General features: G+C 39.8%; 1 protein-coding gene and 1 long non-coding RNA gene across 4 annotated transcripts; both read left to right on the top strand.

Annotated features, from left to right (window-relative positions):
* Nucleotides 1-8,210: 8,210 nt before the first annotated feature.
* LOC137175681 (uncharacterized) lies at nt 8,211-10,744 on the top strand. The gene is made up of 5 exons (XR_010925671.1): nt 8,211-8,267; nt 8,642-8,709; nt 8,836-8,972; nt 9,396-9,476; nt 9,732-10,744. It is a non-coding gene; the product is annotated as an uncharacterized lncRNA (long non-coding RNA).
* A 26,689-nt stretch (nt 10,745-37,433) lies between these two features.
* Nucleotides 37,434-89,227, top strand: lmo3 (LIM domain only 3). 3 transcript variants are annotated; one of them, XM_067582064.1, is made up of 4 exons: nt 37,434-38,052; nt 44,130-44,343; nt 76,243-76,368; nt 86,812-89,227. In XM_067582064.1, the coding sequence occupies exons 2-4, from the start codon at nt 44,138-44,140 to the stop codon at nt 86,915-86,917; spliced, it is 438 nt and encodes a 145-aa protein (XP_067438165.1). In that variant the 5' UTR covers nt 37,434-38,052; nt 44,130-44,137; the 3' UTR covers nt 86,918-89,227. The 3 variants fall into 3 exon arrangements, with proteins under 3 accessions (XP_067438165.1, XP_067438166.1, XP_067438167.1); XM_067582065.1 differs by lacking the exon at nt 37,434-38,052 and adding an exon at nt 39,530-39,894; XM_067582066.1 differs by lacking the exon at nt 37,434-38,052 and adding an exon at nt 40,294-40,549.
* The last annotated feature ends 54,952 nt before the right edge of the window (nt 89,228-144,179 follow it).

Here is a 144,179-nt window from a genome sequence, read left to right as displayed (position 1 = left end):
GAATACAAATGCACATATATGATTTTGCTGCTTCCACAAATACAAATACAGATGCAAATACAAATGCTGGGCCCTCTGCACATCCCTAATAAGCATTTTATTATCCATATATATATATGTGTTGATCAGATTTGATTAAAGGGTTGGGTGGGCCAAAGAAGATTTTCAGATTTCAAATTGGGCTGCAGCATTCTTAAGTTTGGGAATGGCTGTTTTAGTGCATCAATCTGAAGGCAAAACTAATGGAATTCTGTGGAGCAGACTGTCTGGCATATTCTGATCACTAGAAAATTGCAGTATTGACCAAATGTCAGCTATAGAGCAAAGCAATGATTGAATAAAAAAGGATACATAATCGAAGCTGAGGAGTCTGCCAGGGCTGACTGCAGCCAAACTCCTAACAACACCCTGGGTAATTCTGAAAATCATTAGCACACATGTACACACACGCATGCACACACTAACATATCACTGTTTATATTATTACTTTTGTTTTTGAACTATATATACATATAAATCTTAGCCAAATAAAGTAAGGAAATGTGACACTGGACATAGTCTTTTTTTTTTTTTTAACAATCCAAACTATTAATCTGATAATAACAGATTACCTTTGGTTTCAATCAGTTAAATACTAGTACAACAAACAAACAAACAAACAAAAACAAACAAAAAAAAGAAATACTCCAAGAATCCACAAACAAATGTCTGGTGTGTAAATACTAAACCAATCATTTTTTGATTGGGATGCAACAAGTATTTTGGCTTTCGAGATTTGTTTACAAATCTAAATACAAGTATTTAGAAAACAAGTATTCATTATTCTTTAGTTTCCTAAGCAGTTCCTGACTTACTGCCTCATGTCCCAGCCTAGCGGGTAGCTCCCAGTCTTAAAAGTGAAGTCAGTGCGGAAGTGCCTTAAACCTGCTAATGGCCAGCAGGGGGCAACTCCACTGGCTCCAAAAAGAAATCTATGAGAAAATAACTACTTCTCGTTTAATTTATTACCTTTGTAAACATTTTCATAATGAGTTTATTCTCAATCGCTAGTTTCAAGTCTTCTTCAGTACAGCGTGATGTTCATTTTGTATGTATATTATGGTCCATTTAGAGTGATATAAACGATAAAGCAATTTATGCTTTAAGGCATGCCTACCTTGTGATTGACAAGTCGCTACCACAGCAACAACATGATTATGTAACATAACCATGGTGTAAACCCAGATTCACAGAGTATAGGCATAGCTGTCAGTATTGCACAGTGTGTTTTCAGTTCATGAAAGTGAATTGTAACATTTTGGTAGCCTAAAAAAGTCTTGTTCAGTGTTTGGTTGTACTAATAGACCCTCTAAGGAGTCAGCTGTTCACTTTTTCTAGTAAGTACATTTTGTTTTAATGGTTTTAAGCCTGTTTTTCACCAGAGAAAAGTAGCATTAGCATTATCACAGTTAACCGTAGACTATAAATGCACTGTGCTAACCAAGCTAGGAGCAAGCACCAAGGTCAGCTCCCCCCTCTTGTCCAAATATGGTCACTTCTGGCTCCAAAATTGACAACACACCTATGTCAGATGCACGCCCGTCTACAAACCAATCAATGTCAAGTACTGGGAGACACAGCCCACGCAGGTGATGACGACAAGACCTAGGTATGTCATGTAAAGTTCTTTAGTGTGCTTGCATAATTGCAATGTGAAACCAAAACTAACCAGATCAAATGTATAGAATGTAATAAAAACAACCTTGGTTCAGACTTTCAGGTGTGAAAAGGCCCTTAGAATATCAAAAATGAAGCCCAAGAGCACTCATTCAATACAAGTGTTGAATGAGGGACTGAGTTACAGAAGCTAGTGAAACCTTTAGAGGCCAGACAGGAAGTCTCTGTTGCTTTTTATCAATTTGACTATCAAGTTGTACTTACGTTGCTTTATCATTACTTGATAAGCAATGGGTATAAATAAAAATAAAAAAGTGTTATTAAATTGATTGGTTACATTTGCATTATTTTATTTTACATTTAGCATTAATATAATAAATAATATATAATAATAATAATATAGGTCTTGACAATCAAGCATATTATTCAGGTGACAAACATACAGGCTTTGGATAGTATTCTCATTTGAAATGTGGATAGCATGGCCCCATCTGTTTCACACAGGCCCTCAGAGCAACCCTCAGTATCACACACTATTTGATGGGAACAATACTTGCCTAATGGACCTACAAGAGCTCATTTGTTTGAAGCAGTTATTCCAAGGCAACTACTTTTGTGAAGTTTCCCTTCAGACAACAAAGATTATTTGCTCCTTGCCTTACAGAATAACTAAAGGGCATCTGAAGACATCCCATTTCTTTGCAGTTGTGCTGCTACCAATAAAGAAAGAAAAGGTAAAACTCTGGGAAAAGCTATCTGCCGAGACTGTGTGTATGCAAAGGTGGAGGGGATCAATCAATCAGCTCGTAATGTGGGAAAACAATCTCAAAAATGAAAGAAAAGCAAGCCTGAGCCAGCAGTGGGCTTCCTTTTGGTGGCCCAAGCCTTCACATCAAAATGGAGATTGAAATGCGCCCAAAACTGTGACAACATGGTTATATGTCCTCCTTCCTCAACAGGGGCATAATTACAGATGACCTAGCTCCATATAATACATCCTGACATGGGGCTCATCGTTCAGATTTGCCACATCCAGCAGTTTTCCCATACAAAGGAGTCCAATTATCCTGCCTACTTTCTCACAGCCCTTTTCAACCATACAGTCACATTTAGTTTGGAGACTCTGCCAACATCTCGACGTATACGTCAGCAGCCGCGGCACAGTCAAGGCAACAATGATAGCTAAATGCCTATTAGATGTGTCACCCACAGTATCACTAAAATAAATTCTCATTCAAAGACAGACAGCTACAGTGTGTTGACAACTGACATCTGACATGTAAGGACATTAAATATCAAATTCTCCTTTTTATCAGTCAACTATTTTGGATTTCCAAACCTGCTGGATTCTCTCACTCATCCTCCCCCACACTGATCAGTGGAGTGCATTTGAAAACAGCCCTTAGCCAAGCTGAAAGGAGCCTAAGACGGGGGAAAATATCAAAATGGCTACAGAAGATGACAGGCCCAATGTGTTACGAAGCCTGGATCTCTCAGCCTTATCCTTTGTGATTCCCTTCCTTTTTTCCAGCATATCAATCCCCCCAATGGATAAGAGTGAAAAGAGACAGCTCTTCCTGTTTCTCCTGTCTCTATTAGCTCCCTGGTGGATCTGCCTGATGTGAAGTGACTCCAGCTATAATCTCTTGCTAAGTTTGTATGTTGTACAACTTGGCATGATTTAACTCAACTTCTCACACTCTTTTCTTAGACTTTTGTCCCCAGTCAAGCTGTGGTGCAGTGGCACACATGCATCAGACAATGAAGAAGCGCTGCAATATTGCAGCCTCACACACACACACACGCATGCACACACACACACACACACAAACACACAGACTCAGTAATGCTATCAACAGTATAAGAGTGGCTGCACATTCACGCTGCTTATCCAGGCTGAATCCAGTTGGGAAATCATTCCCTAACAGTTTCCTTTCATAAGCCTGTACATGAGGCCATAAAATGATGGTACCATGCTCTTGGTACCATGACACTTCCACTCGCCTTATTATGTATTTGTCTATATGTCTGTGTAACTGTGTGATTGTATTTGTTTGCATGTGTGGGTTCTGCTTTGATGGAAGTTACATAGTTTGAATAATTTCTCATTTAAAGTAGAACTGGTCTGTCTTACAGTAATTGTAAATGCAAAGCCTATAAGCATAAAACATACCCACAAATGACAATGGCTGGTTTACTGACTGTAAACATATGGCATGGTCACTGGGTTCACAATTTTTCAAGTCTTAAAACGGCGCTGCCCAAATTATTGCACACGTTTTTCTTGCTGTAGTCATCCCATTAGAAGATCCCTTCATAATGCACTTACAATGTAAGTGATGGGGGACAAAATGCACAGTCCTCCCTCTGTGCAAAAATGTATTTTAAAGTTTATCTGAAGCTAATATGAAGCTTCAGCTGTCCAAATGAGTCAAATCAAGTAGATATCTTTCAACATTACAGTCTTTTTAGTGCCAAAGTCCCTCTTTTTGTTACTATACTTCCACTGCAGCTCAACAGGGAAACACTGTCCCAGGAATTTGATGCTAAAAAGACTGTAAATGTGTCAGATATCCACTTGATATGACTAACCCAGACTGATGAAGCTTCATATAAGCTTCAGATCAACTTCTGCATTAAATGCATAAATGCATTTTTGCACAAAATGACTGTGTGGATATACTGTGGATTTTGGCCCCCATCACTTACAATTGAAAGCACATTTGAAGGATCTTTTAATAGCCAGTATGAACAGGAGGAATGATTACAGCGAGGAAAACCTCTTTCACTGTTCATCTGACTGACTTTCACTGGAAACCTGACTGTTTTTTTAAGACACACTTGAAAAATTGTGAACCCATCATTTAATATTCTAGTTTAAAAAGATTCAAATGATACTTTTTTTTTTATCAGTTTTTAAACACTGAAGATACCTAAGCCTTTAGATTAAAACCATCACTGTGCTAAATAGTTGATTCACAAGTTTGATAACAGTGGAATTAGTAGCTGGAGCTAATGGATTAAAAAGATAGGGATATTGAGCTGTATAGGTAGAACCTCTATAGGCTACTGATGTCATAAACTGTTATCGCATTGAAACATGTTATGTAAATGTGCTTAGTAAAATGTTTTAGATCAGATTTGAGTTCACCATAGCCCTGTTAAAATCCAGCAGTAATCCTGTTTAGATTATTTATGCTGTAGCACAGTAAAATTTCACAGGATCTGACATCATGTTAAAAATGAAGACTCTCTCCCCTCTCGAAATTGGCTAATTTAGGCTATTTAGTTTCTTAACAGGCATTTCTTGTTATTTATCTGCTGAGATATATGCCGACACTGATAAAGCTCTGATAAGCGGAAATTGAAATTCAAAATATTAGCTATGCCAATGTATCTCTTGGGCTCTATTTTGAAGAAATATTCTCCATGTGGTGTTTTAACAGTGAACCTTATGCATTTTAAACACATTCATTCATGAAATTAGTAACATTCCTATAATATCAAAAATCATCTCCTCTCTGATACTCAACACTGAAATTTGACGATCAAATTTTATTTAACTATTTAACAGGATGACTTGAAATGTTTAATGCCAGAACAAGATACATGTGATTCCAATTGGAGATGGATGTCAGAGTGTGACTGATCATATTTGGTTGTGATAGCAAGCAATTTCAACTAATAAAAATTGTGAGAAATTGTTTTTAATTTCCACCAAATTTTCAAAATAGAATATTTCAACTGCCTGTAAATATGTTTGTGTCACATGGTTTCAGTTGTTGTAAACATAATATGATTATTGCTGGACCAGAAATCAGTGTTACAGCATTTTAGTATGGCCTACTATTAGGCTTTCTGCATCAGGGTCTAATCAGTCAAACTCCATCAGTGGCTGGTCATTGAATTCAAAGGCCTGTTTTCAGTCTTTTAGCACCCTTTCAATCCTTGAATTGCTCACCATCACTGTAGATCAGAAATGTTAGAAATGTGTAGATCAGCTTGTTTTATCATGTCACTGATATCAAACAACAGGTTCTGAGAAGAAGAGTGACAGAGCCTGCAGCCACTGTGAAATGAAATGATTAGCCATCTTAATTAGCTGTCGTGTTTGGCCCTGGCCCTCTCTGCATAATGGAAAGTTGTGCTTGGAGGATCAATAAGGAGAAAAACAGCAGCCACCCACAAACCTCTTAAACAACCATTCCTCTACTTGGAAGCTGAAAAAATGCAAAGGTGGGCAGGCCATTTAGGGTAGAGGACACTGTGTGCCCTCTCTATTGGCATCTGCTCAGCTCATTATTCATCCAGGGAATAGGTGTTACACTTTTTGCTTTTCACATCAACAATTGTCAAACTCAGCACCTCTGACCTCTTCTGTGTATCAATATTAAAGGAAAACATACTACAATGTTTAACTGGATAACGTAGGAATAACCACTGTGGTCCTTCAGTTTCTCCAAACACTGAAATCCATTCCAGTCCAGATCCTTTAATAGCTCTTTTCCACTGTGGGAACTCGTGAGACTTTTGGCTTGCTTGTGCACTCTTGTGCATTAACAATGTACAAGAGTAGTTGTACAGTGGACACTTCTAAAAATGGCATTGTAGTCATATTGTTGTATGCTTCCTTACACACAGAGTAAATGATAGTGTGAGGAAATATACGTCATGGGTAATTGGATATATAAATTGTACATTGTACATTTTTGTGACAAGTTTAAGTTTTCTAGTCAGTTAATATTTATGGGATGACACCTTTATTTTGAAGGATTTGGCCCTCAAGTCTACTTGCAGCAGGCAGGCTGGGATGGACTCAGTACAAATACTGTACTTAAGTACAATTTTGAGTATATACTTTACTTGAGTATTTACATTTGATGGTACTTTATACTTCCACTCCACTACATTAGTTAGTTACTTTTCAGATGAAAATCTGATACATTGGATAATGTTCAAATGATCCAATTATTCACCAAAAATCAAAGATTAGAGAAAAAGTCCAAAAAGTAAAAAAAAAATAGATTTGCGTATCAGAACTTTGCTTTTTCTTCTTTCCTCTCCCATTAATCATCTCATGACCCCTCAGATTTATCTGGTGATCCTTTGAAGCAGCCTGACCCCTAGGTTAGACTGTACTCTAGACCTGCTATATGTGAAAAGTGCCCTGAGATAGCTTTTGTTATGATTCTGCACTATATAAATAAAATGACGTGAACTGAATTGAATTAGGTTGGGAACCACTGGATGAAACTAGCTAACTGTAAATAAAGTAGTTCAAACTAGCTGCACCTCCAGCAGCTGCAACCACAACATGCTGCTTACACACAGATGCTTCAGTATTAATAATCTAACGATGTCATATATAAGAATATTTTGCTGCTAATACTTATTTAGTACACTTAAAAAAAGGAGACTGTTATCTGTTGGATTTATCTAAATATCTTTAATGCATTTAACATAATTGTTTCATGTTCCGAGGCAAAATGTAACAGTATTGTGTTGAAACTACATTTTATGCAGAGAGAGTACATGAACTTGTTTAGCTCGTGTTAGGATAAAGTGAATCAATTATGTGTCAATATAATTTTCTCGCGATATCCCGCGCAATGCATTTGAGGTAAGAGAGACTGGCTTTGTCATGTCCACGGTCACGCCATTACTCAGCTCAGCTTGGTAAATATGGATTGCTGGAATAAATTTGAATATTAGCCAATGCGTAACCATATGTTGGTGACTTCCAACACACAAACAACATAAGTTAATGAACTGCCATGAGGTTATTTGCTCTTGCACTGTTTAATTGCCGTGTCTACTACGTTTCCTCGGTGAAGACTTCCAAGCAGACGCCATTAACTTACTGGTAACATTACCTAACTTAATGCAGCGCTGTTCATCTCTGTGCGCATTTCTTTGCATTGGTAAGTTGACCGACCGTAATAGTGAGATAATACAGAAAGAGTTTGTGTTAAATTATTTGTGTTAACATCACAAATATTTAGTTGAAATGACATCAGTTAACTTGATAGGGTGTGGCCGCTGGCAACGTGCGTTGATTTGTACTAACTTCATCTGCTAAGTTAGCATTTGTTAGCAAAAATAGTTAATGTAGCATTAGCTTTGATCAACGAGGAGTGCGGGTGCTTTGCTGCGGTTTGACAGTCGGAGGATTATTTTATTGGGCTTGTGCCGTTAAAGGTAGGCTATCGAGTTATTTTTCTAGTGTTGAACATTTAGGACATAGATTGCTAGAGTGTTTTTAGCGTTAGGCTGCGGTCACACTAGCAATGGGCAGAAAGAAACTTTGAGTGCCCGCGTGAATTAAAAGGTAACGTTAACCATTACAGAAGGCTCTGGCTACTAAGCTACCAGGTCCCAGTAAAGAAGATAGTCTCATAAACCATTTGATATTTAACAATTTTGTGAATATTCGAAAATTGTGACGCAACCCTAGTTTATACAGTGTTTTTATTATATGTCACTTTTGTTTTGTGAGTCACAGTTTTGAATTGTAGAAATGTTTGATTTTAATGTTGTCACTCTTGTTGCTGCTGCTGATTGCTGTTAGACATTCATAACGTTAGCGCTGCTGCTGTGGCTCAAGTTCTATGGTGAGTATGTATCTTTTCTCAAATTAACAGGATTAGAAGTGTCTACACCCAAAGTTATATTTGAAAGAAAATAACACTATACAAATGTAGTGATTTGTATTTAGTGCAGCTGATAATGAGCCACTCTACTGTAGAACTATATAGCAGCCTTACACTCCACTATTATATGAATGTATAAGAGAGCATAAGTGTCATTTACATTTTCAGATGCAGAAATATATATTGGCTATTTGCTGCTCTTCTATGAAAAGATTGGAATCAGCCATCAAAAAACATAATTACTTCACACTGTACACATTCAGTATTTTTTGTGTTTAGAGAAATACAGTTTTACATTATAGAAGTGTTTTTTTATGCTGCTCTTTTGGCTCCAGATTGACAAGCAAACTTAGTCTGTCCATATCAACTGGAGTCAGCACTTTCACTATGTGCTGTTTTTGGGGTGAGAAAATAATTTTTTTAATTTGCTCTGTTATTGGCGCGCATATATAATTTTTATTTAACCCTGTCCCACTCTGTTATCGCCATTGTCTGTCATACCTTTAGAAATGATTTCATGTTGTTTCAGATAAATGCATGACAATGCCTCTACAGTCAAGGTTTCTATCACAGCTTGACCTACACTTTGCAAGTCTGCTGAGGGTGTTTGCGAAGTGATCAGGGCAGCAGAGCAAAAAGCTTAAAGACATGGCTGCTAAGATGAAGGTAAGACCTTTTTAACTATTTAACTATAAATTGCATATGCATTGCATTAGGTCAGTAAAAGATTTGTAAGTATCCATTACAGTGGTCAATTTTCCCATAATTCAACAGCTCCATACCACTGAAAGGACCAAGAAGATTTATAATGCAACCATACTGTCCCACTATGAGAAATTGGTGTGATTGTTTTTTTTTTTTGTTTGTTTTGTTCTAAATCACATCCACTAGGGCAGGATGAAGTCACTATTAAAGATGCATTGTTATCTATAATGTAAATGTGAATGAGTTCATTTCAGTTGGACTAAGGACCTGAAATGTCCAAAACAAGGATGCACCTGAACCTAAAATACAACTTTGCCCACATTCTTCCCTGCTATTGACAATTTGAGTTAAAATGTTGCTATGTTCTTTGTTCTAATCCTTGAGGATGACATTGATGCTGGCATCATAAAAGGACTCTGCATCTACCTCAACGAGGATCCTGATGATCTGGTGCAGAAGTACATGGTGAGTGTGTGCAAAAGTAAGCGGTGCCTTTGCCATGTTTTAAAAAAATAAGTTTGTTAAAACATGTAAAAAAAAATAATAATAATAAGGGGCCTAAATTATAATAACTTCTTTTTTTTGCATTTCTTAGTCCTGAGGTAATGGTTGAAATAATCTGTGTGGCATAAAATTGCCATCTTAATGAGGTTGAGAGAAAAAAAAAAAAAACTAAATAAATGAACCTATCCTTTAAGACATTCTTTTCCTTTCACCAAGACATGACTGAGGCCAACACACTAAGTCGCCAGAGAGACTCCCAGCAGTGACTATTCTGATGTTGGAGTAATCATTGAGGGTGTGGTGGTGCTTCGCGATCTGCAGAATGTGGCCCTTGCATCTGCCATGCTGTTCGGACTTTTTTATACCTTAAATATGACGTATCCATCAAAGCTCTGCTACACCTTCGAAGTTCTTCAAAAGGTAATAATGGACTTGGATGAAGCTGAACTATCAAGAAGGGCCCAAAGCCTGAAAACTAAAATGCACCAGTGAGAAGAGCTCACTGCTTTTTTTTTGGTCCACTGCTCCTGGAAAAGTCCTGTATAAGAAACCTATAGCTCCTTTTGACCGAGTGGTGTGGCTTGTTCTCTTACTTCCAATATTGATGTCTTACAGTTGTCACTGTCAAGTTATTTGCACATTTTATTGTTAATATTCAATTAGCTGTTTTACAGTTGTAATTGCTGTGCGGTTCTGTGCATATTTGATATTACTATTTTATATAGTCATATGATATATTTTTGAATAGTCTTTATCGTTGCATGGCGCTTTTAAGGTGCACTTGTTCAGTGTATTTCTTGTTCAGGGATGTGTGTGAACTGTATGCAGACTCCTATAAATCAGGGAAAAGGAGGAGGGGAGGTAGGGGGCCCCTTGTAACACCATTTTTGCTGCTTTCACACTGTTTATGTAATCACACTGCTTTCATACTGTTTGAACTCTGATAGATACACAAGGCAGTTTGGTAATGTAGAAATTGGTGTCACTAGGTTGATCTGCAGTGAAGTGCCTTCTCTTGCTTAAAATATGACATTTTATATGTGACATTTGAACCTGCCACATTTAAAGCTGGGACACCTGCTGTTCTTCTAGGAATAAAGGTTTTGAAACAAAACTGTTTCATCATTGGAGGAAAAAGTGGGTAATGTTAAGAATGATCAAGAAAAAGTTCATTGACAAGTATTATACACCAAGAAAATAATTGTTTGCTGAAATTTTAATTGTAATTTATTGTTTCTTTAGTGTTTTATATTTACATTAAATTATATTAAAATTTGTAAATTTAATTTAATCTTAAATATTTAATATAATAATAACAATAATAATAAAATAAATATTAAGTGATCAAACAGTGTTGGAATAAAAAAGATTTGAATGTGTTGGAATAAAGTGATCAAATTGTGTATAAGTAAAATGACCACAGTGTTTAATTTACTTTATTCCATCAAATTTCAATAACTTTGTATCAACACAAAGTACTTGTGTTGATTGAACATAAACAGTTTGTGTTGATATAACAATTCTGTAAGTTCCTGCCAAAGCAAACAATCTGTGTGCAACCAATGTCCACTATTGAATTGAGTCTTTTTTTTCAGTGTAGGATTTTTCATGCAGGACTTTTACAATATTTTTACATTGCTGTATTCGTACTTTTACTTAAGTAAAGGATCTGAGTACTTCCACCACTGCTGGCAGGGCACAAGAAAAAAAAATCTATTTTGCAACATAATGTTTTGCAAAATAACAAAAGTTTTGGCAAGACAACTCAAAAGTAGGTCTTTATTGTTACCAATCTAAAATATTTTCCTGCACGTTCTGTCTATGGCTCTGTACAAAACACCATGGAAAATGAACAATGCATTATTTTTCATACATTATATTAGACTGCCACACTATGATAACTAGCACTCTCAAGAACTTTGTCATTTAATGGCTGCTTCAAATTAAAGTGTTGTCATGTTATTACGTTGATACCAATTTTCCCCATTCCTATATTTATTATTTTCTACACTACCTACTGCATCTAGCTCTTGCACTTGCAGCGCTAGTTCAAGTGTTGTGCCTATACCAAACACACAACTCAGTTTTGGCGGACGAAACCACTGAGTGAGCTGTCCCTGGCTTGCTCTGGCTTGTTCTGCATGGTGATGTTCTGCTTGACTGTGGCTCAGCTGTGCTTCCCTTCAGGGGGGCTCATTTGTAAGACTCCCTCCCTGTGCTGCTTCCCTGCACTACTCTAAAGCAAGGACTACTTGCTTACATATGGCCCTCAATTAGTTTGGTTACTGTGGGACTTGGAGAGACTGCGTTGGCAAATGTACTACAGCAAGTGACACGTTATTGTTTATAGCCAGAGGAAATTGTGACTGTTGTTATTGTCCTCTCATTAGAGCTGTGAATGTAGAGAAAATCACTGTATGATGATGATCTATTGTGCTGCAGAGCTCAATCTGCTGGAGCTAATGCTGAACTCAGTGTCGTAAAACAACTGCAGTTGGTTAAAAACACAAATTAAATATTATCTGATATTCCATACAAAAACATATCTGTCACCTCTATCACATATCATTACCATTTGACAAATGAGTCTGCTTTTCTTTTTTCCCCATTTCCTGTCACTATCTACTGCTAAGTCAGCCCAGTATCCCTACCAACTGCAACCATATTGAATCACCAAGTGCCAGGAAGTAGTATGTTCTTTATATAGTGAGCCAGAGCCAGAGGTCGGGGTGGTAAATGAGTGCAGTGATGGACCCAGGCAGTCTGAGGGGCAGGGGCAAAAAAATATAAAGGGCACCTGATACATTCAGTGGGCCCAGCAGAGAACAATGATGCATGTTTGACAAAAAGGTTACATTCCCAATTAAGATTAGCATTTAATAGGGTGATTCAGAATATAAGGAAACAGCACCTCTGTATTAAAAAAATTCACTTTTTAACATGTATTTTACAAACATCTCTATAATAAAATATGGGGAATGGGTAACGTTTTAACGTTGTTTATTTCTCAAACACATCTGTACTAAAAACATGGAACTTTTAACATTTTGAGAATTAGCTGTTTTGGGTAGTCTTGTCAGGGAAGTGAGACGCACAATTAGTGAAATAAAAGGAGAATCCTTTTGGCCATGCCTTTGTAAATGTTAATGACCTCATTATGGTCTGTTGGGATGTCCCTCTTAATGGACAACAGCAGAAGATCTGAGAGCCTTCCTTCTTCACATCTGTTTCTAAGCTGGGTGTTGATCAGCTGCAGTTCTGAGAATGATCACTTGATTAATGCAGTTGTCACTGGCAATGTAGCATATATTTTTATTTTAGTCCAAAATAAGCCTTATTTTTATTTTAGTTTTGTCAGATTTGGGAAGACTGTGTCCACATTATTTTCTTTAAGGCACATAAGCATAGCTTGGACATTGCTTGTAGGGAGGGCATAGGAAGAGTGAAACACCTTCAGTTCAGTGACAATACTGTCTTCCTCCATGTCATAGAGTTTGTAAACATCCTTGACAGATTTGGCAGCTCTGTCATTTGTCATGCCTTTCCAGTTACTTGGGGTGGTAAGGCACTGACATACAGCACTAGAAGTGCCCTTGCCTTTGTCATGTATGTTATTACCCCTACCAAGAAAGTTATGATTTCACTCCTCTTTGTTTCTCTGTTAGCAGGGTTACTCAAAAGGTTCTCTTCCAGATTTCATAACAGTTTCATGACAGGATCTATTTCTAAAACTTTTTAACATGCCAAGGCACAGGTTTAAGTTCTACTGGGCATCCCTCTAATTGCTAATAGCTAATGCAAACATACCTCTATCTCTCTCATCTCCCCCCTTGCTGCCTCTAGCTGCATTTTGCAGATCCCTTTGTATTGTCTTCAATTTTCTGTCTCTTCTTGGCATTCTGTAATCATAGGGTAACCCAATACTAATCTCCCTCTCTACAAGTGCAAGTTAATCCATGCTCAAGGGTTGTAAACACATTTTGAATGAAGAATACTCTAATGATTTCCTTAATTTGATTTTACTACACCACAAGGTTGATTTGTAGTTTGTACCAAATATTTAATATTTAGTAGGCTATGTGTCTAGTTAGCAAGCTACTATCTATTTAGCATATTGTTTAGCTTTGGACAGGTCTACATATAAAACCAATTTAGAAAATACAGTCTACATACATTAGTAATGCATCCTTAATAAAAGTTTAATCCAAACACTTAATTGCAAAATAGCCTTGCTATGTGACCTGTCTCATAAATTGTCGTAGTATCAAGTAGGGATGTGCGGCGAACCCAGTAATTGTATTTGTATCTATATTTGTTGAGGCAGCAACATTTTTTGTATTTGAATTCGAATAAAAGTGGAAAGAGGCTTAAAAATCCTATTTTTGTTTAGTGTGTTACAGTAAGTGTTACAATAAGTGTTCATGAATAAACTACTCTACGAAGGAGGTCACCACATCGGGTCTCGAACTCCAGTCTCTCAGATCATAGACAACTGTGCTGACTACTGAGCTAAAACATTACTCATTGCCTAATTGCAGACAGACCTCTACCTATTTAAACACAGAACCAGCACACAGTGTAATGTGTAGGGAGGAACTTCAAAAGCTATTCTTGCTTTGCACTTTTCATTTATTGCTTATTTTTTACAACCTAACTTTGTGGAAAGGAGAGGGGGAACAAGAGGTTATGCAGAGTCCCTTGACAGCACTTTGCTTGTGTCAGTAGCTCAGCTTTTTTCTCTGGGGAACACCCCCAACTCCGGGAGTGATGTCCAAATTAGGAAATGTGCGTCATGTAGCAGGTGGATGTGACTCCCCTCATTAAGACCTGCTGATAGATGTAACAGCAGAGCAGAGGAGGGAGACTGAGATAGACCAGCGTGCAGACTGAGATCTGCGCGCTGGTATTTGACTTTTTTTTTTCTTCCTGAAAAGGAATAATTTTTAACATATTTGTATGAAACAAATATTTGTAAAAAAAAAAAACCCACTATTTGTGCTTTGCCAAACAATATATTTGGCAAAGCACCCCTAGTATCAAAGTTACAAAAACAATCTAAAGGGACACCCCCTTCAGATGAGCAAACTAGTGAGTAGTACTGTGCCAAAATCAGCTAAATGGAATAATGTCAGTTACAACAACTACAGAATGTTTTAATGGTGCTCTATTTTTCCTAATGATCATTACATAAAGGATACATTAATTTATACCATAATGGCCAGTTTACTCCATCATAAGGGCATTTTATAGGGCAAAGTATCTCATGTTCTTCACTGGAGGGGCACTTCACCATGTTTTTCTCCCATACGGTGGACCCTATAGGGCACCTTTTTCAGTGAAAGGGCACCCAATTCTGCACTACAGTATGTTAGACTTAGGGGAACCCTAAATTGCACTTTTTCCTTTTTTTTTTTTGTTCACAAGAAGGGCGCCCATACAGAACCTTCAGCTCACCCCATTACAATGGCATCATAGGGCACTGCATTACATCCTCTTCATTTTAAGAGCACATCATGTTTTCTTGCTTTTGAGAGTACTTTAAGGGGCACTATTACATTTTCTTCCGCTGAAAGGGCATGCATGAAAACAAACTTCCAGATTGCCCTCTATAGGGCATTTCATCCTGATTTACCCACAACTAAACAACAACTAAAACAGTCATTATAGAACTTTGGTATATTTTCTCCTTTGTGCAGGCACCTTAAGGCCTTTACACATACACAGCAATGCAAATAAACAACACGAAATTGCGAAATAATTGCCTGCGAACAGTTCGCATCAAAACTGTTCACGCTGGCAGCGATACGAATTTGCGACAGAAACACAGAAAAATGAATTTGTGAGGGAATTTGCGACAGCTCATTCTGCTGTCAGTCAGCCTGGTGAGGGCAGTTTGTACAGCGGCTGCTTCAGTAGACAGAGACGCTGAACGCAGGTCAGAGACGTTGTGGATTGAGCGGATATAACCCTCTCCTCCTCTTTTGTCGAGTGAGGAGAACGACAAGATCATCATCACTGGAGGATGTTGATATCATCCTCCAGTGATGATGATGATCTCCGACCTGCGTTCAGTGTCTCATGTCCACAGAAGCAGCCGCCTGTCAGCTGTAGTACCTGGGAAGGCTGAGGACAAACTGCCTTCACCAGGCTGACTGACAGCAGGGAGTTACTGAACCAAAACAGTTTGCATGTCCGCTCCATGGGAAGAAATCTACAGTGTTTGTATTTATAAATACATGGTGATGATGCATATGATACATGATACATCAATGTATTGATTCATGTTCACAGTGAGTGAACCTACCTGTCTGCCTTCAGTGCTCACAGACAGACTAGGAGCTGATCAATCAATATAGATACGGTAAATAAGTTCAAGACACACACAGCGGGATATTCAACACCCCACATGGGCCTTCGCAAGAAACAGCTGTCTGTGCAGGTTACACTTTGTGATTGGTTGATGCTTTTATTCGCTGTGTGAAAAGTCAGAAAAATCGACCTGGGTCCGAAAAAAAATCACATCGCTTTTTCGCCTTGTAATATTCACATTCTGTGTGAAAGTACTCATGACACATACAGCAGTTCGAAAAAATATATTAACCTGCGAATTAATCGCACGAAAAAATCGTGTCCAGTGTGTAAAGGCCTTTAGAAGGCATTTTATAATACTGTAAAGGCACCTTCGAGGGCACTTAATCATACTGTGGGGGCACCTTAAAGGGCACTTTCATTGTATTTTTTGTCCTGGGGGGCACCAGTCATTTTCATTTACAAGACCAGAGTTCATGTCCTGTCACAGATCTGCAATTAGCATTCACCTTTTCACAGTTTTTTACAATCACTAAGTCAGTGTGGACTTAACTGTGGATGACTTTTCACTGCTTTGACACAAAATGCTTTTGCATTTAATCGCTGCATATTTCAAGATTCATTAACTGTTTTCTCACTCAAACTCAACCACCATCAAAACTCTGTGTCAACTCTTGTCAAAACTGTTACAATTACATTCAAAAACCTAACATAACACAAGATTAATGTAAATTAGACTGCAATTTGCTGCATTCTACTACATCTACCTCTAAAAAGAAATAGAAAAGATAATGCAAAAACTCCTAAAGGGGACATACAACACTGAGCACCTCATACATTCATTGATGACCTCTATAAAAGACTTGCTCAGGTGAGGAAAGAGGGCAGGTGAGGTGAATCCAGAACATTTTGTAATTGTATGGGACAATGTGGCATTTCCCAGTTCTCCATTCCTCAAACTCACAGAGGAATTCTTCTGTTCATAGAGGTGAAAAGTTCATGACCACCATCCACATCATTAGATGTCCCTCTTGGATGCAAAGAATGATGGATATCTTGTCATATTTGCAAAAAGATTATGCAGGTGTGATGTCGACAAGAACTTGTACAGAAGACAGGGTTGACAAGCACTATTATATTTCTGTATCTGTAGCTATCCTTCGCATACATTATATAGTATAGTATACTGTACACACATGCATGTATAGTAAATATGTATAGTTTTGTGTTGCATTACTGGAATTACTCTAGTTTCATTTTGTGCACTATTAAAGCCTATAAGCACATACAGTAAGATAGCAATGTCCATGCAATAGAGAAGTGTCATTCTTTTTGTTGTAATTGAAGCTTGGTTTATGCAAAGTAAATGAATAGGCATTGTGGTGGTCATTGAGTAATGAGTGACAAAATTTTCTTGTTGGGAGTCAAACATTGTGTTGGGATGGGCAGTAGTGCGTTTGGTTATTAGCAATTATTCATAATTATCATAGACAATTATGAATTATGAAATCAAGAGATCATTAATATCAATCAATAATTCGGGCACCAACTGTTGGATCTGTGAGGAGCACATTTGGTTATTAACAATAATTAACAATTATCAGTAATAATTAATTGAATATAAAATTAATAGAATTAATATGTATTAACAAATATGGGGCACCACCAGGAAACCGGGACCAATAACCAAACAAGGTAGTCTCATAAAAGGAGTTCAGCTAGAATGTTAATATCTGAGAGATATCAACATTCAAGGGTGAACAAAGAAGGGTTGAATTCGAGCTCTGACTCCTTCAATCAACCACTTTTCACAATATTTTAAACACAATAATGACAAAAAAACTTCTCTTTAAAGATATAACAGTATTTATTAAACTTAGCAAGGTTAACAAAGTTAACAGATACACTGATCAATAAACTACTATTCTAAAATCTAATTCTACCAAGCAAAACACAAACAGGTATGTACAGGGTTGAGCACATGCAGGGGAATGCATGAGTGTGTGTGTGTGCGTGCGTGTGTGTGTGTGTGTGTGTGTGTGTCTGTGTGTGTGTCAAGATGGCGATGGGGCCTGACATGATGACGTTGTCGGTCTGCGACGTGGACATGACTATGGGAGGAAGTCACGTCACTCAAGACCCGCATGGCGGAAGTGCGGCAGTGTCTTGGTTAGACAACAGCAAGATGGCTCCACCTGGTGGTTGGCATCTTGCGCTTACCCAATTCCGTGAAAAACACACGTGTCTGATGGCGGATAAGGAAAGATAGAGCAGCTGCTGTATCTAAAGTTATCTGAGCATCAGATGTGTAAAAAGATGTCGGTGCGTGTATGTGTGCTCATGCGTGTGTGTGTGTTAGTCGCAAGAGAGGGAGAAGGAGGGAAAGCGATCGTGAGGGGAGAAGAAGCAGCTCCTTTGTCCACAGACAGCATCTGTACGGACGGCAGTCTGTAACGCACATTGTCTGGTTTCTGATCGACAAAGCAACATACTCACTCACGGTGGCACAAACACAGCGGTAGTCCCAAGCGGGACAAACACAAAACAGTCTAGCGTGGTGAACACAACTAAACAGGCAGCAAACTTAAAATACTCCTAAGAGTAAGGCAGAGAAAATGGACTTGGCGGTCTGTCAATCCACACAACGAACAATAGCAATAAGGCTAAAAAGCTAAATGCTAAATGCTAAACAACAGCACTGATGCTGAAAAGAACACAACTAACACTGCCTCTGCCCAGACTTATGCCTCTTACTTGGTCGCTTCAGAAAGCGAGCAGGGTGTGTGTGAAGTCCGTCTTTCTGTCTGGTTCTGTCCGGCTCTGTCCTCGGCTCGGATGCAGACAGTGGCCGTGCCGCTGTCCGTGGGCTTACCAGGGGCTGATTCTCACGGCACGGCGGAGAAACAGCAGAGTCGACTCGGTGAAGAAGAGCGGGGCAGAGAAGTTCCACGTCTTCCTGAAGAAACTCAGTTTCTTCCTTCTCGAGGGAATTTGAGGGCGCAGCAGTGGTCTCTCTCGGATCCAGGGATGGTGTTCGGGTGAACACGGTCGAAGTCTCATCTCGTCCGGCGAGGGGAGTCTTCGGTGAGGGGAAAAACACGTGCGTGGGGTATCCCCTTTAGTCAAGCTCACTCACAGAGGGACAGAAGTTACCCCTAGCTCATAGGAAAGGCGTGTTTTTCAGGGCATGTTCAGTTTTTAAAGGGGCAGTGATGTCATGGCTGCACCAATGAGAGACTGTATGTTGACTGTTGCCTGCTGAGGTGTGAAAATTGCAAAGCATCACTGGAAATGGAGTTTGCAATGGACTCCCATTGTCTGTAAGCAGCATTTTGGCGCTATTCCTTTGTCTCTGGGGAAACAAAGGAAAAAGCACCTCGTTGTCAGGCCTCAGTGGGTACATGTAGGCCTTCTCTGTGTGACCTCATGGTTTGAGGCCCAACAATTGTCAGTGTTCCAGAGATGATCCTGAAATATGGATGAAGTATTTTGATTGCATTAGTGCATTTTGAATGTAACATTAACTTTTGTGCTGAGCTGCATTTGGTGAAGAGAACTGTGTGAATAGTTTTGAAAAAGTGAACTCAGTATAAAGAAATGTTCATTAGCAATTGTAAAAAACTAATAACTGTAAACATGATCTTCCCTATCCTTGACCATTCTGTAGTTTCCATGTGCTGATGATGTAGAGGATTTTAAAAATATTGGTACAGAACATAATCCAGGGTTTTGCAGAATCATTCAATACTGACATTCTTGTCTGGTGATAGGGTGGGCTGAATACCAATAAAGACAAAATGCAATAAAACTGAAGCCTAAAATGTCTCTTCATGTGACAAAGGTCCATGGTTGGATTCAACCCAGGAGACTGTAGTTGTGTAATAGACTGGTGGATTCTCAGAAGCCACATATGCAGTTACAGTATCCATAAGGGCTTATCATTCTTAATATACTGATGTGTACATGTTGTATAACATAAAAGGTTTGGGTTATGTGCATGGGTATGTGTGTGGAAAATGAGGGGGACACATCCCTCCTATACCCAGTGGAAAGTATGCCCTTGACTTCCTTTCAGTGACAAGCACCACCAATTATGTTGCCATCCTAACATCTTTTCCTTGTTGGTTTCCTATTAATTTATAATTTGAATTATGTGAGTCTGATGACTCTTATACTACAAATCACCAATGTCCCCATTTGACCATTTAATCATTTTTATTTCCCATGACCAACCTTTCCATGTAGCCAAGAAGGACATAAGTTGTTAAAGCAAATGCCCAAAAACCACAAAGTGCACGTATAAAGCAGGTTGGGGTGAATAGATGGAACTTTAACATGGGAGACCACTGTTCCCATTTTCTACCAACAACCAGGCTCGAGTAACCCCACTGCTCAAAGAACCAACAATTAATCCATCGGAAGTAGAAAATTACACACTAGTTTCTCTTCTCTAATTTTTATACAAAACACTTAAACATGCTGTGTTTTAATAAATCTCTCACATTCTCTCACAGAACAACCTACTTGATCTCCATCTGTATGCATCTGTATGCATTCATGTACCATTAATGCATGTTGCTAACTTGGCTTCTTCCTGGAGTTTTTTTCTGCTTTCTCATCCGCAGGAAACCCCAGGATCTGGGCTGTGAGGTGAAGTGAAGTGAAGTGATTCTTACCAGTCTGGCTTCAAGAGTGGTCATTCTACTGAGACTGCTCTGTTGGCATTTCTGCACTCCCTTAGGTCAGTGAGAGTGGCAGATGGGTCATCAGTACTCATCCTGCTTGACCTATCTGCATCAGATCCTCCTGCCACTCTTTCCAGCCTCAGCATCATAGAGAGTGTCCAAGTCCTACCTCTCTGGGAGGTTCTACAGGGTGTATTGGAGAGGAGTCAAAGTCAGGTCAGCTAACCACTGGTGTTCCTCAAGGATCTGTGCTTGGCTGTCTTCTCTTCACGTTGTAAACCAGCTAGCTGTGTTCCATCATCAAGTCACATGGCTTCTTATCACATGGGTTGCTCACCACTGCTACCCTGATGACATCCAGCTGTTCTTGTCCTTCCCCCCAGAGGATACCACAGTCCCAGCACACATCTCGGCCTGTCTAGCCCACATCTCTGCTTGGATGACAGATCGACAGTCTGAGCTTCTTGTTTTCCCTGTGAGTTCAGCTGTTCATCACAACCTCATTGTCATGCCTGCTACTACCATCCAAGTCTGCAAGAATCTTTGTGTTATACTTGATGATTGGCTGTCTATCACTGAACACATTGCGACAGTCTCCCAGTCATGTAGATTTACTATTTACAACATCAGGAGGATTCGGCTGTACTTGTCTGAGCATGCAGTACAGCTCCAGTCTAAGCACTGGTCATCCTATGACTGGACTACTGCAACTCGCTCCTGGTTGGATTACCAGCATGTGCTGTTAAACCTGTACAGAGGATTCAGAATGCAGCAAGTCTGGTGTTCAACCAATGCTTGCCTTCAAGGCGACTAATAGAATGGCACCCTCCTACACTGAGTCATTTATCAGGCCGTATGTCCCCTTCCCTCCACTCCGGTTTACAAATGAACATCTGGTAATACCATCACTGCCTGATATGAAATCATAATCCAGACTCTACTCATTTGTGGTTCTGCAAAGGTGGAATGAGCTACTCAGCTCCACTCCCTTGGTGCACTCAAGAAATGCCTGAACTCTTTTCCATCAATATGTCAACTCTTGAGCCCCTTTAACCTTTTAGCACTTTGCTGATTGTTGCACTACTTTCTTGTTATCGTATTGCTTGTGCACTTTTCTATTTTTTCTTTTACTCAGTTTCTTGCTTTAACAAATCTTCTTGAGAATTCGTGCTACGTCTGTTTTGAGTCACTGTCACTGTCCTTATGATTGTCTTGCTTCGTTTGTCTGCCAAATGACAAAATGTAAAATGTAATTAACGTTTGGTTATCTTAACCATGACCAAGGCCATTTCCTTTGTAACTAAGTGTTGATAACAAAGTAGTACTGACCCATACCTTTATCTTTCCTATTGAAGTTGTTTTTGTGCCCAAACCATAGTGGTTGGGGTTTGGTGTCATCCTGTCAATAGAGGCATCAGATCAGAAAACAATTATATGTGCTGTTCTGTGGGGCAAAAATTAGCAGCATATTTTGGTTAATTTGAGGGACTTGTCTACATTGTTTGGTGCAAATCCATTTTTAATTTTCAAGACACACTGCCAACAGACAGACAGACAGACAGACAAAGTGAGATGCAAACATATGTCCCTTCCAACACTGGCAGAGGTAATAATGGGTTCAGTGTGACTATTGTCTTGCTCCTGACAGAGGTAATCACCTCTGCTTTATAAGATGGAGTACAACACAAACAATCCCTATGTACAGCAGATTGCTTAATGTCAGAGGTACAATGAATTTTTCAGAGATAACTGTTCATATTGACAGCTTTAATCCAGAGTGAGATTAAAATGTGAAAAGATAGTGTCATGGAACACTTTGGCATTTTTCTCTCCAATTTGTTCACAAGTAAATCAGCTGTGTTTATTTTTCTTTTTCTTTCAGCCTGTGATGACCTTTTTTGTCTTTCTTGTTACAGTGTCTTGAAGGATAGAATGGAAAATGATTATGGAGAAGATGTCTGGAAAGCAATATCCCATCATCAGTGAGGGAAAAATGTGCTCATAGGTATTAAATTGACTATTCATTCATGTATATGTAAAAATGGCAACCGCAAATCCAATATAAACGTCCCATTCTAAGCAGCACAGTTTGACTGTCAACTGATGCTCGGCACTGCAATCAGGAATTGTCGGCAAGAGATTAAAAGATATTTTCCTCTTCAGGCGGAGTAAATTGGTTTTGGATTAAGGCTGATTGATTGCTGCTGAGGTATACAGCAGTCTGTTTGAAATGCTCAGTTCTGAACACACAAGTAATTTCAGCCTGAGCTACTCAAGGAAATCGCACCGGATGGAATCGATAGATATTATGTAGCAGTTACCAGCATTGCGTTGTTCAAGGTTATCATTAAAGGCTTGGAGAAATATCATTAAAAGGCTCATCTTATGGTTCTGAATGAGTTTGCACGTTAGTATGAGATACAGATGGAGACACTCTTCTTGTGTTAAGATGTTGTCAGTGTGTGTATGTGTATTTGAGTACGGGCATGTGTAGTGGCATCAAACATGTGCATGTGTTACAAATCATTTCCATATGTATATTAGTGTTTATGGATGAATGTGCCTTGGCTCCAGGAATAAAAAGGACTTGAAATGAGGCAGGCCAAACTACTGAGAGTACATTAAATACATTGCAAGTAATGCAAGTGTCTTTTTTTTTTCTTTTTTTTTTTTTTTAGCTTTTTTAAGACTTAAATTTTTGTCCTAAGATCAAAAGTTCATGTGAGTTTTTATTTTTGGTAAACTTGATTCATTTTAGTCTTGTATTAATCAAAGAAAACTATAAACATTTTCTTCTAGTCTTAATTGACTAAAACACTTTTCATTTTAGTCAAACATAAGCAAACTGCTTCCAGGGTAGAAATCACAGAATCCACAAAAGTTTGCAACAAACTGAGAGCTTCTAAAATTAGGAGTGCTGCTTTTCCCAATATGCAGAGAGGGTGCCTGATGTTAAAGGATCTAAGTAATACATTCAGATATGAAACATATTCTGTTCAGTATATTTATATACTATACTATATATATTTTTATTTGAAACCAACATAAGAAAAATAATTAGTATAATTACCAATCAGTTAATCAACACCACTGAAAAATGAATGGAACAATACAAGGATGACAAGATCAAAAGACAACACAGAAATAGATTTTTTTTAGAAACAGTTATTAAAAAAAATCCAAACATATATCAACAGTGTTTACATTTTTCTTTTTCTGTTTTTTTCAAGAGCCTGAACAACATGTTTGGTGAAATGTTCCAATCCTGTTTTGGAGCCACTGATGTCAACATGTTAAAGGATTCTGGTAAGATTACAAGCGCTAATGAACTTTAAAAGCTTATTTTCCAGTATTATATGTACAGTGCTTGTTAAATTGGTTTTGTCCATATCTCATATTTGGCATTGACCAAAGTTAAGATTTGAGAGATTTGAACAAAACAGGTTTTGAGAACTTGCAGGAACAGAACAATGTTTGAAGTTTGTAGTTTGTAGTTGTAGGAGGAATTGTGGCCCAGGCTTTCCTTTGTTCTCTATCTGCTCAGTTTCTGCATTTTTGTCATCATGTCATCTTGGCAGAGCAAACCCTGGATTTGACGTGGAAGTAAGGGGTCAACCTATTAGATCCTGTAGAATTAAGCTACTACCCAGTGTGCTCCACCAGCTTTTTCATTTTTTTAAAAGAAAACTGTGAACAGCCATAAATGGGCATGGCAGAGCAGATTCCGTGAGTCCCTGCATGGTCCAAACTGTTGACTTTTGAAAATTAATTTTATTTTGTGTTATCTCATTAATTTTGTCACTAATGAACTTCCTCATATTCCTGCCCAAACAAGCAACCAGAGGAATAACAAATGTGCGTCTGTCTGAGATGCACTATGCAGATGAGCTGGGCCACACAGCTGATAGAGAGAAGGTTAGGAGACAGCAGGTAGTTTACAGCCCAACCAGTGAGCCAGTCTTACTCATTTGTGATCTTATATTTTTAATTAACAGAATGTAACATTTAACAATGATTGACATTTGGACATGTCCAGCAAACAGGCTAAATCTATGTACTGTATATCCATGTATCTTTGTCTAAAATCAAAACAAAACTGGGGTTAAAACATGTGACTCATTTAGATTAGATATCCTATGGTCTGAAAACTATCACTGTATTTTATACTACATATATTAGCCAATATTTGTGCAAGTAACTGCCTGCAGCCAAAGCTGACCAATACGGCCGCATTATCGCTGTAGCATCACAACTACATTATATAACAGGCCATGGACAATCTAAATGAGCCGCTTGGATTTTAATGCACTTTTGTTTGTTAAAGACTATGTTTTCTCTATGTTAAAATGTACCAGAGGAGGCTCTTCCATAGAGGCAGAGGAGGTTGCTCCTCCTCTATTTTTGAGAGGCAAGAGGGAGATGATCAAAATATAAAAAAGAGTAATTGGTTGAAATAAACCATTACCAAATCTCAGTATCATTTATAAAATATTTTTTCTGTCTTGTTTGAAAAAAAATCCATTACTGAAATTCTTATTAAAATGCTTCATAAGCGACACCTGGGGGGCAGGCAAGAGGGGAAAGGGCAGTGTGTGTGAAGTGGTGGTGGGGGGCAGAGCATGGATGTATAATAAGAGCTTGATAGAAGGGTTGGGCCCATTTTTTGGCAAAGTACAAATAGTGTTTTTTTTTTTATGAACATTTATTTTGTACAAATATTTAAAAAATTACTTGTTTTCAGGAAGAAAAAAAACATGTCAAATACCAGCTGCAGGTTGGTTACATTGCTATCTCAGTCTCTCTCCTCTGCTCTGCTGTTATGTCTGTCAGCAGGTCTTCAGAGAGGAGTCACATCAACTTGCTGCATGACGCACATTTCCTTATCTGGACATCACTCCCGGAGTTCGGGGTGTTCCACAGAGATAAAGCCGTGCTACTGACACAAGCGAAGTGCTTTCAAGGGACTCTCCATAACCTGTTGTTCCTCTTCTCCTTTACACAAAGTTAGGTTGTAATAAATAGGCAATAAATGAAAAGTGCACAGCAAGAATTGCTACTGAAGTTCTTCTCTAAATGTTATATGCTGTGCTGTCTCTTTGTTCTGGGTGTATAAATAAGTAGAGGTCTGTCTGCACATTTCTAATACACTTGGTTTTATCTCAGTAGTCAGTGCAGTTGTCTATGATCTGGGAGACTGGAGTTCGAGACCCGGTGTGGGGACCTCCTTCGTAACATGGTTGATATTATTCATAAACACTTCAAAACTTTAATATCCTAAAATTAAAAGCGTAATAAAAACTAAAACTAAAACTGTATTTTTACACCTATTTCCACTTTTATTCAAATACAAATATAAATAATTTTGCTGCCTCAACAAATGTAGCTACAAATACAAATACTAGGCTCTTTGCACATCCCTACTGGATAGAGCTCCGCTGCTCAGCCTTGCAACCAATTTTTCCTAGTGGTCACTCACAATTTCCATTGAAAAATCCCACTGCAGCCCAAAAAGCATTTTCCCTATAGACCACCAATGTAAAAGACACATCTGTAAAACTGTTGACAGGACACCTCAAACTGCAAACAAGGTCTGACTTTTTATATTATGAGTTTTTGATCCATGGAGATTTTATATTTGTAAAACTTTCCTCAAGCCGAGAAAAGCAATTTAAAAATCTGTGACATCATCGCAATTTAATGTCTATAGGCAGAGCGGGAGAAACAATACTGTGCATATTCAGTGGGCCACACAACGTGTAACCAAACCCGGAGGCTAGAAACATATTCTGGGGTATGCGCCAGGTGAGAGGTACTTGTTGGACTGAATGGGCACCATTTTTGGTCTAGTATCCAACTCTTATAATACATCCATGGGGCAGAGGAGGACACGCTGCTGCTGTCCTCCTCATGGTGTAAAATGACAGGAAGGACATCCTCCCTAACCAATCAACAACCAGAATATAATATTAACATTGCATTGGTCCAAAGACCACTTCACCTGCAATTCTCTACCACTGTATGGTAAAGCGATAGTAAAAATGTCCTTTTTTCAGATTTAGCTGTTACTTTCCCTTCTTTTATCGAGCAGTACATAGCTGCTTGTGTTAGCCAACGCAACAGTTGGCTTGTTGTAGCAGCCCAGAAAGGACTGCTAAGGACTGCTGTTAAACTAACGGGAGAATGGATTTGGATTAGGGGGCACAGGAGCAGCAGGATGCCGCTAGGGAGCGAATGGAGAGCTCTGCTCTGCTGGAGCTGCCTCGGGCATCGCTGCCTCAGCTGTCCGGGCTGGACCCATGGCGAGACTATGGTGACGTGCTGCAGCCCAACATGCTGCTGCTCTGATGTGAGCTCTTCTCAACAACAACAGAAAATTAACAACACAATTAAAATGAAACAACCGAGAGAGTTAGCTTGTTTGTCATTGATGCTAATGATATCAGACTGGTTAACCAGCAGCGACAAAGTTCTGTTAACAAACAAACAAGATGACCAACCAAACCAGCCACAAATGGATGTCAAGACATAGATACTTCATCCCCATGAAAGAAAGAAGACGACATCAAGTAACGTGAGTCAGATACACCTTTTCGCTCTCTGTCTCTTTGGTCGCTAATTTCATCTCTGATTGTTAAATGTCTCTGTGGCTGCTGAATTTATCTCCTGAACAAGAGATCACATAATGTGCTGTAGGCAGTTTGCTTGTTGAAGAGTTACAGTGAGCTGTCTGGACTCACTCATTCATATGGAATTGATCCAGTTTTTAATTGAGTGGTTCAGTCACCTGCTGATGTTGTGTGATTTGTGAATGAGTGTGCAGGTCTGGCTGCTTGCTTGTGGCAATTTCTTCATTGTTCGTTTTTAAGCTGAGCAGTATATTGGACTATAAGACTTTTTAAGCACTAACATAGGAAACATACGTAGGACACACATGTAAATCATGTGATATTTTTTCTGTTTTTGATGAGAACATAAATCTGTTGACACAATAGGACAATACTATAAATTTGAAGTTAACTTTGTTGGTGAAATGACACATCTGTACCACTCCAGGGCTAAATAAGCACTTATTTGTTTAGAAACAAAGTCCTCCCCAATTTTTTGAGTCATCAGCCTTCACTAAAACGTACAATACATTTAATGCTATGTTCAGTTAATTTGTGCTCAGGAATTAGTGATTTGTGTACACTGTTTATTAATACAATATTATGCACAACTTATTCAATTCTTCTCACTAAAGATGTTTTTCTTTCTGTTTGATACCTAATGGGACCATATAAATGTGCCTGGTACTAAGATACTAACAGCATATAATATAATCATGGGCCTTCTAATTGCTTGTTTGGTTATTTGTAGTAAACCAGACCTTATCCATTAAAAATGTAGCATACTGACACCTTTCATTCCATTTCAAGCCCTCTTCATATTTATTCCTCAATAGTTTCTTCTTGAGCTGATTTTGAAACAGGCCGTGTTTTATTTTCCTCTAGCTACAGTAAAGTCGGATGTCTTGACCTTGTTAGGTCTGTTTCTCCATAACATATTCACAAGATTCAATTCCAGTCATTTTACAGTGCTGTTTTGATGTCCAATCTAATTCAATCTCGTGTACATAACTTTAATTTGCATTCGTTGCACAGAAGGCCAAAGGAAAAACTTGTTATTGTGTTGTTCCAATCAATAAGTCCCTGAATTTTACATTTGAAATGTAACAAAATGCATCTTTACTATTTGTTAGAAAATACAGATTAGAATATATTGCTTTTTCTTTTGAGAACCATGTTCACCAGAGATTTGCCCAATATTATCCAACACCAATCTCTTTTCAACAGTAATATAATTTTGTAGCCTACCTGACATCAAATAGTCATTCAATTTTAAAGATATTCTATCATCTATGATATTGTTAACTTACAAGGATAAGCAGGTGGATTACAAATAATCACATAATTACTACAGATTGAAATAATTCCTCCTAAATAAAGGTAGTGTTGATAAAGTTTGAATTTTGCTTCTTTTTTGAATCAGAAGAAACCAATATGATGTATTGAAAGACGTTGTTGACCTTCCTGCAACTGTTGTCATTTTCACTTTAGTGTAATAACTACATAGATTGCCTTCTAACCAATAAATGTCAGGTTTTAACATGTAAGCTAGTTGCCAGGGTCACAAGACTAACATGGCAGACAGAAAAAACAGGAAGAGGAGAAAGAAACTTGTCCACCTTTTAAATAATGATTTGCATACATGCAGACCTCACATTCGTCAACTAGGTTTAATATTAACATATTACATTCATCATATTTAATATTTAATCTGCAGATTTCTTTAATGTAAAGAACACACATTTTTTTCCAAATTCCATTCCAGTGGACATTAGGTCTGGAGTGACAACTAAAGGCAGATGAAGACAAGATTAGTTAGCACAGTCATTTCAGTCTTTTTTCACTTTTATAGTTCTATGGATTTCAAGAAAATCTGCCTGGAGGATCTCAGAATCCGTATAGCCTTGAATGTGCTGTAAAATAAAATACAAATATGAAAATATAAACTGCAAATAGAATTTCTGCCAAGGCTGGATTATCAGCCAGGCAAAGTGTGCAACTGCCCCTAAAAGCCCCTAGAGTTTTTTTGGCACTGCTTGTCAATTAATTTGGTAATTTGATTAATTGTTGGGGAATGTGCACTACTGAAGTTCAATATTAATGAAAACGGGTTCTGGATTATTACTTTATCTTGTACCCCTTCCTTGCAGAAGGGTTCTGTGTTGAAATCTAGTTTTAAGACCTTATTTTAGTTTACACTGTGCCCACATTGTGCATTGTCCTAAATTAAGTGATGTTAAATCAAATTGGCCAGCTAACTGGCACAGAGCAATCTAGGTAGTTTTATTCCAGCATAAGAGTTCTGGTTGTTTTTTTTAGTCTTTCAGTGTGTTGTACTTGATATGAATGTAGAGGTGGCAGGTATATACAAAGCAGAAAGGGTGGGAGGGGGGTGCAAGGGCACTCAATAGGGGTCCCACAAATGTCACCCTGGGGCAGCCCATTCTCACTCCCAACTCGTCACATACTGAGGCTTCGTCAGGACCCCATGGGGTCACTTTTTAATGCACTGGGTACCCCTTTAGTGTCATTTTTCAACATGCAGGGTAGTCTGATAGACTGTTGAACACCCACAATGTCTGAAATAGACGCCATGAGACCGATGATGTCTATATAAGGTGACAAATTTCAGCGTGGTTGCCAGAATAAAATGTTGCCATTGTACATTTCTGCAAACCACAGATACGTTGAATATCTATATTTCAACACCTGTAATATGTAGCATATTAACATTTCAACAATATGTATTATATTAACATTTCTGAAGTGACGTACTTCACATGACATCTATATAAGCTGACTTTCTCATTAGGAGGTGGAGGGGTTGGTGGATGGCTTGCAACGTTGTTGGAAATCAAGTTGGAAAAGTTGGAAATCAGCAGAGAGCATGGTTTGAGACCACCTCGCCATTTTTATTTTATTTTTTATTTTAACCCAAACCATGATCTTTCCCTAACCAAGTGAATTTTGTGCCTAAACCTAACCAGACCTTAACCACAGTGTTGTCGCACCATAAAATATAATTATTTTTTAACAGTGACTGCCGTGATACTGCATGTTGAAAGGGGTACACAGTGCATTAAAAAGTGACGCCACAGGGTCCTGAACAAACTTGTGACGAGTTGGGAGTGAGAATGTGTTGCTCAGGGACCTCCTTACAGATGAATCCAGCCATGACTTCTACAAAAAATGTGTTATTTTAAAAACAAAATTTGAGTAGCTTACTTCCGAGTCAGCAAGCTTAATAAATTGCTATTAAATATTTAAGGACATTAACTAGTTTTTACTTCTTAAGCATTTTGATATTACTACAAATTAAGTTCTACAAATTGAAACTAACCACACAAACAAATCAATTTTGTATTTTTTTTCCTAAGGGGCGCTACACACTAATTCCTGATCCTGCTTCCATCTAATACAAGTAAAGGGATGTATTAATGTGTATAGTTAAAGGTGCCATGTGGAGTTTCTGACCACTACTATGCTGCACTACTATACATGTCTTTTCATGAGGGTCCACATTTAGTTTGTTCTCATGCACATGCATGATGACACACAAACATGCATGTGTGCATGTGGATGATGCAATACACAGGTGAAGAAGACTGCAAGCTAGTAAACATGAATTTAAACAATGCAGAAGTCAAACTTTGAAGAAAAAATGTCTTTGCAAATGTTTTTTGAGGAAGGGAATACATTTGACACATTTGTTAGACCTCAAGTCTAACATGGTGAGAAACACTTAATGTAAACAAAAATGTTGTTAACAAGAAAGCTCCACAGCACACTTTTAACATACATGGTTTAAACAATCATTACATCATATCCTCTTTGATTCACAAAATTGCATTCATTTTTTACAAATGAGTTTCATTAAAATAACACAAATTCAGTATGAATGTTAGGTGTTTCCAAAAGGTAAAGCTGTAGCTGCCCTTTGATTGCAGTTTCTCCCACTCCCCCATCTCCCACTTGCCACTGGCCACTGTCTTTTATTTGCTGTTCAGAGTCTGAGGGGATGAGACAGCCTATTAACGTAGTCCCAGCTCTTTGACTGCTGCTGTTCTTGTTTTATATTCTGACTAAATGAATAGGTGCTTGAATTAAGTAATCTCCATTAACTCTCAGTGGAGTAATAAGAAGGGTCAATACTCTTTGGCCCAGCTATTCCTTAGATTTGGAGGGCTCCCTTCTGACCTATTACTGAAGGTGATTCTTCTGACTTTTTGTTGAGAGATAGCTCTGGAACTTAGTTCTGCCACTTCTCTCTCTGCCAAAAGACAAAATTGGCCTGAGGGGGAGAGGAAAAGTTGTCATTAAAATTACGTATCCCTTGACCCCACTTGAAGGTCGTATACTGGCAGCAATTACTGAGTGTGTCTTTAAGGAGAGGCTCTGCTGGTCGTTAGTGTAGACAGTCCCCTGGGTTATCCCCCTGGGGGAGAAGAGGGCGTGTATGTGTGTGTGAGTGTGTGTGTGTGTGTGAGGGGCTGGAGGACCAGAGTCCAGTGTCCAACCCGTAAGTTCCTGGATGGCCTGTGAGGACTCTATGTGGGAGGAGAATGATAGCAGTGAGGAAATGGAGTGTCCTCTAGTAAATGTCAAAGCCCTCAGAGAGGAGATTCTCTTAAAGAAAATGTTAATTTTAAAGGAAGTGAAATGTTACTGATGGGATAAGCAACTTTCATCTGGTAATAATGACAGCTTGATATCAGTATTTCGTATTGTTCCTCTCTGTTGCTTATTGTGAGTCAGCCTACAGCCAATTCATGAAAACCTTTACATCAGCTTTTCTGAGCACCTGCTGTCATTGGAAAAATCCTCACACGGAGTGATATGTTTGTGGGTCATATGTTTAACATTTCCAGGGTGTTTGGAATAAATTGGAGAAAAAGAGGCGGGTAGTAAAGATGAGCAGACATAGCTGAACAGACAGAAACAAAAAAAATTCATCAGCAGGAAATCAAAGGTAAAATCCTGTAAACTTACTGAACACTAGATTTGACTGGCAAGGTATCTAGATGCAATGCAGACAATCATACTATGAATTTGCATTGGCATCTCACTTTTCTCAGGTGAGAAGTAGTGGTGGAATTTAAATTATTTGCTCTGTACTTAAGTGCAATTTTGAGGTATGTCCATTTTATGCTACTTTTTATTTCTATTGCATTTATCTGACAGCTGTAGTTGTGAGTTACTTTTCAGATTAAGAATTAACATGCAAAACACACACACACTGTCAGTTCAAAAATATTGTAAAGTAAATTTGCCTCAATTAAATACATGTTAGTTTGAAAGATAACTAGTTCAGAGTAAAAATATACAATATACTGAGGGGACCATTCTGGACAATGATAAAAATTATAAAAAATAAAATTATCACACAAGACTTACTTGTAATGGAGTATTTTTATGTTGTGCTATTGCTACTTTTACTTAAAGCTGTTAAAGCTGTAAATATGTGTCATATTTTTTTTTTTTTTCATATTAACAAAAGACTATGTGGAATGTGAAAGCTGTTGCTCAAAGTGACAAACCCACAGCTCTACTGAGCTTTTTAGCCTCTTTGAGCTCATTGTTTTGGTTTTACAGACCACAGACTTTGCTCTCATCAACATAGTGCTGCTGGTTTCCAGTTTTGAAAGGGACTGACAAATGACGTCCTGCTGATAGTGGCATTGGATCACAAAATGATTATATGTGTACTTCTGGAGGGCAGTTACAAACTATATTTTTACAGAAAGTAAACTAATCAGTAGTATGTATGTTCATTGTCCAAAAAAACAGAAATTCACTTCAATTCAGTTTTATTTATATAGCGCCAAATCACAACGAAAGTCATCTCAGGGCACTTTTCACATAGAGCAGGTCTAGACCATACTCTTTAATTTACAGAGAGAGAAAAGCAGAACAACAACAACAACAACAACAACAACAGATACATGACTAGCAACAACAAACAGCAGTAACGGCTGGAGAAGGACGTCCCCACGGCCACGGGCCAGAGCTTGGTCCTTAGTGTTTCCTGTGGATGAGAAAGCACAAAGAACTCCGGGGAAGAAGTCAAGTTAGTAACATGTAGTAATGAATAATATACAGATGGAGAGGAGGAGAGAGGAGCTCAGTGCATCAAGAGAAGTCCCCTGACAGTTTAGGCCTATAGCAGCATAACTAAGGGCTGGTCCAAGGCGAGCTTGGTCGGCCCTACCTATAAGCTTTATCAAAAAGGAAAGTTTTAAGCCTACTCTTAAATGTAGAGAGGGTGTGTGCCCCCAGACCGAATCTGGAAGATGGTTCCACAGGAAAAGGAGCCTGATAGCTGAAGGCTCTGCCTCCTACTTTTGGAGACTGTAGGAACCACAAGTAAGCCTGCATTCTGGGAGTGCAGTGTTCTAGTGGGATAATAGGGTACTATGAGCTCTTTAAGATATGATGGTGACTGACCATTAAGAGCTTTGTAGGTGAGGAGAAGGATTTTAAATTCTATTCTAGATTTTACAGGAAGCCAATGCAGCAAATCTAAAATGGGAGAAATATGATCTCTTTTTCTAGTTTTTGTCAGTACATAAGCAGCTGCATTCTGGACCAGCTGGAGAGTCTTTAGAGACTTTTTAGGACAGCCTCATAATAATGAATTGCAATAATCCAGCCTGGAAGTGACAAATGCATGGACTATTTTTTCTGCATCTTGTTGAGACAGGATGTGCCTGATTTTTGCAATATTATGTAAGTGAAAAAAGGCAGTCCTTGAAATGTGTTTTATGTGAGAGTTAAAGGACATATCTTGATCAAAGATAACTCCCAGATTCCTTACAGTGGTGCTGGAGGCCAGGGTAATGCCATCTAGAGTACCTATATCGTTAGATAATGACTTTGGTTGTGTCTGAGTTTAGTAGCAGAAAATTGCAGGTCATCCAGGTCTTTATGTCCTTAAGTCATGCTTAGTTAACGGATTGGTCTCATCTGGCTTCATAGATAAATATATTTGGGCATCATCTGCATAGCAATGAAAATTGATGGAGTACTTCCGAATAATATTATCTAAAGAAAGCATATACAAGGTGAATAGTATTGGTCCAAGTACAGAACCTTGTGGAACTCTGTGTCTAACTTTTGCCTTCATGGAGGATTCATTGTTAACATGTACAAACTGAAATCGATCTGATAAATAGGACTTAAACCAGCTGAATGCAGTTCCTTTGATGCCAATTAAATTTTCCAGTCTCTGTAATAGGATTTGATGATCAATTGTGTGGAATGCGGCGCTAAGATCTAACAAGACAAGCACAGAGAGAAGTCCCCTGTCTGATGCAGCTAGGAGGTCATTTGTAACTTTCACCAGTGCTGTCTCTGCACTATGATGCGTTCTAAATCCTGACTGAAAATCCTCAAATAAACTATTGTTATGTAGAAAATCACATAACTGATTGGCGACTGCTTTCTCAAGGATCTTAGAAATAAATGGAAGGTTAGATATAGGTCTATAGTTTGCTAAGATGCCTGAATCAAGAATAGGCTTTTTAAGAAGAGGTTTAATTACAGCTACTTTAAAGGACTGTGGTATATAGCCTGTTACTAAAGACAGATTGATCATATCTAATAAAGAAGTGCTAATTAAGGGTAAGACTTCCTTAAGCAGCCTAGTTGAGATGGGGTCTAAGAGACAGGTCGATGGTTTAGATGAAGAAAGACAAACAAAACCATCTAGCCTACCATTTACACACCACTGTGAATATTTTTACACTGTCTCATATTATGCTCTGAATGCAGTGTGAGAACATGTCTAAGAAATGGTTGCAGCTGGCACTGCACAGTGTTGCTTTGCACTGGCATTGTCAGCCTGTAGTGTTTTACTTGTGAAAGAAGAAGAGGAAGTAGTGACGAATAAAGAGGAACTGCATTAAATGGGTGAAACAACATGTAGTTGTCTGTGGGCTCTTAATATGACTCTAAACTTAACTGTAACTCTGTAATTCTTAATTAATTCTTCTGTTTCCTTGTGTTTATACTGGAACGACGTCTATCCACAAGGTCCAGTTTTGGACCATTGTTTTTTCAGTAATTTACTAAAACAGCTGGACAATGTAGTTTTTAGCAAATGTTACTGAAACAGTAGGAAATAGTGCATTTGTTAGGGACTATTGTATTTCCCAACCTGGGGGTCGGGACCCTCACAAGGGGTCACTGGATTAACCAAAGAGGTTGCGAGATTAAAGGACAAGATAGGATGCAGAAAAAAAAACACATTTTGTACACAAAAAATTGTGATATTTTTTTGTTCGAGCTTTCTTCTAATTTTTGCTTTATTTCTTCTGGATTACTGCATTTTACCTCTTCAAGCCATTAAAAGTTGTTCAAATAAAACAAAATAAGTCCTCTTTCTACAGCTGCAAAGTTGGTTGATTAATCGATTATACTATCGACAAAAGATTAATCAGCAACTATTTTAGTAACTGAATAATCATTTTAGTCTTTTTTCAAGCAAGAATATAAAAAATAAGCTAGTTTCAGCTTCTCTAATGTGATGATTTATTGCTGTGTCAAACAAAATGTTTATTTGATTTTTGGGGTTTTGGACTGTTGGTCTGACAAAATTAGACATTTGAAGATGTAACCTTGGACTGTGGGGAATTTTAATGGATATTTTGCACTATTTTCTGACATTTTATGGACAAAATGATTAACCGATGAATCAACGTGTGAGGAGGGGTCCCAGGTAGACTTTGCTTTATTTTAAGGGGTCACGGGCCAAAAACGTTGGCAACCACTGCTCAAGTGAGTATTTCTACCAGCAGGACAGTGTAAACTACAGTATGTGTCCATCCATCCATCTATCCATTTTCTATACTGCTTATCCTCTAGAGGGTCGTGGGGGAGCTGGCGCCAATCTCAGCTGACATTGGGCAAGAGGCAGGGTACACCCTGGACAGGTTGCCAGTCAATCACAGGGATGACATACAGTATACAGACAGACAACCATTCACACTCACATTCAAACCTACGAGCAAATTAAGATTCACATGGAACCTCCATGCGAGGCACGGCGGTGCAGTGTGTTGCCTCACAGCAAGAGGGTTCTGGGTTCAAACCCGTTGGCCGGCTGGGGCCCTTCTATGTGGAGTTTGTATGTTACCCCCATGCCTGCGTGGGTTCTCTCTGGCTTCCTCCCACAGACCAAAAACATGCAGATTAGGGTAATTGGTGACTCTAAATTGCCCGTAGGTAGATTGCAGTGTGTGTGTTGATGGTAATGAGAACATGTCACCCGTGAGTGTTTTTAGTAGTTTTTGGACAAAAATGGAGCACTATGGCACAGAGGAATAAGATATATCAGATGTGATACACACACTGTACTTGTAAGGATGAGTTCATAGTTAGTTCGTGTCTGAACATGAGAATTGTTGACAATAAAAAATATATAGAATATTACAAGACTTTTGTGACCTTTAAACTTGACCTCAAACAGAGGAAAGTATCTTAAACAGCAAACTATACATCTGTGCTTACTAACAGAAACAATGCATATACCGATACTGTCACCATCATGATCTCAGTCAGGAGCTGCAGGCCGCATACAAGCACAACAGTTTCACACACTGATGTGTGCTGTTGTGGAAACACACACACATGAAGCAACATTTCAATCTGGGTCATCATCCGTGACAACATAAAGATGTGAGAACATTTTATCCAACATTGCTGCTCAGAAAATACTTGATTAAACCCAATCACAAATAGTTTATTATGCATCAGTGTGAAAATTGCCTTCTTTTTAAAGTGCAAAAGCGTGACATTACCATCTCCCCAGTTTTAGCACGCTGACTAATTAGATGGGTGATAGGAGTGGCACTGATTGGCATTATAAAAGCTGCACTATCACTTCTCACCGGTTCCCAGCATCAGCTCTCCTCTCTCTGCTCAAAGTTGCCATCAGAGGAATTATTTAAGATAAAAGACACTGGAAAAAATATTCTCCCCTGACAGATATTATCATTACAAGCCTTTATGGAAAGTGCTAACTTACTTTTTTCCCTTCCTCTCTCTTTCTCTCTCCATCTGTGCCACTCACTCTGTCTCTCTTTTACTGTCTCTTTCTCCCTGCGGGTAGAAAAAGGCAAGGAGAGAGACAGGAGGAATAGAGGAGTGAGTGAGCTCTGTCAATTGGAGTGAGTGCACTCCTAAGTCTGGCTTCACTACAAAGGTTAGCAGATCTGACTGTCAATAGTGTCTTGTGGGTGGGAGGGGGAGGAGGGAGGAGACGTGGAGGTGAGGTGGTGGTGGGGGGGTCGCCTTGAGAGAAAGAGATACTTTGATATTTCGGAATGTTAGAAGGGTGAATGTGGAGAACTGGAGGTTGGGGATCTAATTACCGGGCCATAATTGGGGGCTGGGGAATAGGTTGCCGTCCTCTCAACTCGCTGCAGATCAATTATGTTAAGAGAACATCTGTAAGTAGAGCTTAATGAGGTCCATTAGAGCAACATGCGCTGCCTTCCCTAACGGTGCTTGTCAGCTTCTTGGATGAGCTGGAGTGTGCTGCTGACTGGGGACCTGGTGGAGGGGCTTAAATAGGAGAGGAGGCTCGACTCTCTGCCGCTTTTCCCTTCCAGAGAACCAGAGAGACACACAGACAGACAGGGGAGGGAAGGTGAGAAAGTAACAAGGGAAAGGAGAGACGCCCTGTGAGCGGGGTCCGGGACTCGCAGAGCCGCGGGGGGGAGCCGAGTTTAGGGCGCTCCGACATCCCAGGAACTTGAGAGGAGAAGCAACTGTTCTCTAACTCTTTCCGCCAAGTTTTCTTTAGACAGTTTGGAGTTGAACGAGTTCTGAGAAAGTTGCCTCGTGGACACTTTGAATCAAAGTCAAGAAAACAGAGAAGACACACCGCTGCAGTGACCGTCACCATTTGTTTTGGGCATCCCTGGCTGTACTTCAAAGGTACGTGTGCAGTCCTCTGTTGTATTTGTGAGTTTAAAACGCTTTCCGCAGAATGACGGCTGCGCTCCAAGTCTCGGGCAAGCTCCGCAAGAAGACATAAACACAGCAAGCATATACCTGCTGAGGAAACGACATCTAAATAATTGGCTTCCCCAGGAAAAAGGCTTTCTTCTCTGATAACCAGTCATCGGAGGTTAAATGAAGCCGCCGACGGTGCTGAGGATGTAGTGTCGGGTTTTGGTGCAGGTCCCCGCTGTCATTTTATTTCTTCATTAGAGTCAGAGACGGAGGGCTGGCTCAGGTACAAACATAACAAGCTTCTCCTCTGTCCGTTTGCGCATACATGTGTGCGTGTTTTCGTCGGGATAAAGAGACTTGATCCGCGCCATTTGACGGTCTCCTCCATCCTCCACCTACACTACTGCCTCTTGTCTCTATTTTCCATTTATACGGAGGATGAATAATTGGTGGAACGCAGTGAGTGAAAGGAAGGTGGAAGGGCACCGGGAGAGAGGTGACAGTCTCACACACACTACACACCTCTGCAGCAAATTGCATGATTGCCAAGATAGGCCGCCTTGAAATAATTCAATCCATGACAAAACCTAATTACTGGCAGGTAATACCCTGTCAGCTTTAATGCATCTCATCACTCATAATGGCGCAGAGAGCATTTTATGACCCATCTCATTATCGCTGCATTTTAGGCTGGAGCAGCATGCCAACTATTGACTTGTGTCTCCTCCTTCCACAGCATCCTCCTTATTTGCACTCAGATATTCTTATTTTCACACCAGTCTGTCACTGAATTGAATGGAAAAACACCGCATGGTAACCAAAAATACACATGCTATGAACAAACGGTTGACTGGTAGTCTTCGTTCGCTTTTGTGCACAGACTAATTGTTTTAAGGTTCATTAATTCTGGCTCCTAATGAACTTGACTTGAACAGCCCAGTTAAGTATAACACATTATACCATCAGTCTGACTGCATCTCATGATGCGGGTGATTGGTCCTCATGCAGTCAGATGTTGGAGAGCTGGTGTTTGTCCTGGAATCACCTCTATGTACACATCTGAGCTCCTGTTTAAATAGTGAGACTGCACCTCACTTTAACACTGTCTGGGCTTTACTTTGCTGCCGTTAAGATCTATAGGTTTGAATGTTCTCTGGTATAATTATTGAAGGACAGGTGCCCGTCAGGTGTCTCAAGAGAAACTGATTTTTCTGTGTAACAATGGGCACCAGAGAGCAGCTTTAAACTAAAGAAATGCCGATAAGAACTAGTGCTGACACTGGCTGCTCTGTATGCACCTCTAAACAAACCTACCTGTGTTTCTGTCTCTATAATGTAATGAGTGTCGTGCGTCTGCGCGCCACCGCGGCTCCAAGAATGAGGGACGTTGGAAAAAGTGGGCGTTCCGGAGGCGCGCACGCGATGCATGCTCTCTGTTATAGTGGAGCAGCTCGTAATAAGTAAATGACCTTATCTTGGCGTATTGGTAGTCTAATGATTCACCGGTGAGGGACTGGGGATTTGGACAAAATAAAGGTATACTTCTCCCGTCTCTTGCCACTCGGACGCTGATACATTGGGACGCCGGCCTGAGCCCCACACACTCCCTGCATGGTCCACGGCGGGCGGATGAACACCTGTAGCTGGGTAGTAGGCTATCCAACAAACCGGTGGCTCTGATCCATGTGGAGTTCATTATTTCCACCCTGATGATCAGTGCGGTCCCACATGCGATGTCAGTTTGGTGAACTTTTTTGCTCAGAGGGGATCTGTAGCTGGAATCCGCTGCTGGAGTTCAGGATTCTGCTTAACTAGTTAAGAAAGGTGAGAAAGCTGGAGACGTTTCTATTTTGACATTTTTGCATTTTGAACAGTCCTTGCTGCTACTTAATTCTCATAATCATTAAAACTATACGGATTGAGATTTCATGAATACATGAGTATTAGCCTAAATCTAAATATAGACTATGAGTGAAAACAGTGTCGGGGGAGCATGTTATGTTCCTGTGGTGATGCTGGGAAAGCGAACTGTCGCTGTGTGCGCGGTGCCCAGTGGCACGTCAAAGAGCTGATTAGCGAAGCAGCGTGCAGTAGGAGCCGCTGTGATTAGGTGGCCAGTAGGATTAGATGGTCGCTGCGCCGCGGAGGAGAAGCATCTCTTTGTCGTCCTGTCATTCGTTGCCTGCGTCCCATCGTACATACAGCTCCGGTCGGCGATAAACGTGCTTTCAAACGCCGTGTAACGCCCGACGGCAGCAAACAGCTCGCTGTAGCTCCTCCGCCTGCGTTTTGTTGGCCGGTGTTCCCCCTTCTTTTCATTCCTCTCTGATCGTCGTGCTGGATTGTTCTCTCTCTAACAAAGCCCGATCCCAGCCTGCCTACAGACAGCTGCTTTCCGGACCAGGCGGCTCCGGGTTGCATGGTGGTGCTTCGGCTGCTGAAGCGGCTCAACAAATGCAGAAAAGGGAGAAAAGTTTCGGTAAGGCGCATTCTTTGCGTTTTGGCTTCTATGAACCGCACGTTTCATGTGTATTTAGTGTGTTCTGCGTCGACAAGTTACAGCATCTCTGTGCGTCGACGAGTCAGATCTGACCTGCTGCCGCTCTAACCTGATCCATTTTATCTGTTATTCCACTGATTACCTTTCATTAAGATATGCTCTGATGTTATGTTAGTGATCATGCAGCTGATATGTTCCCGCGTTCATAACGGCTCCAATTTTCGTTATGTGCTTATGAAAGCTGCATGTCAAATAGAGTCTCTGCGTTAAATCCGTTATTGGCCTCTACCAGCACTCCGCTGCCATGGCAACAGTAATTAAACTGATAGGGTGAAATGCCAGCATCTCGTTGCCGAACAGCTGGGACTGAAATAGCAGGCTATTCTCCCCTCCATCCCTCCATCATCCTCCATCCGCTCAGGGCTCAGATGATGATACATGTGGCCGGGGACGCGCAGCGGCAGCAGCCTCGAAGCCCACAATGAGAGAGTGGAAATGAGGAAAGGGAGGATACGAGCCAGCGAGCAAATAAAACAGATATCATTAGGGGCTTCGAGCAGCTGTGATTTCCCTTCCTTTATGGAAAATGAAGCTTTTGTTGAGCGCTTCCCCCGGTAATCGGAAGAGCGAAGTGGCCAAATTCCTTCCATGCTTCTCCCCTTTTCCTCTGAGTGGATTGCACAGTAAAAGGGGAGTCGAAGCTCTGCTTTCTTTGGTTTGGTAATGAGTGGCGGGGACTTTGTAGTGTTAAGGAGGCTGGACGGATCAGTGCCGCTGAAGAGGCGCGGCGGAGAGCAGCCGGCCGAGCAGCCGTGCTCTCTAAATCCAGCCAATTAACAAATCAGCAACCCCAACGCACTGGAACAAATGAGCTGAGCTGCTCGCCACACTGTAACCAGTTTGATACTGTCTTTGCAAATTATTTATTATCAAAGTTTTTATAAAACAATGTGTGGCAGGTGAGGAAAATTGATCTTTATGTACAGGGACAACATTTTCTATTTAAGAAGTGGCTTTTTTATGTTTTGAGCCCATTTATTACAACTCAGGTGAAATGTTCCTCACTGTCATTGTGGCTTAGTTTGTTCTGTTTTTAAATGTATTTCCAGGCAGCCACTGGTTTCTGTTCATTGACAGTATTACAACTCGCAGAAACTTGAAACCTACTTGAGGTAGATCATCCATTCCAGTGAACATCAGGTTCAAGAAAGTGTGTGGTCAGTATACTGTGTACAGACTGTAATAATAACATATCAGCTGACATGATTTTCACTGAGATGGAACAACTTACAAGTTTCTGTAAGTTGTTTGTAGTGAATTTAATGGAAACCACTGGCTGCCAGGAAGGTAGGAACAAACATCTGAAAAAGTAAAACACTACAGCACCTCTTTAGCAATGATCTGCAGTCGTGATGTGATAAGTAATAAATGGACCAAAAAACATTCAGAAACATTTTAAGTGTGCTTCCACACTAAAATGGTATAGTGTGAGAAATATCAGTAATGCAATTTGCTCATTGACATGTTTGGAAGAAAATGGCAAACAGAAAGTTTCACTGTTTCAAAATGAGTAAAACTGCAACTATACCTTAAGAAATATGGAGCGTGTGTGTGTGTGTGTTTGTGTGTGTGTGTGTGCATGTGCGTGTGTGTGTGTGTGTGTGTGTGTGTGTGTGTGTGTGTGTGTGTGTGTGTGTGTGAGTGTGGTGAATGGGGCACAAAGGAGAGTGGGGGTGTGCCTCTCCTCAGGGAATGGTAGGAGAATACTAATTCCAGTCTGGTACGAAGCCACATTGTCCCCCCTTCTAGCCCCCAGTGGGCCAACAAAGGCTCTCCACAGTCAGTTCAGGCCAAACAATACGGACGCTGCAAAGCTTCTCGCCTGTAGCCACGCCCCTTTAAACACAGAAGAGGTCAACGTAAGAAAAAAGTGTCCAGAAAGAAATGTGAAACTGTGGCTTTGTGTCTGTGTGGGCCGCTTGTTGGTCTCACAACACTTAAATTGTTCTGCTGTTGGTGTTAGTTTGTGATCTACTGTCAGCTGCTGTTAGGTCAGAGCTCAGCCTGCTGACCACTAAACAGTCTGCATGCACTTCTTTGTTACAGTCTATTGCTGCCAGCAATGTATATATACACACGGATGTTAAATTAGAGTTTTGCTTAATATTGTTATGAATTTCTGTTGTCTTCAAATGACAATGGAATTACAGCCACACCTGTTTTGTGAAGCTTTACTTAAAATTACTTACATGCTGTAAAACATAGGTCAAAAATTTTAGTTAAGGCCAGGATAATGCAAACTATTTTCCATGAAAAGTGGAGTGCAAGAGTATGTGTTTCTTGCGTAACATACCACATCCTAAAGACATAAAGACTAATGTGCTAATTGGTGAAATCACCAGTTATATCCTCGATCAGTTTTATTTTGATAGACTTGGGTTGAAGCTAACACTGGTGTGTGTTCTCAATGTTAGATATAGTCTTTGGATTTAAAACAGACCTGATTGTGTCCCCAATTTGTACTATATACTAACTGTATACTGTATATTAATTGTTATGGCATACTGTTTAATCACTTAGTATTCAAGAAATCAAAGTATTTTATACTAACAGGAAATAATATATGACATGTCTCATCATCATTTGTAATTTATATTAATTTTGTGCAGCTATGAGCAGCTGCTCCATTTCCTTTGTGTATTGCATTGTGCAACAACACTCAAAAATCTGGTGATTTTTAATCTGCGTACTGAACAGTGTACTTAATGTACTAAAAATTATATAATTGTAATTTTAGTATACTTCCATACACTGGACTTCATGAATAATATACCTAATGTGTGGAGTATCGAATTAAGACACAGCTAAACTCTGACTTATGAATACCATTGCCAATTAAACTTATTTTTTTTCCTTTGTGTGAACTTCCTGAAGCTGTCTCATCACTTACACATTTGTTATGTCTTTGCAGCTCCTTGTGAAGTGTGCAAAGGAACAACATACTCAAAAACCAGACAGTCTTTAGGCTGTAAACAGACTTTTTGAGTATACTTAATTTTGTCCCTTTTCCAGTGAGAACACACTACATATTAAAAATCGTGAGAATTGGGATACAGCTCTGCATACTCTTAGCTCATTATGTACATATATGATACCTAGTATACATATAGGAAATTTACAGTATGAATACTGAACACATGAATACTGTACGAATAGAACCGTTGCTGCTTAATCATCAAATAGCATATTGAAAACGAGTTTCTGTTATCCTCGAAATATCAGTGGACTTGTATCTGTCATCATTTCACTTTTATCATCAACTAAACCAAACTAAACTTAACTAAACTATACTAAAAAAAAATCATCAAACTTTAACTGGTATTTTTAATGGGTCACATTTCTTGCTTGATCATGTAGCTTCATCGTGTCTTAGAGTTTTTGTGTGTTTCTTTCTTTCACTGTGAGGGCGTCATTATTAAGAAAACATCTGCTGCCTCCTCAGTTAGCAGTGCACCAGGGTTCGATGAGTGCTTGAAGCTTCTCTCTGTACCCCTCCCAGGTATACAAATGCTCTCCGTCCAGCCGGACACCAAGCCAAAAGGCTGTGCCGGCTGCAACCGGAAGATCAAGGACCGCTACCTGCTGAAGGCCCTCGATAAGTACTGGCACGAGGACTGCCTCAAGTGTGCCTGCTGTGACTGCAGGCTGGGCGAGGTGGGCTCCACACTCTATACCAAAGCCAACCTCATCCTGTGCCGGAGAGACTACCTACGGTAAGAGTGGCAGCCAACATCTTCAGAGCATCTGCGTGACGTTAAACAAACACTGAGTATGATCCAGATGGCATATAGTCTGGTCACTGTGTGAACACGGGTGTTAGTAGTGAAGACTTTTCTCACCAAAATGCACTCTCACATGTTTAGAATTCAGGTTGAGCTCTCTTATAGTTTGTGGAATGGACCACAGCCAGATTTTTATTTACAAGAAGGCTCTCCTTGGATTTTGACCCATGGCCTTGTTTCACATCTTCAAAATCTGTCACAACCCAGCAATTAGACAGCAGCAAATCTGACATGTAAATTACAGTATGGCATATATTTGTATACTACTTCCAGTTTTTTAATTTATTAAATTAGTGTGATATTTTGTGATATTTTTCATATTGATTTGAGTTTTTACTGACACCTATTACTCAGAAATTCTCATATTCTCAAAGGAACCTTCTCTCCTCACTAGCAGATTATTTTCACTAATTTTAAAGCCCAGTATCTTTTAACATTCAATAACAAGCCGAATAAAGGTTAAAATGGAGTTTTTTTGTCAGTCTGTGGGTACATGTCATTTTTCTCCCCAGAGCTGTCAGTGCTGTGGGGGTCTTACTAAGGCCTGCTGAGAGACAAACAGCTGCTGGCACTAAAGCTGTTTACATAAGAAATGAATTAATAGCTTTTGGAGGCCTGACGTGTAACGCTGTCAACTGACATGGGTTTCACATACAAGGATTTCTGTTTTACCTTCATTCAGCTGGAGTAGGATTTGCAACATCCAGAATTTGATTTCTGAGGGACAAGATGGTGAATAGTTCAAGTGGTTTTCTCTACTGTATTTTAACATGACATAGTTTATATATATTGCACTTAATATAATTTTACAACATCCAATGCATTTTTGACAGACAGACATGTAGTATTTATTTAAAACAAAAAAAGGATGACAGGTTCATATATCATAGTATTGCTGCTGACACAGGATCACTTTAGATTTTTCTTGCCTACAATCATCCAACTGTTTTTGAACGGTTAATTTATTTTCCGCTGACATTGTTTACAGGCCCAGTCATTAATATTGATAATATATATAACAAAATCAGCAATGTGTTTTGTTTCTCAACTGATCATAAGGAAATATACAGGTCTGTTTTATTTTTGCTGGAAAAAGTGCAAGTAGTCATATTTTATGTTGCATATTTCCTTGATGCCAGCTTCTTTTAGGACATGTTTCACATGATGATATACACTGTCATTAGATTGTTTTGGAGCATGGAGCCTTCCAGGTGAGTTGGGACATTTTTTGTTATTACGGAAAGTATGTTTACAACTACTTCTTTTATGCACCTATCACATTTTCACATAGAAACATCTGACTGAAGAGAAGTAATGAAAGTGATGTAGGGACCGCTGAATCTCAGTTGATAGCACGGGTCATCTACTAATCAGAAGGCTGTTGGTAACTGGCTGGTCCATGCTGAGGTGTCCTTGAGAAACACACCGAACAGAAAATTGCTTCTGATGTGTGTGAAAGGTAAAATGTAAGTTGCTTTGGATCAGAGTGTCTACCAAAATACATATTAGATGACAAGCAGTAATCAAGAGTCACAATGTTTCACAGTTACATGCTCTGTCTGTATGTTTCATGGACATTACTGAAGGGGCCTACCAGGTGCAGGCACTAGCATCTAAGGTGTGTAATACAGCTGTGCAGTCGATGCTTAGGTTATAAGTGTATAACAAAATTAGTCAAAGCACGTCAAGTGTTTCATAACAGAATAACTTGTTGTCTTTTGTCTGGTATCTTAGAATCTTTTGCATTGCAGCTGATAATATTTTGTATAACGTATGTGAAGCAATGGTGAATCAGGGTACAGCATAACAGTTGTTCAGTGGGTGGAGGGGGTTAACCTGCCTTCTTACCTATAATACACAGTACCTGTTTTTAAGGGAATTTGAGATCTTACTGATATGAATCAGAGTAACCGTGGAGAATGCAGTACTATCAAATTAACCCAGCCCAATACTTAATATTTTTGCTAGCTGGCAAGTTGCAACCTGGTGACTTATTGTCACTGCTGATACAGTGTGTGTGTGTGTGTGTGTGTGTGTGTGTGTGTGTGTGTGTGTGTGTGTGTGTGTGTAGATCTGGAGTTGCTGAGTCATTTGTGTGTGTAATATGAACATTGTAATTTAAAAGTTGAAAATAATAAAGTGAGAGTTAATATTTAATGGTAAAATGTATATTTAATGCCCAAACCTGAGCATAATCCTCAGTATGCACATGAAAATGTTCCTGAACCAACATGGAACTGCTTGGGCCAAATTTCAGACTTTAACTGAGAACATCCTGTTTCTTAAATGTACTTTAACTGAAAGAGGAAATAGAGATTAGGTCTCCTGGGGACTGTTATAGTTTTGTTCAGTTGTCAGACAACTGAAACTGAAATATACATGAATGATAACACCTCACAACTCAATTGCAGAAGTTCTTAATGACAGATATTTCGGTTTCTGTTGTCAGACAATTGAACAAGCATGAAATAGCAATTTGAACACAGCTCATAAATGATACCTTTTAACCAAGCGAACGGTAACTCCTGCACTGCTGCAGTGAGATTTTGATTAAACCAGTATTTTATGATCATAAAGTTGTCAAGGAAAGGTAAATATAAATACAAGTTAATGGCATTACCTGGATTGGGTGATCAGCTATTTCAACATTTACAATGAGTGATCACAGAGGTTAGAGGAGAAATTTGTCTTCCTAACTTTATTGCCACACAGCATAGGTTTGCATCATTAAAAGGCTGGTAAGAAGCAGGTAAGAAAAAAGTGCGTAAAGAAGGCTACAATGGAGAGAAAAATACATGCATAGAAATATGTTTACATATCTATCTATACATATTAACTTTACATTCACAGCACTATTGTATAAAGGTAACTTCTAAACCTGAGTGCCAGGCCCACTCAAAATATTAGTCCATGTAGTGCCCAGTGTCCATAGGTCCTTCTCGTCCTGGTGGTTGCTGTGCAACAGAACTCCAGAACAAAAACTGTAAATGTCATCAGTTAATCAATTAACGTGGACATTGTTTGCCTAACACCAATGCCTACAGTAGCAGAGAGGCTGGCCGAGCATTTCTGAACAGGCGTGCAGGCTAAGAGGGAGACCAATTCCAACATGTTATTCTTTCATCTTCAAAGTTCAAGGTGACTGAATTGATTTGATGCTTGCTATCATGCGAGTGGCCTGCCTGCGAATGCGCCCTGACATCTCCTCACTGCTGGCTAATGAATGGCAAATATAGCAAACCGCAGCACACCACATCTGATCTGCAGAGCAACAAAGAAAGCCAGGCTCCATCACTGAGTCAATCAATGGCTGCAACATCACAACGCAATACAATTTTACACACACACACACACACACACACACACACACACACACACACACACACACACACATACGCACACACACACAAAATCCCTCACTTAAAAAGCAACCTCAAAAACAGTATATTATTTCTACTTGTGTTTATCTCAGTGTGCCAGCCTTAGTTAGGGACAAGAGAGGAAAAAATAAGGATGACTTCAGATTTATTCCATTTTTATATTCCATTGGTTTTAAAAGTAAATTATTTCAGCCTTCATTATACCCCCCACCCCCCTTCTCGAGTCAATCCTAGTCTGTTTAGCAGGGTGGCATGTTATTAGGCCTGACATAACCAGGGTTAATAGAATTCTTCAGGGGTCTAAAACCATGAGCGATGTGATCCCACCAGCAGAGAAATAATAATCCTCTATCACAACACATGCACAAAAAAGAGGAGAAAAAACAAATACTAGGAGAAAAAACGTAAAGCTTCAGTAGTCCCTGTGTGATCAAACATGATGTACAGAGAGGAATTTGTGTGTGTGTGTGTGTGCGTGTGTGTGTGAGTAACTAAGCCATCCCTTCATAAACCTGTGACTGCAAACATAATTACAGGTATTATCTCCTAGAGCTTGATTTGTGCCTTGTTCTCTGTGTAAATGGAGAAATGCAGCAAGAACATTTTATCAACAAATGATCCCTTTGAAACCAAAGCTTACATTGAAGATACTGGTAATAGCGCGACGCCACTGTTTATGCTGATGTGTGATTTTCACAGTACTGAGCGATAATGTTTGAAAGCCCAGAGGAGGGAGGAGAGCAGACAGACTGACACATTTAAGTTAAAAAACGCTGAGAAAATGAAGACTGCAGCACAGCGGCCTGCTGAGTGCCACCGCGTACACACAACACCACCGCTGGCTCCAAGGCCAGGATGCAGGCGTGAAAAAGCTGTTGGGCATCAGTTAATGGAAAACTGTAAATTCCAGGCATCCATTTTAAAGACAGCACCAGGAGAACACTTATTTATTTATCTATGTATTCATTCATTTTTTTAATCCAACTTCAATTTTCCTCTACAGTGGTTTTACTAAGATTGTAAATGCAAGCAAACTCACAGAGCCGTCAACATGGCTGGATTTATTAACGTTTTGGAAAGCTGGCTATCAGTGAGAGATAACCAACATGTAGAGCATGGTTCAGTGTAATAACTTACATTTTTTCATCCTTCAGAATCAACTTTGTAGTCCGCCGCCACCTTGTGTAACTATGTATGTAAATGTAAATGAAAAATGTATCTTTTTTCATCTCACATCAGGCTTATGGCATTGTCAGTTTGTATGTCGGCATCAGGCGTGACTATGACATCAAGTCAAGCTTTATCTCCAGGGACTGGCAGGGAGTGAAGAGAAAAGGCTCAGGCTCTCTGAAACTCATCTTTTCTTTTCAGAAATCTCATTTAGATACATTCTTTTTTATGAAGACGTGTCATACCTTTAATAAAAATTTTTTTTAAAAACGCTGTTCGCTGTGTGATGGGAGTGGTGACTTCCAGGATGACAATACCCCAGTTCACAGGGCATGAGGGGTCACTGAATGATTTGATGATTATGAAAATGATGTGAATCATATGCTATGGTGTTCCTCAGCCTTGGCATTGATTCTACAGTCTCTGGAACTCTTCTTGAGGGATGAACACCATCCTTCAAAAAGATATTCCCTCATTTGGTGTTTTGATGATGGTGGTAGAGAACGCTGTCTAACAAAATTTTATTTGGTTCCAGTTAATATATATATGTGTGTGTGTGTGTGTGTGTGTGTGTGTGTGTGTGCTTGAATTTATTTGTTACCAAATTTAAAGTTACAAATAAAATAAAATAAAAAAAAATAAAATTTCAAATTTGGTAACAAGTTTTCACATTAGACAACAAACCCAGTATGAACTTTTAAAACCACTCCACATGCCTAATATATTTGGAGGCATGAATAGAGTGATAACATGGCACAGAAGCAGTATAGTTAGCAAGAGTTTAAAAAATATTCTTTTTGAAGTACACTGAGCATATTGAAGGATAGCAGAACATATCATTATTGGAATAATTAATATCATTGACATGAATCCAAACTGACCATAGCCATTATGAAAGACTAAACTACATATAAACTACATAAACTCTTTACGACCTCCTTTCCTAAAGAGTAGGCATGTCAGACTGAATAATGAAATGGTAATTAAATGGCCATTCAGTGTGAATATCAGGCTAAATATACATCATAGTACTACCCAAATTACGCATACTACAGTGCAGACTGGACTCCCAGCTAGACTAGTCATTAAAGCAGCAATGGATTGCAAACAGCACTAAGAAAGCCTGTGATTTGAGAGTAGCCACTGCACAACATCCCACTCACTTCACGATAGGTGTGCTCCTGGGAGATGTGCAGGAAGCTGGGTGTAGTTTGTCATCAGCTCTCTCCTCTCTGATTCTCTGCAGGCTGAAAGATTCAGGCCAGCTCCTCTTTCTTTAATGACTAGCGCAGATGTTCAGCTGTTCTCCCAGCTAACACTGAAGGGCACAAGGACATTCTTAGCTAGGCCACTGGTCAATGACACCATGGCTTACTTTTCTGCAGATACTCGAGCTGGAGTATAGGGTATGCATCTTTTAGTCAACACCTCACTCATTGCTGCGGACCATATCTATAGCATTTTGTTGTGTTACAACTTTTATCATGTTCTGTACCTTTTATTCAGGGAGGTGGGAAGTGAGGATGTGGAGGTCGGTTGGCAGCATATCCAACTTAATCGCTGGAAACTGGAGTTCCCGTCCATCCCATCCCAAAACCCTAACCCTAACTTAAGTGTTTTATTGCAAAAATGTTATCGTACCTTAACCAAAACCACAGTCCATTTATCTAACCTTTTCATCAGTATAACAGTAACCTTACTGTAGCCGCTAGGCATGGATATTTATGCGTGCATGCATGGGTCCCACATGGTTTCTGCTTTTCTTTTGATTAGTTAAACATGTTAAAATTAACATGAGAATAAATTATTTCATCTTGCATGTAGCACATTTGGTGAAATGCATGAACGACACATAGAAGCATTTTCTGATCTGACGCCCCTATCAGCAGTAATCAGCAGGATGACATAATTTTGTTTGTGTCTTTTAAACTGTTACAAATCAGTGTTGAAAAATACATTTGTTTTATGATGTAACAACACTATTGTTAAGGTCTGCCTAGGTTTAGGAAAAGATAAAAGTTTGGGTTAAAATAAGTACATTGTTAAAGTAAAGTGACCTTCATCGCCATGGCTACAATAATAACCATGTGATAAGGTTAACGGATGATCGTGGTCATGTTTTTAAAAAACCAATGTCGTCTCTCAGTTGGAAACAGGAAATGAACAGTGATCTCTTGTGTTAAAGTCTGTCCATTTGTTGACCTCCAATCCACCCTTGCCTACCTCCTCATGCAAACTTTATCGCTCTATAATGTCATCTGAAAAAATCTGTGACTGTGTCATTTTTACAATTTGTACACATTGTATTGAATACCATGCTGCAACCACTCAAAATACATAGTTCTCAAGGAAATAAATGTAATCAGATTTTGATATTAAAATCTGAAAAAGAATGGAATAGAAACAGAAGAAGTATCATAAATATTTCTTTGTAAATCAAGAAGAACAGATTAATTTTGTTTAGCTCGCAGTGTCCTCCTTTCTCCTGTTTAACAGCTGTAAGGTCAACTTCAGCAAGTGTATGACATCAAAGATAGTGTTTCTTTCTTTCTCTCCCATGACTGCACCTGTGCTGTAATTGATTTTGCTCTTTTTTGGAGGAGAAAGGGGAACGTTGTGTTTTTTTGGTTGTGGTTCTCTAAATGTTACAGTGCCTGCTGTGCCAGTGAATGCCACCAGCATCCTTGTGCTTCGCCACATTTTTGTATTTCTTTGGTGTGACAGCAGCAGAATCGAGCTCTTTAACAGCTGCAGTTTAAATCTAAAAGTCCAGTCAGTTATATACAGACAAACCCGCAGACTTTAGCTCATCCGCTCACTTGATTTCACTATCATCAATCAGGATGTTAAATTACACAAAATCACCCCAGGGTTAAGTTTAAAATCTGGAATGAGTAGGTCTTCATCTTTAACTCAGGACAAAATCATTTTTGAGGCTTCCAAAAGAGGTAGCCTTCAATTTGTTGAATCCCTTGAGCACTTGAGGGGGAGAATTTGTCTGGAATGCATTGCTTTATTCAGGCCCCAGATTGAATCCTGTCTTCACTCCTTGTTATTACAATAGAGCACTCAGCATGCTCAAAGGGCCTCTCCTGCTCAAGCTTTTAATGGGACTTCTAGGTGGAGAATGCAGCACTCAGTCTGTAAGCCTTGCCACTTTACCTACCTACTCCTTCATCTTTCTCAAACACCCACCCATACACACACACACACACACACACACACACACACACACACACACACCGTACCTCTCCATCTCCCTCTTAAGTCCCAGCCCTCCTGGCCTTCTTTGATGCTGCTAATCAGGCTCTCCATCACTTTAGAGGGGCCATAGATGATTACCTGATTCTAATTACATGCAAGGGGGGAAACTTTGTTTGATGTCTTTTGTGTATATCTCTCTCTGGCTTCTTATAGCTACATATGCTACACACACACACACACACACACACACACACACACACACACACACACACGTGCGCGCGCACACACACACACACACACCTTTCCCCTCTACCCACCCTCCGTCCCCTTCCCCCCGGAGACTCCTGTATGAGGCTAGACATACACGCAGTGGCCTCAGCGCTACAAGGTGAACTATTCCCCGGCACGTGTTATTATTAATAACTGCCAGAGAGAGGGGTCACTCGAGACAACTCCTTGAAAAGAATCCCAGGCGAGGCAAGTAGGCTGCAGCTGGGTGTGTTGTAAAACAATACACCTCCTTCCCCTTGAGGAGATGTGCTGCTTAAAGCAAGAGTAATGCATGGGGGAGAGAGGGGAGAGCCGTACAGCCACATTTTTTGGCTGTGAAAAATTAAGATCTCACCACCTGGCGCTTTTAAGCATACCTTTACCACTGAACTGTAGGTATTAGAATATGAATAGGTCGGGGCTATAACTTTCAACACCCTTTCTCTCTGTCTTTTCTCCACACCCCTGCACTGTCGTTAAACATCTGATGGCAGCGTTAAATTCAGATGGCTGGTGAGCACAGAGCCACTGGGAGGAGCGGAGATGAAAATGAGAGAAATGCTAATCACGAGTCAAATTATGAGACATCTCCAGTTAGTAGAATTCATGGTGGTTTTATAGCCATTTTAGCAGTGCAGTACAACAGTGTAGTCTTGGTAAAATACAGTGGTAGTAATTAAGGTGTGAAAGCATGGTCTACGTGTCTCCACTTACCAGTAAATACAGTAGATGCCACCATGGATTTGTTGCCTCAAGTATTTTGCACCCTGAAATTGCTTTACAGCATGGCTCACATATCTGAATCCCACATGTTCCTGTTTCTCTTAGATATTTCTTTTGAGCAAGGGAAATATGTGACCACTGTATCTTCCCTCTAACCTTTTCATAAGGTTTCTTTAGACCTCACTCAGTTTGTATGCATCAGAAATCCTGCTTTAATGTCCTCAACACCATGGCACAATTCACCTCTCCAGTCTCTCCAAATGAAATTGGTTCTGGTGGGGTCAAGGTTCACAGAGTGGTTATGTTATGATTTGATTTGATCTGTGCTGAGGAATAGAATGGGGTAATCTTCCCCATGCAGCTATCAGAACTGTAGCTTTGTATTTTCATGCCTCAGTGTTAAGGCCTAAAATTGCTGCATGACTTTCTCTTGTTTGTTTTTGGGATTTGAAAGGAACTGAGATGTGTCCTGCTGCAGCGATTCCTCCCACACGGTCAGTAAGTGGAGAGTCTGATGGTTCAGGCTGTTACAGTGAAAGGAATGATAGAAGATTGTCTGAGGAAAACTCCTGCATTGTTTATTCTGTTAACAATTAGATTTCTGTGAATCCCAGTGGATCCTCTCTTAGAAATATTTTTTTCAGCCATATTGTCTACCACTGATATACAGCTTGACATATGCCCAGAGCAATAATGTAACTACTTACTGTAAGTAATGGATGAACAGTACTGTGTACAAAAGCTACTTTCTTTTTTTCTACAAATGATTTCACTTAAGGAATATAGTTTTTAGTTTAGGAAAAGTTAAGGAAAGTTTAGGCGGTGATTTACAGCTGTCAGTTCTGTACTGTGCGTGGCATAAATTTTATAAAAATTTGACTAGCCACTAAAACAATTTTCTTATTGTTTTCAGTATTTTTTATATTCTTCATCTTCGTATCAGTGTTTATCCGTGAGAAGATCTGCTCTCCCTCCAGATAAAAGTAAATAACTACAGATGATAATAAATAACTAGAAACTTAAGAACTATTTTGCCATTTTGTTATTCAGTGTAAAGCTATCCACCTGTCCTGCTGATGTTTCACATTAAAAACTTACTAATGGAAGGGATTGTGCCCTTTGACCTAATTGAAGGCTTGTGATGTAAAACATCTGTGCAGGAAGCTGTGTATCAACAATTGAAAAGATGGCAAAGTAGAATTATTTGGGGACTCAGAATACAGTTATGGACTTATAAGAATATTATAAGTGAAAAGAATTTTCGGTAAAGTGTTTCTGTAATTTTTTCATTCCCAATTCATATTATTATATTAGAGAAGACACATCTTCCTGCACCCCTGTACCTGATGTCTCACCTGCCACTGCCTCTGATGTTACTTGTGAATCCTTAAGAAAAAAAATATACATTTATGCCTCCTAAGAATATAAATTGTGTTACTGGAGATGTATTGTTGTTTGGTAAAACATATGAATGTTGATGATTATGATGTCATTGGTCATTTTGTTATACCCCTTATTTCCTTATTGTGGGTATTTGGCTGAGGAAGGCCTATAGTTGGACACAACGTTCCAAAATAAAATAAAAGGGAGCTTTGATTTAATGTGTGGGTACCCCTGGCATTGCAGTTTGATTATTTTTTGTACCCAAACCCACTGAGGGTTTGTTGATGTGCACATGACTACTCTGATTCAAAGTAGAATTTTAAGTCTGACTATCTGAGAATGGACGGTAATTTGAATTTGAATTGTTCAAGTGTTTCGTCACATCGCTGTGTCATATTTTGTTATGCTTATGTGGATAACATGGTCATTCTAATGCATCTTTATAGCTTTCATAAAGGAAAATGAGCAGCCTGAATTTAAATCGTCCGGGAGCATTATCAACTGATTCTATAATATCATGTGTGCATTGGTAAAAGTCAAGGCATGGCATTAAGCATTTATACACTGTAGACTAGCCTGGAAACATATCTCCTGGTAATCAGCTTGAGGATAGACGGCAGCAGCACCTCTGTTTTCTGTCCTTTAATTAGATCAACATTATTGTTGTGGGTACTTTCCTGGGATTTAGTGTCAGGGTCCACTCTACCTGGCTACAAATATGAGTGACTATCATAAAATCCAGTGTGGATTCTCCTGTTGTTGAGTGTGAGCAGAAGGTGAGATGATAGTGATTACTCAGAGGTGAACAGACAGCTCACACTAGCTGAAATGGTGTTTACTGTAATGGTTCAGCAGTAGAGTGGGCTGTGTTTTGTGCAGCCTTCACTTTGTGCCAGTTGTTGTTCTTGTATTGATTTCTCACAGCCACATATTCCTGGTAGAGTTATGTAATTCTCTAAGGATTGAGATCCGACATCTTAACCAGAGGTGTCACTGGGCTCACATATTCTCACTCACCATCCAACTACATAAGTTAGAGAATTTGTATCATCATGGCAATGACACACATAGACTTCAGGGCAAATCCACTTTAAAATGTTTCTATTATAATTGCTGTGATGTACTTTATATTATGTAAAATAAAAAGTATCCAGGTACAGAGGAAAGAGGTGGGTAAGATTAGTCATGTTTTACTTTTTTTTCTCAGCTAGATGAAATGAAGGAAAAGTTATGGTGTGTTCAGGCTGAGTGCAATTTTAGAAGCAGTGCAATTTCATATAAAGTCGATGCAAAGACATGAGTGAATCTGAAAAGATGAAAATTCATCCTTGGCAGTGCAAATCATTAGGTGATGATCTGAAAATGGTTCAGTTGGAGTAAAAAAGACAAACATGCTTATTCCAAGACTTTACACACCACAATGTACTCTGTGCATATGTTGCGGTACATTAACACACTCACCACAAACAGTCAGTTGGTCAAAGCCATGCAAATAAATGGAGAAGAGTGAAAATTTTCAGTCTTAAAATAAAATGCCCATATAAAATGTTGAATTCCTGAATTAAAGATTGTGTAGCTAAAAACAAAATAGTGTATCAGGTGAGTCACTGGATAATTCACATAAAATAACATAATACATATCCATACATATTTCTGTGTCCTCTAAGATATTGCTGTCACTCTCTAGTTTGTATTACTCACATATTTTTTTAGTTATTAGTTTTGTCAGTCAATTCTATCAGTAATAAATGCACTCACAAAATATTGTTGTTTTTGCCAAAATGAGAAAATAAGACCCAAGTTGGAATATATAGAGAAGCACATTGTTGCCCTCCACCTTTACTTCCTGTAGAAACAGGAAACTGAATTTCAGTGTTAACATGAGGCTAGTGGGCCACTACCTCTCAAAATAGCCTGTGCTTCAGTCATCATAGTGTAGGTCTCGTTTAAGTATACACATGGGCAACAAAATGTACAATCCACCCAAAACCTTCTCTCTTGATCTCTGTCCATCCATCTCTATCTATCGCTCAACAAAAGTAATTATTATTTGCTATGCATCTATGTGTTACTTCATGCACCTACAACCTTGGCAAAGCACATGGTTTCTCCTTGATCTACTATGGCTTGGATCGTACCTCATTTGTACATCACTTTAGACAAAAGCGTCTGCCAAATTAATAAATGTAAATGTAAAACTGAGCACACTGATTTATCCATAGAGATCCTATGAGTCTGCTCTCTCCTGTATGGCCCTGAGGGCTGGCTGATACACAGCCTCAGCTCTGTGTTTCATCAGTGGGCTTATCTAATTCAGTGTCCCAAACATATCAACCAGGGTAATGAAAAATTCATTGAGTCAGTTACTTTGTGCAATTGAACACATCCATCATCTCCTGATGCTTTGTAATATTGTAAATCATGTGACTGTCCTAGTCATGAACCCCCTCTGACCAGGCAGACCTCTTTGTAATGAATATTGACTCGTATTGCGTTAAATTCATTCAAGCAAATCAAGCCTTTTAAATGTTTGAAGCCCACCATGCCCCACTTTGGTCACGGGCACCAAAGTGTCAGCATTAAATTTCTTTCAAGGTTTTCATTTAATTTTCAAACAGTGTAGAAGTTGATGTTGGTAACTCCATTACCTGCTGACTGGACTCAGGCTAAATTTAACTTTCCTCCACAGTGGTTGCTCATGTGGATTTCTCTGCTCATCCCAACTATTTGATATCCTCTCTCCTTCCAGATTAACCTTTATGGCCCTAATAAATGGTCTATATTCACATCAAAGGGATGAGAAGATGGCGCTATGCCTTATGGGAAGGGGAGCATGGGCCTGCTGAAAGAGCCTGAGCCCAGCTCTCCTTCTCACTGAACAGTAATCGTGCCTGTCCACTCCAAAATTATGCTCTTCTTTGTCTTTTTAATTAAACTCAAGTGCAGTTTGGAGGCTATTTGACCTTTGCTGGCCCCTCTTTATGGGGAGTGCTGCAGGTCATTTCCATGCATATATTAATATCCCTTTTCCTCTTAGGCAAGGCTTTACAGATTAAGGAGAGGTTTTGGTCTCAAGTATTGCCCATTTTTAATCTGCTATGTGGGAAGTTCTTTGTAAGAGAAAAAGCAAAATGTTTAAGACTTTAGTTAAAATTGTTAAGGAAAAGTGTATTTTAAGTGATTATGCTTTGTCTGTAGCCACAATTAACACTCTGAACTCTGATTTTCTCCTTCAGTTTTGTCTTTGAAGAAATTTTTTTTTACTTTTTGGTAATATCACACATATAGATGGATGACAAATTAAAGGAAAAACGTACAGGCCTGAATGCTTGACCCCAATAGTGAGGGAATCTGGTGGCTTTGTTGTGCTTTGTGGGGGACATTTTGCTGGCATGGTTTGGGTCCACTTGTCCCCTTAGAGAGAAGGGTCACTGCAAATAAATACAAAGTTGTTCACTTTTATCCTATGATGAAACATTTCTATCCTGATGGGAGTGCCCCAGTTCATAGGGCACGAGGGGTCACTGAATGGTTTGATGAGTATGAAAATGATCTGAATCATATGCTATGGCCTTCACAGTCACCAGATCTCACCCCAATTTAACACCTATGGGAGACTTTGGACGTGTTAGACAGTGCTGTCCACCATCATCATCAAAACATCCTCCAGAAGAGTTCCAGAGACCTGTAGAATCAATGCCAAGGCTTAGGAATGCCATAGCATATGATTTATACATATTATGCACTGCCCTATTCCTTAATGGAGCTACACTACCAAGAGTTTCCCAGGCAACAACACAGAGGTTGACTCACATTTCGGAACAACACTGCACAGAGGCTCGCTATTGATTTCCGAATTAATGGATATTTGGCTTTATTTTTGGCAATATTTATTTTTGTCTGGCAGGGGTTCTTGTTGTAATACTTATAGGAGAAACAGTGATTCAGTAAATGTTTAGTATGTTCAGTAAACACTCAGTAAACATTGAGTACACTTAGATCCACAGTTAGACCCAGCAGTCTCCATTAGGTTGGGCGAGTTCAAAGTTGTAAAACAACAGGGGTGTTTTGAATACAGGTACAATTTATAATAATTTGTTAGTCTGTCCCTTCCGGCACAAGAGATAATGAATTAATCCTGGAAGGCTATTGATGTTGTACTTAAGTAATATGGCGATTATTCAATCATTGAGAATTTGGTCAGACGAGAGCATATCAACCAACTAATTGACCGGTCGATCAGGAGACTACAGCCCTAGTTTAGACAGTTAAAACTACTTGGTTAAGGTTAGGGAAAGGGAAATCATCATTATTTTGTATGTTCAACCATTCACCCAAATCTCCAACTTTTAACCTTTGCTTCTGAGAGACAACAGCCATTATTCACATGACTACAAGAGATCCTTGCCTGCAAAACATGAAAAATTACTAACATGATTTTTTTTCTGTTGTAGCCAGGATAACACTGAGGTCATGAATCTAAATCCACCTGGTGACATCCCACCTCTTGAAGAATTTTTTGACTAGCCACCAACTCTATTTAACCTTTTTTCATTTAATTAATTTATTTATTTGCAGAAACAGACTTGATTCAAAATATCACATGTGCACAAGAAACTTGTTTTGGTGCAAGTGATAGTACAGCAAAATAAGGAAATTTGAGAGATCAGGTCATTTAAGATTAGGATTTAATAAAATGTGTAATAAAAACAAATATAAATATTTGTATATGAACATTATACATCAATATACAAACACACAAATACACAAAACAATATATCTAAGTAAGTTTAGAGAGGGAGTAAGTTTCTGTTTAATGAGTTAAATGTACATAGTGTGCAAAGATACCAGGAATGTTGAGAGTTTAGTGCAGTAGTTTGGATAAAGTTTAGTGCAAATATCTGTAGCATGCAAAAGTATTTGGATACATATGTGCAAAGTACATATAATGGATTATATATTTTAAATCAATTAACATTTTTTGTCTTAAACAATCAGATTTAAAGACATTTTAAACTGTTAAAAAACCTTTAAAAAAACAAATTCCCCAGCACGATACTGAAGACATGACCTTGGTGATAGCTGCAGCCTTGTTGTGAGAACAGACTCACATTTTCCCAAAATGTGTCCTGTCAGTATTTGGTACCTTTTTGAAACTGGGATCATGACTTGATCTTGACAACACAATGTTAGTTTAAACAATGCTACATCAGTTTTTAATGATAAATGGCAAAAAAAGGATGTATATGCCACTGGTTGTCAGGGGTTGAGTGCTCATTATAGGATCCTGTGGAAGAAAAAGAAGGAATTATCTTTTTTTTTAGTTGCATCACTGCTGAACTCTATAGCTTGCAGCAGTCTCCATGTGTTGTTTCCATTGTCATGTTTAATATTGTGTGTGTGAGTAAAGGGCCCTCCGTGGTCACTGCCTCTGCAGCACGGGCCCTATGCCTTGCCTGGAACACACGGCTGGCTGCAGCTCCACCACATATTTGGCTGACACCTCTTCTCTGCAGGCATGTGAGAGCATGATAACTGCCCTGCTGTTTGACACACAGTGATATGCAGCACCCCCTCCCCTCCTCCACCCAACAGGCTTCGGCACACATTGGTCTTGTTTTGTTTCAGGGCTATGTGTTTGGGAAGCATCCACAGTTTTCAGCCTGTATGCACTCACACACTCATAGTCAGTCCAAAAAGAAAAAAGAGGCCACCTCACCTCTGGAAAGTTGAGTGTGGTGGAGGGCAAGGTGGAACCTGTCTGATGTCTGGAGGGAAGAAGACAGTCTCCCCTGTGAACCTGCACTTCTCTGTTTTTTAACTATTGATGCTAAATAGCTCCAAGTGACAAAAGCAGATGTGTTGTGGCGGGTGGGATCAAATGCCGCCATGATTAATGGGGCCTGCCGGAGCAGATGACAACAGACAAGGGTCTGGCTTTGTGCCTGTTGAAAAGAGGATGGATTGAAAGAATGAAGAAGAAGAGGGAAAGATACAGAGAGATGGAGGACAGAGAGAGAGAGAGAGAGAGAGAGAGAGAGAGAGCACCTGTTAGTTAAACACTCCCCCTCTAGAATGACCTTCAACCTCTGTGTCTATATGTATAGGTGTCTGTGTAAACACAGCAGTTACCAGCTCAGTAAAGATCCAACCAGTATAGGGCTGAGAGCAACTCAGACCCCAGTGCACTGGTCTGGGATTAGCTGAGGCCAATGAGGCTTGGGGTGATGTGGGGCTGCTGCTGCAGGTTCAGGGAGACAGTGAGTTTCATCTCTTTCCCTCCATCCTCTCTACTCAGGGCTCAGCCTCCACACATTCACTGGGGATGTTCGAGGTAGGGCTGAAGCCTCAACACGACCCAGATGAGTTTACGTACAGGAAGTAAAGAGAAGACTGTAGGTTTTCATGCAGATTTCTTTTTTTTTAGTTAGTTGGACTTCTTTGTAGTGATGTCACCATGTTCAGATCTCCCTCTCTCTCAGATCAGTGTTACTATTACTGATAGAAATAATGGAAAACAAGACCAAAGTTGGAATAAATTAGAATTATCATTTAAGTAAAAAAAATAATGCAGGATTTTTCCTGTACATTATGGTATGTTATTTATACTTTTACCTAAAAATAATGTAAATACTGCCCTATTCCTATCCCAGTGTACTCTGCTAGTTTCTGACAGAAAAATCTGTACATTTGAATTTTGCTGAAACAATGTGGACATTGTCAATGATTGCAGTTATCATGCAGTTTGCTTGTGTCAGAGGTGGTGTTTCACATGAAGGAGGTTACCTCACCTCGAACCATAAAATTGTAAATGGAAGTGTGTAAGATGGAGTCAAACTCTATTATGGAAGCATGGAAGCAGCTCTTCTGCATGCATTACACTGAACCTGAGCTGCAGTCAGTCAGCTCAGCTTGCCAGCAATTAGTGTGGTGGTGTGTGTAGACATGGTGGTGTGTGTGGATGGCTTCAGCCAGGCCTTCTGTGCCACCCCTGGTTAATGAGGCCTTTATGGAGATAAAATGGGGGTGCAGGAGAGGAGGACGTGGAGACGAGCACTAGCCAGGGAGACTGGAGCTGGCTGCAGCTGTTAGAACAGTGAGGGGTGGATGGGGGCGGGGGCAGCACTTTGGAAAACAGGATTTGAAAATGCTGATTGGTTGGTGTCAGCCCTCACTTACAGGCGTTATTTGGATGGTATAGGCAGAGCTGTGAGGCCTGCACTGAACCCCTGAGCGACTTCTCAATTAGTGGGCGGCCTAGCGGAACTGCCAGACACTATTGTGCAACCACCCCCCATACACACACCCAGTCCTAATCCAATCGCTGCCTCCTAGGCTGTACGGCAACCAGATCTCTACAGTGATCAGGCACTGGTCAAGTTATTCTGTGCTGACTTGATGAGAGCATGCTATGGTAGAAGCCTTTTGTAAACCATCATATGGGAGAGCACTGAAAACTCCTTATCAGGCCCTTGTTGTTTTCATAGTACAAAAGCTTTGAAAACATAATATGATGTTTTCAGTGTTGCACTCTCTTCAATGATAACCACAGGGCTCAGAATGGAGGAATGTGATGCTTTGTGATGGGTCAAACCTGAATCGCTCAGATAACACATGCCACAATGAGGAAGGAGAGAACCCGCCTTGCTTAACCAAGTCACGCCAGTCGCTGTGCTATGCTTGTGTAAAATAAGATGTAAATTTGGCAATTTTAACAGCCAATTTATTCATGAGGAAGCCAAAAAAGAGAAAAATGCTAATGCTACACACTGCTTTGCCTTTGGCCAGGGCACATCGACAAACAAGTCGCTCAGCAAAGGAATTAACAACTTCATTAAGTTATTTGACAGCGTTCGCACATCCAGTCCTGCATCACTTTGTCTGTGCTGGCTGATGCAAGATGTATATACTCGTACAGAAGGTGCCAAATATACATTTGCAGACTTAATATAACCGTTTGCTTCATCTGTTTTTAAACCATCATCTCGGGATGTTTGTCTAAGCAAAATTAAAAGACATCTGTAAGAAGGAATCAGTCCGGTAAAATCAATACAAAGACTCATTATTGAGAAGACATCCAATTTATAATTGGTTTGGGGGGTTTAAAAGAATCAATGTGTGGCTGAGGTCCTGCCTGCGTCTTGTATATCTGATGTATATCTGAGCACATGGTGGTGAGAGGCTGGGAACACACAGCAGTGACTGCAGAGGGGCCGCTGCTACATTGATTGCACCTTCCACCAGTTTTCCATATGCTTTTAATCTGTGAAATGCTAAAGAGGCAATCAAAGCAATCTGCAGCCATGCTGTCAGAGCAGCGTCCATGTGTCAGTCTGGTGATTTCTCAGCCACCTCCACTGCATTAAGAAGGCCTGATCAATGGGTGGGAGAGCCAGACTTATATTGCACACAGACAGAGGTGGTGAGCTGCAGAAATCCTCCCTGCCAGCTGACCTCACAACACATCACACCTCAAATAACAACTCTGAAAATTAAATTAAATAATTTGTAATAAAAATGGAGAAAAATTAAAAAAAACTGCATTAATCAATTAGCATCAGAATTGGAGACAAAATTTTGGCAACTGAGCAAAAACACCACAGCATTGACCACTGAATGTCAGACTGAATTTATTAAACAAACAGATACCAAAGAAACAGCTAACACAAAAGGTCATACAAAATAATTGCAAATATATAGAACTGTCATTACTAAAATCACTAGGGCATGAAAGTTCATTCTTGATGAGTTTGCTCAGAGCAAACTCTATTTGCTGAAGAAGACTGTGAGAGGTTGTTTAAAGCCTCAGAAAAAGCTAGAAGGGTGATGCTGAGTTAAGATAATTTTGTCAGTCACTTCATTTTTGAGTGTGGTATAGGGCTGGGCGAGTAATCACATTTTATTTTCAATTACGATTTTGGCTTCCAACAATTATGAAAACAAGATAATCGAGATAAAAAAGATTATTGTGCTGCATTCTGTCTCGCAATGAGGCTCTCGTTTTTTCTTGTGTTATAAATCACAGCGCACCCCTTTCCTTTACAGCGGTGCGCTTTCACCCCTCCCTAAAAGCCCAAACTCACTCTCACTGGGAATCCACATATGAAGTGAGATGTGAGCGGCGTGTAAACGCATTTTAACTGTTTAATCCACACTGACTCCAACCTGCGTTCAGCGTTTCTGTCCACAAAAGCAGCTGTCTGTCAGCTGCAGCTCTTGGTGAGCTGAGAGGACAGTGGCTAGACAAACTGCCTTTACCAGGCTGACTGACAGCAGAAATTTACTGAACCAAAATAGTTTTCATGTTGGCTCCATGGGAAGAAATCAACAGTGTTTGTATTTATTGATTGATTGATTTTATTTCCCCGCCCACCGTAGCAAGTGAGGGGAATCTGCTTGTAGTGAAACAGGCAGCTCACAGATAGACTGGGAGCCTTGATCAATCAATGTAGATACTGTTAATAAGTTCAAAACACATATACAGTAGGATAATTGTGTGATTTAAACAGCTGTCTGTGCAGATTATGCTTCACTAAACGCGACAGGAACAGACTCGGAGCTTAAAAAAATGCGGGGGATCTCTGTGAGATGCATGTCACTCGCATGTGTGATTATGGATTATACATTTAAAAAAATGGAAGTGTGTCTGTTCTGTGAGACAATAAGTAATTGTGTTAAATAATCGTGATCTCAATATTGACCAAAATAGTGATTATGATTTTTGCCATAATCAGGCAGCCCTAGTGTGGTATTGATCAGTGTATATGCAATGTATTTCATATTGAGTCTGAACACAGTGTGAGCAGATTCAAAGCAATGAGAACACAAGAATATATCCAGATACAGATCACGTAGAAATGGAGTCAAACATTTTTATAAACGCAACACAAGTTAGGAAGTTTGGGAGTTGGGGTTAATAGCAAAATCAGGTGTATCTTTAAAGATGTTGAATGTCAGGACAAAAAAGCAATGATGAGCAGATTCAGTGAAGGAATACTGACACAAGAATCTTTATAACATTTAAAAACTCATGTCAGTACAGCACTTGTCACTTGCTGACATATAAAGCACATTTGTCCTCTGTTTGTCTTCCCCAGTCTGACAGGACAAGTCGTCTTAATAGTGATGCCTTAGTCATTCTTTCTTGCTAATGATGTAGCAGCTCTCCTCTGGCTGCTCCTAACACAAACTCTTAGAAGTTGGTCTACCTCAGTGCTATAGAAAGCTTCTCAGACTTTAATGGTTTCACATATTTGGGTTTGGCCAGACCTGAGGCTTTTGTAGGCTCTCATTAAGTTAATTGGCTGCACTCTGTCCATTCATTAGCAACATTTCCTTTGTTCCACAGCTTGCCTGGCTTCATTTTCACACATTTTTGCCTCATCACCACATTTTTACAATAAAGAGCCATTACACCCCTGGAAATGTAGGTGTTTCCGTCCATAATGCCACACTGTGATACCCAGATGTAGTCACTCATAAAGCAGGGCTGCTTTTGATACTTAGTGATGTGGATATTCCACTGTATAGAAGAAAATGTATTGATTAAAGGGTTAATTTGCTTTCATCCCTATTCCTTACACTGAGTAAGATCACTGTGTCAGGGACTCAAATATATCTGTGAAGGGCGTCATTTACATGGGGGGGGGGGGGGGGGGGGGGGGGGGGGGGGGACATGCTAAAATCCCAGTTTTGTCCATCCACTGCCAGTTTCAGTTACAGTTTTATTTCCTCACTAAAATCTCTCTAAACAGTGTCCTCTGACTGAGAGGAGCTTAGCAAAATGCACTTACACTCTAGTTTAGAAGGTAGCTTATACAAGCTTTATAAGCATCAACAAACACTTTGTGGTCTGTCAGGCCATGTACAGGCTGCCCTAACCATCTGATTGGTAATACTACTACTACTACTACTACTAATTATTATTATTATTATTATTATTATTATTATTATTATTATTATTATTATTATTATTATTATTATTATTATTATTATTTTATCATGTACATTTGACAAAGTATAATCCTAATATTCTCATAAAAAGATATAACTGAATCAAATAATTGTGAGTCAGTAAAATACAACATACAACATTATCTATGATCATGTAGAATTAATGAAAATGAGTGTGATAGTAAGTAGGATTACACATAAATGTAAATAGCTTTTAAAATGTTTTGGTTATATTGCTGTTTAGGTCTGAAAACAATTAGTCACTTACTTAATTAGTTGAGAAGAAAAAATCAGCAGCAATTGATTAATGATAAACATCCTCTGGTTCTTCAATGCAAGGATTTGCTGCTTTCTTAATTGTAATTGTTAATTAAATCTTTTGGGGTTTGGACTTTTTGTCTTACAGAGAAAGAAGAAAATCTGACGTCACTTTGGCTTCTGGGAACTTGTGATGAAACAACATGAATATTATGATTTCAGTCACTGTATTCCTAAAAAAAAAACTTGGACTTTGTCCCGTAATCAGAAGAACCTTTATTAAGTATCTCTTTATACACTTAACTGTGTTAAAGCTAAGGAAATGAATTAACAACGCTGACCTGGGAGTGTATGAGAATTAGATAGGTTGTACTTTCCACCAATTTCCTTGATGGAAAGAATACGCTACAATATTTATTAAAGATTTACTGTCGGGGAATAAATGTTGACCTTTTTTGACGGCAGATTGTTCACATATTTCCTCTGACATCTAGCTGATAGGATAATAAGAAAATGGAATGAATATGAAAAGATATTACTGCTGACAGCTTGTGAGGGTTGGGTTGGAGGCAGCGGTGGGAATATTTATAATATCCCTATCCATGTCAGTGTTTCAACAACATGTCAATCAGCCAGATTTCACCTGATGGGCCACATGTCAAGCCAACATCTTCTAGATGCAGATATGGAGGTGTAATAATATGTGTCAGCTCTGGCTGCTTAGGGAGAGTGGAATTGTTGAGCTCCCCATCAGATATTTGTCCAAAAATGACTTAATTTTACAAAATGAAACAAACCAGAGCAGCTGTTTGGACCCTCTTAAGCCACAAACCACAATAGGTAGCTGCTGGCTAATTTTTGTGCATGTTCTAACTTGAAGTTAGTATAATTTCTAAATTCTCAATCATACGTTATATTTTTCTGTGTCTCTTAAAGGTTCAAATGGCAGATAATATGATGCAAAGAAATTTGTGTCTATCTCCGCAGCTTCCACCTCAGTTTGCAGTTTAATGAGATGGCACATAGATGTTAAAAGCTCTGAAAGCACCCTATAATTGTTATGTTGTGCTTAGGAAAGCTTGGCTACCATTAACCTCCCAACACCACAATTCACTTCACACGTCTAGCAATTACCTCGCCAATAATGCCCGAGCTCACAAATGCATGTGTTCTGAATTTCCTGTAATTAAATTGGGCTTTTCACATGTAATCTGGAAATGCTAAGGGGTCAAACTGGGTGCCAGTTAATCGTGAGTGATTGAGTCTGAAGGAGGGTCACACATACTGGAGGGTCTGTTTCCACCCAGTGCTTAATTGTCCCGATGAAAGGGGTCACATTTCCTTGAGGAGAGGTCAAGAGTGGGGTACCTTTGTTTTGTTTCTCAAAAGCGCAGAAGGAATGTCATTTGATGGAAAAAAATTACAGGCCCTTGGTGACAATGTCATTTAGCTTGCACATGAAGTATAGCCTTTATGATTTGGGAGAAATCTATTAACCAAAGCTCTTAGTAGCCTTTTGTCATGTTCAATATCAAAATAAAGCAGCTGTACCACTGAAGAATTGAAACCAACTCAGAGTGATGAATACATTTAATCCCAGAGCATGCAGTTGAATTTCTGTATGTTGAGATATAAACTAGAAAGAGTTTATGAGGCTAAAACATTACTTTTATTCAAGTTTCACATGGTAAAAATCTTATTATTAACAAATCATTTTTGTCTCTAATTGAATTCTTAAAGATAAGTCTGGTGATATTCTATATTTGTTTAATTGTCACAAATGCCCCGTGCAGCTCTAAACCAACAATGAATTGATCTACTTACAAGTATTGTGTGTGTATCAAACCCTGATATATCATTCCTCTGTGTCATAAAACTCTATTGTCATCCAAAAACTATTAAAAACAAATCAGTGAACCACACTGATTCACTGAGTGAAATGTACCTTTATTACCATGGACACTCACACTAGTTTATTTTGACTCCATCCCACACATACTGTCCTGCTGCCAGAAATACTCATTGGAGCACCAAATGTGGATTAATCCACTGCTGAAAATAGTCCCCGACAAATGCACTGTTTCCCTCTGTTTTAATCATGTTTGATAAAAAAAATATCAGTGATCAGCTTTTTTAGGAAATAACTGAGCCTTAAAAAAAGAAAATGTATTTATGAGCTGTTTTTGAAGATTTACATCTTCTGGAGGAACCAATAAGCTTGGAGCTAAGTGCCACAGACAGAGTAGGAAGTCAGAAAGCATTAAAAGCCTTTATAGTATCCCTTTCTTAAAACAAGTTAACAAACCTGCCAGGGCACTGACAAGTACTGCACTACCATACTGATTTATTCTCTTTCAGTATTTTCCAAAACCGTGCTACTACAATTGTTCTTGACTTTAGTATGGCAACCTGTCAAATTATTGTTTGTTTCAAAATATATATACTTATTTTTCTAGAAACAAGACTGACATATTCTCACTGCACTGGCAGATTTTTTGCTTTTCTCTCACTTTTCTTGAATAATCAGGCCATCATTTTGTCTCCATGTAGGACACAACTCTAGTAGTTTCATTTTAACTAAAATGCCTCCAATTCAGTCGCCTGGACAGATTATTTTTTGGACTGTCCCCTCTTGTTGAGATTTGCTAAATTAGCTGTGAAGTGCAGTGACTCGTGGGGCTGTGCATGTTTGGTGCAGATAATTGCAGGGCTAGTGTGCCACAGCCTGGCACCCAGCTTGGTATTGCAGGTGGGTTGGCGTAGGGAAGTGCCTATCGAACTGCACATCTGGCCCCTGCGGGGGTCACAATCTATCATACACCCTCTTCAAAATAGACCCAAACACAGCACTGCCAAAAACCTGTGCTGAAAGCCTTTTTCTGCTTACTTGTGCTTGTTTTTTAAATAGTTATTTCTCATTTGTGGACAGAGAAACTGAGTAGATGTAGGGGATGAATTTAAGAGATAGTTTGATTTTGATGATATTTTCAAAAGATTTGCAGATGCTCTCACTGTAGATAAAACTAATGGTAGCAGTGCAGGACATGACAATGACCAATAGTTTATCTGTTCTCACAGTTTCAGACATATGATGCGGAATGGCAAGTGTTTTTCAACCTTTTCGAGAAGTTTCTGTAGGAGCTAATTAGGTAGCACTTTGTGGCTGCTCTTCAAGCTGACAGTTCAGGGGAATGTTCCTTTGTATGGTTGGCAGTCTCTCAGAAAGCAGGCCATAATTCATCATTAGGATATCAGAGTCCAGGTGCAGATGAGAACTGATAGAGCCGGCAGCCTGGCAAGTCGGGGCACTCAAGGAGGAAAATCTTATCCCAGGGACAATTCCCAGGTCATGACCGCAGTAATTGAAATAATTTTGCCCCAAGAGTTGTTTAATCACTGACAATCACACATGCAGGGGGGACTAAATTGAGGGACGCAAGAGTCTGATTACATCTGCCACCCTTAACTGTCTCCCCCGAAACACCACAGTTCACATCAGCACCTTGGATTTCTGCAGTCCCTGCTCTGTTGTCTTGCTACTGCTAAGATTTTCTTGAGATGAAGCTTTAACAGGCAAACCAGATGATCAAATATGAACTCAGAGTTGCATTATGTATGAGTATGATTTTTTTCTCCTTTCTATGGTCCATGGTTGCACAGCCAAACTTTAGCTTCTCCTCACTGTGATTAAATTCCAAGTGGGACACCAGCATGGCTCCAGCCAGGGTGGATCATCAAATGGACAAAGCACAATCCCATTAAAAAACCCTATGTTAAGATGCAACAAATCATTTGTCTGTTATTAACCCTGAGCCTGTAATTATGCAGATTGCCATAGATTTTCCCTGGGTGCCTGGAAGTGAGATCCAGGGGTTGTTCTCAGTGTGGCAGGCGGACGAGGGAACGGCCGTGCATTACTGAACTTGCCACATTCATCATGTTGACTGATGGCACAGGGAGTCGGTCCCTGGGTCCCGGTGGTTAATGTAGTGGGTAATTAACTGTCATTTGCCTAGTAATAGGCCGATGATCAATGGTTTGTGAGGAAACAAATTCTAATCCGGCAGCTGATGAATGCATGCCGAGGCTGGAGCAATTGAAGTAGTGGGAGGGATGGAAGAAATGGGGACTGGGGGGAGGGAAGAGGAAAGCAAACCGCTGATGGAATTTCAAACGGATACTGGAAGCACTGGTATCCCCCCAAATTAAATCGATTAACCCCAAAAAATTCATTTTTTGCCCTTGATAGTGCTGAACTACCTGGTCAGGTGAATGATGGAGGACTTGATTGATCCTCTTGGCCAAACCTTTGTAAAAAACAAATCTTTGTAGGAATTTTGTTTGTGTTGCTCATAGTGTTGAAAACCACATTTACACAGAACACCCTGAAAAGTTTTCATAGGTACAGGAAAACACAGGCCACAGGTCACAACATAAGTTTTTCAAAAGGTGTCAGCATTTTTCTTACCTGTGTCTGTAGTGCTGAGGACTGTCGTCATGTTGTTTTGTGTGTGGTATTTGTTTGAGGGGGGTGTAGTTAATGTTTTGAGATTGAAAATTGCTTTGCTTTGGAATCCTTTTATAATGTAATCCCTTACAATGAAATGATTGCTCCAAACACTGTTACAACCCACAGTGTTACTCCTGTGGTGTGATGATATACATACAAGTCTGCACTATTCGGCATTGGTTGAAAAAACACAAAAACATACCTTTTCTAATTTTTCACAACCATACTTACAAAAAATCAGTGTTCTCCTACAAAGTAAAGTAAAAGGATATGGCTGGCAATTTTTTCTACTTTTTTTTTTTGTCAACAAATCGCATGTGCAGAGCCAAACCAATAATGAATTGATCCTATGTATCAACGGATCCACTGTGCTCTCCCACTCATGAGCAGTGCCTTACACATACCTACTCTAAGGAGACTAAAAATGTGAACACTGTTATTAGTCTTTGGAGCCGTTTCAAAACTAACTCTCCAATCAGATTTAGTCAAAGGGGAGACATAAGTTTTACAAGAGAAATTACAACTCCCATGATTTATAAATGTATAAATGTATCTCAGCAAAGCACTGTTTTTTAAGCTGAGTATATCACCTAAATATTTCATCTTTAAAACATAAAAAATTCTGCAAAATACAATGAAAGTTAAATGTATTGGCATGCTTTGACAAATGTAATATTAGGTATAGAAGGAAAGTAGTTATTTGGCTTAAACACCAAATTGTCCTTACTCGGTGAGTGTATCAGGGTACAGTAACAGGTGTGCAGGTAGGCAGTAACATAAAAACAATGCACTATAGAGGGTTAAGCACCTGCAGGCTACATTGAGTTGCTGGTAAATGGCAACTACAACCAAAGCTTTGCAACAGGACCTTCAATACACCTTTATTGGAATAATAACTGAAATTGATATGAATGAAAATTAATCTCTAAACATTTTATCCTGCCTAATCATGGCCTGGTTCTGCTTTTTTTTTTTTTTAATCTTAGCCAAAGGTGAATTAACTCTTCTACATCGCTGATTGTGCTGTGATCAGAACTGCCACAAAGTCTCAGCAGTACTGCAGCACCTTTCTGTCTGACATGATTTACTTACTCTTTAAAGCTGCTTTTTGTTCCATTTTTCAGCAGCAGCATGTTATAATAAATATACTATATATATATATATATATATATATATATATATATATATATATATATATATATAATGTTATTATAACATAAAATTGCATAAATCTTCTGAGAGGCAGCTTTGGAAAATCACTTTACCATCAGACATGTCATGTTTGTCTTTGTACAGTATCTGTGGCTCTGTGTATATATTCCAAAATAATATAATGTAATTTCTTCTTACACTCCACTAATCACCGGGGGGGGAGTTGGATTTTGGATTTAGGCTGACAAAGCTGAGAAAAAGCATTGGCATGACACCACTCCTGCATTCTCCACAGGGGATGGGGGCCTGCAGACTCAGATTGGGTTTTGGGGTCCACTGGGCTAAAGCCTTGTGGAATAATTTAATTGGTGTCTGTTTTTCTCTCATCAAATAGGTATCACTGAGCCATACCAGGCTGTAATGCACAGTGAATGTCTTTTGACTGAAACAAGGTATTGGACACTGACTGCTGCTATTCTCTTTCAAATTCAGATTTGACCAAAGCATGAATTTTAATCTCATGTTGTATCTTCAACCTCTTTAAATATACATGCTATCTTGTCAGCCATGGATATAAAGTGTATGTCAAGCCCACTATTATACTTATGTTATTCTGTTTTCTTTTTTTTCAGCGGTCCCACAGTTAACAGCCTTCTTTATATAGCAGACAGCTGTATGTTTGTCAGCCTCAGAGAGATGCATTAGAAATTTATATATTTATTACCAATTATAATCCATATAGTCCCAGGCCCTGGGCCTTGCACAAAAGGCCTCTAAAGTGTCATCCTCTGATTGTGTTGGAGCCTGTGCCTTTGAATTCATTACAAGCAAACCACGCTTAATTTGCCTCCTCCCCTGAGAACCATTAGTGTTTGTGGCATCAAACTGGCAGAGCGGCGAAAGACGAGTGGCAGGTACGCTCCATCCATCCCCCCCCCCCACAGGGTGAGGGTTTGAAGAGTGTTTGCCACACAAGTTCCCAGCAAGCTCGACTGGCTAGATGTTTGCTGGCACTGCCACAGATTTAGTCTGGGAAAATCTCTGAAGACTATTATCAGCCACTACATTAAACTCAGCTTGTCAGAGACACTAAAAATATAGCTTGATTTGAAGAGCTGATGTATGTATTGTTCCCATAAGCCAACACAGGTTGGGAGGTGGTTTTTAATCATTTAAAGCAGTGGTTAAAGTAGCACAGGAAGGTACGGGATGAATTATGCAGCAAACAAGTGGATGAGAAGCAGCCAGGAGTTTGGATGTTCTGTTTGGGAACCCTGGGGGTCTTTGGGATTTTTCAGTGAGTGAAACAACTTTTCAGGGTTTTATCTTGTTGAGGGGGTCTTTTACATGGATTCCATTTCCTTAGTAGGAAAAAATCAATGCATGTATTGGCTGAAAAATATTCTCGAAAATACCATCTCTTTTTTAGTCCAATAACTCAGCTTGAAATGGTAGAATGTTGGTGTCCACTACAGGTTTGTATTTCTGGGGGCAATAACATTGCATAAAACAACTATCCTCTATCTATCTATCTTTTGAGCTATGTGGTGCACTATGACATTTTCTTTAACTTGACAATTTTGCCATAGAGTATGACTAAATATATATATTATAATGGTGTAACGGAATATAGTTGATCCGTGATCCATACGGTTCATCCATATGGTTCAGTGAACTGCGGATCAATTGCAAAATTTAATGTTTCATTGGAGACAAAGTAAACAAACTGCTCTAAGTACAAGTCATGGACAGACAGCATGTCACTAACAGGGATTTTGAAAAGCAACAACCAAACCAGCATCTAATGAGTCCGAAGTGACATATTCAGGTATGTTTACATGCTGTTTAATGTGCTGCAGCTGAGCAGCTAGCTATCGAGCTGCTAACTACCGTTAGCGGTGCACTTTTCCCCAGTGAATGTTTGTTTGGTGGCTTGTTCAAGATGATAAGCTGCAGGACAAGACTTGTTCATGTTTGTAAGTTATCATTAAGTTTTGATGATGTGCACACAGGCTATTTTTTCATTCACTACCGTGTTTAAAGGTAGAAGGTATCATGCCTCATATTGCATTTTAATTTAACAATTGAGTATTAAATATTTTATATATTTTAAGATTTTATTTAAACATTAGACGTCTTGAATGTTGTTTTCATTTAAGACCATGGGCAAAAGTTCCTTGCCTTAAGTGTTTTACAGAATAATGAAGAGCAAAGTTATATTTTTCTTCCCTCTTTTTTCTCTCAGATGTAAAGTTGTTTTTTTAAATGTATGGGCTTCCGCAGTGTGCAAAGCTTTAAGTAAGTTGTTGGTGGTCTTATTCTGGCTTTTTAGTTTGACACCTAACCTCAACAGTATCAATCAGTTTCTGAGGAAAGTAGTGGTGTTGATTCAAGTGGTAGACACACGCACTAACAAACACTGTATGGTCACAGATACAAGGACTTTTACCTAGGATTTCTCAGAACATAGTAGTGTGACAGTCCCTTTCAACATTGCAGGCCACCTTAAATTTGCAAGAGATGAGAGAAGAGCGTGGACAGACACAGTGAACAGTGAAACAGAACACCGTTTTGATTCAAGCTGACAGGCAGAAAGCTTAAAACATTGCTTTTTTACACGAATACCTTCCATCATTTATAATCCAGAGCCTTGAGTGCATGCTATCTGAAAATGATTCAGGTTACTGAAAGACAAGGACACTCGCCCCTGCACAGTGAGAGGCGGCACTGTGACTCTGTCGAAAGCTGCCATACAAAGTGCCTCTGTTATGCTCAAACACTCATGCTCATTATCTCACACTAAATCTATCATTTCTTTTTCTTTTTCTGAGGATTTTTTAGATCAATTACTCTGCTTTGTAAGAAGATCATCATCATTTCATCTATTTCATGTGAAGGCCTTCCGGCAATGCACATTTGTACAGAAAAGAGAAAGGACAAGAGATAACACAGATATATCTAAATTTAGATGGCTCAAAGGAAAAGGCATAATTCTTTTAATTAAGTCAGCACTAATCTATTGAATTGGCCCTCTTTGTTTTCACCCACCTACCATGTTACAAGAGATATCCTTCATTGTCTCAAGGTGTGTTGACAGTGGCCCTTAATTCTGTAGGTATTCATGAGGGCACAATCTATCTGCTTCCTTTGCCTCTGGGAAACATACTTTCTGAAGGTTAATAAACAACCCTGCATATCCCAAGCCCTGAGATCATTTATCAGATTGCGATCTCTTACAGACTCTGAGAGTGGCATGCTGTTTTATCATTTTAACAACGACGGCTAAAAGTGCCTCAAGAAGTCTGCCTAATAGGTTATTTTGTTATATGATTTCGTTATCAGATTTTTTTTCTCCCTTGCTAGCCTGGTCTAGGTCGCTGTGTAGTAACAGCCCTGAATCCCTAATGAATACTCGCATTAATGTCCCTGGAGCAGGCGAAGAAATAATAGGATCCTCCCTGGGCAGTATTGCTAGCCATGTCCCATCTATTTCCATGGCACAAGCTGCAGCCCTGCTATTTTTTACTGCGCTACTCTGGCCCGGCCCTGTCCAACCTATTTTTGTGACTGATTCAGAGACCCTATCTGTCTCAACAGCTCATGTTAGTGTGTTTACCACAATCCCTTTGACAGCTGTCACTCTCATTTTCAGAGCCACCAAGAAGCAACATAAGCAGTTGTAGTCCTGTAATTCTGTTTTGTGTATTTCTGCTAACCAGGGGAATCAAGGGTGGGATATAGTTGTGGGTGGAGTCAAACATGTTCAAAAGGTCAAATGTGCTGTGCTCATACCCTTCAGTTCACAAAATATGGACACAAAAAATAATAATATAAATACTGTATGTTCTATTCATTGTGACATGGCATCTTGAAAAAGTGTTTAACTGTTGTTTATTTTCTCCAAAATATTAAGAACAAAAGGAACTAAAAAGGTTACCTTGATCATTTTCATTGGTTTTATTTAAAACTAAGGGACTAACAAATCTCTCTTTGGTTTGAAGCTTTCATCAAAGCATGTATGACAGCAGTGTCATCAGAGCATGTATGACAGCAGTGAGCTTTCTTATTAAATGACATGCAATGAGTCAGTGGGAAAACAATTACACCTGTACCCTGTAACAAGATCCACAAAACCAGCAAAAGTAAATAAATAAATACATAAGTAAAATACAGATTTGATTTATTAAAATAAAAAAAAAGAGTAAGGAAAAAAAAATACTATTTTACCGGGTTATCAGGTTGGGGGGTTGTTGTTTTTTCATCTGTGATGGTGTTAATGGTGGAGTATTTTTCTGAAGGTTGTATGTATGATATTAAGAAATATATGTCAAGAAAATGAAAAAAATGGCTTTGTAATTTTGTATATGGTTTTGTAATTTTGTATATGTGTGAGAATACAGGAGCCGTCCTTTAACACTATCCTTTAACACTTACGGAAAAACCTGTGTATGCTTGATTGAGTCAGATGAGAAATTCATCACTGTAGACAGGTAAGTCTTGGAGGTGTTTAGCCCAGCTTAGCACAAAGACTGAAAGTAATGGGAAACTGCTAGCTTAGCACCTCCACAGCTGTTTTAATTATACACTTACGGTTCTTGGTTGTCACAATTATTTTTCCTCACAGGTTCAAGTCAGGCTATGCAGTCCCCCTGTATTTCACCTCCCAGACTTACTGTTTTGTACTGGATACTAACATGCAGTATGCTTTGAATCCTGAGACTTGGGGAAAATATTTACATTATATATCTTTTTTCTTGTGTGTGTGTGTGTGTGTGTGTGTGTGTGTCTGTGTGTGTGTGTCTGTGTGTGTGTATGTGGGTGGCTCAGGTTGTTTGGTGTAACAGGGAACTGCGCAGCCTGCAGCAAGCTAATTCCAGCCTTTGAGATGGTCATGAGGGCCAAGGAGAACGTCTACCACCTGGACTGTTTCGCATGCCAGCTCTGCAATCAGAGGTTAGTAAGTAAACCACACTCCTGCTCCTCTCCCATACCTGCATCCAGTCAAATTACCATTTAGGGAATCAATGCAGAATGGTAAACCCAAGTGCTGCTAATAGTTGAAGAAAGATCCCACATCAGAGATCTATCACTCTTAACCAGTAACCAGGGCCTCAGGGACACCTGCTGGACCTAGCACAGTGATTATGATCCAGGACTACTACTGTATAGTGTCAGCCTAGAGCCGCAGGTGCAGCTCCTGCAAAATCACAGTAGTGTTTGATGGACCATCTGAAAAAGCGCTGCTGCTGGTTTGAACATGGGCCTCTGCTGTGGTGGTGAAAGTTAAGGCCCGAGTCTCCTTCAAATTAACTAGTTCATATGATATTTTATCATACCATGTCCAAAAGCAATAGTGTCTATTCCTCTTCTGAATGGCCACATTCAAAGGCGGAAAAAAAGCCTGTCCTCATAGCTTCCTCCCAGCTGCATCCCGCTGCCTCCTCATGTCACTCTAAGAATTCTGGGTCTCTTGCGTCTGTCTCTACAGTTTTGATATGAATAGTCATACAAATGGAGATGGAGAGCATGCTTTTGGACGGTCTCTCCTTGATGGAATACATATGAAAAATGACAGAATTAACTGTGTGAATAGTCTAACATGGTCTGTTTCATAAAATTGTCAGGCTTTTTGAGGTTTTTTTGAAGGTTACAAGAAGCACTATCAAACAGAAAAGTGTAGGGGAACATCACACATCATCAGGAAGATTACATGTTGGCTGGGCTCCTGTGTCTCTCTCACTTTCTTTCCCAACCTTGGCTTTGTTGCAGATGTCCGCATGCAGACACACACACACACACACACACACACACACACAAATCAGACACACTGCGCATGCTAAAGGCAAAGGACCTGGTTACGCACAATTAGCACTTGGTTATTGTCTTGCCACTTCAGCCGGCTGCACCAGACAGCCTCCTCTAATGGAAGAAGTCAGCTAATCTTCATCAGCCAGGCCCAGGCAGGCCAACTCTGCTCTCCTACATTAAAACCCATTTAAGCGCGAGCAAATCTTTCTTTTTACATTAGGGCAGCTGATGAACTGTTGAATAAAATAGACTGAATAAAATAGTTTCACATGGTCTTCTGTGGCCTTGTAGGCACTGTTCAGATGCCCATCACAATTTCACTGGGGCCTGGCCAAGATTTATGGTGTGGCACTGACTTCAACTGAGGCTGTTCCTCAGCTTTGACTTTTTGTTTTCCATTTTGTTTCTTTACATTGGTGGAGAGGTTGTGGGAGAGATATACATTTAAAGGATCATTCTGTGTGCCTGAATTCACATCCTACAGAAACTGCATTGCCCCAAAAGTAGCTGATATAACTGATGATAACATATTTCAATGGGCATTTAAACTTTGAAATCAAATTCTGATGTGCAAATTATTACTGTAATTCCCTCTGTCATATGTTTATACTTTTTTTTTTTTTTTTGCATCTTTCAGAATTGACATTGCAAACATGAGACTTGTCAAGTCAGCCAGCTGTTGTTCTGAGAGAAACTGTTTTGGAGAGGGAGTTTTATGCCACAGTGATTCAATCTCTAAATCTACATTTATGACTTATGTCTTTTAGAACATTTGGGATTCACAGCAGGTATGATGCATTCTTAGTGATGTCCACAATGTTACTAATAAGTCTAAGTGGGTTTTCAATATTTATATCCTGATTAATAGAATGACCTTTCACAAATTTTCTCAGCCTCAGTCCGAGATCTATCAGGAGATCTCACTTAAGATTCCCTGTTTCTCAACGTCTCATTGTGGCCAGTCTGAAAATGGGCTCCTGTTCTTTGTCTGGAATACTGATCTGCCGCCTTGTTCATTTACACCACACCATTTCTGTCCCCTCTCATTTCCCAGCCTCAAACAAACATGAAAGCCCCCATCGACCCCCTCCCCCCACGGGTCCTTCAATAAAGCAATCTAATCCATCTCACAAATGGCTCAGAGATTTCTCTGTGGAACATCGTCAGAAAATGTGAAATCTGATAAACAGAGCAGGCTATAGGGGGGTCAGCAGGGGTCACGCGGTGTAATTATCCATCGCTCCTGCAGGTCAGCTGCAGCACATGTTGGCGTTTGAAGGTTGAATTGCTACAATCAAGTATGAACATACAGCAACCCCCCACCACACACTCACACACACACACACTTACTCCCATGCATCTATCCACGCCATCAGTTACTTTGTGGGTACATCCACCCTACCGAGCAAGGGCAGGGAACTCAAAGCCAGTGATTACTCTGATTTCATCAGGGACTCACAGGCAGGACTCTAATGGTCATTGCCATGCTCAGCTATTAAGGGCCATGCTTAAGTGATAGGCCAATTAGTGGAGGACAGAGATGGAAAGATGGGCCGGTTAGCTGAGAGTGGACATGTCACTGTGATCATGACCTGCAACTGCTTCTTTGTTCTTTGTCATCATCACCATCAAATTGGCAGTAATCTCTTGCTTGCCACGAAAGAAGCATTGAGAGCTGAACCTGCTTCAGGAATAAGATAAATGGAAAAGCCTCACCAGTTATCTTACTTGTGTATCTGCCAGAGAGCAAAAGCCTTTTTTCCCTCCCATTTCTTCGCTCTGTGCATGACTTTGAAATGGTATCAAGCTGAGGGGAGTGAATAGCTCCTGTCCCTGGTCTATCAGTGAAAATATAGGATCCTACATTGGCTCTGATTGCTCATGTCTGCACCCAATGTGGCCTTACTCTGTTAAACTGGACATAAATCTACCATCATGACCTTCCCACCAGCCAGACCTGTTATTTTCCCTACCTTAGCTCGGGGAAATGAAGCACCACCATGGTCTTAGAGCCAAAGGGACAGGGGGCAGGTTCTGAGCAGTGTGGGGTTGTTGGTGTGGGTGGGGGTATTGGGAATAAGGAAGGAGATATGAGACTCCATCCAGCAAGCAGTTAGCCACAGATCAGCCCTGGGGGACAGCTAATCGATGGAGCTGTCGTCCAGCCTCATCATCTAGCCAGTGCTGGCCCAATTTCCCCCTGATGAGCTAGAGGCCACAGTCTTGGGAGGCTGGGGGAAGGTTAGAGTAGAGGGGAGCGGAAGAGCGCAGGATGGGTGACAGTGCAGGGGAAGGTCAGTGCTGATAAGGGGGGAGGCTCCATATTGGAGCCTTGGAAGGAGAGAGTGACACCAATTGGGTTCAGCACAGCTAAACTCAGCCACTGGTGCCTTGTATGTCATGGGTTAGGCTTGTTAGATGGGGGCCTAATAGGTAATAAGGGACATAGTTGTCACTTTGTGTATGATTGGTGTTGAGAACTTAGAGCCTGTGAAGCCAGGCTGTTAGAGAACAGAATTCAACTTCCTAATCCTGCACTACTGAAGAAAAAAAAATCACAATAAAAAGTAAAAATTACAAATTTTATACAAATAAATGGTAGTTTTTCTCCACTCATCAAGGTGAAAGGTGTTTCAAGCAGTTTATACATTTTCAACATTCTGAAGACCCTAGCTGTATAACATCAGGGGCCACATCCTTCAAAGTTTTAAGACAGAACATGTCATGATGGGCTGATGTGCATGTCTATAGTTTTGAGCTGAGTCTCATTTTATGAGCTGCCTCTTTCAAAGTGCATGTCCTAAGACAGGGTAGACTTCAGAGGACTGAAGGCGAGAGCTGAATCCACCATATTCAATGCACAAAACAAAAAACAATAAAAAGGATGTATCAGTTGAGCCCTCTGAATTTAGGCAAAAGTGGACTGCATTTGGAAGAATCTTTGGAATGGGACTGCCTTGTCAACCGTTATCAGTAAAATGTACTGATGCATCCTCATGAAATAGGTGGTAATGGAAGCTTGGTGATATAGGGGACTTGTCACTAATCAGACAGTAAGCTAACATAGTTCATTCAAGGTAATATTTGTACCATCCACTCCTGGCTCATGACTGTATGCAGACCATGACTAATCTCTTTCTGGAGTTTATACTTCTGCAGAGCAGAGTCATATTAAATTGGATTGTGCATTACAGCTAATATGATGCCTTCCTCCATTTTGGACCCACCATTTTTTCTAAGGTCAGTACTGTCAAGACAGTTCGCGGTTGGTCAAAGGCAATAATTTGCGTTTTAACATTCACAGCAGGAAATAAGGGAAGGGAATCATCTATAGATTGTCGTCTGTGGGCGTAGGTTGAGCCCAGTGTTATCTGAAGGCTAGTCAGTATAGTGTATATGACCATCCTTCAAGGAGGCAGCCCTTCAAATACAGCACTGTGTCAGGGTGGTCTTTGCCTGGCACACAGGAAGTGATGCGTTTTTCTCCCCAGAACTGAACAAAGAATCCAGGGGAAAAGACTTGTGGCCACATTGTTTGATTAACAATTGATTTTTCAGTGGTACAGTACAGAAACCTGACATGTGAGTGCTGAGCTTCACAGATGCAGACAGAAAATGAATGCTTTAATGAAAACCAGAGTTTTAAAACACAATGGCAGTGGGTGTGTAGCAGCAAAAATGGAGACAAAATAAATAAAAAATTATGATTGCCCCATTTCCAGATGTGAAACTATATTACCTACATTTCATTCACCAAAGAAAAAATCATCTTTAACATGCCCTTGTACTGCTGCCGTCTGATTGCCCAGCAGCAATCTGCCAGGGAAGATTTACAACATGCTGTTACAATTAAGCATCAGTGTCATAGGGCCAAGTGTTTCTGGACCTGCATGCATCCTAACAGTAATTAGATTTGGTGCAATTGAGACTATTTTCTCTCTTTGACAATCTCACTGTTTCTTCATTTGAGTCGAAAGTGACTACTGTAGTTAACATGGGCCTCCGAGGCAAATAGCTGGCATCGCAATACATCTTTTAAGTGTGTGCCTGTGGAAGCCATTCTTTCTCTTCCTCCTACAACAAGAGGTCTCTAAAGACTCATTAGTCACAGTCACCTCTAAATAAAGGAAGGAAGATAGAGGGAAGAACGTGAAGGGAGAGAGGAAGACAGCACCTGCAGAGGGCAACTGAGTGTATGGTTAGAACCATTATATTGCAGACCGTAATAAACATACAACTATATAGATACCATACTTGAGAAAACACATGCGATGTTCAGGAATGCCTTTAATGAAGCTATAGCTAGCTCCTTTAATGAGTACTGAGCCCTCGCAGTAATGTGTTACAAGGTATAGATTGGTGAAAGATTAAAGGAAAAAACTGAACCTGAATAAATGAGTGGAGAAACATAATGAAAGCAGATGCTCACTGAATGGTTTGATGAGTATGAAAATGATATGAACCATATGCTATGACATTTACATTCACCAGTTGAATTGAATACCAATTTCAGATTTTGGAGCAGTGTGTTAAGGCATCAGTATGCTTCAAAAGAACTATACAACATGTCACCTGAAAATGTCTAAAGGCAATATTTATAATTGTAGCCACACTAGAAGGTAGGGAGCATTTAAGCTAGCCTAGCTTGGTTCCAGACTTCTGAATCACTGCCCACATTTCGGACTTTTTCAGTGATTTAAATACATCTGGTATTGTGCTCATTCACAACTGCCTCCTCCTGTTGGACAAAAAAATGGAGTCAAAGCTTTGTAAGAGGGTTTACTAATGGGGCCGGCATCTTCTTTTGCTAGTGCCAGAAAAATAATACGTCTATCAAAAACCAAGAAAGTGGCCACAGGAATGGCAACATTTCAGTGTCAACTGACAATGACATTGGTGGAATAGAGGTCGCTCACTAATGATTGGTGAGGGAATTACAAAATAAATATCAATACTATGTCAGACTAAATGAATAGTACGTGAAGTGTTTAATTTTTTCATTTTTAATTTTCATCTCAAACTATTCTCTAAAATTCAAACTTAATAAAATCTGTATTTGCATATTTGACAAAATAATTTAAACTCCTGGACCTTTAAGACCTAGACCTTACAGCAGCATCTCATGGTTTTCATCAGCAGATAGAGTTTCATTTGTATAGTGTTTTTCCACACTTGCATTATGTTCCTTCATATGATACAGTTATGGATATAAAATCAAATATTTCAAAGAAGTGGAGCAGATTGAAAACAAGATAATAATTACCACAAAATGAGAAAGTCTGTTTGATGATTTGATTCACTGTTTAAACGCTAAACTAAAAAGATGTGGCTTAACTTTTTTGCTGAATATTTAGAGGATTCATTGTTTTCAGTGGGGTATTGAAACAGGCGTCACTGCAGGTTTCATATATATATACTGTATAATACTTATGACGGCTAATTCAGTAACACATCATATCCCTATTTATCATATCATCAGCAACAGTAAATAGCTGATTTTTTATTGAAAGTCCAGTAGCAGCAAACCAATGTATTAGTGTTCTCTAACAAAGAGTTATATAGAAGATGTACCCTGCAAATGTTTTTTAAGAAACTGGAAATACTAGGGCAACACAAGGTCCTTTATTAGACATGCCCTTGATGGGCCCAGCGTAATATCCTCATCATAATTGGTGCACAGATGTCACATATGCTGTTGACATTTCACCGAGCAGAAACAATTTGGCTGTGTGAAATAAGTGGAGGGCAGGGATAAGGGCTATGGGAAGAGAATGAAGGGGAGGAGGAGGAAGAGGGGTGGGAGGAGTGAAAGAAGCAATCCTACTGGTGTAAAAGAAATAAAGGGATAAGATGAAGCTAAAGTGGGAGTGGGCATGGTGTAAGTAAAGGCAGACACTAACAGATTCTGAGAGACAAGGGGTCATTCAAACAGGACAATTTATTAGACTGGAGTGATACCATTACATGAAATACACCTGTGCCTCTGCTTTATCACTGAATCAAACAGCAGAGATGAATGGATATTAGTTCTCTGTGTTAGGAGTGGTAATAAAGGTGTGTATATACAGACAGGTGACAAATTAAAGGAAAAACCGGCACAGGTCTGAATGCTTGACCCCTACAGTGAGGGGATCCAGTGGTTATGCTATGGGGGGATTTTGCTGGCACAGTTTGGGTCCACTTGTCCCCTGAGAGGGAAGGGTCAATGCAAATCAATACAAAGTTGTTCTGAGTGATCACTTTTATCCTATGATGAAACATTTCTATCCTGATGGGAGTGGTCTTCCAGGATGACAATACCCCCATCCATCAGGGCACGAGGAGTTACTGAATAGTTTTATGAGTGTGAAAATAATGTGAAACATATGCTATGGCCATCACAGTCACCAGATCTCAATCCAGTTGAACACCTATGGGAGATTCTGGACTGACATGTTAAACAGCGCTCTCCACCACCATCATCAAAACACCAAATGAGGGAATATCTTTTGGAAGAATGGTGTTCATCCCTCTAGTTGAGTTCAGAGACTTGTTTAATCAATGCCAAGGTGCACTGAAGCTGTTGTGGTGGCACGTGGTGGCCCAACACCTTACTAAGACACTTTATGTTGTTCTGGATGCCCTTGTTTATTCATATCTCTGTAAATAAACCATTTTGCAAAAATACTTCAGCTTCTATTTGTCAGCCATAACTGTTGTTGCTGATTTGTGTTGATACTCAGCCTTAAAGTGGATATGAAACAGTCGATGAAGTTAACATAATTTACTAAAAGAATATCCATTCTAATCAACAACTATATAATAAACATGACAAATATAAACATATAAAAGAAAAGAGAAACTGTGGTATCTTTCTTTGGACCAACAGACTGAGGTTGCACCGTCTGTTTCAATTTTACTGCCTATAATATGTACTCTACCCAACATACACTGATGACAGTGGTACAGAGGCACTGAATACGCCAAATGAACCACAACCATTAAAAACACCTAAAACTCATGTTATTCCACACCATTCATCGGTTGAATCCTTAGCCAGAGAGAGTCATCCCAGCTGATGCAAACCTCCAAAGAAATATTTCTTACCGTGACCTCACATTTTCCGTAGCAGTAAGGCTCACACTCCAGACTTTGGACTCCAAACGTTAGATGATTCCCAGATGTTATCCCCAATTCCTTTATCTTCCTCACCATCATCTTGTTTGTTCTTCTTGCAATGCGTACAATAAAGTTGTTTAGCATGTGGGATAGCTGGCATTTCAATCACATGGCTTATCTGACAAAAAGGTATCACACATGGGGCGGCTGTGGCTCAGGAGGTAGAGCAGGTCGTCCACTAATCGGAAGATCGGAGGTTCGATTCCCGGGTCCTCCAGTCTGCATGTCGATGTGTCCTTGGGCAAGATACTTAACACTAATTGCTCCTGATGTGAGAATGTGTTTGAATGCTTAGATTTCCTCTGATGGGCATGTTGGGACCTTGCATGGTAGCCCCTGTACCCATTCAGCATATGAATGTGTGTTGCTTTGAGTGGTCGGAAGACTAGAAAGGTGCTATACAAGTACAGTCCATTTACATGTCTAGTGACAAATTAAAAAAAAATATTGTTGCCATACTGAACCAACATAAAGCACAATAATTTTGGATGAAAAAGCAAGAAATTGTTCCATAAGTAAATTATTTTGTGTTGACCATTTGACCATCCATCCCAGAAATTGCCTGAGGCCTGACTTGTTTTTGTGGGTTTTTTACCACCCAGGAATTGGCTCACAACTAAATAAGCATTTTTGATTGGTTGATGTCAGTTCTACCTGCTCACTCCTGCACTGGTTTTATTCGTGACCTAAATGTCCATAACGCTAATAAATTAACAATATGAACCAAAAGTAGCAGCAGTAGGCCAAATAATATATTTATGCATTTGTCAATTTCTCAGTATTTCAGTCTAGTCTAGCTTTTGCCTTTTACTTAACATATATTTTAGATACTATCAGTTATAGTAATAATCAGTCTCCAAAAATAGTACTAGTAACTACTATAGCACCTAGTAAAAAATAGAAAAATCAAAGTAAAGACCAGAAAAGAAACAGGACATTAATAAAAAGATAAGATGTGATTTCAAATGGAGCCCAGAAATGCTTCACTGTCTTCACTGGCCAACAGAACCAACAACCGTGTTTTGTAGGCAATGATGTCACTCCAAAATGGTGGGTCGCTAGCTAGATAGATAGGTAGAAATTACACAAATAAATTTGTCATATCTGTGGTTTTAAAATCTGATTTTCGGCATGGTGTTTTTCAAATATACTTGGTTGCTACCAGTGCCAAAATATGCACATTTCATGTCCCCTTTAAAGAACAATGGTGAGGTGAAGCTGCTTTTATGTGTCTATTACTGTCTCTGCTATTTAAAAATACTTTTATTATTAAAAATACTTGATACTCTTGATGCTGATATGATGCTCTTGTGTTTCCTTGAACAAAGATTCCCAGAAGGAGACAATGATGAGGGGTTCTTAATTTATTTCCTACAGTACTGTGAAGGTTGGCAGGATGACATCACTAAAATCAGCTTTTTTTATTATATTATACAAGATATAGATGACTGACTGATGCTCATTTCATCCCGCATTGAAATGTTGATGATTTAAAGAGACTGCAGCTGAGTTATGAGTGTGCAGCTTTACATGATCTGTGTTTCAAAATAATTGTCATCTCTTCCCCAGAACATTTGGCATTACACATTATTGTCACTCTTTTTGGTATTTTGTGCCAATACCTACGGTGTATTTGAATCCTGCTAATTGGTCCCAAATGGATGTAACAAATCATGCTCTCAATCTGCCCTCCAGCCCTGAATAAATGCTGTGAACAGCCTGAGCTTGTCAGGTACCTGAGCTCCATCCGCTGTGTGCAGCTCCCAGCACTGAACTCAGCAGTCTTAACACCAAGGGAAGTCAAACGGAGGTGAGCCTCACTGTCCCCACCCCCCCCACCCCCCACTGCAGCTACACCTTCCCTTGGTAAACACTGGCACCAGCGCTTGCCGACCTTGTCCAACCTGCACAATGAGGGAGATAAGCAGCCCTCAGGACAATACAGCAAGAGTTACGGCTCTTACACGTTCAACATAATCTCTGCTTGGCGCTGTGCTGAAAGGTCAAGCATAACTGTGGTCCCCCTGGCTGGAGCAGGATGGGGCTGCCGAGGTCGGTGGGGGTTTCGGTAACACCTGCAGGTGGAAAGGAACCCCAGCAGTCTGAAACAGAGATAATTCCATCCATATACATCAGACCACCCCCGTCTTCTCAAACTAACCCACATGCCTCAAGCCCTGCATTTCTTTCCTCCCTTGTAACTGAGTTGACTGCTTCCTAGAAGAGAGCTCCTTGTCTGCACACAGCAGCTTTGCAGCTGAAGGGTGGGTTGGCACTGAGGTTACAGTAGGTGAGGTAGAGAGTTTGCACTACAGTCAGGAAGCTAGTGCTGCAGCTGGCTAGACCTGCTAGCCTTCAGCTCAGTGCTAATGATGAGATTCTTGCTTTGATGCTTATGTAAACCCCTCTCTCTTTCTTTGTGTGGTGCAGGTTTTGTGTGGGAGACAAGTTTTTCCTGAAGAACAACATGATTCTGTGCCAGACAGACTATGAGGAGGGGCTGATGAAGGAGGGCTACGTTCCCCAGGTCCGCTGACCCTCAGGCCAACACATAGGAAAAGGAGGAGGAAGAGGAGGAGTGGGAGAAAGAGAGAGACTGAAGGAGCGCTTGCAATCACACAACAAAAAGCACTATTGCCTCCTGTCCAGCTCCTGTCCCCCACATGTACATAATGAAGCAAGCCTCCATGGGAGGGGAGACACTCTGCTGTACAGAATAGCCATAGAGACTGCAGTGTGGCAGGGAAAGGCCCTGGAAGCCTACAACAGACTACAAGTATGAAATAAAAAGTTTGTCCATTTGTTTGTTTGTGACTGACGGATGCTGCCTCTTTTTTCCTGGCGAACAAAACACCGGCCTCAGAGCAATTTTTTACCAACAGCTTCTCCTGGTTGTTGGGGAAAAAAATTAACCTGCCCAAATGCAGTCTTGTCTCATCTTATCTGACAAGGTGTCCCACCTGACTGCACAGGCCAACAACTTCTACTTGAATCTAAAATACACTGAGGTATTGTCAATCAATGTAATTTTGAGATAAAGACCTTTTTACTGTATGTTAAAAAAAAACACTGCGAATGTAAAGTGAAGAGGGGCAAAAATAATGATTTTAGATTTGTTGCTCTGTGTGTGTGTGTGTGTGTGTGTGTGTGTGTGTGTGAGAGAGAGAGAGAGAGAGAGAGAGAGAGCATGAGCATGTGTGTGAGCATGTGGTTCACTCTTCAGGCTGCAGAGTTATCTGTCACGCAGTCGCGCAAAGGCTGGGTCTGGTCCATATTGTGCACTCAGAACATTAATCATGGTATCAACATGCTTCCAAATCACACAGCTGTGTTGGCCAACGAGTTTGTTAAATGATCAGTGCTTTTCTCTGGACAAAGTTCATAAATATTTTTGAGATTTTTTGGGGGGGTAGTCACCACTATGTCACTATGAGTCCAGCCACTGTACTGTCAACCTGTGAAGACTAGTAGGTCTGCTTTTCTAATCGCACCATCTCAGAAGTGACAAAGTAAAAGTGTGGTCAAGTGAGGTTTGAATGCCACTCAAAAGACTTTTTTGTTCAAAATACGCATCTCTTGAATACAATTAAAGCTGCTCTAATCACTTTCAGCTCTTCTGAGTTTATTAACCTCTTTTAGATCATTGTTTTGGTTTTCTGGCAAGCAAACTCTGCTTGTATCAACCTCATTTCTAGCAGCAGCAGACAGCAGTTTACAGTGAAAAAGCTCTGAAAAACCCACTGTACAGTATCTGCTCAGCACCAAACAGCAGACAGACACAGTTAGAGACTAGCTGGTGAACATAGTAGAGGATTTAGCAGTGAAAGCGATAGATGTTTTTCTCAGAAGTTGGTGGAGATCAAACCAGAGATAAAAGGAGAGTCAATTTTGGACTTACATTCATCAGGTGGACACATGACTTCAAATAAATTACAGTGATGCTTTGTGTCTGCTGGATGTGTAAATAGGCAACTGTTAACTGCTAACACGTTAGCCAACAAATTTACAATTGTATTTTCAGCTTGTTCTGCTGTCCCCAAGTGGCCAAAATCAATGGATGCAGCTTTAAACATTATATGGACCAGACTTTATGTCTGTGGAGTATTTTTCATGATGTGACAAGTGTCAGTTCCATTCCTAATATGTATTCCATCTGAGCTACTTTCAGCAGTATTTGAGCAACCTGGATTCAGACTGACTCCAGGTTCTCACACTTGCTTGCTTTCACACCGGTCAAACTGAAATGTGGGGAAATGCTCTTGGAGGCAGGTTATTGTAGCGGTTGTGGAGGTTTACGGATCAGTTGGGGGTTGAGGGTTGGTTACTTTTTGTACACTATTTATTTGATAACCATTCAGTGTTTCACCTGTTGTCCAAAATTTGGCATTGTTTGACATGCTGATACTTGAATCCAATCAATGATTTCTTGGCCAATATTGAGGATGGGTGCGTGACTTGCATCACAGCTTTGGCTATAGTTAAGTGTCCTCTGCAGCAGGTCAGTCAACTTAAGACTCGGTCAACTTGGTCACAATAGCTCCGTGCTGCAGAGGAGTTGTGTCCTTTTCTGCTGAGAAAAAAAATCTTTAATCTTTCAGTATTAAATATCAGCATCTGAGCGTGTGCAACAGTGCTCAGCATCATTTCTTAGCTGGCAAATAAAAGAAACCCTCCATTAATTTGTAAATTGTGGGTGTACATAAAAGAAATATTCATTTTTGCTTGCTATTGTACAATGATTTCTTTTTATGTGTCATCCAGCATGAGATGTTTATTTTTAGGACGCTTGTAAATACTGTAATTGCAATAATTTTAAGCACAAATGTAATACAGTTTTATTGTGTTACCAGTGAGTGTGGTGTCTTTTTTCACTCTTATAAGTTTGACTGTTATTTCAACAAGCTGTCAGGCTGAGATTTATATCTGTTAAAGTTTACACTTTCATATTTTACATATCCATTTATAAGGCACTGTGTTTGCTGAAGCAACTAAGGTTAAGTATCTAGCTCAAGGGCACAGCATTAGATGCAAACTAGCCACCGGAAAGAGCCTGTTCCCTGTCCATTACCTTAACCAACAGAGCATGTTGCAGCCTATGATATATGATTGATCTAAAGTACAATCATTTCCTCAGCATGTTGTCTCTGCTGCTTGTAAAATGCCCTTTTCAGTTTTGTTCCGATGAAAGGGAGCTCACAAAATCTCAGAGTGAAGAGGCTTGGTTGGAGTTGAAATTCCTCATTCAAATGAGATCTTCATGTATTTTTCCATTCCATCTTTTGTTTGGCTCTAAAAACACAATAGGCTTTCATCTTGTCAGAGGAAAAAGTGGATTTTCTATTTTGGTACTGTCATGTGTCAAACATGGAACAAGAGAAAAACCAGTGCTTCATTTATACTTTGCCATCAGCAGCCTTCAAGAAGGGGCACCAGCTATCTCCTCGTGGGTTGCAACTGATTACCTGGATTTCAATTTAGAATCATCTGGAATGTTGAGGTAAAACATTTGGATTAAAGTTATTGCTCTAATTAACGAGGTGTTCTAAAGTGCCCTGTGAAGTTTGTCGACAGTGATGCTTACATCACATTACAGAGTATAATATCCAGGCCAATTAAGCTAATTGAATTTCCTTATCCAGAGACACAAAGAAAAGAGAGAAACTCTTTGATTAGGCTCAAGCTGTTGAAAGTCCTTTAGTAGATGAAAACACTCAGAGTAGATGGAGATTATAGCCTAGTCAAATTAAAAGAAAGTGTGGCTACTGTGGGGAGGATTCTCGCTAATGGCAGACGTGTCATGTGTTATGGCTCAGCTGCTCTGGAGTAAGATGTTAACCCCTGCTGCTGATAACATGGCATCATTAGCGCCCTGTTGTCTGGTGTCACAGGGATGATTCAACACAATGTGATGGCCATCTGCACCATTACAACATCACTGTAGTGTTGCTATGAATTTGTTCAAGTCAAAGCACACATGATCATGTCCTCTGTCTTCCTAGGAGAGGTTTACTATAGAACTCATATGTGTTCTTATCATTATGGTAACTGATTTTACATGCTTTAGGGCCTCTAAGAGGGTATCAAAGAATATAGGGTCCTTACAAAGAATATAAAAGGCTCATAGTTCTGAATATATTCTGCTCCGAAAATGTATAGTTCTCTGTGACGATTACCCAAGACTAGTGCATTTTAATTTACTGCATCCTGAAAGGTAGAGGTATCACAAAATCATTTTAACAGAAATGTCTAAAATGACAAACCCAAATTAAAGTGGCTGCATCCTCCTCAGTTTGTGACCACCAATGCAATGTTGGATTTTCTCTGCAATTCAAGCATGCTATTATTTCAGAAATAAATCATGATCAATATTATAGTTATTATAATAATAATAATAATAATAATAATAATAATAATAATAATAATATAGTTATAGGATATAAACATATGTTTTCTACTTAGCTTAAAGCCTAAAAATCTTTAACTATCCTCTCTGACACCAGCAGATACCACATTAAGGTCTTCCTCAAGAATCATTTTTGGCTGCAGAAATGTTACTGAATGTTGCAGATAAACTCACCTTTACTCAGTTAGACATAAATGGCATGTGTAAGTAGCTCATGACCAATCAATGTTAACAGTTTCAGAATAAGGAAAGTAAAGCAAATAAGCAATTGTTAGTGATGCAGCTTTAATGTTATAGTACAAAATCTCGATGAAGACCCATAGGAAATGTGGATATTGCTTTATTTGGAATCTAGGGTAAATTAACCCCGTAGTTGCTTCTTTTCATTTCTTTCTGTGCCTTGTGAGAGTGACTAGAGGTCATAGTTTAGCCCTTTTTTATTGTCACATTACCTTTTCAACAGTATCAGTAGCAGTACAGTGACACTGAACATTCCGTCCATCTACAAAACTGACTTGAGAAAATTACTTACATCAAGCAAAATTCAGCCTCCTCTGGCTCTCTTCTGTGTCTGTCTGAAACTTGGAGCATTCCTTCACATAAACACTCAGCTTAACCAAAGGGAAGGCTGAATTGGGAGGCATAATACTGCAAGACTGTGTTTTATTTAAGACTCTTTATTACAATATCAGCCACTCACAGCTCGCTGGGGCCTTCAGTGAGACATGCGCTTCTGCCCTCCCCCCACCCAAAAAGAGGGTAAAAATATCAAAGTAGTGGAAACCCTGAGAAAAGTTTTTAAAAAAATGAAAAAGCAACAACTCAGCCATGCCCCTGGCAGCTACAGTGAGCTGACCAAGCACAAAGAAAAACAGAGAGCCCGAACTCTCCCACATTAGGGTCTGCAGTCATTAAGATCATTTAGGAAAAGCATTAGCTGCCAGGCTGCGTATCGTTAGCGTCTTCATCCCTGTGTTACAGCTGACCCCTGAGTTAGCACTGGGTGTGCAGTTAGCCCTGCTTTCCTTTGCCAAACGGCTCCAGGGGCAAAAATAATGATCTTTACAGACATGCCAATGCTATCTGGACCAGATAACACTGCTTTAATGACTCCTTATCCTTTGGCCCTTTCAAGGAGATGGGTGCCCTGGCAAATATATTCCCGTTGTTGGGTCATTAGCTCTTTATTGCAGGAATAATGGACTTTTGTATTTTTGGTCTGATTTGAGTGTATTACCAAACTGAGTACAACCCTCTGAAGAATTAGTAAGCCCTCAGTAACAACAAATCTCAGGTCACTGTTACTGATTCACAAATCACAGGCTGGTAGGCAAAACAAATTATGACATGACACAATGCTATAAAAAGAAAATACAAACATCAAATGAATATATATAATTATCTGAATAACAATTTTTTTGGTGCCACAGTTTTGGCTCTTTGAAATGGTTGTTAATACTAATTATGTAGATGTCCTCTCTGTATTGGTGATCTGTATCATTCATTAAAACTTGACCCATGTTGGTGCTATTCAGGGCCAAGCCATTTTGGACATGTAACCACAGTTAGACCCCTTCCAAACCTTTTGTATGCATTGTGCAGTCACAAAATCAAGGGAGGGAACAAGGAGCAAGGAATAGCAAACTGATTCCATACGGTGTTCTTAAATATTATCAAAAGCAATACTGAAAGATAACAGTGGTGGTATCTGGAATGCAGCTGCTGCTATATCTCAGTCATGGCTGTCAAAGCAGCTGCTTTTCATCTGCTGTTAAAGTCAAGAAAGCACTTTGACACCCATGATTGAGGTATAAATATATGTGTTTTCTGCCCTGAATTGATGCCTTTAATTTCACCAGTACATTATAATGGCTTTCATCACTTGCAGACATTGTAAATCCATTTCAGTTGGTCTGTTCGCCTATCTAACCAGATTGCCACAGAATTCATATGGATATTTGTGGTCCCAACAGAGTGGTGATCTTGTAACTCTTCCTGTTCCACCATCAACACGACCAACACTTTGGTCCATGACAGGTATGTTGAAAATGAATAGCTGGATATGCGGTTTATGAAATTTGTCATGATTATTCATGATCACCAGCAGAGAAACCCTAATATTGTTGGTGATCCCCTGACCTTTCATTTAGTAGTAACAGTACACCAATATTGAACCTTGTATACAACAATTATTAAAATGAACAAAGGTTGCATGTACATGGTCCCACTACCTATAAGGCTCTTAATACATGGTCACATCGGTAGGTGCCAAGGCATGACTCATTTGGATGTCCTTGCAATGCTAGGTGTTGCTTGACTACATACGTTGCGTTTTGCTACTGGAGAATAAGCTAACAGTTAATTCAAGGGAACATATTTGTACTATCCACTCCTGTCTCATGGCTGACTGCAAATGATGCTGTATCTCTCAGTATGCAAATGATCAATGGTGCAAATCCACATCCCAGTTCACTAGAGCGTAACTCTACTCAAAAGCACTGTGGCAGTAAATCCACTGATTGTAGCAATTTCACTGAAATTAATCTATTTCAGTACAAAACCTACCTGTGATAAAAACCAGTGTGACTGAGCTCTAAGAATTGCAAAATAACTGTTGTTTCTTCTGTCAAACACGTCTCATTGGTTGTAATGAACATTGCAGCTTTCAAAGGTCACCAGCAATTTTAAATTGCAAACGTCTGGTACCATGCATCATAAACTTGCTAATGTGTAAAAGTATTGTATGCAGTTTTTGCAGTGGATTAAATTTATTATTTTGTCTAATTATCAGGCCAACACTCAAGCAATAACTTTATGGGATCATGTCATCTCTTCAATAAAATGAAAGCTTTTGATGCTGAGTCACATGCTAACTCAGTCAATTATTGACGTTCTAGATAGCAAAGGATACCAATGTCCCTGAGACATACAATTAGCACCCTATTGATTGTGTAGTTGCATCTCACTAATGTGACCCAGTCAACTGGTCTTCCATTCAGAGAACACATTAGGTGAGTTATCACCACTGAGGAATCTGCCTGTCATTAGCCTCAGTGCAGTCAGGACGCGTAGTGAGAGGCAAATGGTCAGGGTGATGCAGGATTCTGCAGGCATTCAGCTTCCTGGCTCACTGAAATCATTCTTTTGATGTAGCAGGGTAACTTTTACCAGATGCCCATTTAGGCTTCAGTCTACCAGCTCAACCATGCAAGGAAAATTACTGCAATGCCCCCCCCCCCCCCCCCGCCGTTATTTTAAGCATTTTAGTGATAAAAGTGAGCCTCTTGTAGTGCTTACAGAAATATTAATGTTCTTCTTAGATGGTAGCACTGATGTCAACACTGTCGTATTTCAAACACTGAGAAGTCGTTTGTTTGTTCAGATATGATTTATGTTGAATCAAAAGAAACAGCCAAAGCCATAGTGTGTTTACTGATCCAGCAGCAAATCAAACATCCAATCTGGTCATGCTGCTTCGGGAGGAGTGTGGGGGGTCGACTTCTCTCTTTCTCCCAGTTAGTAACAGAGATCTGTGGATTTCTGTTTGTTTGTTGCCCTGGTTTCTCCCACCGCCAGTGTCATGGCAATCAAGACTGGCTGCGCCCTGAACAGGGGGAAACGATGCCAGCCTCCCCATCCTCCATCTCTGGTGTGCCGACCCTGTGTGTTTACGATGCGCTGTTTCCATATGACCTAATCTCAAACAAATTGGAAAGATGATTGTCATCTGCAGGGGGGCAGGAGCTGTATTATTCTCAACAATAACCTTCAGAGAACCTTTCAGGAGGAAAAAAGAAAAAAAATCAAGAAGCAGATTATTCAAAAGGCAATTTTCTTTCAGTTTCCAACCCACCCAGCTCGTTTGGTGGAGAAGCGTTGTGCGATGAAACGTCTTATTTTGTTGTGTGAAATGGCGGAGGAGACTCAAAGGTGCTGCTCTCTCTCTCACTCTCCTCTCTCTGGAGGATGAGTGTCATCAAACAGGGCAGATGGGGGATCTGAGAACTGTGTGTATCAGCAATAAACGGAGGTGCAGTTTTAGAGAATACAGAAAGCAATAGGCCTCATACCTACACACAACACATACTTTCAAACGTTCAGTTAAATGTACAGGCAAGCAATGGAAATCAAAAGGTATGTGTGCCATGACCAAGAGTATATGGGCACACCTGTGTGCTTTTTGTTCTGCTGTTCCTGCTTTGGTCTAGGCCACTAAGTTTCAATGAAGTAAAATCTTAATGCTTCAACATAAAATTATATTTTAACAGTGTGCTTATATCAGTTTGTTTTGTTCATTTGCTGTTACAACATTACAATGACCCTGTGCAAAAAGCTACCTCCATAAAAAAAATGTTTTTCCCAGTTTAATTTGTAAGAACTTGACTGGCCTGTACAAAATCCTAACCTCAACCTCATCCAACACTTTTGGGATGAATTGGAACACTGACCCTGTAACCTGACATCAGTGGCCAGTCGCTGATGTGACCAGTGGTTAAAGAGGCCATAAATGAAAAACTCACTTTTTCACTGTTTGTGTGTACGTATTTGGGTCTCTGATGTGCCTACTAACACACAAGCTATGAAATAAGACCACCCAGTCAGTTTGGTGTGGGCTGGCTTGCTCTGTACTCATGTGATTCAACAGGCCATTCAGATTTGATGCCCCTTCTGACATCACATGGGGCAAAGCAAAGCTGAGCTAAGCTAAAGGCAAAAAATTCTAAACACTGCTGCATGTCCATAGATTGAGTTTGGAAATCTTGATCAGAATTACATATGCATCTTAGTCTCTGGATTTGTTCATAAGGGATATTCTTGATGAGCCATGGGGGGTGAAAACTGTCTGCATGCAATATGGTGTTTCGGTCAGTTTTTTTTTTTGTCTAAAGATGGAGGTGTGCAAGTATCCTCAGTCATCCTTTGAGATCCGTAGGTCCAGAAAGTTAAAGACTTGTAGGTCATATTCCAAGCTCAACTTCAGGTTTTTCATTTAAACTATTGACATGGAAGTCTAGAGGCCCTTTTTCTGAGCCTGAAAATAACAAGATCACATCATCAATGTATCTGCCCCACCACACAATTTTTTCTATAAATGGGTTGTTGTTTGTTTAAAAAAATGTGTTGTTCTTCCCATAGTCCTAAAAACAGATTTGCATAATTGGGTACAAAACATGCACCCACACCCATCCCCTTTTCTTGTCTATACAGATTGTCCTGGAATAGGAAAACATTGTTTTTGAGAGTCCACTCAGTGAGTTGCACAATAATTAGTATTTAGTATTTTATTGTGTGATGCTCCTAGAGGCCAGAGAGAGAAAAAAATATTGCATGAACTCACTATTGCCACTAGCAGCCAGAAAGAAAATGATGCAGGTACTCAGTGCTGCACACCTGTGGTGACTGCAACTATAATTTCATTGTTTGTGTCTCCACATCCTGAAGAAGGAGCAAGCTAACACGTGCTGGTGTGTTTTTTTAATATTTCAAGACCGATGCAGTTGTCATTTTCCCGTCCAGCACCCACGTTGTTAAAATAGCAATGGCACTTGCGCCCATCAGTGCGCCCATGGGCATGTTGGTCTAAAAGTAAGGTGTGGTCAGGTGCATTGTTGGCGCATTGCTATCTTGAGGCAGTAGAGAGCAATTGCATCAGTGGCGGCTGGTGACTCAAAAAATTGGGGAGGACAGGAGGAAAACCAACATGGAATCTTACAGCTAACCGCATCAAACTATATCATTGTCCCACCTGATGAAATTGGAGGGGTGGGGGGCAATTTTATATGCCAATAAAACAATTTGGTTGAGTGGTGAAAAGGCTGCTTCTTTAAATACATTTAGCATATACATATTGTCTCTAAACAAAGAAGTGCTCATTTTAGCCATGGAGTGGTTCAAATGTGTCATTTTACCAACAAAGTGAAATTCAAATGTATAGTACTGTTCTATTGTGACAACAAATTTATGTTCTCATCAAAAACAGACAACATATCACATGATTTACACGTATTTCCTATATATTTTTAAAGCTTATAATGTGATACAGGTTCAGATCAGTACTGAATACAAGAAAGATTGAACACTAAAAACATTCACAGATCTAAAAGTGTAGGTTCACATCAGAAAGTATTAATGCATGTATCAAATACATGACTTACACACTCTAATCTATGTGCACGACATACAAAATATAGTCTACAAAGCTGACATGTTAACACTAGGGGTGTTAACATGAACACAAAACTCATGGTACGGATCGTATCACAGATTTGACTCACGGATCAGATCATTATTAGGATCAGCGGAAAAAAGGGGGAGACAAATAAAACTTTGTTTTCCATTTATTCTGTAACACACTTACAGCCAGAAATAGCAAGGAACTTTTGCCCATGGTCTGAAATGAAAACAACATTTAAGATGTCCAATGTTTAAATAAAATAAAATAAAATAAAATAAAATATATAAAATATTCAATGGTCAGTTATTGCAATATGAGGCATGAAACCTTCCTCTTTTAAACAGTAAAACAGCCTCTGTCCACATCATCAAAACTTGATGATAACAAACATTCACCGCTAATGTAAGTTAGCAGCTAGATAGCTAATTAGTTGCTCAGCTGCAGCACATTAAACAGCAGGTAAACATAACTCAAATGTCACATCGGACCCGTTAGATGCTGGTTTGATTGTTGCTCTTCAAAATCCCTGTTAGCGACACGCTGTCTGCCCGTGACTTGTTCTTAGAGCAGTTTGTTTACTTTGTCTTAAATGAGACATTAAATTTTGCAACTAATCTGCAGTTCATATGCCTGCCGAACCGTGGGGGGAGATCCGTATGGATCACGGATCAACTACGATCTGTTACACCACTAGTTAACACTTGTTATTCTAGTTACTTTAAACGTATTACTCAATATACAGCTCAGCTTAAAAACGAACTAAAGAAACTGTCAGAAGCAAGCAGCCAGACATGCACACATTCACTAATCACACATCAACAGGTGACTGAACAACCACTCAATTGAAAACGAATGAATGAGTGAGTCCAGACAGCTCACTGTAACTTCAACAAGCAAACTAACCTTACCCACAACACATTATGTGATCTCTGCTGCATTCTTGTTAAGGCGATAAAAAACACAAAAAAGCCACACAGAGACATTTAACCATCAGAGATGAAATTAGCAACCAAAGAGACAGAGAGAGTATGTATGCTGTATCTGACTCACGTTATCTGACGTCTTCTTCTTACTTTCATGGAGATGAAGTATTCATGTCATAACGTCCATTTGTAGCTGTTGGTCATCTTGTATGTTAGTTAACAGAACTTTATGGCTGCTGGTTAACCAGTCTGATATAATTAGCAACAGTGACAAACAAGCTAATTCTCCTGGTTGTTTCTCCGGTTGCTTCTCTCTCCAGCCTCCCCGGCGGCGCTCTGCTGCTGCTGTGCTGCACAGTGCAGATCATTTCTCCTGTTAGCTTAACAACAGTCCTTAACAGTCCTTCCATGGATGTATAAAGAGTCCCTCAGGCTGCTACAACAAGTCAGCTGTTGCATTGGCTAAGCAAGGAGCTATCTACTGCTGCTACTCTGCTTTACGGTGGAGAGAAATGAAGATGAATTCTGGAAACTATCATTGGACCAACTCGATGTCAATATTGCATTCTGGTTGTTGATTGGTAAGGGAGGACAGCCTCCCTTGGAACGTCATTTTACGTGTCATGGCCAATCACAGATTAGCATGAAAAAAAATGAAATACATTAAGTCCAATGTAAGGGATTCCGCCCTGCGGAGGACAGCAGGCACCTGTCCTCCTCTCTCCCCCACTCCACCTCCACCAATTGCCCCCTCCCGCCCTGCAGGTGTTGCTGTTGAAGCATTTTAAACAGAATTTAAACAGAAAGTAATGGATTTTTTCCAAAGAAGAGAGCAAAAATACTTTATATTATTTATATACTTTATATTGGTAATAGTTTATTTCAACCAAATATTCTTTTTTATATTTTGATCTCCCTCTTGCCTCTCAAAAAATAGAGGAGGATCAACCTCCTCTGCATCTATGGACCAGTCTCCACTGAATTGCATTTTAAGGGCGCATTATCAGGACAGTAATATGCACCTACACAGGCGGGTGCACAACATGCACTCTGTTTGTTACACACACAGGACGCGCAGCAGCGCACAAATATGCAAAAGGTAACAAATAAAAGGATTACAATGTGAAAGATCATTATTGTGTATACTTATATATTTTAAAAAATACATGTCATAATGCTTAGTCATAATATTTATCAGAATTAACTAATCGCAGTAATGATGGATTAAATTGTTTAATTATTTGACCAAATCGTGGCAATACATGTAGGTATTTAAACAGATGGACAACAATGGATCAGACACAGATCAACTTTCCTGTTGCATCAATACATGATGACATGAGGAACACATGAAGAAATAAATGAGGTGAAAACAATGATTAAACTAATGAAGGAAATAAATCTGCACACCTTCTAGCTGCTACCAGCAGCAGGATCAGAACCTTGGAGAGCTGATCAAGTCCTGATAACTGTGTTGATGATTCCTTACATGATTAAAATTAATGATTTATTTTTTGAACAATATTTAACAAGTATTCTTTATAATTAAAGAATATAATAGCAATCCGCCAAGGTGCAAGCGCACCAGGCTCTTAAAGGGAATGGGAGATGACAATGTGATTAGTTTATTGCATGTTATGCTGAAAACACACCCATGATTAATTAGGAGACTATGGACAACCCCTTTGCACCATGCGCCTGGCGCGTGGACCATTTTTCCTCCATTAAAATAGCAAAAGTGGATTTGGACACACCCTAAGTGCACTTGCGCCATGCGCTTCAGACCATGCACTTTAGATCATTAAAATAGGGCCCCTGGTGTTGAAACCTGGGTGGGGAGGTTTTTTTTTGAAGAAAATACATCAAAATATGGTTAAGAATATTTCTGATCCCACAGTTTCATTGAACTCCATTGACCATAAGCTGAATTAATCAGATGGATAGTCTAGTCTATGAAATTATGAGTGATATAAAATCATAATCAGGCATTTACAAGGTCAGCAACATTTCCTCTCCGTGATTTGAACATCTGCTGTCGCCATGAGAAACTCCCGACGTTTACAAACAAAGGTAACCAGTTAACAGGAAAGCCAGTTGATTTGTAACACCAGGAAGGAACAGGATACAGTTTATATCAGCCTCTCAGTCTCCAGGAAGGAACAGGATTCACGCTGAAGTCCAAAGATGGCGGGGTCCGGCCCATGTAGTGAAAAGTCTCTCTGAGCATAAATATGGTCGTAAAAAGATATATCTACTGAATATATCAAATATCTAGTACAGCTGAACTCGTAATTACACTGCATCTAGATAATCTATGTTAAGAAAAAGTAGATGTTAACATCATCCAATGTTGTTTGTGTGAATGCCTCAATAAACCAGCTGCACACAAAAATCTTAATCAACTTGGAATAAATAATAGTAAATAAAAGTTTTGTAGTGTAATGCAAAGCTGACTGTCTTCATCTCCATAGAAACGGTCGACGAGGCTCATGGGTAATGTAGATTGAAAGAAACAATCGAAAACTGACCAAAAAAAACTTTATTTCTCAGAATCGAAGGAGGAATATTTAAAACTGATGACCTTAACATTAACCTATCATATAGTTGAGTTATCAAGAACACTTTTGTGTTTTTTTGTTGAGAAATGTTAAAGATATCATAAAAGAAAACCTTAAGACTGTGACAGTGAGGAAAATACTTCCAGGTGGCAGGTCCTCCAGTCAGCCAATCACAAAGCTTCAAATTCTGGATTTCAAATTCAATTAATCCCTGAGGTGCTCTAAAATCTGTTTTTTATTGAAAGAACATCAAACAGTTGCATAACAAAAAACATAACAGCTCAGATAACTACACAACACAAAGACAATGATTCAAACAACATGTAACTATGTGGTTTCAGCTATAGCAGTGTCCATAGCAACCACCATAGAAATCATAGAAAGCCTGAAAAAATCTACTTAATAACTGACAAACTAAATACCACATTCACTGAACGAAGATTATGAAAGTAAAATGCACATTTCTCACTAGAAATGTTATCAAAACACATTTTAATGCTAACTATTTTAAAATATTGGCTTTTCCACTGGGAATAAAAGGAATGTCAGCCTTTTTTTTTTTTTTTTGACAGACAGAAACTTCAAAGTGATGTAATGTGGACGCAGGCCATTAGAAAAGAACAGGTCAAAAAAAACCACAGACATTTCAGAATTTTAGAGCCGTTATTGTGAAACTAATACATTTTGCACTGTGGACCAATGTAGCTATTACACATTTTGATGTGAGACTGGGCTGACATAATTTTGGCCAAATTGTGTATGTACTTATGAACAAACAAAAGTATATAGCCAAACAATAAAAAGAAAACACCCCAACCCCCAGAATAAACCTCTTTCTTTATTTCAGTAGCAAGACATCCAGAATGTGACTAGAATCAAATATTAACCCAAACTATCCATATAAACTCTAGGCAATTACAAATCCTGCAGACTTCTTGTTTTTTCAATAATAGGTCCAGTGCACCACAAGGTCAGGCTCTCTCTACCAATCAGATCATGTAACATCACACGGAAATCGTAACCCTCATCATTAACTCACCCTGCACGTCTCACTGTGCTGACTGTGGGTCTGCAAGCACTACTGAGTGCGTTATTAAGGAGGCTATGGACTGAGGTGACGCTAACAACAACAGTGAGCTCCGCAAATGAGCGGGCCTAGCTGTAATTGTGCAGTCAAAGAGCACAGGGGTTGGCTTGATCAGGACGCTGGGCCTCCGTCTTAATGGGTCCTCTGGAGACTCCAGGCCTGGAGCTCCTCCTGCCAATCCAGCGCTCTCCTCCTGACACCAGGGGATCTGGACAGGGGCCGGGGCCTTGCTATAATTACTGTTCACCATCCCGTCACTGAACCTGACACCCCTAATACCCTGGCAAGCCCCAGCCTGAAAGGCCAAGGTGGCCCTCAGAGGCCTGCAGAGGCTGAGGGAGCTTCATTTCTGATCTGTCAAAAATCAGGAACAGTGAAAAGTCAATAGGATTGTGGGGCTGTCAGAGAAAGCCCCCCAATGCCAGAAACTGCACCGTTAGCTTGTATTGACTTCAGATACAGTTGTCATTTGAGAGTTATTGTTGTGACAATTTGTGATTGTTTGCTGTTTACATTCAGTCCTGCAGAAAGGGAAGATGTCTGTGCTGTTAGATAACATGTCTTTAGATGACCTATTGCAATATTGCACTTTTCATACATCACACAGCTGCTATTGGTATGACACTCACCATGTCCCCCCTCTCCTCTCTCCTCTGTGTTTGTTTGGTGAGAGGTATTTGCATCAGTGAAGTCATGAAAGACATCTTCTGGCCACCTCCACTGTTGACCTCTTGTCCCCACTTGCACAATGTCACGCCCACATACAGAACTTGTAGGGTGTAAACCATTTTGGATTGAATACGTGGGCAAAGTGAGATAGGAACAGAATATGAGAGAAAGCAGAAGAGAGAGAGAAAGCAGCTGCTGATGAAGACTGGAGTACTTATATTTGTCTCTGAAGATTGACGGACCAGTTGAGCCAGAGCAGTCTCTGGAGAGTGGCTGGGCCAACGCCATTGCCTGAGGCTCTACCCCAGGGCCTTCCCGCCCCATGCAGTACTACTAAAGCACCAGGACTTACCTGGGACTGCCTGCAGGGACAACAAAGAAACCAAAACTGTGAGTATGAATTATAGATACATGGCACAGAGGGAAGCTGCCTTACAATACAGCAATACAGGGAGTGAGTTACAGCGGTAATTAACATGGTACATAAAAGATTTTTTGAAAGAATCAGCACAGGCAAGGGTCTATAACTATCATTTATACTTGACCAGAAAAGATGTGCTGTGGATACAGTACATTCATAGATTGAGTAAAAATGCATACCATTTTGAACCATGAACAAACTATTAGCTCGTCATGCAAAAATGAAAAAAAAATGAATGACATGTTTTTCCTCTGATGTGTTAGATCCAAATCTTTAATGGTATCCCAACTTTTTAGCACTGCATTGCCATTAATTTGGGGGTCTTGCAAGACACAGATTAAAACAATATCCAAACACATGTAATAGATTCTCTCTGCCTTGTAAATACCCATGTCTTTTAAATTCCTCATCTCCACTTAAAAGTATCATATACAACCAGAAATAACCCTGATGATCATATTTTCTCAGACTTGACAAAGCTCCCCCAGAGCTACAGAAGATATTATAAAACTGTTTCACAGGCTGCATGGTCTACAACTAAACTGATATTCATATGTAAAATCAGTGGACTGCCCCTTTAAAGTGAAGATGTTCATGAATCAACGATGCAAGTCAAAATCAAGTCTCAAGTTTTGGAGTTAATATGCACATCAAGCCTCATGTCACCATAATGGTTCAGGCTTAATGATATGTATGGCTACTTTTTTGGAAATTTCACGTGAATTTAGTTTTATTTAGTAGTTGAGTGCAAAACCAGTCTGAAGTTAACACCTTTCAAGATCAGTCAAAGTTGGTTTATTTGCACTCATCATCATTTACATGTATGAGTTTCCAGTCCAAGTGTCCACTCTGCATTAAGCACAATACACAATCCTAAACAAAAAGATTGCCCCACCACCAATATTCAAAATAAAGGATAGGAACCTCCTGTCACTCAAACTGATTGGGACTGTGGAAGTTATTTGCTGCCACAGATTAATGTGTATTTGCATAAGTAATGTTTGGAAGCACAGCAGTAAAACAGGCCTATATTTTCAATTATGATCAACTGACAATAAATAAATGTGCTTGTAAATAAGGCTGTGCGATATGGATATGGAAAGAGTTAGAAAGTAATTTTAGAATATTTTATCACAGATAGTAAAGTGCTAATGTCAATATGCCCTATATTTATATGCTCAAAATTGTACAATATATGATTGAAGCCTTCAGTTTTTTTTCATTTTAGCAATAGGAGTATTCAGATTAAGAATATATGCATATACTGGAAAAAACTGTGTAGAAACCTCGGGATGGGCATCAGAAGAGGAATCTCTCTTTCACATTGGACCTGCAAAAGGTGATTTTCATTACTGATTAATCTGCCAATTATTTCTCGCCATTTTCCTTGAGCCTAAGGTGACATCTTAAGATTGCTTATTTTGTCCAACCAACAGTCTGAAAAAAAAAGATATTCAGTTTAATATCATGCATGTGAGGGCAAAATGCATTTGAGAAGCTAGGATCAGAGAAATGTTTGCATTTGGCTTAATTTTTTTTTTTTAATTATGTTTTTTTTTATTTTTTTCAAAATTGTTGCTGGTTGATTTTTGACTAATCAACCTCATCATTTTAGCTCCACAATAGAGGTTGTATATACAGAGTAGACATAAGTAGCAGTACAGTACATACCGTAATTACAATCTAAAGAAACAGAATGACAAAATTAGGTCAATGAAATACACACATATAATATTAAATAAATATTAAGTGTAATAAGATGTATTATAAACTGACAATAAGAACACATTAGAGGAGGGCTGATATTGTGCTTTTATGGCTAATATCACTGTTGATATTTGAGAAAGAAAAAAATAATTATACCAACATAACATGATCAAGATATGAAGTGAACAGAACATTTTGTTGTGTAAAGATAAACTTGTTGGTGCTCTTTTCTGTACTGACATTTCTTCTTACTTGATGTGTGACCAATAACTGATGTGTCTGTCAGTTGGTCCCTTCAGTGTATTGGTCAGGATCTAATACAAACTGTGTGAACATGTAAAATTTCCTGGGCAATTAAGTAGACAATGTCTCAGTATGGAGATTCAATAATCCACAAAACACTGAGAACAGTACTCACTGTTACTTCCTCTTCTCACCAGTCCCTGCTCATAAATTATGTTCAGCTGGAACAAACAAACAAATTTTCTGCATAGTCAGCATCCTGCCAAATTCATTACCATTGCTAATAAAGGTTGAAATGGAACATCTGCTGCAGTTGGTCCCCACAAATAACAGAAGTTTTGCATGGCTCTCATTGGAAACATTGGAGGGTTTTATTTTAAATTTGGACTGAAAAGGACTTTTCCCATAAGACAGCATCCACACTGGAACCCTGAAAGTACCCCAGTCAAAGCAACTCATCCAAGACCTATTTACTGGGGCTGGCGTTAAAAGGTGTTCTTTTTTTCCCCTTTTCCTCCCCTCCCTAAACTTAATCAAGCAATGGAGTGAGGAAACAAGGGGTAGTAGATAAAAGTGTTGGGAATGGTAATGATGCCAAGTAATGATTTCCCTGGAGGAAATCTGATCTATTGCCACAGGGAAGAGATGGAGAAGAAAGACCTGGGGGAGGGAAGGGGGAATCACATCAGCATTTCATGCAGGAGCACCTAAGCCATAGGAGAGAGAGGAGAGACCAAAATAATGGAGAGGAAATACTTTTTAGCACCCTGTGGGTGGCTTCATCTCTCTCCCTCTGTTTTTTCTTTCTCTCTCTCATTCTCTTTCCTGTCTCTCTCTCTCACACACACACTCTTTTTCTCAATTCTCTTCATCCCTCCTCTGTACTCAGAGCAGATAACATGTAAAAAGACAGAATAGTTGGGGGGAATGAAGGTCTGGTGCAAGGTGGAATTAAACAGCTGAAAGGTATGATTTAACAATGTTCAAAACTCAATAAGTGCAAAGTAAACATCAAATTAAATGTGTCTGTGTTTGGAAGACAGGAAAAGGAGGCAAAAATCTCTATTGATCCCAATGTCAAAAATGAATCTCGTTTTCTGTTGCTCCTGCCAAGGCTGGTGGAAAGTAAAGAAATCAAAGCACAGTGGACAGCCCTCATCTGTGCTGCTTCCCATCCTCCATTTTTACATTCTCATTTTCTCTAGATGCAATTTAAAACTTTCCTTTTTATAAAATTAGTGTGAACACTGCTGAATCAGCATTGCATTCACACTAATTTAAAAAAAAATGTTGTTTTGTTTAAAAAAATTATTCTTTTAAGCTTTATTATTAGTGGGAAAGCTGATTCAGCCTTCATGAGTCAGCTTTTTAAAATATTAAGCTTTTTTCAATAATTTTTTACAATGTAAGTAAATGGACGGAATGTTCAAAATGTGAAAATTTGAACATTATGTCAAAAGTTTTATGTTTATTCCAATGAAGACAATTAAAGGAAACCTCACCTCCTTCTCAGTACACTTAAGCTCATTTAAGTCCTTGCTCTAAAACTCCCATGTGAACTTCTTTCATTGCTTAGTCTATATTTTGTATCCTTCATCCATTTCCCACTTTTACTATTCATACTGCTTCAGCTTCTTTTTCATGCATTTTCAATCCTTATCTACTGATTCATTTTCTATTCAAACCTTAAAATGTTACACATCTTTCATACATTAGGAGTTTAATTAACTTTCAAATTCTTTTATACTTTTTGAAAATCTTCAACACAGCTGATTGAGATTTCCTAATTTGACCCACCCATTTCCCACTTTTCCAACTCATTCATACTCCTTCAGCTTCTTCCAGTTTAGTGTAAGCCTTTTAACAGCCAGCATTCACACTGCAATTCCCTCAGAAATGGCCTTTTCTACTTCTGTTTAATCTCTAGAGGAAAATTTTGAGACACATGTGCTGTGGTATGGACATGGCCTACTGCAGAAGTTAAATAAAGGAGCAGGGAGTACAGATTTGGTTTTAGAAGAAAACTGAATATCTGTATATTTGTATATATATTTTCCGTCATTTTTAACTATTTCCCCCCAGGGTGGCACTATACTCTTAATATAATATTTTTAATAACTGCTTTTCTTTAACATCACAGGGCTGATATTAGGTACAAAGGTGCCCCCTGTCCATCCAACCAATTGCACCACCTTGTGGCTGTTTATTGTGCCTTGTCTTTTGCCTTTGTCTTTCAGCCTGTGGTGCGCATGCTTTCGGGGACAGCCATGCCAGGTTGCCAGCACACCTAAAATTTCTTCAGAAATTTCTAGTTCTAGCTCTTTCTAGTTCTGACTGGAATTTTTTTCCACATACACAGTCCTGTTGCCAGAAATACACACCAGAGCAACACAAGTGCATTATTCCACTGGTGAAAAGTGTCCCCAACAAATGCACAATTTCCCCCTGTTTGAGTAGTGTTTGTTAAAAACTGTCTTGTGTGTCTTGCTGTTTAAGGAAATTCCTGAGCCTTTAAAAATAAATTAAACTATGTATCTGTGAGCTGTTTTAAAGACTTTAACTTATCAGCAGGCTGAAAAGCAATGTTTCACTGCCAACCCTCATTGAAAGTTTCCAGGCTGGTTTGACCTCTGACCACAGCCAGCATCACTAATCTATTGCACCTGTAACCACACCCATCAGTGATGTCATGGTGCACTGACACCCTAAGGTACGCTTTACGCCACTAGTTACACCAATTAGCAAAAAGGTTTTCAGGGAGCAAGTAAATATATGTCTTCAGTAGGAACAAATGGGCTTGAGTCTGACATTTTGAAGATAGAAAACCCCAGGGTGTGTTCAGTAATATGTTTGAATCCTCGAAGATGCTATGATTAAATCTGTATTAACCAATACTGTTATATAACCAATACGTCTATACATTAACGAGGGATATATTGATTATGTGTAATGCGAAAAATGTCACTTATGACAAACACACTGAGAATTATCACCGAATCCTGCTTTTCAACATTCAGATTCACAGAGCTTCTGTCATCTTTCAGGGCATTGTTTTAGTTGTACACCCCACAGACTCTTCAGCAGCAGGCAGCTGTCCAGCACCAAAGAGTAAACAGTTAGACAAGTTAACAATTAGCTGGTGAACATAGTGGAGCATTTAGCCACTAAAGAGTCAGATATTTTTCTTAGCAGTTGGTGGACACCAAAAACAGAGCTAAAAGGAGATGCCAATTGAATGTTAATGTTGCTCTGTGTCTTGATTATGTGTCAGTGTTGTGTTTACAACCTGCTGTGGAGTGCCTTTGCCCCCCAAGTGGCAAAAAAGAATAAATTATTTCTACGATGGTTAGAGTTTGGTTAAAGTAAGGAAATTAATGTGGTTATAGCAAGTAAACTAAGGTTTAAATATGGTTAAGATGAATTGGTTGGTTAAAATTGGGGAAAGATTGTGGTCTAAGTTTTTAAAAAAAATATTGTGCTATATGCAGAGCAACTGCCACATCCACCACCCTCCCCACCCTGCTTTTCACTCACTCACACATATTGGCATCGGAGGAAAAACACGTGATACAAAACCATCAAGGAGGGAGTGATTGGCATTGTCAATTTGACTTTTCCGCGACTGTACTCAATAAAGAACAGCATTAATTTTGTAACGTGAAGAGTTTAAAATACTCACAGTGATAACAAAACAGAATATCTATTTTTCCCTTTTTTGTAATTAATTAAAAACATCAGTCAAGTCAATAAAGAGGTAGATATGTCTCCTATGAACAACCTTTCTTGAATTTTAGCTCCCAACTGTTCACAATAGTACTAATAAACAATGGTGAAGGTACGCCACCCAGAATATCACAGTTCATGAATGATTACAGTAGACAGACTCTTGCTCAATACCTGCCAATAACTCAACCTAATGAATTCTAGACATTAGATATCTATTACTGATTACTGTTCTATCTATAACTGTTCACTATAGTACTAATAAACAATGGTGCAGTTACACCACCCAGAGTATCATAGTACAAGAATGATTACAGTAGACAGACTCTAGCTCAATACCTGCAGATAACTCAACCTAATGAACTGTAGGCATTAGATATCTATAGACAACAGTAGTGGCTTGCACATTTCCTAATATGGACATACATCCCGGAGTTGAGGGTGTTCCCCAGAGATAAAGCTGAGCTACTGACACACGCAAAATGCTCCCATGGGACTCTCAATAACCTGTTGTTCCCCTTCTCTTTTCCTCAAACTTAGGTTGTAAAAAATAGGCAATAAATGAAAAATGCAAAGCAAGAATTGCCATTTAAGTTCTTCCCTACATGTTACATGCTGTGCCATCTCTGTTTTATGGGGGTATACATAGGTAGAGGTCTGTCTGCAATGAGGCGATGAGTAAAGTTTTAGCGCAGTAGTCAGCGCAGTCGTCTATGATCTGGGAGCCTCCAGATTGAGACCCGGTGTGGAGACCTCCTTTGTAAGGTAGTTTATTCATGAACACTTATTGTAACACTTTGAATTTCTGAAATTAAAAGCATAATAAAAGGAATTTTAAGTCTCCTTCCACTTTTATTTGAATACAAATAGAAATACAAATAATTTTGCTAGTTGCAAATAAGTTTGCAAGTTTATGGTGCTTTGTGTACGGCAATTACCTTAAAAGAGGGAAAATAGTGAGGAGAGAGGAATGAAGAAACCAGTACACTGTTCTCGCCTTCACTTATCTGTATTGAGCAAGGGAGAAGAAAAAGAAAATTCCCCCTACTGGAATTTTCACTTATCTGTATTGAGTGAGGGAGAAGAAAAAGAAAATTCCCCCTACTGGAGCCCTGAGGCATTACCAATAGATCAACACACAATTAACCCAGACAAGAACCTATTTGTACAATCTACACTCTGCCAGCATATTCTCCACAGTGATAACCTTAGCAACATAGCCGAAATAACTTATCAATAATAAAATGATGTGTTATAAAAATGGGATGCAAGGAATATAATTGCACAACTCTGAAAGGAATGAAATTATGTTTTCTGAAAAATCAAATAATTTTTAAATTCTTAACTGCCACACATAACACCTTGTAGCCTTAAGCTGATCTTAAAGTGACAACATTACCTTAACAAAAAGAAACATCTATTACAGTACTAATTCCAGAAGCAAATCATACCACGCTATCTAAACAGCCCATTGTTCTCCTGGCTACATGTAAGCTTCAGTGTGCAACAGCATTACAGTAAGTTGCTTTGGGGCCACATACAAATCCCTGAGAGCAGCAGCTCTCTTGGCTGTCATCACTGAACAGCTCAGCATCTCTTTTCCAGTGCCATCTTTATCTACACATACAGCTCAAGAATCTTCCTGACTCCCAATACAACCCCAGAGTTGAGAAGGTCTGCCCCAGTATTTTGCAATTTGATTATGAGATGACCACAGTACAGCAGGCCTCACCACAGTGATGTCATAAGGATTCAGGAACAGTGTCCTTTTCTAATCTGTGGAATGAGAGATCAGGTCATATATTCAAGAGTTATTGTGACAGGAAGTGGGAGAGGAAACAGATAAGTGTTTTATGTGTTGGAGGACATGTAAAGCATTGACAGGATCCCAGCATGCACGCTAATGTGTGCACAACCAACACCACTCTCCATTCATCCTTCAGAGAGGAGACAGGTGAGCAACTCTGGACCACGAACAGCAATTTATTTTGCCTCCAAATGAGTTTTCCTCGCCATACTCAGAGAGTGTTCGGCGTGTGTAGCAGCTATTATACTCGCTCTGTTCAATTATTGATTTGTGAGTGCCACAGGGTGAAAGCCAGAGCACACCCCACACAGGCCAAATAAATCTGTTTGCACTTTTTAAGCTTCATCTCCATCTTTCCCTCCCTCATGTTGCTGTTTCCACATTCGAGTTTTGCCAGCAGGCTCAAACCTTCAGCAGCCCTGCTTTTCCCAAGTGCAGTCCCAGTCCCACCCTCTCAGCAGCAGCATCAGTGACATCTCCACAGTGCATGAGGGATGTTGCCTTGACAGCCCCCCCCCCCTTATCCTCACAATCTGATCTGTCAGAGGGCTGGCAACACAACTAACACACTGACATCATTCTGTACTCAGTCTTTTTCTACCAGGAGCAATTTGTCTATGACTCCTCGGCATGGAGAAATGTTGAAATGATCACACACAAACTGCTATAATAGTCAGTTACATCACTGTAGCACAGACACTCAGAAATCTACTGTGATAACATCATCTTAGATCTTATATCGAAGAAGTATTTGGTCTCATGGAGAGCACACTGCCTATCAAAAGTTTATGAATACAGTGCACTATATGTTTTGGTTCTCAAATAATCTAATTATAAAATGATGATAAATACACTTACGTTTTGTAAATGACTATGTAAGTAAAATATACGGTAAGATTTGGTTGACTGGGAACTTTAAATACCCTGTGTGAATGTGAGTGGGAGTCTATATACAGGCAGGTGATAAATGAATGGAAACACCTGAATATATGAGTGGCGAAACATAACAAATGCAGATGTTTCCATACAAGTGTACTGCATGATTACATTTAAGCAATTAATATCAGGCTCTGACACAAGTATAGAAACACTGATCAGGTCCAGCTGACCTTGATTTTGGATCAAATCTAAGAGACCGTATCCTGTGTTAAAAAAGATATCCTGACAGGAGTGGTCTCATCCAAGATGGCAGTGCCCTCATCCACAGGAAACAAGGGCTCATTTAATAGTTTGATTAGTGTATCGAGTATTACTACACTTGGAAATTAATAGTAAGCACTCATAAAGTTAAAGGACCAGTGTGAATAAGTGGCATCTAGTGAGGTTGCAGTTGCAACCAACTTAATACCCCTCCCCTCACTTTCCACTTCCAAGTGTGCAGGAGAACATACAGTGTTCACAAAACTTGCGAAAAACACGAAAGGCCCTCTCTAGAGCCAGTGTTTGGTTTGTCCATTCTGGGCTACTGTAGAAACATGGCGGTACAACATGATGGGCTCTGATGAAGAGGACCCGCTCCCATTGTAGATATAAAGGGCTCATTCTAAAGTAACAAAAACACAGTGATTCTTATTTCCAGGTGATTAAAAACTAATTAAAACATACTTATGAATATTATATTCCATTTCTGCACAGTCCGTTCCACAATGCCACTAAATTCCACACACAGCACCTTTAACAGGGGCACCACCACAATTAATTAATTAATTAATTAATTAATTTCTTGTTAAACACATGCACATAATTTCCAGTTATTGGGCCAAGTTTCATGGTTTTCACTCATTCCAGCTCACAGCAATTTGAGTGGTCGAAGACGAATAATAATAATAATAATAATAATAATAATAATAATAATAATAATAATAATAATAACAATAATTAAAGCTGCGAGCAGCGTTGAACAGGCTCTTGCGTGCAATCAAAGGGCTTCTGTCATGGGCACGTGTCTTTAGAGCCGGGCTTTTTTCAGACAGTGCAAGAAGGAGATAAATATCACTTCCTTTGTCCACTATTTTGCCTGCTGCTGGGGTTGCTTTGCTGAAATTTTGTAGGGGGCGCTATTCAGCCAGTTTGCATCACTGATGGAATATTGTCATGTAGACGTGTTCAGGCCGGGAGAAGTTTGGTGCACACTGGAGCATTTACAATAAAGTTATAGCAACTTCCTCTGTCATGGCGAAACATCAAATCTCAACGGTGTGAGGATGAGAATTTTCTGAAGGGTGAGACATGTCTGTCTTGTTCACACCTGTGTCATCAAAATGATGCAGGTTTTGGGCCCATTCACTTGCATTTCAATTAGTAAATTGAAAACTCTTGATGAGTTTGTGTGTAAAACAATATTCATCAGGTCTATTTTTAGAAAAGTAAAGACTTTTAACTCACATGACCTGGTATACTCTCAAATTTGAATGGAGAGTGTGAGCGAACCCACACCTTTTTGAACATTTATTGCTTCCACATAGTTTTAGATACAAACTTCATTTGATCTTTAAATGAGTCATGAGACTTTGACCTGCAAATCTTGAATTTACATGTCGGACATGTGCAGAGGGAGGGCATTCCACTGAGTTGTGGCTTTCACAGAGAAAGCTGACTGCCCAAATGCAGTGCAAGGAAATGGTATGGTACAATCTTGTATAGAGGATATTCTGGAGGATCCAATAGAGCTTACTGAGCGAGTGTACACAAAGTCACATAGTGGAGGAGGGGCCAAACCATTTAAAAAATTTTAAACTAGGCACAAATTTGAGAATAATCTAAAATTGTCAAAGCTCAGTAAATTGTATTTCTCCAGTACCCTACAGTGATTGAAATGCATTGGCTTTTTGTCCAGAGTTTTTAGAGTTTGTTTGTATGAGGACTCAAGAGGTTTTATGGCTGTTTCTCCAGCCTGCCCCCAACATGTGATGCAATAAGACATATGGGAAAGAATCATAGCATGCATAAATATCTTGGCTGCGTCCAAAGAGAGACAGTTTCTAATATGTCTAAAATTTGCTAAGTTGTACTTTATGGTTTTAACCGTTTTTTTAACATGTTTCTTAAAGTTCAAATTTGGATCCAGTGTCACACCAAGATATTTAAAATCAGTAACTATGTCAATCTTTTCACCTTTGATGAAAATATCAGCGTTAGGAGGTTGTACCATAGTCTTAGAGAAAAACATACCTTTTGTCTTGTTTACATTTAGACTCAGACATGTTTGATCAAGCCAGTGTGTGATCCTTTCCAATGCAATTGTTAGCTTAGCAGCAGCTAACTCAGCTGTTTTTGCATGTGTACACAACGGTGTCATCTACATACATTTGTATTTCTACATCATGACACTGGTGAGGGAGAGCATTAATATATAGGCTAAATAATAGGGGACCTAACACTGACCCTTGTGGAACACCCATTGTGCACTTCATGTTACTGGACAGTGTGTCACCAACTTTAACACACTGTATCCTATTAGATAAATATGAAGACATCCATGCCAGTGCTCTAGATGAGAAGTTAAATTTAGAGAGTTTCGATATTAAAACATCATGATTGACTGTGTCGAATACTTTACACAGATCTAAAAATACAGCACCAACTGCTCCTCCTTTCTCAAGTCTTGATTTAATTTGCTCTATTAAGTGCAAGGTAGCAGTTTCGGTGGAATGATTTGCTCTAAAGCATACAATGTAGACCAAAATTGCTCGTATTAAGAAATGCTCTCAGTTGTTTAATGATAACTTTCCATCAATGTTAATTGCTCTGGCGAGACTGACACGTACAGGCAATAGAGCAATGAGTACCAACAGTAGTCCAAAAAGCACTCCATGAAACACAGCCCAGGTGTTTTTGCTGATGAAAACTGTTTTGAACTTGATGCAGTTTTTGACAGGCATGCTCTATGGTACGATAAACGGCCTCAGATGACAGTCCTATGTAGCAACCCCATCTAGGATCCTGGTGGCCAGAGGGTAAAGCTCCGCTTAAGCCCCTCAGCGCTGACCCGGTGCACCCAGAACCTCCTCTCGACCTCAGGCCACTGATATCAAGACAAGAAAGCTCCTCACAATGCATGGAGGGTTTCACCCCAAGTCCAGCACCCTGAGACTGTACACTAAGCGGAACAAGGGAGACCGAGGACTGGTGAGCGTCAGAGCCACTGTCCAGGACGAAACAACCAAGATCCAGGAATACATCTGGAAGATGGCCCCCAAAGATGAACTGCTAAGTAAATACCTCAGGCAGCAGAAACCCAATGATGCAGAGGAGGAGGAGGAACCATCATGGAGGGACAAGCCCCTACACGGCATGTACCACCGACAGATAGAAGAAGTGGCTGATATCAAGAAATCCTACCAGTGACTGGAAAAAGCTGGACTGAAGGACAGCATAGAAGCACTAATCATAGCAGCACAAGAACAGGCACTTAGTAGAAGTTCAATAGAGGCAGGGATCTACCACACCAGACAGGACCCCAGGTGCAGGCTGTGCAAAGATGCTCCTAAGACAGTTCAGCACATAATAGCAGGGTGTAAGATGCAGGCAGAAACAGCGTACATGGAACGCCATAACCAAGTGGCTGGTATAGTGTACAGGAACATCTGCACTGAGTATGGGCTGGAAGTCCCAAGGTCACAATGGAAGACACCTCCTAAGGTGGTTGAGAATGACCAAGCCAAGATCCTGTGGGACTTCCAGATCCAGACTGATAAGCTGGTGATGGCTAACCAACCGGACATCGTGTTGATTGACAAACAACAGAAGAAGGCAGTAGTGATAGACGTAGCAATCCCAAGCGACAGCAACATCAAGAAGAAGGAACATGAGAAGATCGAAAAATACCAAGGGCTGAAGGAGAAGCTAAAAAAGATGTGGGGAGTGAAGGCAACAGTGGTGCCAGTGGTAATTGGAGCTGGGGCTGTGACCCACAAACTGGGAGAGTGGCTCCGGCAGATTCCAGGTACAACATCTGAGGTCTCTGTCCAGAAGAGCACAATCCTAGGAACAGCTAAGATACTGCGCAGAACCCTCAAACTCCCAGGCCTCTGGTAGAGGAGCCGAGCTTGAGGAAGACACACCATGGGAGGGGGGTGATTCAAATTTGCAGTACTGTTCTATTGTGACAACAGATTTATGTTCTCATCAAAAACAGACAAAATAGCACATGATTTACATGTGTTTCCTGTGTATTTACAGAAATATATAAAGTAGCACAAAGCTTATAATGTGATACAGGAACAGATCAGTGCTGAATACTAGAAAGACTGAATACTAAAAACATTCACAGATCTAAAAGTGTAGGTTCACATCAGAAAGTATTAATGCATGTATCAAATACATGACTTACACACTCTTATCTATGTGCACGACATACAAAATATAGTCTACAAAGCTGACATGTTATTCTAGTTTCTACTTTAAGCTCATTACTCAATATAGTACTGAACTACAGAAACTGTCAGAAGCAAGCAGCCAGACCTCCTGCACAGTAGTTTACTAATCACACAACATCAACAGGTGACTGAACAACCACTTAATTAAAAACGGGATCAATTCCAAATGAATGAGTGAGATCAGACAGCTCACTGTAACTTCAACAAGGAAACTATCTACAGCACATTGTATGATCTCTGCTGCATTCTTGTTAAAGAGATAAATTCACACAACAGCCACACAGAGAGACATTTAACCATCAGATATGAAATTAACAACCAAAGAGACAGAGAAAGAGAAGCTGTATCTGACTCACATTATCTGTTGTCTTCTTCTTTCTATCATGGAGATGAAGTATTAATGTCATAATGTCCATTTCTAGCTGTTGGTCATCTTGTTTGTTAGTTAACAGAACTTTATGGCTGCTGGTTAACCAGTCTGATATCATTAGCAACAATGAAAAACAAGCTAACTCTCCTGGTTGTTTCTCCGGTTGCTTCAACAACAGTCCTTAATAGTCCTTCATGGATGTATAAAGAGTCCTTCAAGGCTGCTACAACAAGCTAACTGCTGACTCACGCAAGCAGCTATCTACTGCTTGATAAAAAAAGTGAAATGTAATTTATCCATATCTTACCGGTCTTCTTCTATTAACAGTTTGTCACACTCATGTACTTTACAGTGGTAGAGAATTGAAGAAGAAATCTGGAAACTATCATTGGACCAACATGATGTCAATATTGTATTCTGGTTGTTGATTGGTTAGGGAGAACGTCCTCCATTGGAGCGTCATTTTACGTGTCTTGGCCAATCATAGATTAGCATGAAAAAAAATGAAGTACATTAAATAGATGTAGGAGATACCGCCCTGCGGAGGACAGCAGGAGCCCGTCCTCCTCTGTCCCCCACTCCCCCTCACTATCCCCCACTGCTCCCCACCACCACTTCACACACACTGCTCTTTCTCCTCCTGCCCCGCAGGTGTCACTGTTGAAGCATTTTAATCAGAACTTCAATAATGGATTTTTTCCAAAGAGAGAAAAAATATTTTATAAATATTACTGAGATTTGGTAATGGTTTATTTTGATCAAATATTATTTTTTATATTTTGATCTCCCTCTTGCCTCTCAAAAAATAGAGGAGGATCAACCTCCTATGGCTCTATGGACCAGCCTCCACTGATATATATATATATATATATATATATATATATATATATATATATATATATATATAATAGAACTGACTGTAAAAATTTCCATGTTGGGTGAGAGAGACTAAGAACAAGGCTTTTCGAATGAGTTATAATTAAATTTAGGTCTAGGGTTGATTATTAGGCTTGAGTTGAAAATGGCTGCAACTCCACCTCCTTGACCAGTGTCTCGAGGAATGTGAGTATTAATATGACTGGGGGGAGTAGATTCATTAAGGCTGACATATTCTTCATGACACAGCCAGGTTTCAGTAAGTAAATATGATGATCTGAGATTAAATCGTTTACTAATACGGCTTTAGATGACAGAGATCTAATGTTCAAGAGTCCACATTTAATCATCTTATTTTGTTGTACTATTGCAGTAGTGGTTTTAATTTTTATTAGATTTTTATAAATGAATCCTCTTCTGTTTACTTTGGATTTATTTGATTTAAGTGGTCGGGGGACAGACACAGTTTCTATGTGGTTTTGGGTGGGTAACTGTAATAATGGAAGTGCAGTGAAGCGTGTAAGACTGCAGCTCTGCCTCCTGGTCTCAACTCTGGGTTTTCATGGTTTTGGTCTACTGATAAACTCAGCCATATTTCTAGATATGAGAGCAACTCCATCCAAAGTGGGATGTATGCCGTCTCTTCTAATCAGACCAGGTCTTCCCCAGAAAGTCTGCCAAATTTCTATGAAGCCCACATCGTTTGCTGGACACCACCTCGACAGGCAGTGGTTGAATTGTGACATGCGGCAGGTTTGGCAGGGACCCAGAGAAAACTACGGAATCCAACATGTTTTTGCATATGTACACACTGACTCAACATTAATTTTAGTTACCTCCGATTGGTGTAATCAGGAGTCGTTCCCGCCAATGTGGATAACAATCGTCCCATATTTACGTTTATCCTTAGCGCGCAGTTTTCAATTTGATTCTATGTTGCCCGCTCTGGCCCCAGGAATACATTTGACTATGGCTGCTGATGTTGCTAACTTCACGTTTCTGACTATGGAGCTGCCAATGATCAGAGTTGGTTTCTCAGCAGGTGTTTTGCTGAGTGGGGAGAACATGTATGAAACATGAACTGGTTAGTGGTGAACTGTGGGCTTCTGCTTAGGGCTGTGCTTCCTTCGGACAGTCACTCAGCCAACCTGGCTTCTCAGCTGCTCGGGAACTACCGGGGGAGTAGGAGCTACACTAGGTTGGCCCACACCGGATACTGGCGGTTGGCTAACTACATTAGCTACTGATAGGTTTTCCATGGTGCAGAGCCGCGCTTCAAATTCACTAAGCCTCGCCTCCAACACTGCAAATAAACTAAATTTATTACACGTATTGTTTTCACTAAAGGAAGCAGAGGAATAACTTAACATTTTACATACTGAGCAAGAGAGAGCAGGAGAGCGAGAGGGAGAGAGAGAAGCCATCACTAACAGTTTCACTAGGTTTAGCTGCTAAGCTAACTGCTGAGCTAAAGATAACTAACAAATATAGGATTAGCGAGGAAAGTCGGTTAAAGAAGGAGAGAGCTAAGAATGCTTGAGCAGAACTAGTGTATGTTTAAATATACAGCAGGTATTTATATACAGTAGTGAGAAATATATCAAAGTTAAATGAGCTGGGAGCAACAAAAACACTATCAGTAACCACTGTCGGCAACTGGAAATGACACAAAACGCTTACCGTAGCACGTCAGCACCCAAGGACCCAAGGCCAAGGACACCTCAACATGTGGACTGGAGGAGCCTGGAATGGAACCACCTATCTTCCGCTTAGTGGACGACCTGCTCTACTTCCTGAGCCACAGCCGCCCCATAGTAAAGGTTAACACAGTGAATGGTCATGTGTAATGGCCATGCGTAATGGCCATGCATAACGTCACTGCACTCTGGCATGGCACTTCTCAGAACCTGCGGATTTATCAACAGAGAGACGTGGCCGAAATTATTGGTACCCTTGCATTTTATTAAAATAATGCACCATTCACTGAACAGTGTTGAAATTTAAAAAAAATATATTATCAATGTATGTCTATGTTTGGTTTGCAGTGGAACAAACAAAAAAGTTGTGAAAATAACTGAATTCATGCTTACACTACAAAGACATTCTAAAATAGCCTGGACAAAATTATTGGTACCCTCTAGATGTTGTAAAAAGTAATTGATTTGCAGTGACACTTTCAGCAGACTATTGTGTTTTAATAGCCAAGCATTGTCAACGAAAAGCTTACAAGGCCATCTCCAAAGAGAGTTCCTGTGACCACTGTTGCCAATATTATTAAGAAGTTTAAGGCCCATGGAACTGTGGCCAACATCTCTGGATGTTGTTGCAAGAGGAAAATATGCCCAAGATTGAACAGAAGGATTGCTTGAATGATCGAGAAAGAACCAAGGAAAACTTCAATACAGATCCAAGCTGATCTTCAAGTTCAAGGTACAATAGTTTCAAGTCGCACCATCCGTTGCTGTCTGAATGAAACTGGGCTCCATGGTACAAGACCCAGGAAGACCCCACTTCTAAGAGAGAGACGCAAAAAAGCCAGACTGGACTTTGCCAAAATGCATGTTGACCAGCCACACTTCTGGGAGAATGTGCTTTGGACAGATGGAACAAAATTAGAGCTTTTTGGTAAATCACACCAACCCTATTTAGTTTACACTTTAGTCTATCCACTCTAATCGCTATCATAACTCACTGAATTGTCAATCAATCAATCAATCAATCAATCCACCAAAAAATTTTTCAGCAGTTTGTGTTGTCACAAATTAGATTAAAAATGATGGTTTTCATACCAAAATACTTCTGTTTAATGCAAAGCAGCAGTAGGCAATATTAATACAGTGGAAATCACGTCCGTCCAGATCAAATTGATCACTATAAGCAAATGATTATTATAACCGATTTTTTTTCTTTTTCTTAATTTCTCATGCAGATCTAATTGACATTTGTGTATTTATTACATGAATATAAATAATGAAATGGGCAGCTTTGCTATTCACTGAATTTTATTGACTGCTTCAAAATACAGTCCAGCTGTTTCAAATGCTTGTTGTTTCACCGCTGCAGCTCACTGGCTCGTTTTTGGTAGTTTGTCATAAGCTTCAAGGAGACTACCTTTTTCATTGAGAGAAAATGACTTTCTTTCTCCCATCACGTATTCAGTGTGCATGCAGAACCAGTCTCAGTGGTGTTGCAGCAAGAAAGTTGAACCAGAATCAACTTTTGGAGAAACGCAACCTGTAAGGCTGTACAATCCTGTCATGAGGGAAGACGAAAACATTACTAGGAAGAGGGGAGGACATTTCTCTTCATTTGATAACATTAAAAGTAAAGCTTTGCTCACGGCTTTCTGACTCATTTTAATAAAGACTTGAGAGAGAAAGAGAGAGAGAAAGAGAGAGAATGAGAGACAGAGAGAAACAGTGGACAAGTGAGCTAGAGAGTGGATGAGGAGAACAAGCAGCGGTAGCGAGAAAGCCGGTGAATGAGAGGGATAAAATGTTATCTTCTGATTATTTTAACAGCGGTTACAATAATCACGCCACAACCACACCCCGCACTTCCACACAAACCTGCGGAAGTGCAGTGCCTGATAATGGTGCTGCAGCTGCTAAATACACATCATACATGTATTATGGGAGTAAGATAAAAAGAAAATAGAATTACTGCAGTTCTAAAAAATTTTTCTATATTCCATATTCCATATATTTTCCAGACCCAAAATGAACACTGTAAGCAGACCACTTGATTACTATAAGCAAATGATTTAAACAGCACTTGTATAGGGATGATTCTGTCCCAAGCTTTTTGATCCATATAAGCAGTTGATCACTGTAACCTCGATCACTATAAGTGGTTTCCACTGTGCAATAAATTAAAGTTGACTCTACATTTTGTAATTATTTTACAAGTATTTTCTTACAGTGTTGTAATATGGCTACAATGAGGATTTTAAAGGAAATAGAGAGTCAATATGTTTTTAACAGTTATAACTATCAAAAATGTCAAATGTCAATGCATGTCTACATGCTTCACAATTCTGTTTTCATAACATTCATATTTTCGCACACACTCTACTGGTATTACTCCTGCTTTTAATATGAATTATGTATACAGTAAGTTTGTGCATGAGAGACATGAAATTTTAGAAAGAAATATATAATTTTAGCCCTAATCTCATTCTTTTGTGGGAGATGACCAGTGCTTGGACACTGGTTGGCTTTGATGAGTATATAAAATATAAGCAGTATAATACAAAATTCACTTCACTCATAAATTAACAATAGAAAATCTGCAAGATAGCCACTTAACATTGCTTATAGTGATGACCGTGGAGTGATGTGAAATAACTACTCGCCAAGAAATTATTCCTTGTTTCTTGGTCTCTACTGTAGAGAGCGGCCAGAACCCTGGACGAGTATGGTGGCAGCTTACATGCACTCCACAGTCCAGATGTGGCATCTATGTGTGTATATATCTATGGTTGAAAATATTTGAAAAATTGCACAAAAAATTCTTAATTTCTGTTTGTTTACTGAAGACATCTGAGAACACAGTGACATTGCTAAAAAGAAGTTTGACGTGTCAAGAAACAAAACCAGGCAGATGATGGTTAGAAACAAACCTCCAGGTTAGTCAAACTCATTTGGAAGAGAAAACAAAGTTGAACAGTAAAATGACTACCCAAATAATTTGTTATAAACATTCATCACAGTTTATAGACCCACTTCCTGCTGTACTTACTGTAGTTGGGATCACACAGTTTTTCTGAGACAGGTGTGATTCACATTTCAGGTGCACTCACTTTCAGTTTGACCTCCAAACAAAATGGTTTGGATGATCTGGATAAAATGTTGGCTGATGATCTGACCGCTTGTGGTTTTTGTCCTGCAGGACTTGTTGTAGCAGATTTCCAGATCTCAGCAACTGTGGTGAGTGCAATGTTATCAGAGGGACTTAATAAGTGAGAACTATCCTTTTGGGCAGCACGGGGGCTCAGTGGTGGCACTGTTGCCTCACAGCAAGGAGGTCCTAGGTTTGAACCCCAGCCATCCCAGCTCCTTTCTGTGTGGAGTTTTTATGATCCGTGGGTGGGTGCTTCTGTTTCCTCCCACCATCAAAGACATGTATGTCCTGTCAGTGCCCCTGACCAAGGCACTGGCAAAAATAACTGGAGTTGGTCCCTCGGCGTTGCACTGTGGCTGCCCACTGATCCTAATGTGTGTGTATAGCTTGGATCAATAAAGTGATCAATAAAGTACTTCTTCTTCTCTTCTTCTCCTCTAATCCCCCAATCTATGCTGCACAACAAAGTTTCCACCCAACCATCCATACTGTGCATTCTAACTGTAGCCCATGTAGTCCACACTTTCTGCATTTGAATGTAAATAGTGGACACTCCACTACATGGGAAACGGAATTGATGAGCAGTAATATAGACTTGGGCAAAAACAGCACCAACACCAGCATTACTTTTATAATATGTGCATATTTACAGGCTGGGTCAGTGACACATCTATTCATAAGACAGGAACAGTGGTCCACATAACTTGCTAGATTGAATGGAGATGTTTGATTAGTGAACAATGTGTGAAGTTCTTTGTTGAACTGTTTACTACATTAATGTTTGAATTCTCTTAGACACTCCTTGTGGTTTATGCCATGTTGAAGCAGGAAGTGAATGATAACACTGAGTGCTGGGCAGTTTGTCTCCTGCACTAATCATCGCCACTGTGTCACGTGTCTTAGCAGCCCTGTCTTCCATTTGAGGGGACCAGGATGAGGCATGGTGGTTGAGCCTCTCCACAGCCCCAGCTCAGCTGCCACTGAGGTGGGGTGCCTGACAAGCATAAATTATGTTAATATATTTTAATAAAAAACACTTTATTCCAAAGGTTCCAGTACTTTGAAATGTCAAGATGATCTAGTGTGCTACCTGGAGAGAATTCTGAAGCTTAACTTAGAGCACTAAAATATTAAAACAAGAAATTGTGATCCCTCGTGAGGAATGGCAGAATGTGATGAAAAATGTAGAATGCACAAGTGTGTCTCCCAGGTGGAGTTTTCTCCATTTATTAATTGATCTGAGGGCTGAATCTAGTCTTCCATTATGGCTCAGTATAATGAAGAAGATATGAAACAGATTTGGGAATATTTTAATGAAAGAATTGCTAGTATCATTTTTTGTCAATTCCTCTCTGTAATTTACAATCACACTGTCCTTGTTATCTAAAAACAGCAAAATTGTAATTAAGTAAGAAATTGGGCTTTTGTGTTAAGGTTGGTGATTAGTAATGACGGTCTATTGAAGGGTGGAATTATCAGAAAATTATTCTTATGAATACAAAAAAACATAATTTTGTGTGCCACCTCCCCTCTTCCCAGCCCGTTCTGACACACACACACACACACACACACACACACACACACACACACACACACACACACACACACACATGCACACAATGGAAAAGTAATGATTGTGAGACTGTAAATTATCCACTGCTGGTTGTTAATTGAACAGTTCTATTGTTACCATGACAGACTGTCAATTGATTGGCAATTGGTTGTTCCACTGCTTCCCTTGGCCAGGGGATACAGGCAGTCAGAGAGGCCTACAGCTGAATATGGGGAGTGATGTGAGCTGAGGAGGAACTGCATGTGGAAAGAGGTCTAAAAAACAAAAGTGGGCTGAATATTCTGGAAAAGAGAGTGAGAAAAACCTTGGAAATGGAATGGAAAAAGAGAATCAGGAGGTGGGGGAGTAGAGTTGGGTCCTTGGCCACCTTGTTCATTTACAGCATGCAAGAGGTTAAATCAATAACATTTAAATTGCTTATGGTAATCACCTGCCCTCACTGGGATCAGCATAAGCAATGTGCTGACCCCAGCCACAGATTGAAACATATGAAGAGGAGTCAGCTGGCTGGAAGGGTCAACTTGGATTGTGTGTTTATATGTGTGTTTGTGTGTGTGTGTGTGTGTGTGTGTGTGTGTGTGTGTGTGTGTGTGTGTGTGTGTATGTACACACACATCCACCAGCATAATCTCATGACATTTTTTAAATGAGCAAGATGTCTTAAAATGCAAATACTACTCTGTGCAGTTAAAGTGAGAGAAATCAGTATCCCTACCAGGAAATAATAAGGAGGATGAGGAGGAGGAGGAAGAGATGGGAGAGGAGGCCTAAAAACAGACTGTGTAGTGTGACATTGACATGTGATGGTGGAAAGTGAGGGTGTTAAGGTCAGGGGGCAGGGGTTGTTTTTTATTTTCAAAGAGGCTCATTCAAACCTAACTATAACCTTAACCAAAATGTGGTCTGTAAACACATGTTAATACAGGTGTAAATACACTCAGAGAACATTGTGATTGGAATGCGATCAGATCAGTCAGACCACATTTGGAGGTGGTCATACTCACATTGTGATCAGATCTCAGCCAGGTGTAAATGCAATCTATACAGTGTGACCACATTCATAAGAAAAGAACAGGCCCAGTAAGTTGAAAGGTCACCTAACTCTGCCTCTTCCTGCCAGTTAAATCAAGCCGCGCAAAAACTACAAGTGGCAGCAGTAGCTGTATAAGTCTTCCCTGACATCTGTCATCAGCGGTTTCCTTGGGATGTGTCATGTTTGTTGATAAGTCGGCCAGCTCTGCCCAGCTAACTTACATATCGAGATCTGATAAGAATGCAGGCAGAATTGAGAAAACGAGGAAGCATTTTAATACAGTGTAATGTTGTATTCATGTAGTCCTTGGATGGATGGATGCGCTTTTAAGTTGTAACACAGAAAAAACATGGACACTACAAAGAAGATGTGTTATATTTTGTCCCAGACTTTTTGCTGCACCAGTGCATTCCCTATAACCACTAAAATATTGCTTTATCTAGGGTTAATGCTAATAAATAACTTTTCTAACTAATCTAGGTCACTCTACATGGACAGCAACTAACGGTGTGACCCAATACCATATTACAAATTACATGTCAGCAGAAAATTGATATGCAATATGTGCCATTGGCAACTGTAGGAGGACAACCGCTTGTTCTTTAATTGTGTTAACTAATCTTTGATTCCTAAAAAAAATAAGAGACAGACTCGCCTGGATTCCAAAGTTGGTAAGAATGTCTTATCTTACTCAAGCCATAAAACTATCCCACATTCCTGAAGATTTTGTGAGGCTTCCCTGCAAATCTGAGGCAAACCTGAAATTCATGTAAATTAAATGTCATCATCATCATTATGCAACGTATTATGTTATTTGTCATGTAAATACAAGAGGAATGGTAAAACTTTCATAGTTTTATGACTATCTACTAATGAGATATCAATCAATCCATCAATCAATCAATTTTTATTTATATAGTGCCAAATCACAATAAAAGTCATCTCAGGGCACTTTTCACATAGAGCAGGTCAAGACCGTACTCTTTAATTTACAGAGACCCAACAATTCCCCCATGAGCAAGCACTTGGCGACAGTGGTAAGGAAAAACTCCCCTTTTAACGGGTAGTAACCAAGCAGAACCCAGCTCTTGGTGGACGGCCATCTGCTCGGACTGGTCGGGTTGAGAGAGAGAATGAAAGAGGGAAAGGGGGGGGGGGGGGGGGCAGAATAACAACAATCATAACAATAACAATAACAGCAGCAATAGCAGTAGCAATAGCCAGGGAAGGATGCCAACAGGACTGAGAAGGACCGTGAAGGCTAGGCCTGCAACCCAGGGTTTCCTGCAAGATGAGAAAGCACAAAAAACTCTGGAGAAGAAGCCAAGTTAGTGACATGCATTGATGTTACATGAATGCATACAGATGGAGAGCAGGAGGAGAGAGGAGCTCAGTGCATCATGGGAAGTCCCCCAGCAGTCTAGGCCTATAGCAGCATAACTATGGCCCTAACTATAAGCTTTATCAAAAAGGAAAGTTTTGAGCCTACTCTTAAACATAGAGAAGGTGTCTGCACCCCGGACCGAATCTGGAAGATGGTTCCACAAGAGAGGAGCCTGATAGCCGAAGGCTCTGCGTCCCACTCTACTTTTAAAGACTGTAGGAACCACCAGTAAGCCTGCATTCTGGGAGCGCAGTGTTCTAGTGGGATAATACGGTATTATGAGCTCTTCAAGATATGATGGTGCCTGACCATTAAGGGCTTTGTAAGTTAGGAGAAGGATTTTAAATTCTATTCTAAATTTTACAGGAAGCCAATGTAGTGAAGCTAAAATGGGAGAAATGTGATCACTTTTTTTGTTAGTACACGAGCAGCTGCATTCTGGACCAGCTGGAGAGTCTTTAGAGATTTGTTAGGGCAGCCTGATAATAAGGAAATGCAATTATCCAGCCTAGAAGTAACAAATGCATGGACTAGTTTTTCTGCATCTTTTTGGGACAGGATGTGCCTGATTTCTGTGAGTGAAAAAGGCAGTCTTTGAAATTTGATTTATGTGGGAGTTAAAGGACATATCCTGATCAAAGATAACTCCCAGATTCCTTACGGTAGTGCTGGAGGCCAGGGTAATGCCATCCAGAGTAGCTATATCATTAGATAATGTGTTTCTAAGGTGTTTAGGGCCAAGCACAATAACTTACAGTACAAAATTCCAGGTCATCCAAATCTTTATGTCCTTAAGGCATGCTTGGAGTTTGTTTAACTGATTGGTTTCATCAGGCTTCACTGGTAAATATAATTGGGTATCATCTGCATAACAATGAAAAATTATGGAGTGTTTCCTAATAATATTACCTAAAGGAAGCATATACAAGGTGAATAGTATTGGTCCAAGTACAGAACCTTGTGGAACTCTGTGTCTAACTTTTGCCTTCACAGAGGATTCATCATTAACATGTACAAACTGAAATCGGTGTGATGAATAGGACTGAAACCAGCTTAATGCAGTTCCTTTAATGCCAATTAAATGTTCCAGTCTCTGCAAAAGGATTTGATGGTTAGTTGTGTTGAATGCGGCACTAAGATCTAACAGGACAAGTATGGAGACAAATCCTTTGTCCGATGCAGTTGGAGGTCATTTGTGACTTTCACCAGTGCTGTCTCTGTGCTATGATGCGCTCTAAATCCTGATTGAAAATCCTCAAATAAACTATTGTTACGTAGAAAGTCACATAACTGATTAGAGACTGCTTTCTCAAGGATCTTAGAGAGAAATGGAAGGTTAGATATAGGTCTATAATTGGCTAAAATGCCTGAATCAAGAGTAGGCTTCTTAAGAAGAGGTTTAATTACAGCTACTTTAAAAGACTGTGGTATATAACCTGTTACTAAAGACAGATTGATCATATCTAGTAAAGAAGTGCTAACTAAGGGTAAGGCTTTCTTAAGCAACCTAGTTGGGATGGGGTCTAAGAGACAAGTTGATGATTTGGATGAAGAAATCATTGAAGTTAATTCAGGAAGGTCAATTAGAGAAAAACAGTCTAAAAATATATCAGGTTTTACAGCTGTTTCTAAGATTCCTGTGTTTGTGGATAAATCGGTGCCTGTTGAGGGCAGGTGGTGATGAATTTTGTCTCAAATAGTTAGAATTTTATCATTAAAGAAGCTCATGAAGTCATTACTACTATAGGAATACATGGATTAAAAGAATTAAGGAATACATGGATTAATAGAATTAATATATAACTTTTCTAATAGATGATATGTTGAAATCCTATGTTAGGATCAGTGCCCATTCCTGTGTTGTAAGGTGGTGTGTTTAATGAATATTTTGACTTGTGTGTTTACTGCACTCAATTCAATCAGGAGAGACTCAATTCTTTGAAAGAAATTATGTTTATTTGAACAGCATGAATGATGAAATGGAAGTCTTTGGATGAAGTGGAAAAGTCATTGGCGATTAGACCCCTAACCCTAACCCCATTGTGATTTCACCGGATATGAAAGGGTTGATGGTTTAGCTGAACAAATCATTGAAGTTAGTTCAATGATTAGAAATAGGACTTTGATTTTATTAACCTTTGTACTACATGTACCAATACTGCCCTCTATTGACAAGAGTTAAATCCCCTCATGTTAAGAGTTAATGCATGTTTAGTAACCATGTATTTGTGTTTTAAAATCACTCAAGTGTTTTAACTTGTGATCCATTAAACTCATAGACAATCATATTTTAGTAGTTAAATTAGATAAGTAGTTATATTGAAAGAATGAAGTTTCTGAAGTAATAGGAATGTTAAGTTTTAATGTTTGAAGGTTTGAAGTCTCTTTTATTGTTAAACAATAGTCACACTGAATGCTTTTATATTATGAAGTAAGGGTTATGTTGAACTTACATTTAAAAATGTTTCTGAAAGTAATCTAATCAAATAAGTGTTGCCTAACTGTATTTCCTTTCACTATAGTATTAAACTTCATTTCAGTGTAGATGGTTTAAGATGTGTAAATAGCTTGAGAAAGTGTTAATATGAAGATTAATGTTTGTTATTAGAAGAACTGACTTATTATGAAACCTATGTAACCTGCACAACTGTTTCTTTAATGGTTTTACAAATATGTTGCAAACTGCAGGATGGTTATTAATCAGAAAATATCATGAAATGCTTGAACATTATGAAAAGAATGTGTTTACAGCTTTAATGTGGAATAATAGGCAACAGTGACTTGAAGTGTGAGTTTTGCATGTAAAAACTCAGATTTAGACTTCCCCAAAGTTTACTTTGGGAGATGCAGGCTGCAAAGCACCAGCCACACCTAAAGCCCCTAGAACAAAGAAATTGAATATTCATCAATAATTTGGTGCGAAACCCTTTAGAACACACCAAAACTCCTCCAATTTTATCCTAACTTATAAAAACAGCCTCAGAGAGATTCCTCTTTAAGCTGGCCTCCAAGAACTCGAGAAAATTCTGAAGCCGTCTATTTTATTTGTTTTTCAACCAAATATATCCGTATTTAATCATTTATTGTTAATTTGTTTTTGTTTTATTAGTAACATTAAGTCTCGTATTTCCACGTTTACAAATTTAATTTTGAAGTAAGCACGTACAGTATTTTACGTAGACGCCGCTGAAGATTTGAGCATAGTCAGACTAAACTTTATTCGGTACTCAACTCAAGTTACTACAAGCCAACCAAAGCCTAATCCTCAACTTAAACTTCTGAAGAAGAATACAACGCTTGAAATTGGACCTTAACCTGCTCTCTGAGAGCAATACTGCAAACTAGAAGTGAAGCCGGCCTAAAGACTGTTTCAGAGAGCAGCCTGAAATGGCTTGATTCTTTGCATTCAACACCTCTACACCTACAAAGATGTGCCACAGCCCGAAGCCTGATCCGGGCTCTTTCACTGCAACACCGCTGGTGATGCTGCACCAAACAGCGCTGGACCTGCCAAGATGATAACTATATCACAATAAAACACCTTAACAGTAAGGCATAACATGGCTTTGTGATCAAGGGTTGATGTCGAATAACATTAAAATTAAAAGAATTTATTTAGAGAAGTTGAATTAGTTTTCCCTTAGCATTCCCCAGTGCAATATGTTAAGCCTCAAGTCACACACTTTGAGCCACTCTTGCTGAAAAATTTTCTGTATCATTTGTATCATTTATAGGCCTTATTTATTTATTTATTTATTTATTTTACTTTCTTTTTATCTATTATTTTCTGTATATTATCATATGCTTCATCATGCATCGTCAAGATGTTTAGCTTTTAGTAAATGTCTTCATTTTATACTAAATGTGTTTGGTTGTTTCTTTGAGCTGCAGTGAACAGAGGTCACTGTTTGGGACAACAACTTACGAGTATGAGACTGATTCATTGATTAAACTTAACAAGGGTTAGTGCTCCCTCCTGGCACTAACAAATCCTAACCAAAAAGGAGGTGGTGCCCAATAACGAGATAATTCGGAAATAAAGTATTAATACTCCTACACAATGGTGGCGCATACGGATGCAGTGGCCAGTAGTTCCCGAAAACTTGGCTACATTTTTGTTTTAATTTGCTATTTTTTCACCTTTATTACTGATGCACGTATTACTGATGACAGAAATACACTCATCAACATTGGAAAAGGAAGTGCAGGGATTGGATTAAGTTCAGCAGACTTGAAATGAAACAGCCAGACCAACCGTCACTGCAAGCTATCGCCCCAGGAAGAGAGCGAAGAGAGCCGGGATCACAGCCAAGTTAACACAGCTTGTACCTAAGGCTATTCCTCTACCCAGCCTACTTCTGGCTAATGTCTGGTTGCAGGAAAATAAAATGGATGAAATGAGAATCAGGCTAACTCAACAACGGAAGATCAGAGACTGTTGTGTCCACACCTTTACAGAAACCTGGCTCCATCCCAACATCCCAGATCAAGCACCCAGGAGAACCACATCAATCTTGAGGAATATACATCAACGGTGACATCATACATCAGCAAATGTGTTGATGATGTGGTGTTCACAAAGACAATAAAATCATTCCCCAACCAGAGAGCCTGAATGAATGGAATGGTGAGGGCTCTACATAGAGCCAAAAAAGCTGCCTTTCGGTCAAGTGATAAGGAAACATACAACACCAGAGCAAGACTGAAAGCTGCCATCAAGGAGGCAAAGCGGAGACATCAGCAGACTGGAGAGACTTCAACACCAACAACACCAGACATATGTGGCAGGCGATCCAGATCATCACAGGCTACAAAAGCAGGAGCGCCCCCGTAATGTGTGAGGCCACGCTGCCAGATGAGCTTAACTCATTCTATGCTCGCTTTGATATCCTCAACAAAGAGTCAGCTGTAAGGCTGTATTCAGATCAAATCAGGCGCTGCAGCGAAAACACCAGGTCTCCCATTCATTTGAATCGGGGTAGTGCGTTTCGTCTGCAGGTGTTTTAGCTGTTGCAGCGCTGCACTGGACTGTGGCCAGAAAGTTAAGCCAGAGTCAACTTTTGGAGAAACACAACCTGACGTCACCACAGCTCAAGGCTGTGGTGGCCAATCACAGCATTTCTCTAACGTTAAAAGTAAAGTTAGACTTTGCTGTTGGCTCCCTAACTCATTTTAAATAAAAACAGAGAAGATAGAGTGAGAGAGAGAGGGGGAGAGCACCAATGAGGGAGAGAACGAAAAAGAGTGTGAGTGTGAACGAAAAGAGGAAGCGCTGGTAGTGAGAAAGCCGGTGAATGAGATCAATAAAACATCATTCTCTGATTATTTTACAGCAGTTACGTTCTAGAGCACAAATAAACATGCCCACACACCTCCACTCGACCCTGCGGCTGAACACTGCACCGCCTGATTTAGTCTGAATACGGCCTAAAGTCCACTCCACCTCCAGAGGACCTGCCACTGTCAGTATTCACAGTGGATGTGAGAAGAATCCTGCTGAGAGTGAATATGAATAAAGCTGCTGGGCCTGATAACAGAGAGTGTTCCCACCTGCTTCAAGACAGCCACCATCATCCCTGTACCGAAAAAGTCTGCATCTGTGTCTAATCTAAACGACTACTGCCCTGTGGCACTCACTCCTATTCTGATGAGGTGCTTTGAAAAACTGGTCCTCAAGCACATCAGAGACAACATCCCAGACAGCCTGGACCCTCACCAGTTTGCATACAGAACCAACAGATCCACAGAGAATGCTATCTCCACTGTCCTCCACTCAGTTTTTGCACACCTTGAAAATAACAACACCTACATCAGAATGCTGTTTGTTGACTTCAGCTCAGCATCTAATACAATCTCCCCCATGAAAGTGACTGGAAAACTCTGCACTCTGGGCTTAAGTACCACACTCTGCAACTGGATATTGGACTTCCTCACAAACCCAGACAGTTCGGATTGGTGGTCACACCTCCTCCACTCTAGTGCTCAACACCAGAGCCCCATAGGGTTGTGTGCTCACCCCCCTCCTATTCATGCTGTACACTCATGACTGCAACCCCCAACACTCTGCTGTGAAGTTTGCGGACAACACCACCATCATTGGCTGGATTTCAAACAATGATGAGAGTTCATATCGGGAGGAAATCAACAATCTTGCAGAATGTTGCCCTGAGAACAAACCACTGCTCAATGTCAACAAAACCATGGAGGGGATTGTTCATTTTAGAAAAAAGGAGGCTAAGACACACACCCCTGTCTACATCAGTGGCGCAGAGGTGGAGCAGGTGAACAGTATCAGCATCACAGAGAACCTGTCATGGACATCACACATCTCCACCATAGTAAACAAAAGCTCAGAAACGACTTAAGGAAACTTAAGAAGGCAAAATTCCCATCTCAAGTTCTTGTTAACTTTTACAGAAGCAATAGAAAGCATCCTGACTGGAAACATCACAAATTGGCATGGGATGTGCATAGCCCAAGACAGGAAGGCTCTGCAGCGGATGATTAAAACCACTCACAACATCATTGGTACCCATCTACCAAGCATCAGTGAAAGCTCTGCAGCGGGTGATGAAAACCGCTCAGAACATCATCGGTACCCATCTACCAAGCATCAGTAATATCGGTGAGGTTAGGAGCCTGCATAGAGCCCAAAGGATACTAAAAGACAATACCCACCCCAGCCACAGCCTGCTCACCCTGCTGCCATCTGGCAAGAGATACAGAAGTATCAGCTGTCATACCACCAGACTACAGAGCAGCTTCTTTCCTCAGGCTGTGAGACTCCTCAATTTATCCTCTTCACTCCAATATAAAAAATAGCTTTGTTTTTGTTACTTGTTGTTGGTCCATTTGTGTGGTTTCTGTTTTTGTGAGTGGCACTGGCGGGCTACAGACTATATTCATTGTGCAACCTTGTGTTGTAAAATGATAATAAGAAAGATCTTGAATCTTGAATCTTGAATTAGTAAGACGTTTCTTGCCATCAACCAAACATTTACTTTTTTCTGCCATGTTTCTACATATACGATGTCAATTTTTGGCAAGTCATCTATCAAAATTTTCGCCAACTGTCCAAGTTGTTGTCCCGACTTAAAGGTGTGTTCACGTGAATTTTTCAGTCAGGAACCCATTATTCCGACACCACATCAATGCTTAAATCATGCAAAGACCCATGGATCTGATGCAATTATCCAGATAATGTATCCAGATACAGATCACATGATAATATCAGGTGTAAATGGGGCCTAAGAGGCTACGCCAGATTATAGGGAGATTGATCATAAGTCATTAAACTACATCCAACAATGATTTTCATCTCTGTTCCAGTTTTCCAGTTGCGTACTATATCCTTGCTATGTTTGGAGTCTGTAGTGTATTTACACTGGACAGATTACAAAATTAAGATAACTTCAGAATGCTGCATTTTGAGTGGAGGAGCAACCCATTGTTGGAATTGTTACAACTATGGCTGTACCTCTGCAGATTCCCCAGTGTTTCTTGTGTTTCCTCCCTCTTCTGTGTTCCAGTGCTCCCGTCTGTCTCTCCCTGTCTGTCTCACTCTCCCGGCTTCCTGCTCCACTTGCACACTTGCCTTCAATTGGCTCATCTTCTCCCTCACTCTTAACCCACTCTTTGCCAGATTTTTTTTTCAACCTCAGTGGATCATCTCATTCCTGCCTTCCATCCTGCCTGTCTGCCAGCTGCCTCCTAGCTTCCAAGCTAAACCTGCCAGCTATGCTTCCCCTCATTCCCTGCTCATAGCTATGTACCTGCTGCCACTGGATCCCTTTCCTTATCATCACTCCAAGCCCAGAACTCTCCTGCAATAAACCATTCCCTTAACCAACATCACGCTGTCCTTATCCTGCATTTGGGTCCCTCCTAAATTTACAACAGGAATAAGTGGAAGGATTGTGGATGGTGGCACAATTAGCCCATTTATACCTGGCATTAAAATGTGATCTGTATATGGATACATTATCTGGATAAAGAAAAACATGTTAATACAGGTGTAAATGCACTCAGAACACACTGTGATCGGAATGCTATCAGATCAGTCAGACCACTTTTGGAGGAGGTCTGGCTTGCATTGTGATCGGATCTCAGCAGGTGCAAATGCAATCTGTACAGCGTAACCATATTCATAAGAAAGAAAATGACCTCTCCCTGCTATCTTAAGCAAGCCTGGCAAAAGCTAGAGGTCACAGCATTGCTTTCCAGTGTTTATTTAGAAGTCTGCCAGCTCTGCCTAAATAATTTGCATATTGAGATCCGATCCCACAGTGGGTACAATTGAGAAAGCATAATACCAGGTGTAAATGCAAAGATCAGGTGTCATTATCTATCCAAATAATGTATCCAGATACAGATCACATGTTAATAGAAACATGGAAATGGGACCAATGATATTAGCAGGAGCTAAAAAAGAGGCAACATTTATAGGTTGTAAGTTATCAGCATGTTTGGCATGTCTATAGATCAGAACAGTCCCATAATTATTGGAGCCTTGTTGTTCCTATAGTAATAATCAAGTCAGAGAACCTGAACAATGGGCCTCATGCAAGACGTACTCATACGAACAAATTTGTTCTTAAAATGCATGTACACATGATTTAACAGGCTGTTCTCATTCATTGTTCATACATATACCTATGAAAAGTAATGCAGTATAATTTGATTAACCCATAATCATGAGCCAGGAGGCTGTGATCACGTGACCTATGTACTGCAGGCTGTTTTTTCTGTGAAAATCTAGTAAAAAGTAGCGGTGTACACAGCTCCAAGTCTTGATCAGAGTATTGGGTGCATGGTTGTGTAAGAATAAAACAAAAAAAATCTGTCCACAATCAGTTACAATATAGATCCATGAGTGACAGTGTTTTGTTCTTTCGGGGAAAGCAAAAAAAAGGTGGACATTCCTTTTATTCTTAGTGGAAAATACAATATTTTAAGATAGCTTTGGCATTAAAATGTGTTTTAATAACATTTCTAGCAAGAAATGCGCATTTTATTTTCACAATCTTCGCTCAGCAAATGTATGCAATCTTTAGTTTGTTAGTTATTATGAAAATTCTTCCAAGTTTCTATCATTGCTATGGCCACTGCTTTCGCTGTCACTCATATAGCTTCCACCCAGAAGTATTTTTCTCACTGTCAGTGCATGAAGGTTTTCTTTTAATGTCCATTTAAGCTACTTTTTGTTAAATAAATTACAACAGAACTAACAAATATGTGTAACAGTGAAAATAGTCTTTCTTGAACAGTTTTAGCAGTGGTATTACAGTTCTCTTATTAAACCTTTGCTGGTGCACAACTTAGCATTACATATGTGGCTCTACTGGAGTGGACAGACAATATGTTGGGACTTTTTCAGGGAATTTTGCCTTAATGTTTTTCAGGTCTATTCACTCGTACCACCAGACTGGCTTCCTTCACTTTGTTTACCTGTCACTGGCTGGCAAGATGTACCAGCACTCAGGGACATGGAGTTATGTGTAGAAAGGTTTAAGAAAACAGATTCCCAGTGAACTAAGATATCTGTTTTAAATTTAACAAAACATTTTCTTTTATTACAGAGGGCCAGAGTAGAGAGCTTGTGAGACACCAGGGAAGACAGCTGTGGATGGAGTGTTGCTCACCTCGAATGCTTTTGCTGGGAATTCATGTCTGCTGTCTGATCCCTAACTGTACCTACCAAGACTGGCTTTAATAGCAAAACATAGTTTTTTGGAGTACAAAGGACTTAAGCTGAAATTATAGTTTCCGTGTCCGCGAGAGTCTGCTAGGGTCCGTTTGACGTAAATTTCGTCATCAGAGGGTGTGCATGTAGGCTCTGTGACCGTGTGGACTTGTCTGCACCAGGCCGCATGGTCACAACGCTATGTTTCTGTAGACAGCGATCTACTGCACATGTGTGGAACACATCCTCCAAGCAGACACCAGAAGGTAGTATAAACAGAACAACTACCCATCCATGGTGTCTGCAGCTGTCCATGTACGCATCCACTTGGGAGTATAAATGAAGCTTAAGACACACATGGTGCTGGGTCTTTACAGTTATTGTCAGTTGATATCACATTTTGTGGCAGTGCATTGCATTTCACCTTTTCATTGCATTCTAACTCCTATAGTAATTGTTAATGGTAAATAGGAAATTCTTTATTTGCCAAATATATTTTACATATACAAGGAATTTATCCTGTTGTTACAACAGAGTGCAGGTGTTAATTCAACTATTTAGGAGCAGCGGACCAACTCCATTTGTCCAGTACCTTCATCAAGGGCAATGGTTACCTAGCACTTTTATGGTGTGGAGGAAACTGGAGCACTCAGAAGAAACCCACTGAGACAACATGCCAACACACACATGCAAACATGCAGACTCCACACAGAAAGGCCTCCCATCGCAGTTCAAACCCAGGACCGTCTTGCTATGAGGCAGCAGTGCTTACCACTGTGACATCATGTTACCAAGTTGGACAAGATGATTGTGCAATAAATAGTAAAATGTGGTGATATTAGCTGTTAAGGGCTACATCCACATGGGAGATTTTCCAAACAAAATGATTCATTAGATTGTCAAAGGGAGAAAAATAGGCTTCAACCAACCAACATCCAACTTCACTAGAATAAACTAGGTCACTAATTACCATGCTAATTCCATTGAAAACTCATACTTCAAGAAAAATAATTCCCACCTAAAAAAATATAAAACTAACTTAGCCTAACTTAACTCAAGTACTCAACCAACTCAAGTAATCAACCTTGACAATACACTCAGCATTGATCATTACACTACTGACATTCATAAATGCTGCCAACAGAGGCTCTCCACCATCCGGAAACTCTAAGGCACTCCCAGTCACACCCCACCTTCTGCTTCTACTGTACAGGAGCATCATAGAACCCCTCCTCCTCTCCACATGCTATTTCACTATGCTCACTTTCACCAACAGGAGAAAAACTCCTCAAAACCACACACGCTGCCTCCGAAATCATTAGTTTCCCTACTCCCAACCTTCCAGCCCTTATTGACACTGCCATAACATGCAAAGCATTCACCATAGTGCACAACCCTAGCCACCCCCTGAACTCATGCTTCACTGGAGTCCCATCCAGCCATAGATACAGATCTCTGTGATGTAAAAAAGCATGCTACAGTAAGAGCTTTGTGCTCTCTGTCATCACTGCCCTCAACAAACTGTAGCAATAACAGCTAATGGACCCTTGTTCTGAACTGTATTGGGACTGTATAATTGTTCTTGTGTGTGTACAGGCTATCTATCTATCTATCTATTCACACCTGGGAGCTGTCCAACACAATCGCAGTCTTCTTCTGTTGGCCACTGAGCACCTATACAGGAGCAGTTGGGGGCTGAACACCTTGCTCAAGAGCACTGCAATGGTAGTTGTTTAAGAGTTGTTGAGTAAGGGGTTATATTGAGACTTAAACATTTCTGTTTGACTTTAAACATGCTTTGCTCAAAGATGGCCTACCTTGCTTATTGAGCAACATTACATTCATAAGCCATTATCTTTCAATATTCATTGATCTTACTACAAGAGCGAATACTTTGTACACTATCTCCACGGCAATAATTCAGCTTGATTTGATGCTTAAGACACCTCAGCTGAGACTCCTGGAGTGGCTTCTCCAATGGGTGGTGACGACAACCTCTTGTCTTTCTCTACAATTTTGCTGACCTTTGGAAATCCACTGCTGACTTCAGCTCACAATGATTTTCCAAAGGTTATGGCCATTGCTTCCTGCCAAAACCGGAATAGCACCTTTCACCCACATATGGACCAGGGTGAGGATGCCTCATGTCTGCTTAGTGTCAGCACTATCTCCTGCTGTTTTTGCCACTCTGTACAGAACCAGCACACACAGCTCACCACTCAGTTTTATAATGACGTGGCCGGTGACATTACTTCCTGTTTCCTCTGCAGCTGTTTCCTCCTGTCATGGCGGTTTTGGTGATAGACCTGTCTTTGCCCACCCCTTTGTGAAATGTTTCTTGCAGGGGCTTAGGAGACAACGGTGATGGAGGCAATGGTGATGCATGTCTCTGCCCCCCCAGTGGCAACTGCCGGTGGTGCTCAAGGCCCTCGTGAGTGATCCCTATGAGTCTCTGGAGTGCACCTCTCTGAATGCATTGTCATTCAAGACAGCTTTGCTGCTTGCACTGACCTCAGCTTAGAAAGTAGGCGAAATGTGCACCCTGTTGGCTCACCCCAGTGGTGACCACAGTGGTGCTACTCTCTCTGAACCCCTCCTTTGATCCTATAAACATAAGGAGCTCATTTAGTTCGAGAACTATTCAGATAGAGGCATTTTGTCCTCCACCCCATGGGGATGCCAGGGAGGTAAAATTGCATCTTTTATGCCCAGTATGTGTGTTGGCATGTTATGTTGAACACATGGCCCCCTTTCGGCACACTGAACAGCTGTTCATGCACTATGGAGAGAGTGGCCGGAAAAGCCCTATCCAAGAAGCACCTAGCTAGTTGGCTTTGTGAGTGCACCTCCCAAGCTTACAGGCAGGTGGGTAAGGACCCTCCCACTGTGGTCTGAGCACATTCCACAAATGACATGGCAGCGTCTTGGTCTACACCTTGTCCATTCAAAAGGTTCTATCTCATGGACATGACAGGCTTCTTTTCAAGGTCCGTGCTTGCAGGTGTGACTCAGGACTTGTGAAAAGGGTGGTGTGAGTGTTAGCTGTGGTACACCTGACTCCCCCCTGGACCATTATAAGCCTGCATTCTCCTGTGATCTAAGATGATTTGGGGAATGAGGCATGCAGGGTGCCTGGTGTATGACTTATGATCCCTGTGAGGTTTGGCCATGTTTTCACCCAGCTCATGTCCCTGTTAACTGGACTGGGTTGCCCCCCCTACTGCTCTGCTTAAGCAGCTAGGATTATAAAGTAGTAGGATGGCTGCGGCGACTAACTTATACCTGGTCGGCTCAGTGAGGCAGTCTGATGACAGGTCGTGGCAAGGCGGGCATTCTTCGGGCTCCCCCTACTGTACCCATAGAGTCCAGTAAAGGGCAGAGCCTGTGTGACCCCTGACCTAAATCCATCTAAACCATTCTCTCTCTCCCTCTCGTTCTCCTGCTCTCTCTTGCTCAGTGTGTCAAATGTTTAGTTATTAGACGTACCACTATCACTAAAGGAGGCAGAGGAATAAGTTTAGTTTATTTGCAGTGCTGGAGGCGAGGCTCAGTGAATTGGAAGCGCGGCTCCACACCATGGAAAAACAATCAGTAGCTAATGTAGTTAGCCAGCCCCCAGTAGCTGGTGCGGGCCAACGTATTGTAGCTCCAACTCCCCCGGTAGTTCCTGAGCTGCCGGGAAGCCAGGGTAGCTGGGTGACTGTCCAAGGGAAGCATAGCCCTAAGCAGAAGCCCACAGTTCACCACCAACCAGTTCACGTTTCAAACAAGTTCTCCCCACTCAGTAACACACCTGCTGAGAAACCAACTCTGATTATTGGCAGCTCCATAGTAAGAAACGTGAAGTTAGCGACACCAGCAGCCATAGTTAAATGTATTCCTGGGGCCAGAGCGGGTGACATTGAGTCAAATTTAAAACTGCTGGCTAAGAATAAACGTAAATATGGTACGATGGTCATCCATGTCGGTGGCAACGACTCCCGATTACGCCAATCAGAGGTCACCAAAATTAATGTTGAGTCAGTGTGTACATTTGCAAAAACAATGTCGGACTCCGTAATTTTCTCTGGACTGCTGCCTAATCTGACCAGTGATGACATGTATAGCCGCATGTCACAATTCAACAGCTGGCTGTCGAGGTGGTGTCCAGCAAACAATGTGGGCTTCATAGAAATTTGGCAGACTTTCTGGGGAAGACCTAGTATGATTAGGAGAGACGGCATACATCCCACTTTGGATGGAGCTGCTCTCATATCTAGAAATATGGCTGAGTTTATTAGTAGACCAAAACCATGACAACCCAGAGTTGAGACCAGGAAGCAGAGCTGCAGTCCTACACGCTTCTCTGCGCTTCTATTAGAGCAGTCACCCACCCAAAACCACATGGAGACTGTGTCTGTCCCCCGACCACTTAAATAAATTAAATCCAAAGTAAACAAAAGAAGAGTCATTCATAAAAACCTAGTAAAAAATAAAACCACTACTGCAATAGTACAACAAAATAAGATAATTAAATTTGGACTCTTGAACATTAGATCTCTGTCATCTAAAGCTGTATTAGTAAACGATTTAATTTTAGATCATCATATTGATTTATTTTGTCTTACTGAAACCTGGCTGTGTCATGAAGAATATGTCAGCCTAAATGAATCCACTCCCCCCAGTCATATTAATACTCACATTCCTCGAGACACTGGCCGAGGAGGAGGAGTTGCAGCCATTTTCAACTCAAGCCTAATAATCAACCCTAGACCTAAATTTAATTATAACTCATTCGAAAGCCTTGTTCTTAGTCTCTCTCAGCCAACCTGGAAAACTTTACAGCCAGTTCTATTTGTTATACTTTACCGTCCTCCTGGCCCGTACTCTGAATTCCTATCTGAATCCTCAGAGTTTTTATCAAACTTAGTCCTTAGTACAGATAAAGTAATTATAGCAGGTGATTTTAACATTCATGTGGATGTCAATAATGATAGTCTCAGTACTGCTTTTATCTCATTATTAGACTTAATTGGCTTCTCTCAGTGTGTAAATAAACCCACTCACTGTCTTAACCACACCCTAGACCTTGTTCTGACTTATGGGATTGAAATTGAACATTTAATAATTTTTTCACAAAATGCTATTTTATCAGATCATTTTTTAATAACTTTTGAATTCCTATTACTGGATTACACACTATTAGACAAAAATGTCCTCACTAGATGTCTATCTGATAGTGTTGTAGATAAATTTAAGGAAGCAATTCCATCAGTACTGAATTCAATGCCATGTCTCAATACTACAGAGGACTCTTATATTAACTTTAGTCCCTCCCAAATTGATAATCTTGTTGATAGTGCTGCAGGCTCATTACGAATAACCCTCGACTCCATCGACCCCTTAAAAAGGAGGATAATAAAACATAAGAGGTTAGCTCCATGGTATAACTCCCTAAAAATTGGAGAGGATTTGGCGTTCCACCAAAGTGGAAGAATCTCGCTTAGTCTGGCAAGATAGTCTTATAAAAAACATATAGGAAGGTAATGCCAGAGCCGCCTATTACTCAGCATTAATAGAAGAGAATAAAAACAGCCCTAGGTTCCTTTTCAGCACTTTGGCCAGGCTGACAAAGAGTCATAACTCTATTGATCCATGTATTCCTATAGCTCTCAGTAGTAATGACTTTATGAGCTTCTTTAATGATAAAATTCTAACTATTAGAGACAAAATTAACTACCTCCTGCCCTCAACAGGCACCGTTTTCTCCCAAAACACAGGCACCTTAGAAACAGCTGTAAATCCTGACGTACATTTGGACTATTTTTCTCCAGTCGACTTTTCTGAACTAACTTCAATGATTTGTTCAGCTAAACCATCAACCTGTCTCTTAGACCCCATCCCAAGAAAGCCTTACCCTTAGTTAGCACTTCTTTACTAGATATGATCAATCTGTCTTTAGTAACAGGCTATATACCACAGTCCTTTAAAGTAGCTGTAATTAAACCTCTTCTTAAGAAGCCTACTCTTGATTCAGGCATTTTAGCCAATTATAGACCTATATCTAACCTTCCATTTCTCTCTAAGAACCTTGAGAAAGCAGTCTCTAATCAGTTATGTGACTTTCTACATAACAATAGTTTATTTGAGGATTTTCAGTCAGGATTTAGAGCGCATCATAGCACAGAGAAAGCACTGGTGAAAGTCACAAATGACCTCCAACTGCATCGGACAAAGGATTTGTCTCTATACTTGTCCTGTTAGATCTTAGTGCATTCGACACAATTGACTATTAAATCCTTTTGCAGAGACTGGAACATTTAATTGGCATTAAAGGAACTGCATTAAGCTGGTTTCAGTCCTATTTATCAGACCGATTTCAGTTTGTACATGTTAATGATGAATCCTCTGTGAAGGCAAAAGTTAGACACAGAGTTCCACAAGGTTCTGTACTTGGACCAATTCTATTCACCTTGTATATGCTTCCTTTAGGTAATATTATTAGGAAATACTTCATAAATTTTCATTGTTATGCAGATGATACCCGATTATATTTATCAACGAAGCCTGATGAAACCAATCAGTTAAACAAACTCCAAGCATGCCTTAACGACATAAAGACCTGGATGACCTGCAATTTTTTACTACTAAACTCAGATAAAACTGAGGTTATTGTGCTTGGCCCTAAACACCTTAGAAACACATTATCTAATGATATAGCTACTCTGGATGGCATCCAGCACCACCGTAAGGAATCTGGGAGTTATCTTTGATCAGGATATGTCCTTTAACTCCCACATAAATCAAATCTCAAGGACTGCTTTTTTTCACTTACGTAATATCGCAAAAATCAGGCACATCCTGTCCCAAAAAGATGCAGAAAAACTAGTCCATGCATTTGTTACTTATTCCTTATTATCAGGCTGCTCTAACAAGTCTCTAAAGACTCTCCAGCTGGTCCAGAACACAGTTGCACGTGTACTGACTAAAACTAGAAAAATAGATCACATTTCTCCCATTTTAGCTTCGCTACATTGGCTTCCTGTAAAATCTAGAATAGAATTTAAAATCCTTCTCCTAACTTACAAAGCCTTTAATGGTTAGGCACCATCATATCTTGAAGAGCTCATAGTACCGTATTATCCCACTAGAACACTGCACTCCCAGAATGCAGACTTACTGGTGGTTCCTACAGTCTTTAAAAGTAGAATGGGAGGTAGAGCCTTCAGCTATCAGGCTCCTCTCCTGTGGAACCATCTTCCAGATTCAGTCCGGAGTGCAGACACCTTCTCTATGTTTAAGAGTGGGCTTAAAACTTTCCTTTTTGATAAAGCTTATAGTTAGGGCTGACCAGGCTCACCTTGGATCAGCCCTTAGTTATGCTGCTATAGGCCTAGACTGCTTTGGGACTTCCCATGATGCACTGAGCTGCTCTCTCCTCGTCCTCCTCTCCATCTGTATGCATTCATGTAACATCAATGCATGTCACTAACTTTGCTTCTTCCCCGGAGTTTTTTTGTGCTTTCTCATCTCGCAGGAAACCCTGGGTTGCGGGCCGAGCCTTTGCGGTCCTTCTCAGTCCTGTTGGTATCCTTCCCTGGCTGTTGCTGTTGCTGCTGCTCTTGTCGTTGTTGTGATTGTTGTTATTCTGTCCCCTCCCCTCCCTTTCCCTCTTTCTTTCTCTCTCTCAATCCAACCGGTCAAAGCAGATGGCCGCCCACCAAGAGCCGGGTTCTGCTTGAGGTTTCTACCCATTAAAGGGGAGTTTTTCCTTACTGCTGTTGCCAAGTGCTTGCTCATGGGGGAATCGTTGGGTCTCTGTAAATTAAAGAGTACGGTCTTGACCTGCTCTATGTGAAAAGTGCCCTGAGATGACTTTTGTTGTGATTTGGTGCTATATAAATAAAAATTGATTGATTGATTGATTGACTTATGACACTATGCTGAAAAAAGTTGTTAGAAACTTAGTAATACCTTGAACAGTTTGGATTTTAAGCCCTCAAAGTTGCAGTGCCACATCACATCAAATGTACCCTTTACAATGTAAAACAATGGGGAGGCATGAACTTTGTGTCAAACAGAGGCTTCTGACGTCTAAACTATAAGTCTGACCACTTTCAAACCTGTATCAATGGATTCGGCACGAAATTTCCTACTAAAATATGATTTTTAATGTAAGCTTTGGCCAAAGTCATGGGATTTATGAGGAGATTTCACAAGAACTGTACTCTAAAATTCTCCTCTCCAACTGCTCCTGGTCATGTGACTCCCTCAGTGCTGTGAAACATTCCGCAATACACACTCATTATAAAATGACAGGAGGAGCAAGAAAGGACTTTAAAACTCAAGCTCTAATATCTCAAAACAGTAAAAGATAGAAAAAAACGTGTTAATTCAAGATTTGTAGGTCAAAGTCTTGTGACTCATTTAAAGTTCAAATGAAGTCTGTATCTAAAACTATCTGGATGCAGAAAATGTTCAAATAGGTGTGGGTTCGCTCACACTCTCCATTCAAATATATGAGTATTTTTCTGTGTCCAACTGCAGTTACTTATTGTCTCTACACACCTGACAGTACACATTTCAATCAAACTTTGACCAGGTCATGTGGGTTAAAAGTCTTTACTTTTCTAAAAATAGACTTGATGAAAATTAGGAAATGAATTTGTTTTACACACAGACTAATCATGAGTTTTCAATTTACTAATTGAAATTCAAGTGAATGGGCCCAAAACTTGACACAGGTGTGAGCAAGACAGACATGTCTCACCCAACAGAAAATTCTCATCCTCACACCGTTGAGATTTGATGTTTCGCCATGACAGAGGAAGTTGTTATAACTTTATTGTAAATGCTCTAGTCTGCACCAAACTTTACATGTTTGATAAGAATCCCAGCCTGAACACGTCTACATGACAATATTCCATCAGGGATGCAAACTGGCTGAATAGTGCCCCTACGAAAT

The sequence above is a fragment of the Thunnus thynnus genome, chromosome 23 (genome assembly GCF_963924715.1).
Source record: "Thunnus thynnus chromosome 23, fThuThy2.1, whole genome shotgun sequence".
NCBI classification, from domain to species: Eukaryota; Metazoa; Chordata; class Actinopteri; order Scombriformes; family Scombridae; genus Thunnus; species Thunnus thynnus.
The sequence above is the reverse complement of the archived record's forward strand: the minus strand, read 5'-3'. Positions and strand labels throughout refer to the sequence as shown.

Coding starts and splice junctions, on each gene's coding strand:
- lmo3 (XM_067582066.1), top strand. CDS start 40,525: ATGCAGAAAAGGGAGAAAAGTTTCG. Junction 40,550..44,129: donor GAAAAGGGAGAAAAGTTTCG/GTAAGGCGCATT, acceptor TACCCCTCCCAG/GTATACAAATGCTCTCCGTC. Junction 44,344..76,242: donor TGCCGGAGAGACTACCTACG/GTAAGAGTGGCA, acceptor TGGGTGGCTCAG/GTTGTTTGGTGTAACAGGGA.